General features: G+C 45.6%; 11 protein-coding genes, 1 non-coding gene and 2 pseudogenes across 13 annotated transcripts; 8 read left to right on the top strand and 6 right to left on the bottom strand.

The window, feature by feature from the left end:
• Positions 1 to 8,036: 8,036 nt before the first annotated feature.
• On the bottom strand, positions 8,037 to 12,191 carry LOC123439238 (putative F-box protein At2g33200). The gene is made up of 2 exons (XM_045115976.1): positions 11,606 to 12,191; positions 8,037 to 8,407 (listed from the first exon to the last, which is right to left on the bottom strand). The coding sequence occupies exons 1-2, from the start codon at positions 12,040 to 12,042 to the stop codon at positions 8,335 to 8,337; spliced, it is 510 nt and encodes a 169-aa protein (XP_044971911.1). The 5' UTR covers positions 12,043 to 12,191; the 3' UTR covers positions 8,037 to 8,334.
• Positions 12,192 to 15,863: 3,672 nt separating this feature from the next.
• LOC123441339 lies at positions 15,864 to 16,886 on the bottom strand (annotated as a pseudogene).
• A 5,417-nt stretch (positions 16,887 to 22,303) lies between these two features.
• LOC123442515 (chalcone synthase-like) lies at positions 22,304 to 27,488 on the bottom strand. Its single transcript, XM_045118581.1, has 2 exons — positions 27,235 to 27,488; positions 22,304 to 23,471 (listed from the first exon to the last, which is right to left on the bottom strand). The coding sequence occupies exons 1-2, from the start codon at positions 27,419 to 27,421 to the stop codon at positions 22,462 to 22,464; spliced, it is 1,197 nt and encodes a 398-aa protein (XP_044974516.1). The 5' UTR covers positions 27,422 to 27,488; the 3' UTR covers positions 22,304 to 22,461.
• An 8,882-nt stretch (positions 27,489 to 36,370) lies between these two features.
• Positions 36,371 to 38,185, top strand: LOC123439239 (probable inactive methyltransferase Os04g0175900). The gene is made up of 4 exons (XM_045115977.1): positions 36,371 to 36,863; positions 36,933 to 37,246; positions 37,356 to 37,420; positions 37,647 to 38,185. The coding sequence occupies exons 1-4, from the start codon at positions 36,436 to 36,438 to the stop codon at positions 37,944 to 37,946; spliced, it is 1,107 nt and encodes a 368-aa protein (XP_044971912.1). The 5' UTR covers positions 36,371 to 36,435; the 3' UTR covers positions 37,947 to 38,185.
• A 3,551-nt stretch (positions 38,186 to 41,736) lies between these two features.
• LOC123441340 lies at positions 41,737 to 56,079 on the bottom strand (annotated as a pseudogene).
• A 1,178-nt stretch (positions 56,080 to 57,257) lies between these two features.
• Positions 57,258 to 58,998, top strand: LOC123442517 (GDSL esterase/lipase ACHE-like). Its single transcript, XM_045118583.1, has 3 exons — positions 57,258 to 57,601; positions 57,676 to 57,888; positions 58,145 to 58,998. The coding sequence occupies exons 1-3, from the start codon at positions 57,370 to 57,372 to the stop codon at positions 58,840 to 58,842; spliced, it is 1,143 nt and encodes a 380-aa protein (XP_044974518.1). The 5' UTR covers positions 57,258 to 57,369; the 3' UTR covers positions 58,843 to 58,998.
• Positions 58,999 to 60,377: 1,379 nt separating this feature from the next.
• Positions 60,378 to 62,022, top strand: LOC123442516 (GDSL esterase/lipase ACHE-like). Its single transcript, XM_045118582.1, has 3 exons — positions 60,378 to 60,746; positions 60,867 to 61,079; positions 61,184 to 62,022. The coding sequence occupies exons 1-3, from the start codon at positions 60,488 to 60,490 to the stop codon at positions 61,873 to 61,875; spliced, it is 1,164 nt and encodes a 387-aa protein (XP_044974517.1). The 5' UTR covers positions 60,378 to 60,487; the 3' UTR covers positions 61,876 to 62,022.
• Positions 62,023 to 69,791: 7,769 nt separating this feature from the next.
• On the top strand, positions 69,792 to 71,428 carry LOC123442518 (GDSL esterase/lipase ACHE-like). Its single transcript, XM_045118584.1, has 2 exons — positions 69,792 to 70,145; positions 70,266 to 71,428. Exons 1-2 carry the CDS (start codon positions 69,905 to 69,907, stop codon positions 71,192 to 71,194), a joined length of 1,170 nt encoding a protein of 389 aa, XP_044974519.1. The 5' UTR covers positions 69,792 to 69,904; the 3' UTR covers positions 71,195 to 71,428.
• A 14,739-nt stretch (positions 71,429 to 86,167) lies between these two features.
• Positions 86,168 to 87,058, top strand: LOC123442519 (general transcription factor IIE subunit 2-like). The gene has a single exon (XM_045118585.1). The coding sequence runs from the start codon at positions 86,168 to 86,170 to the stop codon at positions 87,056 to 87,058; it is 891 nt and encodes a 296-aa protein (XP_044974520.1).
• A 585-nt stretch (positions 87,059 to 87,643) lies between these two features.
• LOC123441341 (cis-prenyltransferase 4, chloroplastic-like) lies at positions 87,644 to 89,940 on the bottom strand. Its single transcript, XM_045117820.1, has 3 exons — positions 89,599 to 89,940; positions 89,068 to 89,135; positions 87,644 to 88,148 (listed from the first exon to the last, which is right to left on the bottom strand). Exons 1-3 carry the CDS (start codon positions 89,938 to 89,940, stop codon positions 87,698 to 87,700), a joined length of 861 nt encoding a protein of 286 aa, XP_044973755.1. The 3' UTR covers positions 87,644 to 87,697.
• A 1,107-nt stretch (positions 89,941 to 91,047) lies between these two features.
• LOC123442521 (eudesmanediol synthase-like) lies at positions 91,048 to 97,572 on the top strand. Its single transcript, XM_045118586.1, has 7 exons — positions 91,048 to 91,150; positions 91,371 to 91,650; positions 94,062 to 94,434; positions 95,891 to 96,109; positions 96,268 to 96,403; positions 96,859 to 97,113; positions 97,279 to 97,572. Exons 1-7 carry the CDS (start codon positions 91,076 to 91,078, stop codon positions 97,570 to 97,572), a joined length of 1,632 nt encoding a protein of 543 aa, XP_044974521.1. The 5' UTR covers positions 91,048 to 91,075.
• Positions 97,573 to 110,040: 12,468 nt separating this feature from the next.
• LOC123442522 (pre-mRNA-splicing factor 38B) lies at positions 110,041 to 113,014 on the top strand. Of its 2 annotated transcripts, none has more exons than XM_045118587.1 (3): positions 110,041 to 110,182; positions 110,612 to 110,693; positions 111,977 to 113,014. In XM_045118587.1, the coding sequence occupies exon 3, from the start codon at positions 112,039 to 112,041 to the stop codon at positions 112,816 to 112,818; it is 780 nt and encodes a 259-aa protein (XP_044974522.1). In that variant the 5' UTR covers positions 110,041 to 110,182; positions 110,612 to 110,693; positions 111,977 to 112,038; the 3' UTR covers positions 112,819 to 113,014. The 2 variants fall into 2 exon arrangements, with proteins under 2 accessions (XP_044974522.1, XP_044974523.1); XM_045118588.1 differs by having other exon boundaries at positions 112,011 to 113,014.
• A 1,357-nt stretch (positions 113,015 to 114,371) lies between these two features.
• On the bottom strand, positions 114,372 to 118,086 carry LOC123442523 (eudesmanediol synthase-like). Its single transcript, XM_045118589.1, has 7 exons — positions 117,927 to 118,086; positions 117,500 to 117,764; positions 116,246 to 116,627; positions 115,880 to 116,098; positions 115,403 to 115,538; positions 114,849 to 115,097; positions 114,372 to 114,732 (listed from the first exon to the last, which is right to left on the bottom strand). Exons 1-7 carry the CDS (start codon positions 118,047 to 118,049, stop codon positions 114,439 to 114,441), a joined length of 1,668 nt encoding a protein of 555 aa, XP_044974524.1. The 5' UTR covers positions 118,050 to 118,086; the 3' UTR covers positions 114,372 to 114,438.
• Positions 118,087 to 124,638: 6,552 nt separating this feature from the next.
• Positions 124,639 to 124,723, top strand: LOC123445782. Its single transcript, XR_006631158.1, has one exon. It is a non-coding gene; the product is annotated as a small nucleolar RNA SNORD34 (small nucleolar RNA).
• The last annotated feature ends 17,534 nt before the right edge of the window (positions 124,724 to 142,257 follow it).

The following is a 142,257-nucleotide window of genomic DNA, read 5'->3' on the forward strand; positions in this document are numbered from 1 at the left end:
TTAAATAGTGTATTTGTGTTAATTATTTGTAGGTCACAGTATTAGTGTTAATTAATAGGTTATTGTTAGTTTAGGGTTAAGTACGCAGGTTTCTTTTATGTTAAGTAAGTTAGTTTAGGACCTTTTAGTTTAGGTCACGGTTAGTGTTTAAGCATATACAAATCTACAATCTACAATCTACAATCTATTTGTAGATTGTAGATTGTACATGTTTAAGTGAATTTTCTTTTAGGTGTAGGTTAAGCTAGATTAAAGAACATTGTTAGTGTTAATAATGGATTTATCAAGACTGCCACATTATGTATGTGCACAAGTTGATTCAATTTTTTTAGGGCCACATTCAGTAAGTTAGTTTAGGGCCTTTTAGTTTAGGTCATAGTTAGTGTTTAAGCATATACAAATCTACAATCTACAAATATCACTTAAATCACTACAAAAATCACTTAAGCATATAAATTAGTGTTAATTAGGTTAGTGTTAGATAGTTTAGGGCTATATAAATTTAAGTAAGTTAGTTTAGGGTCGGTCCATGGCTTCATCATTGCCTGATAGTAACAGACGCATGGCGCTATCAAGCTCTCGAAAGTTGTTTTGGAACGGAGTTCCTGATAGAATAATTCTTTTTTGGTACAAAGTTCAACAAAGTCCTTCCAAATAGCGATATTTGGATGGCTCTTTTTGAACTGCGTACCAAAAAGCTAATTATCCCATTCGGGATTTCGTTACAAAACAACTTTATAAAGCTTCATAGCACCATGCTCCTATTTTTTTAAAACAATACAGTTGCAGATGCTTACATACACGAATTTTTACACACACTAAAAACTTTTGTCAATATATAGTTGAACTAGTTGATTTAATAAAACTACTTTATGTTACTATATATACAATTAGTTTATTTTTAGCAAGAAAATTAATAGAATTAGTTTATTTTTTTAGTTCATTTTACGATGCCTATCCCGTATCCTCGTCGTCGACTCGGCGGAGGACACCTGCTTGATCAGAGGGGCCATGTTCGGGACTGGGCTCCGCCCGGCTGGTATTGGGAGGTGCTACCTTCCGGGGGGCGTAGGTTGGTGAGGAGCCAGCCCGTTGTTGACCCGATCCTTGTTTGGTGGCGGTCGCATGGGCCAGTGACGGTGCCGAGGCTTCCGGACACCGCGGAGGTGGTACGTCACCGTGTCAGCGAGGAGGATGACCACGTCCGTCGCTACATGGTTGCGTTGGAGGGCAGGTTCGACCATACCTGGCAGGTTCTTCAGGGATCTCACTGGAGCTATGATCCTGTGATGGTTCCTTCTCTTTGAGTGTCCACCGCCCGCGACGATACCCGTCGGGCGCTACGGTTCTAGCTGTATTAGTGATGCTATATGTATGATAGTATTCGAGGAGTATTAGTGATAATATTCGACGATGTACGGACACAAGAGATGATGTAGTTTTGCTTATAATTGAATGCATGCTAATTTGAATATTACTTTATTTTACGATTTGGTTTTGCTTATTGAATGCTCAAATTGGAAAAGTACTTCTACTTTGAATACTATGCAGAAATCTAGGAGTCCCGGGTGGAGCCACGACCCGGGACTAAAGTTGTTTTGGAACGGAGTTCCTGATAGAATAATTCTTTTTTGGTACAAAGTTCAACAAAGTCCTTTGACACTAGACAATGTGACATATAGAAGGGTAGATGAGATCAGGAAAAATAGGATCATTTTCTACACATCTAGAATGTCGCCATTTTGTTAAATCCTTAAAGGTTAAGAGAATCCGTTAGACATATTTTAGAGTTTAGGTTCTAGCCAAGACCCGAGACTAAAGGTCCTCCTATATAAAACGACACTTCGAAGTTTCCAACCCCTCTTATATAGTTTGTTAGTTTATTAGTTAATCAAATGTCCGTTTTTTGCAGAACTATGGATCCACATATCAGGAACCTCGAAGAGGAAGAACTTCTCGAAGATATAATCAAAGACGGCCCCGACGTTGAACCAGCTGAATCTCCGTCGTCATATCTAAACCCCTCCGGATATGGAATGGAGTTCGACCGACACGAAGATGAAGCCGATGGGGCAGAAGATAGGTCCAATGACGGAGAAGGTGATAGCTCCACTGATGGAGAAGCCGGTGGAGAAATAATAAAGTCCGGCGAGGTATACATATGAAGTTCGACAATCACTTGTAATATGTGAAAAATATTGGAGATAGCTCTATATTGTATACATATACATTCATTTGACGAATGTTTCTCCCTCTTAGGCCTCCACATCGAGCAAAGCTATGAAACGAGGCCCGACTAAAAAGTTGGATGCACGGACCCATTACACCTTTGAGGTGATATTGCCTACGGGCGAACCCAAGCTTCCTAAGAATGCTACTGACACATTCAAGAAGCAATGCGGAGTTCTCGTTAGGGATCACGCCCCGATCAGCGTTCGGGAGTGGAACAAGCGCAAAGGGGCAGCCGATAGTGACTATGTCGCCGAAAGGTACAAAGATAATGTTTGGAATGATCTCATGTCACATTTCAACCTGCCAGAATGTGAGAATGAAGACGCCGCAAAAAAAACTGAGGGCCAAAGTTAAGCAGTGGACTCTAAAGAAGATGGCCGAACTGTTCCGTAGCTGGAAGAAGAAGCTATGGAAAAACTATCTGAAGACAAAGAAAGTGCCAGTATTCGAGGGGTATCTAGCCAAGCAGGCGAATCACTGGAAGGCATTTCAAGAGTACAAGGAGTCAGAAGATGCCAAGGCATTATCAGAAAAGAATAAGAAAAATGCCGACAAGAAGAAATATCACCACACTCTGGGGCCAGGGGGCTATGAGACTGCCATCCCAAAGTGGGATAAGAAAGAGCAAGATCTGCTAGCTAAAGGCATCATACTTGAACCCATCCGTGATGGGTGGGAATTGAGAGCAAGAAATTGGTTCCTTGCGCATGGTGGTTCGTACGACGAAGAAAAAGGGGACCTCGTCTGCAGTGACGGTCTTAGGATACCCAGGGAGAATTGGAAAAAGATAGTGAAAGAGATTAAGGAGGGAAAAAGACAGTTCACTGCAGATAGAGAGAAAGATTTGCTCACACTGGTCCTCGGCAATGACGAACATGGAGGACGAACGCGAGGCTTCGGTCCTTCTTACCCGTGGTGGCTTGGGTTTGCCAGAGACCAAGACACTTACAGAAGCCGAGCGAGAGCAAAGAAGCGACAGCAGGATGACGAGAATGACAAGTTCAACCAGTTGCTTGCCAGGCTTAACGAGCAACAGAAGCAGATTGATGAGCTTAGAGGAGTAGCGCGCCACGAAGATCCTGCACTCGATATTACCGGCACCCCATCTAAGCGGAAAAGCAGCGTGGCTGAATCTGAGGCCCCGTCCGACGATGCACGAAGAATGATAGAGGGCGGTCCCGGCTACCTCGTGGATGGAATCAAGGAGTGAACATCATGTGAACTCCATCAGAAATTCAAGAACATATCCATGAAGGTGGCCGTCGGACAAGCTTTACCTTCTGGCCCTGATGCACGCTGGCATGGCCGTGAGATTCCAGCTGGCTTTGCTAAAGTCGGGGTGGATGAAATCATGGCGGGGTTTCATGATATGGAGCTCGACATAGCTGGACCCGAAGATGAGAGGACACTCGGAGAAGTACTCGGTGGAGTCATCCTATGGGACAAGAACTACATCAAGCTTCCAGGCTCGGCCCCAAGGACAACACCGCCTTCGAGTCGTCGCAGGTCACCTACACCTCCATCACCTCCAAGCCCTCCACATGACGACGGCCAGCACAACACGAGTCCATCTCGATCACCGCCGCCGGACTTGGGTCGTCCGTCTCCGCCGCCGCCCGCTAAGGATACTAAGCGGAAGCGTGCCAGCAAGAACGCTCCGTCGATGAGTTCTAAGCAACGGAGCTCCCCAAAGCGCAAACTGTCGCCCCTCCCAAAGGTACCTCATGCTAATCTTCCTATCAGACCTTATGATCGTACCGACGAGGAAAACGCCAGGATAGCAAAGGGACATTATGATGCGCAGATGAAAAAGAAGGAACCCGAGCCCCGCCCGGAATACACCGAGAAGCAAATAGCATATGCAAAATACTTCACGACCCTTCCATCACAATATGACTTACACCATAAGCCCGATGACTATACACGCACATTGCAGAAGGAAGGGAAAAAGAGCAGATCACGTGCAAGTGCAAGTGGGAGCAAATCAAGTTCAACTACAAGGAAAAAAAGATCAGACGTTCCTCAGCTTGGACAACAGGCCAAACAGTCGATCCCACCCCTCAGGGTGTTACCCGAGAATGTTCCCTCTCTGGTGCAGGGGCAAGATTTGGAATTAGCAAAGAAGTGGGCGGATGAATGGGGTATCCCGGTTGAAGACGTCCTGGCTTCCCAAGACGACAGGTTACCCAAGGCTGTGGTAGCCCCTAAGCCACAGTTTGTCATGGAAGCGCCTTTGGTCAGCAAAGATGATCTCCCAACAAATATGCGTTACTTGCATACATGGTACTTAAGTGAATCAAAGAATGGGAGAACGATGATCGTGGCGAGTGTCCCACGGGAGTACTACGGCCGCCCCGAAGAAATCCATATCGACTTTGATGAACTCTTCCAGATGTACAATGCCGACGCCCTCGACAAATCGCTTATGAGTTGCTATTGTTTGTAAGTTTTTCAATTCGTTATCTACATATAACTTGTTTAGTTATTTCAATTCATTGTCTACATATAACTTGTACTCTATTATGCAGAATGAAGATTCTGGAATGTAAAAGTAGGAACATCCTAAATATTGGGTTTATTGACCCAGATAAAATACATATAGCGACGCTAACTGATAAACCCAAGGAGACGGAGGAAAACCTTCTAAGGTTTCTAATAGATCAAAATTTCTGTGACCACATACTGTTTCCATACAACTTCAAGTGAGGGTCTTTACTCTGTTGTGTCCATTCACTTATAAGTATAATTGATAAGTTACTCACACACACACACACACACACACACACACACACACACACATATATATATATATATATATATATATATAGTGCAACTACCATTGGATTCTGTTGGACATTCAAATTGATAAGGGAAGAGTTGATGCCTTCGATCCATTATCGAGACCCTTGGAACAGTTCCAAAGCCTGCAGGACATGCTTCAAGGGTAATTTCAATCATTCTTCCGTTCTATCGGTCTCTTTCGATGATTTTCTGATATATCAATTAATGAAAAACTTAGCAAATCATTTTCCTTGTCGGGCAGGGTTTGGAAGCGGTTCAAGTGCGTGACTCCCGATATCGAGCATGAGAAGCTGACCTTTAGAGCGGCTCAGGTAAGTAGTAGTATGATATACTTCTATTTTCAATACATTTATGATGCTAGATTATTATTTTGATTATATATATTCTATTCTCGTAAAGTGCGACCAGCAGCCACGGGGGACACATCTATGCGGATACTATGTTTGCGAGACCATTCACATGTTTACCTCTGAGCACAAGGATTACAGATACGACGTAAGCAATGAACATTCACACCTCTATTTTTACCCGTCATTCTTTGTTATCATGATTGATATTCATATTCATCTCCTCTTCTTATATAGTACACGGCCATGAGGTAGAAGTACCTACCAGAGCAACGCGCGATTGCTGTTGCAGAGGAGCTTGCGACCTTTCTGAGGACGGAAGCTATAGATGACAAAGGACGATTTAGTGTAGCTAGGGGCCATTACTGATGTTGGTCCATGTAATCGAATAGACGGGCTCTAGTCTCGATAATTCAGATCTCCATATAATTGTATATATATGCTCGCTTGTAAGATGAGTTAATCTTATATATATATATATGCATAAACATGTATATTTAGAATTATATGAAAACTAATTCCCGAACACCAAACGAGGCATCACGTTAATCTCCCGAACACCTAAACCCTAAAACCCTAAAATAAACAAAATCTGCAGAAACTCTTTAGTCCCGGTCCATGTTAAGACCCGGGACTAAAGGGCCTGCCCCTGAGGGCGCTCCGAGGCGTCCACATGGAGCACCTTTGGTCCCGGCTTGGAACAGGGCCGGGACTAAAGGTTAGGCCTTTAGTCCCGCCTCTTTGGTCCCGGTTGGTGAACCGGGACTAAAGCCCCTTACGGGCCGAGACTATAGGCCCTGTCCCCACTAGTGATACACAGGGAAACCTATTTTTTTTTCAAAGGAAGGCCACAAAGCGCCAAATTTTCATTCAGCTCAATAGCATTGATTTATTTGTGTAATAATACTAATATGGTGCAGGTTCACTAACTAGAGTCAGAAATTGTTTTTCAAAACATTTTTACACATGAATTTCATATATTGATCTCTATGTTTCAGCCAAGTGAAAGTTGCTGTATATTCAAGTGGCTTTCATCACTTATTCAACATGTTTATAATTTATTTAACTTACTCATATTATTAATGTTTGTGACGGGGGATAATTGATGTGGAATTTCACTCGAGAAAGTGAACTCTAATGGAATACAATAGAGAAATTAATAGGGGTCAACTCTATTGAACACCCACATATTTTTTCTGAGACACCAGAAGATGAAAGAATTTGGTTCGTTTTGTAGCATCGGCTCTGCACACTGTTGACCCACATGATTAAGGTCGTAAGTTGATCTCGGACATACAATCTAATCATGACACATGACTCACACATGTGTGCTAGGGACTAGTATATTTAGACTAAAAAACGACATGTTTTATCGTGGTTGGTAACATTGCTTAGGAGTCATATAAATGTTTCCGAAAACCGGTGAAATAATAAAACACTTCGCACCATAGAAAAGAAGACGAATTAGACGGTAGACCGGATAACCTATAATCCTCGTGGGGAGAGCGCGGACGCGGCGAGGTCTTGCGCTCGTTGGAGGCACCCCGTCACATCGATGGCATGGATCTACGAGATGGAGATCCTGGTGGGTGCCGGTGGTCTGGTGGATGCGCGGGGTGGCCAAGGAGGAGCACGTGCACGAGGCCTATGACAAGGATGGCGTAGAATTAGATCGGCTCGTCGACGAGGCGCACACCGACGAAGACAAGCATCTCATCAAGGGTGTGCCTGCAAGGTGCTCGAGAGAATGTCTAAAAGAGATGGGTGACTCACCTGGGCGTTTGGGTACCCGAACCCGCTACCCGAACCCGAACAGAACCGAATTACCCGGGTATCGGGTAAGGGTTCGGTTCTCATTTCTTGACTATTCGGTTTTCGGGTTAGGGTTCGGGTTCTAGTGTGGAAAACCCGAAATACCCATACTATTCAAATTATTCATACTGTCCAAAATTTTCATGATATTATTACACTAACTTGTTACCCATACTAACTGAAATACCCATATTACCAAAAATACCCATACTATCCGAGTTATTCATATCAAAAGTTGATGTATGCTCCGAATATTTTGGGTACCCGAATTACCCGAACCGAAATTTTGGGTAATTTGGGTTCGGGTATTATTTTGACAGAAACAATTTTGGTTCTCATTTTCAAATACCCGAATTACCCATAAACCGAACTATCCGAACCGAAATAATCAAAATACCCGAATGCCCAGGCTGATGGGTGAGTGGATGGAGGAGAGAGAGTGCTGACAGGTGGGCCCACCTATCATAACAGTTAACCCTGACATGTGGGCCAAGTATGTCATAATCACGTTTAATTTTGCCCGAACCGTTTTTAAGGAAAATTTTAGAACAGAAGTGGGCTTTAGGCACAAAATTCCAAACGGTTTTGAAGGAATTTTTTAGAACCGAAGTGGGTTTAGACACAAAATTAAATGTGGTAGTTTTCTAAGACCAAGTGGTAGTTTTTGGTTAAATTGTTCACTGATAGTTTCATGTGTTTGAACAATTTGATCTGGACCTTGTTGGCATATGAACCAGTAAGAGGTTGCTGCTACTGCGTAATCAACATGGACTTCTCAAAGTGAATGAAAAGAAAAGAAAAACGCTTCCAACTTGCAGGTTAATGAATAATGATACACTGCAATTCAGCACATGACTGCCATGCAATACCATTCCCAATTAGAAACGGATCAAACATGCATTTTCTCTATGCAGCACCAAGACAACCTCTTGCAGTTAATTTTCAAATAACAATTGACAGCTAAGTGGCCCAATTGTCCTCATGTTCACTGTGCATACAATTTTTTTGAACCTAAATTACACAATTATTACTATGTCTTCTTCACAGACCAGACCAGTATAGGCAGAAACACCAGAGTAGTTCTGGAGTAAATTATTTATGACAAGCAACATCATTTCTTCCCACTAGCATACTGTCTTCTTCACAGACCAACTACACCAGAATAGTTCTGGAGTAAATTATTTATGATAAGCAAGACCATTCTCTTCCGAGACCTGTCAGTTTAGAAAAATCACCGGTAAGTATAAGATGTAAAATACTCCCTCCGTCCCAAAATAAGTGTCTCAACTTTGTACTAACTCTAATACAAAATTATACTAAGCTTAAGACAGTTATTTTGGGACGGAGGGAGTATCATTTTGTGCAAAATAAAATGAGAGTATTTGTGAATGGGTACGCGAATTATGCACTAAATTAGATAGTGAGGGTAAAAATTGGGAGATAAATAGCGTCCGACGACAAGTGGGTATGAAAAAATAGCAACAGAGAAAAATTCTGTAAACTCTTCTTAATTAGAAGTAATAGTATTATGTTGTACTCCCTCCATCCAGAAATGTATGACATATTTTGACACTATGGTAGCATCAAAAAACGTCTTAAATTTCGGGACCGAGGGAGAAGACACCTCCCAACTGATACTACAAAATTTGCTGGCTATCAACAGTGTCAACAGATGAAAAATGACCACCCCTTCTGAAATTAGAATTATAGTATGGATGAAAGATCCTGTGAATGTGTCATATCTTCTTTAACATACCTTGGAAGAGTTGCAAAACGATAAACAGACACTCAAAAACAAAGAATTAAGAAATAAAGCCATATCAGCTAACGCATCACTAAGAAACCAAAACAAAGGTAAACATGTAAAACTACTATGTGCAACAATTACATACCTATTTATGGATCTTATTAAAACTTGGAGTGACCCATACGGGAATTGGCCAATTTGACCATGGTTGATGAGACACCACATTAGTGACACTTAAATCCTCCAAATTTAGTATTCCAACATCCCGACGATTGTCTTTCGCATCTATGAGCGAATACTCGTCATCATCCGTAAAGTAGACATGGTTCCGCAGAAGCTTTGGGTATTTCTGTGTGGAAAGACAACAAGTATAGTTGTGCCCGATGAACAACGCGTCATCTCCCAACGTCCGCACACGAACTGTTTGCTGCTTGTCAAGGTCAGCAATGTACATCTCAACATCATCTGTATGCATCTCTTCTTGCTCCCCACGAGCTCTTCTCGTGTCCCTCCATATTTGCAACACACTGCCACACGATGTCTTGGATAGGTAGCCATTGTATGCCACGAATGGCGAAGTTTCCTTGAAGATCATATCGAGGGTGGCACAAGAAGCTTGGATGGCATAGCGATGGATCGCGCCGAGGAGATTCATCGCGTAGAGCGCGCCATCGTCGCCAAATATGCAGTCGGAGTACCGCGGCTGTTCACGAGGTGCCGAAGGTATCCAGTGCCACCTGCTGTCATCGCCGACCCCCGCAAACGAGAGATTCCTATAGGGATCGTGAATCAGCACGACCGTGCAATCCCCCAGTGCGGGATCTTAGGACAGCACGGCCTTGAGATACAGGACTTCGCGGAGCTCGTCCACCCCATTGTTGGGGCTAACCCTAGCCAGCTCTCTTCTGGAACGGAGGTAGACGAAACTAAAGCTCTGGTTTGTTTCCGGCGACGTACGTCACGGACGACGAACGCCCAAGATTTTCTGTTATTCTGGACTCACCAGCCTACTAACCAACTCAACGTACAACCTCTTTTGTAGCTAACAAGACGTAGTGCTCACGGAGCCTCCGGACGATCTGGTCTCCCGATCGTGAGCCCGATCTTCTCGTCCACACGACCTGGACGTCAGGTTCCTTCGCTGCCCTTGCTGCATACTACTCCGTCTCCATACGACTACAAACCTGATCTGACCCGAACTCACACGAGCGCGGCTATGCACCACGGTCCGGACTAGACCTAGACATACGCGTACTCTACGCATACACACACGCGCGGTTTATTTTCCTAACATTCTCCCCTAAACCGTGACCTACAACAGGGCCGGCTCGTCTTCAACGTCGGCGACGAACGCCTTCTCCTCCGCCGTCTTCCTGGGCTTCCGGCAGTCGCGGGAAAAGTGGCCACGAACGCCACAGTTGTAGCACTTCCCCCGCCGCCTCCTCGCGCCGGAGGCCATGCTGCTGCCGCCGTCATCGTCGTGGTCGTGCACGCCACCGTGCTGACGTTTCCGCGCCTCCCACTGCGCTGCCGTGAGCATGAGCTGGTCGCCGTCCCGTCCGCTATCCTGAGTGTGCCGCCTCGTCCGCTCCTCGAACGCCTTCAGCCGCCCGAGCGCTTCCTCGAACGGCATCTTGTCGACGTCGCAGAACTGCTCAATTCCGGCCACCGCTGCGTACAGCCGGTCCGGCACGGTGTCGAGCAGTATCTTCACCATTGCGGCATCGTCGAGCGTCGCTCCGAGAGCCACGTACCTTGCCGCCATGCCGCTGATCCTCCCGGCGTATGCGTCCAGCTCGACGCCGTCCTCCATGCGCAGGCGATCGAACTCGCCGCGGAGAGTGGAGAGCCGCGCCGCCCTCACCCGATCCGCGCCGACGAACCGTGTCTTGAGGCTCGCCCACAGCTCCGCTGCCGTCTTCTTTGACGACACCTGCAGCAGGATGTCTTCGGAGAGCGCTCCGAGGAGGTATGCCCTCGCTGGCTTGTCCTTCTTCGCGATGACCGCCGTCGCCGAGTCCTCCGCCGGAACCACTGCTTCCCACAGCCTTTGCGCGTCGAGGTTTGCCTCCACCTTGATCGCCCACACAGTGTAGTTGTCATCGGTGAGCATCGGCACGGGAAGCGACACCGTGCTTCCTCCGGCGCCGTACGGGACAAGGGCCATGGCCGCCGATAGGATCGCAACGAAGCTCTGATACCAATTGCTGGGGCTAACCCTAGCCAGCTCTCTTCTGGAACGGAGGTAGACGAAACTGGAGCTCTAGTTTGTTTCCGGCGATGTACGCCACGGACGACGAACGCCCAAGATTTTCTGTTATTCTGGACTCACCGGCCTACTAACCAACTCAACGTACAACCTCTTTTGTAGCTAACAAGACGTAGTGCCCACGGAGCCTCCGGACGATCCGGTCTCCTGATCGTGAGCCCGATCTTCTCGTCCACACGACCTGGACGTCAGGTTCCTTCGCTGCCCCTGCTGCATACTACTCCGTCTCCATACGACTACAAACCTGATCTGACCCGAACTCACACGAACGCAGCTATGCACCACGGTCCGGACTAGACCTAGACATACGCGTACTCTACATATACACACACACGCGGTTTATTTTCCTAACACCCATAGGGCTGCGGATCATCCGCATGGCGATAAAGATCGTACCTTTCAAGGTTGCCGTCGCGGTCGAGGACGGGGCTTACCTGCTCGATGGTGGCGACGGAGGGGAGCGCGACCTGCTCGCCTGTGGCGGGGTTGAGGAGGTGGATCTCGGAGCGGGCGTCGGCGGTGACGAGCCACCCGTACGAGGAGCCGATGATGTTGCGCTCCCTGATGGGAGGGTCCGGGAGGCGCGCCCTGTAGGCCTTCTTGTCGGCGAGGCTGAAGAGCTCGGCGCCGGCGGCGGTGGTGTAGAAGAGGCAGGGGGTTTGGGGGCGGCTGTAGATCCCGAGGCGGCGGAGGGCGCGGGCGGTGGCGCGCCAGGCGGTGCAGACGTCGGCGGCGCGGAAGAGATCCGGGAACTCGAGGTCGCCGAGGACGGTGGTGAGGACGTCCGGCGGCAGGTTGGACCAGTCGGGGCCGGCCGCCGTCGGTTCCTCCATTGGACAGGAATCTGGCGAGACAGGGAGAGAAAGGTAAGAGCTGAGATTATATCCGCCGGCGATGCAGGGGAGGACGGTGCCCTGCTTCCGCCATCCGAGTAGAATTAGGTGAAGTTCAAGTTTGGGAAAAGGTAAGCATCGGCCGCCCGATCACGCGCCTGAGCGGTCGCCTTGCCCGAAGCCACCACACATGGGTCCACTGCATCCCACAACCAACCACGTGCCTTAGAGTAGCTCGAAGTTTCTCTTCCTACAACAACAACGACAAAGCTGTTAATCCCAAACAAATTAAAGTAGGCTAGAGGTAAAACTCATAAGATCCCGCGACCAATTCATAGTTTTCGCACATGGATATATAATAAGCTTTCACGCATCCCTGTCCATAGTTAGTTCTTTGGTGATGTTTCAATCCTTGAGATCTCTCTTTACACATTCTTTCCATGTTAAGTTCAATCTACCCAACTTTTTAAATATTATCAGCATGCTTTAGCCGTTCGCTATGTACTAGGGCTTCTGTAGACCTGTGCTGAATATGCCAAAACCATCTCATATGATGTTGGACACGCTTCTCTTTAATCGGCGCTACCTCAACTCTATCTCATATATCATCATTATAGATTCGGCCCTTCCTTGTGTGGCCACATATCCACAACATGCGCATATCCATCACACCTAACTGATGCACATGTCGTCTTTTAGTCGACCAACACTCAGCGTCCATACAACATTGCGGGTCAAACCGCCGTCCTATAGAACTTTCCTTTTAACTTTTGTGGCACTCTCTTGTGAGAGAGAATGCCAAAAGCTTGGCACCACTTCATCCACCCAACTTTAATTCGATGGTTCACATCTTCATCGATATCCTCATCCTTCTACAACATTGACCCCAAATATCAAAAGGTGTCCTTTCGAGGCACTACCTGCCAATCATGGCTAACATCCTTCTCTTCCCGGCTCCTAGTAGTACCGAAGGCGCACCTCATGTACTTGGTTTTAGTTCTACTAAGTATAAAACCTTTTGATTATTTTAAGGTTTGTCTCCATAACTCCAACCTTCTATTGACCCCCATTCTACTATCAGCGACTAGCACCACATTGTTCGTAAAGAGCATACACCATGGGATATCACCTTGTACATCCCTTGTGATCTCACCCATCGTCCGCAAAGAGCAACTTGGAGTTCCTAAAAGAACTTCTCATAAAAGTGCTTTTAGAGGATGTTTGTAAATTTTAAGGAATGTTTCCCAAAAGCTTCTTCGGTTAGATCCCGTAAAACATATTCTCCTAAATCCATTTTTCTTTTATTTTTCATTAAACAAAACTAAATAGCATGTTAAATATATGATACATTGACAAGGTGTTTCATTGATACGATACACACAACAGAATGCACCCCTAATTTAAGAAAGACGGTGAATTTCTTATTATGCATCACTACCGTTGATAGCCAGCAAGTTTTTTAGCATTTGTTTGATGGTATATAAGTGATCGTATTTGAGATAATCAGCGACTAATTTCTTTACATGCAGTATTTTACGTTATGTTCAATTGACTGCTCAGTTTTACTACCCTCGCTATCTAACGGAGTGCATAATTTGCGCACACATATACGGTACATTCTCCTTTTGCATTGTGTTGAATTTACTGCTCTGTTTCTACCCTAACTATCTAACAAAGTGCATAATTTGCATACGCGTATAGAATACACTCACTATTTGCTTTGCACAAAATGCTATTCTATATCGAAAAATGACAGGTTTCAAATATAAGGATGTTACCAGGAAGGGAGTTTATGTTGGCTGAAACCGACGTTGATCCACGAAGAAGACATGATGTTAGTGGGAAGGGAATGCTCTTGCTTGTCATCGAAAATTTGCTCCAGAATTTCTATCTGCCAGCTTAAACTGAGGCATGGTGTATGAAGAACTACTACTAATTGTATCATTTAGCTTCAAATTTTTGTACGCACAATGAACATGACCGCAATTTTGCCACTTAGCTGCCAACTGTTTCTTGAAACATAACCGTGTGCGAGATTGTCTTGCTGCTGCTTGGAGAAAATACTTGTTAGATCCATTTTTTGTTGTGAATGTCATGTGCTGAGTTCAGTGTATGATTAACATGTTGGTATTCTTTTCGCTGTGGCATTTGATCAAATTGATGAAACACATGAAACTTTCAGTGGCATTATAATCTCTTTTAATTTCCTAAAAATGCCCGACCAGCCGCGTCTTTTCCCGTGGCATTGAGAAGATCCATGAGGAGTTTCCTTCTTTTACAATGTTTCGGTGGACTTGTTGCCGTTACATGTGTGTTATATGTCACCAATGTGCATCATTGGATTCACCGTCGAACGAAGTTTCTAAACATGTACTTATGGTGGCATATTATACATTTCATTAGGCAACTTGAACACCTAAAACCCGTGCCTGCCTTACAATCCCGGATAGAGGTATTATTATGTTGTGGATTGAGTTCAGTGTCCACACCTTCTTCCGTATCGAACTGCCGCAGGGATCCTCCCTCACTGGTCTTGTTTTGTAGTAACACAACTTCCATTGTTTCTGTCTCATGGTTTCACCACTTGCAGAAGCTCATTGGGTCAAAAAGTTCACTGGGGATCACTTCTCCTTTCTTGAGTTGGTACACCAGAAATAGTACCACAATGTAAACAACAGTATTTAGAACACACTGCAATCTTTCCATTATCGAGAAAAAAAGATTAAACACATGGACAAATCGTCCAACAAAACAACCTAATTGGCGAACCCAAATGATAGCGCCCACATGTGTGGCATTTCTACACTTTGTTTACACATCTTAATCTTCGTACGTTCTGGTTTGCACGAATCTTGACGATTTCTGACGAAATTGGAGTGTTCCATAGGCGTAGTGTGTTGTGTGGGGGGTTCGCACGCTTGCCCACACAGCCTTGCACGACGTGCAACAAGCGGTTGTCAGCTTCGTCGTGTGGATGAACCGATCTTTATCCACACGGACACAGTCAAGTCCACGTTGTGTGGGTGAACCGGTCCTCGTTCACACGGACACCATCCAGTCCACGCCGTGTGGGTGAACTGCTCACCCGCATGACACTCGTACAATGACAGATGACAACTACAGTTTGTGCATGTCAGACAACTAGTTAATCACGCACGACAACTATGGTGGACCATATGTGGCAACTAGTTAATCACACATGACAACTATGATTGATTATATATGACAATTATGATTTGACCACATGTGACAACTAGTTAATCACACATAACAACTACGATTGACCATGCATGACAACTATGATTTGATCATACGTGGCAACTATCGTTAATTAAACATGGCAACGGTAGTTAACGAAAATAGAGAAGTTGACATCCCCAGGATAAATAAAGTTGCCATAAAAATATCAGCGTAAAATTGCTTCGTGCCACACGTGCGAGTTCGTGATGAGTAGTTGTTGTCGTACGCGTGACACGAAGTAGCTACGTCCGGACATGTGGGCAATTCTAATGTTCGTCCACACAGAATCCTATGTGCTGCCTCTTCTGAATATGTCACATAGGATCGTGTGATCGGGTGTCCAATATACCGCACATGTGATGAATATCGCGATCCTTGACGTAGTTATAAGAACTACCTCAACCTTCATACCATAATAACACCCTTACGGCACTACTCCCTACCAAACACAACTTTATAAGAAGAAAAACAGCAACCAGGTTCAACTGAAATTATTTCTACAGTCTCAACCTTGTTTTTTTATTCGCAAAAAAAAGGTTCAATCTTGTTTAGCTGCTGCACAAGTAGAGTAGAATGGATGATCAAGCAGCGGTTGCTTCTTCCGTTGACAGCTTTGCGTATCCAGCAGTAGGCTCCACCTCCATCTGGCCGACGTCGCTGCTGTTGTCCCTGCGCTCGTAGTAGAAGGCGGTCATGGCGCAGACGGCGAACAGCTGCACGAGGGCCATGAGAACCGCGTACAGAAATCCTAGGAGCAACCCGAGCGCCACGCTGTTACCGGGGCACGTCCTCGCGAGCGCGAGCACCGGCGATAAGACGCCTGCGAGGGCGCCGGTGACGGCGACGTACAGCACGACCTGCCTCCTCTTCCCCTTGGCCAGCCTCCACACCCTCCCCAACGCGGCCGCGCCGTGGCAGCCGGGCTCGGCCACCGCCACGACGACGCTGAGCGAGCAGACGAAGGAGAAGTAGACGAAGCAGACGGCCGCGGCAAAGAACAGCAGCGACGCCAGGAGGAGCGCCACGAGGTGCTGCTTCACGATGAGGACGCCGAGAAGCGCTCCCATGGATGCCAGAAGCGCGACGTAGACGACCTCCATGACGTAGACGAAGGCGAGCGTCAGCAACGGGCCTTTGAGCCCCGCCCTGTCTTTCTCGAGGAGCGCGCCGAAGGAGGCGGTGCGCTGCTGCTCGCCTGAGGAGGAGTAGGTCGAGACGGCGGCGAAGAGGAGGACGATCCGGACGGCGGAGCCGACGACGACGGCGAGAAGGAGGTACCCAGCGCCCACGAGCAGGAGCTCCCTGGCGTCATCCTGGATCTCCTGCACGAGCCTGGCGTAGTCGATGCTGCCGGGGTCGGCGCCGTTCAGCGCCTTGGCGTCGAGCTGGATCTAGTCCGTGAGGGGCCGGACGGCGAGCTCGTTGGCGAGGAGGAGGAGTGCGGTGGAGGCGACGACGATGGCGCAGAGCTCTACGAAGAGCCGCCGGTCGCGGGTCGGGAGGAGCAGGCCTTCTTTAAGCCTCGTTTGGTTAAGGGGGATTGGGGAGGATTTGAGAGGAAAATCTCCGGGGTCCAGAAACCCCACAGATCTTCGCGCGCCCATTTGGTAGGAGGGGTTAGCTTAGCCCAATTCATCCAATCCACTGAAATCCCTCCCTCTCAAAACCTCCCCAATCCCCCTTAATCAAACGAGGCTTTAGGAAGTGGAAGCACGACGAAGGCCCCGTGCTCCTTTGATTGGTTGCCGCAATGGTTATGGCTTGAGTACGTACGTAGCTACGTAGTACGGAGTACCTGGGAACGAGACGACCGCGATGAGGTACAGCGGGGTTGGGTAGCTGAGAAGAGAGGTGCACAGAGATACTAACGAGAGTGAAGTCTGAAATAAACCTTGAGATTGTAAAGACCGAACCCTCATCTTTAAATCCCGGAAGTCGGTACCCTCACCTTTCTGATCCCGATCATTTATAACCTTGGAGGCGTATCCAAACACCGGGATTTCTACGTGGCTCAAGAAAGTCCCGGATTAGGGTGAGTCGGCACCTGCAGATGGGTCCCACTAAATCAAACCTGGCCGTGCTACTGTTCATGGCCGCCGTGAAACAGAATAGCTCCGGCACGCTGCATCAGGATTGTGCAAGTCGACGCTCGCCAACGTCCGAGGCCTCACGGCGGAAGTTGCTCATGGACGTGATCTTCGAACTAGTGGGTGCGCGGCGCGGATAGTACGGTTCCCGTCGTGAGCGCATCCACCGTACATGTCGCTGCTCCTGCTGCGGATCCACTACCTCCACCCGATCAGCGTTGCGGGACATCGCCGTGCGGATCGTAGCAGCATGGCTGGCGAGCTACGAGCTGCCAGTGGAGCCGGGTGTGGTGCACTGCATGATAGATGCGGACGCGCGAACGTGAAGCATGGGTAGCGCTAAGCCCAGCTGGTCGTGCTCGCCTGGGTGTTCTGGCTAGAGCGACGGTGGCACAATCCTTCCATCACCGTCGTCGTTCATGTGCTATACATCGTTTTCGTCTGGTTCCTTCACATGGGTAGTGCAAACGGCGTCACAGTATCCGACGAAGCTGGAAAAGAGATCCTATGGGGTCAACTCTATGGTGATGGTGTCATTTTCTAAAAATTGTGGCAATTAGATTAAAAATTGGTCAGAGTAATCCCAGTCTTTCGATGCCACGTCACCGAATCCACTCCCAAAAACGCCGAAGGTTTATTTAGACCGGGATCAGAGAGGTCCCTCCGTTCCTAAATATAAGTCTTTTAAGATATTTCACTAGGAGTCTACATACGGAACAAAATAAATGAATTTACACTCTAAAGTATGTCTATATACATCTGTATGTAGTCGACTAATCAAACCTCTTTAAAGACTTATATTTAGAAACGGAGGGAGTACCAACTTCCAGGATTTAAAGATGAATGTTCATTCACGTCCACCTTTACAACCTTAGGGTGTAAATCAGACTTTACTCTACTAACGAGGTCGCCGGCCGGCAACTGGGTTTTGATAACGATCGGAGGCTTGTGAAGAATATTGGTGTGGCAGGCAGAGTCAATGGCCACGAAAGTCGGTATCTTGACTGTTGAGCGCCATGTGTGGATACTTTTCAAAAGGGTGTGTTTGAATGAAACTTTAAATAATACAGCAACAATTAACAGCTGGAGGTCGTTATCGGGTGCATTCCCTGCTACTGCCTCCTTACGACCTCACCGCTCGTAAAAAAGGGTTCATTTGTTTCGGTTCTAAAGGCCCATTAACCCCGGTTAATTTAAATGTTTCATATTGTGTTAGCTAGCTAATACAGAGAAGTGTTCTCTCCTTCTTCGTGATCCCCGCTTGCGGCGGCGTCGGAGACGCAGCGGCGACGGCGCTCGGCGTCATCCCCTCTATTTTTGTGATCGTCCATGGTCGGGATGGCCCGCTGGTGATTTTTTTTGTCTCAGGCGGAGTGGGAGTTGATTCGCGGCGGGGGATAAGGATTGACCCGTAAACATGCTGTGAAACCGCATATATGCCGGCTCGAGGGGTCTTTTTACGGGTCGAGGTAAAAAATTTACGGACCAGATGCCCGATACAGACTTTGTTCTGGGCTGGATACTAAAACAAACTGAACCCATATACTTGCCGGAATTTTACGGGTTCGATCTTTTTTACAGGGTCTATTAGAGATGGTCTAATATGAAGGAAATACATGCATTTCCGAAGGGATGCACTTATAAAACACGATTGGTGCAAGTTGAGCTTAGCTCCCGTATTTAGGCATTAGATCTACACACACACAAAGTTTGTTGAAACATATGTCTCTCTCGTTTACAGGGTCAAGTGAAGCAATTGCCATTACTATTATGCTTATTATAAAAAACTAGCAAAAAGACCCGTGCGTTGCAACGGGAGAAAAACAATTATAATCTCCAATGGCGCTTAGGACATTTCTGGAAATGCATAAACATTTTGTGTTTTGGATTAGCAAACATTTTTTTCAATTGCACTCAAAAAATAACACACAAACTTTTTTTCAAAATCCTGGACTTTTATTGTTTTCACCAACATTGTTCTCAAAATTATGAACATTTTTTTGAATATGCGAATATTTTTACAAAAATCCTGAGCATTTTTTGAATTCACAAACATTTTATTTTTTCTTCGAACTTTTATTTCCAAATTCCCAGTTCTATAAATTGCAAAAGTTTTTCGAAGTTCTAAATTATTTAAACTAAAAAATGGAACAGAAAAATGAAAATAAAAAACGAAACTAAAAACAGAGGCACGAACTGTTTTTAAGATTTTTACACGGACTTTTGTTTAAAATCGTTGACTTTTTTATTTTATGGACATTTTCTCAAAGTTTAAACATTTTTTTATATGCAAACATTTTTCAAAACTCCTGAGTAGTTTTTGAATTCTCAAAAAAAATATGTTTTTTTGAATATTTTATTTCGAAATTCTCAGTTTCTTAAAATTGAGAAAAGTTGTTGAAGTTCTAAATTATTTAAAGTAGAAAAACAAAATGGATCTGAAAAGAAAAATAAAAAACTAAACTAAAAAAACAGGCGCCCACGCATGTGTCGGCCCAAACAGGTGTGTTGCATCTTTTTTCAACGCCCAGACCGTAATATAGGAGGTGCCTACATGGGCCGGCCCAGTCCGGATATTTTCCTGTTTGAAACGTTTTTTATAACTTATAGGTGGCATTGGTGCGTAATTTTAGTCAACTTTAAGGGCAATTTGGATGACGTACGGAAGAAGCACTATTTGCTTTATTAGTAGACTAGCACAAATGCCCGTGCGTTGCACCGGGTCAGATTGTCGATATTTGGATCATGAATTTTTTATTTGTAAAGTCCCGCCCTCACCCTCCGTCGACATCTACTTCAGCCCCGCACCGCCATCGAAGTGCTAGTAGAGATGCAAACATACGAACTTTCATTCAAATGAAGTAAAACTCCACACAGATTGATCATATACTTACCAAAAGACCATCATCAGAACTTTACTTATTTAATCTCTGCAAAGAACATGAAGCAATTGTGTATGTCGACCAAAAAACACCATGATGATAATGATGATTGTTCAATCGGTCTTGAAGAATATTTTTCAGTTCGTCCTATCCTCTGAAGAAACATATACATGGACTGAGTTATCCAGCAGATATTTAACATGAAGCATGTGAACACCTATGTGTAGCAGGGTGCGTCCTAAAACAGAGAACAAACCATTGTAGCTACTAATACCTATAGAAACTTCCCAAACGGAAGAAAATGAAAGATAGTAATAGAAACGCTTTTTTCCTTACAGAAACTTCCCAAGCGGTGTTGCTGCCTGGTATGCAACTCTTTGGTCTGATCTGGAACTTCATAAGGAAGTATGTTCTGAGAATGAAAGAAGATACAAAGTTTGTCCCCTCGTTCCCCTATCACACAGAAGTACCGAAAGTTTTATTGTTTAGACTGTTGGGATTCACATGCTCTGTACTGGCACCCTTGATCCTACCTTTTCTGCTAGTCTACTTCTTCCTGGGTTATGTTGTATACCGCAATCAGGTGAGCGAGAAACTATAGATGGTGTTATACTAAGATAAGAAGTCCATAGCAGTTGTTATTTTGCATGTTGTTTTCTTAGAACAACTATGTTGCCATTACAGTGCTATCTGCAGATATCAAATACAACTATGTTGTCATTACAGTGCTATCTGCAGATATCAAGTAGGAAAATTTAAGATGTTCTTATTGACGATTAACTACTTGATGATACAAAAGTATTATTTATTTTGTTTGGCATTTGTATATGTTTTCAGCTGCTCAATGTGTACCAGTACCGCCGCACCTACCAGTATACGCCTGCAGCCACGGCCTCGCCTGCCGCCCAGCGCCTCGCCGACCCCGCCGCCTCCAGGAGCTCCGGCAGCCGCCGGCGACCTCCAGCAGGTCGGTGCCCCGCTGCCCTTTCCCTCTCCTTCCCTTGCTCTCTCTCCCTCTCCTCCTCCTCACCGCCCCATCTCTCTTTCTCTTTTCTTCAGGAGCTGCCCCATGGAGCCATGGCCGCGCCCCGCGAGCTCCAGCTCGACGGACCTCAAGCTGCCGCCGGATTCGGCCGGGAAACGGAGGGAACCGTCCATCCTCGACCTACGGTTGTCTCTGCCTCGCCGGAACGCCGCCGCCTCACGCCTTGCAAGAGCCAGCAACACTACCTCGACGACGCCGACGAGGAAGGCGACCAAGGGTTCGTGATGCCGAGGCGGACGACGAGGAGCGGGAGGGCGTTCTTGCCGCATAGGAAGATGTTGGAGTCGGCGGCGTAGGGGAGGAGGGAGCGGCCATTGCGGGGGGTTGCATGGGATGGCGACACCGCGCGCGCGGGAGGCGGCGTCAAAGGCGAAGACGGACTTGAGGCCTTGCTTCTTCAAGATGTCCCCCACCTCCACCTGGTCCTGCGTGTACCCGCCCAGGGGCGACCGGAACATGGCCACCGGCCCCCGGCCGCGGCGGAAGAGCTGCACCTCCACCTCAGGCGCGGCGGCCGGCTCGGATCCGGGGCGGAAGCGAAGCTTGAGCGGGAGCAAAGCAGACGATGAGGCAGCGGCGGCTTGCGTCCCAATCGAAGTCAAAGCAGGAGGAGGCGCTCTTCTCTCTGGATCGAGGCACTGTCCCGTCTGGATGAAAAGCGGCAGGAGGATTCGTCTGGATGAAAAGCGGCAGGAGGAGGCGCTCGATCCCGTCTCAAGGCGCTCGATCCCGTCTGGATGAGGCGCTCGATCCCGTCGGGCGTCCCCGGCCGCGGCTGAAGAGCTGCACCTCCACCTCAGGCGCAGCGGCCGGCTCGGATCCGGGCCTCCCATTCTGGGCGGAGGCTCCTCCTGTCGCCGGATCAGGTGTAGGGACCGCGGGTTAGTTCGGACTAAACACAGGGGGTTTTACATAAAACGTAAAAAACGGTTTGACCCGACTTACAGAAAGACTGCGGGTTAATTATTTGAAACGGCGGGGACTTTTCTAAAAAACGCCACGACGGACAGAAGCGGTCCATGCTTTATTATTAAGGAAGAATAGAGATAGATAAAGAAAGATAGTATTCGTGCAACTCGCAATAAGAAAACACACAAACGACTACAGCACGAGTACATGCACGCCGGCGCAATTACGGTGGAACGGTTTCGAGGAAGAATGCTAGCTAGGTGTGCGCGGCACGGCTACGTAGCAAGACGGTGTCCATGGTGAGCCCCGGGCCGAAGCCAAACAGGACGCCCCACTCGCACCCCTCTCCGGTGGTACCGCATCCCTCCGCCGCCGACCACCGCCGTATCTCGTCGAGGACGAACCACGCGCACGCGCTGCCCATATTCCCGTACTCGGCCAGCACCTTCCGGGACGCCCGCATCTTCTCCGGCTCAAGTCCCAGCGCCGCCTCCACCTTGTCGAGGATCGCGCGCCCCCCGGGGTGCACCGCCCAGAACATGGAGTTCCTGTCGGCGCCGTCAGCGACGCCTGCGCCGTCGAGCGTGTCCTGGAGGCCGGCCTCGATATTTTTCGCGATGAGCGACGGGACCTCGCTGATGAGGCCGAAGGTCAGGCCCACCTCCCGGATGAGCCCCTGAATGGCGCTGCCGGTCTCCGGTATGAGGTGCTGCGTCGCGTGCACGACGTCGAACAGCGGCTTCTCCGCGGCCGGGTCGGCGTCGGCCCCGACGACGATGGCGGACGCCCCGTCCCCGAAGAGGGCCTGGCAGACCAGGTTGTCCATGTGGGCGTCGTCGACGCCGCGGAAGTACATGAGGTTGGTCTCCACGCACACGGCCAGCACGCGTGCCCCGCCGTTGTTCTCGGCGAGGTCCTTGGCCAGGCGCAGCGCCGCCGCGCCCACGAAGCAGCCCTGGTGGTAGAGTGCGACGCGCCGGACGGAGGGGGAGAGGCCGAGGAGCCGCATGATGTGGTAGTCGGCGCCGGGCATGTCGCTGCCGCCGCTCGTCGAGCCCACGATGAGGTGGGTGATGTCCTCGATACGACCACCCCACTCCTTGAGCGCAGCGGTGGCCGCAGCGGCGCCGAGCTCTGGGACCTTCTCGGAGATGATGGCCTGCCGCATGTCCAGGCTAGGCGCCATGTACGTGGCCATCTCAGGATTAGCAGCCAGCAGTGCCTCGTTGATGTAGAGGTGCCGCTTCTTGATGGTCGATTTCTCACCTGCAGTTTTTACCGTTGAGTGTAGGTGAATACATACAGATATAAGATCTTATTGGCGGCACAGATTTAAGACTAGCAGTTCCTTTTTTGTACTAGTACTAGCAGTAGCGGAGGCAGAACTTTTATTTAGGTACGGCAGATGCAAGCGGCCAGTCACACATCATCATGAGATTGAAGCTTTCCTTTATATGATCGTGCATATAGCTTGAAGCTGGGATTTTTTAAGGTGTGGCGGAGGCCAAACCTTGCCAGATTGCTACCTCCGCCACTGAGTACTAGTTATCAAGACTGATCATAGTCAAGAGTATACATATGACACTAGTCTAAGTTACTCCATTCATAGTGCAAAAGAACATTGTACTAATGTCATAGATGGATTTATTTATTAGCTTGTAGACTTATCTTTTATCGAAGTCGCTATGTTACAATAACATACTCGTAGTATGTTACTTTAAACACCTCTCTTCTCATTACATGACACATAAGTTTTTTTTTAAAATCTGTTACGTTACTAGCTAAGTTGCTTCCAACATGACTTAGCCTAAACGCTCTAATATTTCGGTACTTTATGGAAAAGTTGACTACGGTAGCAAGTTTTGCTTACATAAACTACATGAAAATTTAATAAAGCAGAGTAGTATGAGACATACTCGGCTAATGCGAGATCAACCTTGGCTTATTGTAAGACGGGTGTCGAGAATTTTCATGATTTTAAATTCTCATACTCGTAATTGGAAAGCTATGAAAGGAGACTCATCATTTTGCAATAAAAAACAACCTATAAAATTCTTGACAATTTTGAAATCAGGCCAAGCGTTTTAACACATGAAATTTTTTTTGGCCCACCAGGAGCTGGTAGTGAGAATCAAACCCGCAACCCAAAGTTATGAGCCTTATGCGAGGTACCAAACTAATCCATCCTCTTAAACTAAAGAGGGATAACTAGCAGATAAAGAGGGTTGGATACATCCCTCTACCGTATCTATACAAATAGAATAGTCTATTTATACAGAATAGTGAAGAGGGGTTCTCTATAATTACCATTTCCAAAATTCCATACAAATATGAAAGGGTATTTTATCCTTAACAATTGGACCTTGTTGCACCTGGTAACAAACATTCACAAACCATTTCTCAAGGTACATGTCCAGATAGCTCAAAATGTGGATAATTAGCTCTAGGTATGTACTGGCTTATGTGTCTTGGACTATATTAGACGGCTTACACAGTGTAAGCCAAGATCCTATTCACGTGCACTTGGCTTACTTATAAGCTGAGATCAAAACAATGTCTCTTGGCGAAATAAAGCAGCACGATGGTCGTGTGAGCTAACGGTGGTGTCAAATGGCACCTTTGTAAGCCGAGTGTACCACTTGGCTTAAGTTTCTCTCTAAGCCGAGTATCGTAGGCCCCACATGACGTATACATATCCCGAGAGTCGTAAATAATTCAATCTTAAAAAATAGACGTACTTAATTGCGTTATCTATTTTGAAATGTTTCAGTACCCACGAGAGAGAAGTTAATTTGCTAGATTTATTTATGAAAATTTACAATGTTGAACTAAAATGATCATTTTTTGAGTAAGAGACATAATATCATGGATTTAGAGTCATGAAATTTCCAGCATCAAAATCATACATATTCACTTCCACTTAAAATTTGAAATTTGGGAAATCATGCTTTCCTATAAATAATTCTAAGTTTTTATCACAGAATTGTAAAATTTCCTATGAGAGACATAATTTTCCAAAGCTAGTAACATACAATTTAAGTCAAATTCTTAAAAGTAATGACTTAGTATCACTGAATGTTTTTCTAACATTAAGTAACTTAAATTAGTACGAGTAATATATTTTCAAAAATGATTCACAGAATTAGTATAATAAATTTATCTGCTTCTTATAAGAAATATAATTCCTTGGATTTAGTATATTGCCATTTCACCAGCTTTGTATCATGGAATCCCACAATAATTCAAATTACAAAATATTCTAAACTTTCATGAATTTCAATGAGAAATTTTCTTACTGTTCTCTTAGAAATAGTACCATGAAATTCTCAGCTTCCATTGAAGAGACACCCGTTTCCTAGCTAGATATAATATCACGAAACACGAAAAACTACTCTGTGTTTATTTTAAAATGGTGGAGCTGGACCGAAGCCAACATCCTGGAAAGGATGCTAAACTCTGACGTTGCGACGATTGCTAGATAAGATCGAAGGGTTGGCGTTTCCACTCCATGTGACCAAGATCTCCATGACCGACGTAATGATATTGACTACCACCTACACAACTTACTGTCTATTCCTAGCAAATTAGGAACTTAGACATGTGTAACATAAGTCAACTACTCAACTACAAGTATTCATCACCGTCTGTTGTTCATCGTAATTCACATGCATGCAATCTGGACGAGCCAACTGAATCATATTCAGCCAACAATTCCATGTAATTATTGTGTGAAAAGCAAGGTGTGACAATTTAAGTGCACAATGAAGTACCTATACAGCAGGATAAAAGCTATCCCAAATTTAGGAGTATCATATGTGCAAACATAACATTTTGATCGGTAGATGGCATTTTAATATGGAAAATAAACAAGTGCAGCCTATGATCCCCATTTAACGCGATTAATGCCCAATGATTTTGTAATTAGGCATAGCGGGGAGTTAGTTAGACTAGTGTCATACATATGACACTAGTCTAGGTTACTACCTTCATAATGCAAAGTATCATATATGGTTTCATTTATTAGGTTATAGACCTTGCTTTGTGTTGCGTTATGTGACGATAACATATTATCTTAGCACACACACTTATATCCTCATTATGCACAACTCAGCCCAATCCATGGTGCAACATCCTCTTTTAGTCCACATTTAAAGAGGTTAATTTCTTTAATTATTACACAATCCATGGTGCAATATCCTCCTTTTTTAAGGATGCATGGCAGCAGCACAATCCCTCCCTCCTTTTCTTTAATCATGCATGCATGCCCAATTCATGGTGCAATGTTCTTCTATTTTAACCACATGCATGAGAGCCCCATAATTAATTCCTCTTTTGACCATGCATGCCCAATCAATGGCAACGTTCTGCTTTAACTATGCAGGACAGCCCCATAATTCCTCTTTTAATCGAATGATGAAATTTCCTGCACTAATCATGCATACTATTTTTGATTTCTTGTTGGTCTCCGTTCTCAATTGAGATTTCTGTCGGAAGGACTATTAATCGTTGCCGCGGACGATGAACAAAAGTAGGCTGGTTGAACCCTTTACTTCTTATAATTATCGGGTGGGCGAAAGAAAAATTCAGAGAAATGCACTGTCCTTTATTATTAGGTATAGATATGCAATTGTACAAATAAGTCGAAAGGGTGCTAGCTTTAATAATAATATATTTGAGGTTTTGCCAAAAAATGTTACAAGTTTGCACAGTTTAATATGTATTTTCATTCATAAATAGATAAACTTTGGATGGTATAATTTTTTCCCTTTTTTTCGCCAGATATTATAATTATTCTATTTCAAAACAGATGACATCTTTAGTTTTCATTTTCCCCAGTATGAAATTTTGGCAGTTATATATAGGCACACAATTACAAAAATACTGTGAATATATTTTCGTGGCAAATCAAAAGATATAATTTCAGCTTCCATTACAGTAGGTTTAATATATTTTTATCACGAGGGCTTGGTTATTTTTTGGTGAAAAACAAATGAAAAGGTCCTTTCTCCAAAGACAATAAAATACGTACATATGCGCCTGAACTTGTCCTTGAGGTGTTGCTTGTGATCACTGTTGGTGACACGGAAGTAGAAATCTGGAAACGTGCTCTGCTCCAACACGTTGCTAGGGTTGGCCGTTCCTATGGCCAAGATGGAGGCCGTGCCCATGGCCTTCTTCTGCCCATGCACCCTAGGCACCTCACCCTGGCTACCCATGCCTACGTCTACACTGGCTTCCTGAGCGTAATGCTAGCTTCAAGATGGAGGTTGTGCTTGGCTTCTCAACTCATGGAGCTTAGCATGCCTATTTATAAGGGGCTGCATGTATTGATGGTAGGTGTGTAGCCTGATCAACGCATGCATTATACTCCTATTCTTATCTATGGTGGACATGGAGTATAATACATGTATTGATGCGTAGGTGTGTGGCCTGATCAACCCATGCATTATCTCCGATTCTTATTTATGGTGGACATGGAGTATAATCGATCCATGTATTGATGCGTAGGTGTGTGCAAAGGTCAAGGAGTCCTAACTAAGATTCTTATTTTCATTTCCTTGCTAATTGTATGAATCTTCTTCCTACTCCCGACTTTTCCTTACCTGATACGTACACCAAGTGTTAAAATAGAATGTGGTTGGTATATATCCCTAGTCCACCATGTTTTCTTTTTGGTTGTAGAGTTCGTTTGTTGCGGTGTCATTATCTGAAGTTAGTTGTGTGGCCTGATCAATGCATTTTACTCCGATTCTTATTTACGGTGGAGTAGTATAATGCATGTGTAGATGCGTAGGTGTGTGGCCATGTATATGTCAAGAAGAATCCTAGCTCCGGTTCTGATGTTCATCTCCTAATCGTTGAATCTTCCTCCTACTCACTAATTATCATTAGCTGATACATGCACTAACTTTTAAAATAAAAGGTGGTTGGTATATATCCCCACCATATTATTATTATTTTGCGAAGGAGTTGGTTTGTTGAAGTGTCATTATCTGATGTTGTGAGCTATGACCTAAGCTCTTGAGGGATTTCCGGCTACATTTGACTAGTGCCATAGGGAAGTTAGTTATCACCCCGTAGGTGGATGGCCCGATCAATTGCATTGCATGTATTATCCTTCTATTCATATCAAGACAGTGTGTATGCACATGGTGCAAGTGGCCACGGAGTTTTTTACCCTTCATGGATGACGACATAATCTTCGGATTGGTCCACCCCTTCTTTAACATAGACATAGTGTTGATCTTATATGACTTTATTGTAGCAATTATATTGTTTTATTTACTTTTCGTTGGACTCGTTGGTAGTTCTGTGCGGAGGGGTGCCATGCGTGCACGTCGTTGAAAGTTCTGTGCAGCAAGGTGTCGTGTGGCGACTAGCGTGTGGTGTTGGTACTCACAGTGGTCACATGCATGGGCGTTGATGTTCCTCGCTTGCTCGAGTGGATGCGGCGGCCTTGGTCCATGGTCTAGATGATGATGCTCCTCATGACGCGGAGAAGAGTGTGAGGGTGCATTGGGACATGATGTGATCAATGACTGTGGGGATATGGGTCCTTGTGCTAAGATCCGCGGTTGTGATGATGGACGCCACACTCGCAGTTGTTGGTAGATGACATGCATGCTGGAGGGAGTGGCCCGTCGGATGTGCTCCAACGTGCTGCTCGAAGGTTGGGCCGTGGCTCCAGATGGCAGTTGTGGAGCTATGGCAGGCCATGAGGTGGCATGTTATCGATGGGATCTTGGTGAGGTGGGGAATGGGGCAGGTTGATGGACTAACCAATCTCGTGGATCGGGTGGATGGAGGGCAAGGCAACACGAGGTAAAAACTTTGACCATGGCTCTGGGCTGAGGCTGGCGATGGCGACACCTTTGAGCAATGCATTCTCCCCGGGGTCAATCGATGATGGCGCTCTGCATCATGCTTACCCCACGTGGGGGCTTATCATTTTTGGAGTGGTCACCGGCTCGAGGGACCAATGGATGCGAGAGGATGTGAGTTCGTTACGACGATTGCGGCAGAGGTCGATGAATGACGTGTTGGATGATGTTGAGTCTTCTATGGTAACGATGGCAGGGTGAGTGGTGATGGAAGCGTGATATTGGTTTCAGTAGTAGACCCTTCTCCACTATTTCCGTGGGACTGCCTCCGCTTGTTTGTTATGGGGAAGTCATCACTATAGTGCGGGGTGGTCTATTTGGTGGTCTTTCCCGGAGCTAGAGTCGCATATTTTTCCTTCGTAGATCTCCCTTTGAGTCGAAGCTACAATATCCTCGTCGCGGCTGGCTGAGTTCTGACACATGTCTCCACGTGTCTCGGCAAAGGATCTACGGTGGTAGTTGGGTCGATGATCACTCGCTGCAAAGTCAGACTTGCTTGCTTAGTGATTACGGATGGCGATCATGTCTACTTGGGGAGAAATGATGACGATCTTGTGTGCTATCTCTTTGTAGATGGGTCCATGGAGTACCCTATTTGTGCCGCTCAATTGATTATTTCAGTTTTAGCTTAGTTTTTCATTAATTAGCTGAGCAATTCACTTTTGCTTAATTAATAGACGAGACAATCTTTTTCCTCTGTTCCAAAAAATGTAGTTGGTATATGTCCTCATCTTTTTTTTCTACGGGTTCATTTGTTCCATTGCTTTTATTTGAAGTAGCTCCGAGTTTTGACATAGGGATTTCACTTCTATAGGACAGTTAGTTGTCGTCCTATAGGTGTGGAAGAGGATTTGTGTCACACAGGTTCTGTGTGGGCCTGTGGGGGCATCAAGCCCCTTGCGTGTAATTTTTCATTTTATCTTCTGAATTTCAAACATCCATATCTTTTCAACTAAAAGTTTGAATTAAGTTTCATTTTCATATTGAGGTTGCTTGTCATGGGGGCTGTCAAATAAAATCCATTTTGAATATGTAAATCATTAAGTTTCAACAATTGAAACTTAAGCTTTTACAATTGAAACTAAGTGCGAGCGAACAAAAAAATCGCAAGTTTGAACTGTAAATGTCGAACTCTGAAACTTTGTGCGAGCAAACAACGAACTCGCAAGTTTTTAGAGACTCTGAACATAAAAAACGTAAGTTTCAGAAACTAAAACTTAAAACTGGATGTATCGTCGTGCGAGATCCAATGACATTGTAGATCACGAGGAAATCGGAAGGCCAAGTAGGGCTGCGCAGGTGCGTGCTCCCGCAGATTGCGTCCATAGGTGTGTGGCCCGATCAACACATGCATTATACTCCAATTCTTATTTATCGTGGACATAAACTATACTGCATGTATTCGTGCATAAGTGTGTGTGCCCATGCATATGTCAAGGAAATCCTAGCTCCGACTCTTATTTTCATGTCCTCAATGTTGGAACCTCTTTCCTACTCCCAACCTTTTCTCAGCTGATACATACACCAATTGTTAGCATAAAATGTGGTTGGTATGTTCCAAGTCCACCATGTTTTTTTAATTCAAAGTTTGTCTGTTCCGTTGTCATTATCTGAAGCTAGCTCTGAGCTGTGACATAGGGATTTCTGAGTACAATTTACTACTTCCATTGGGCAGTTAGTTGTCGTCCCATAGGCGTGTGCCTGATCAACGCATACATTATACTCCGATTCTTATTTATGGTGGACATTGAAGTATAATGCATCTATTGATGAGTAGGTGTGTGGACCATTCGTATGTCAAGAAAATCCTAGCTCCGATTCTTATTTTCATGACCTCATTGTTGGAACCTACACCAACTGTTAAAATAAAAATGTGGTTGGTATATTCAAAGTCCACGATGCGTTTTTCTTTTTCTTTTTTTGCTTCCAAGTTCGGTTGTTGCAGTGTCATTATCTGAAGTTATTTGTGAACTGTGACCTAAACTCTTGAGGGATTTGACGCTGCAATTTACTACTGCCATAAGGGAGTAGTAACGGATCCGATGAACCTTCTTGTACACATGTACTCCTTCTGTATGTAAATGCTTATAGTTGGGGAGAAATGAGTATTTTGGTACAACGGAAGTATTTAGAAATAATTGACAGCTTCTTAAATAATATAGAGCGGTCTAAGCATACACAAATGAGACAAATTTGACCAATTTTATAGAAAGATTTATAAACAACTAAAATAGCGAATCAAAAACCGAATGTGCGCTATATTATGCGGTGGGGGGAGTTTGTGTTTCTACCACATGGCAGACATGGTTACGCAACCAAAATTGATAAAAAAAGAACAGTATGCATTTTTATTTTTCCAAGTAAAGGAAAGGGTTTAAGTTAAGAAAGGTGTCCTCTCATCCGCAAAGAAGAAAATGAAAAAGAAGAAAGGTGTCCTCTATTCTAATTTTTTTGAATTTCAGCGAGACCTACTTGCTTGGCAAGAAACAAAGGAAAGTGCACGGGAACGATTACATTCTCACAGAATACCGAGATTCTGTATTGGTAGTGCTTACGCATACCCGTTACGACAACAGTAGCGTGAGATACACGAGGAGGTGCATGCACCACAGCAAGCAACCGGTCGTCATTATATCTACTTGTTTAACCATCACTTGTTACAACCAGTATATCAGGGACTTGACGTGGGACTTGAGTAGGTGCATTCATATTTCAACATTCAATGTTTGACTTTAATTACTACTCCCTCTGTCTCATATTATAACAGCGTTTTTAACACTGGTCTCATATTATAAAAGCGTTTATAACATTAGTGTTATAAGAGCGTTTTTAGCACCAGTGTTAAAAACGTTCTTATATTATGAGACCAAGGGAGTTAGAAAACATGCAGCTAAGTAAAGATCAAAGGCAAAACACGATATTCACTTCCGACATGCATGACATAGGAAGTTACCTATGAATTGGTATTCTCGGTCGGATGCTGACCAAAGCCGCCTTCTTTTATATACACCATCCGTTTTCAAATAATTGAATTTCAAAGGTGTTTTAGGTCAAATACTTTTAATTTTACCTGAGTATAAAAACGCCCACAAAGACCTAGGGAAAATTTACCGTGCATCGTACTTCTTTTCAAGGGCTGTAGTATCAATTTTAATTTAATCCAATGGTTAGTAATAGGGAACTTTAATTAATCGCCATCAGGTTTGATAAGGTTATTTTTGTCCTTTGATGAAGGCTCAGTTCAACACTTCCGCCTCGCATTCCTTTGCCCGCCCCGCTTTGCCGGACCCGTTGACGCTCCCTCGCCGCATCGCCCTCGCTTTTGATTGTTGGCCGCTCCGGCACCTTCGCTCTATAGCCCGCATTGATCCCTTCCCTTCATCCGCCAGATAAGCACATAGCCGAAGATGTCCACCATCTCCGTGCCAAGCTCCAGGTACATGGGAATGGGAAGCAGCTGCAACTTCGGTTCCTGCGGCCCCTCCGTGTCGGCCTCCGCCTCCTCCTCTGCCTTCAGTTCAATGAAAAATGTGCCAATCATTGCCCGTTCTTTCCAAATGAACCCCCGGCTAGACTCTACATAGGCGTTCGGAGTGGGCTCCAGGACGGCGATTTTCTCCGCCATTTTCGTCGGTTGGATGACCTCGTACTCTGCCATGGCGTCCGCCATGCCAAAGCCTAGCATGGCTCTCCTCGGGCAGTTGGGTGCACCGCTCCCCCGTGGACATAGTATAGGTTTCCTTTTTCTGCCCCTCCATGAAGGAGACGGACGTTGAGAGGGAGAGCGGAAGCGAATGTGAACGATAGGAAGTGGACGGACGGGATCGGACCTGGTGGCTCGGAGAGGAAGGGGACGGATCGATGTGGACAGGGTTCGGGACGTCGTCCGGCTTAAATAGCCGGGCCTTGGCCCTCGGGCAACGAGCTGGAGAAGCACCACATGGTGGTCATAGCTGGGAGTTATCACCCATGTGCGCTTGGAAGGGCTTCTTGTTTCCACCATCTTGACACTGGTTCACTGTCCTCGGTGTTGTTGTTGTCCCTTTTGCGGCGCTTGTTCCTCCGGTTGCACCATCGGATGTGACTGGGTCGTTGCTTCGCCCTTTCTTGGTGACCCAATTGTCCTCACCGGCACATAATTTAGTCATCATCTGTGTGAGGGCACCCATGGTCCTCAGTTTATGGTGTCTGAGTCTCTCGACAGCCACTCGTCGTTAATATTGTTCTGGACTGCTGCAAGTTCACTACCCCCTTCGTCCCAAAATTCTTGTCTTAAATTTTTCTACGTATGAATGTATCTAGTCACGTTTTTGTATTTACATACATCCATTTCTAGACAAACTTAAAACAAGAATTATAGGACGGAGGGAGTACTTCACTGCAGTCGACTATCTAATTTTTCTTTGTAAGAAATCGATACCAGAACTTGCGCACGCACTTGCCTGGTTTCTACACTACTAGGGCCAGGTCAATGGCATCCGGAGGCTTGACATGCGTGTCCTGAAATTTTGCCATAAATTGGGCCTCTAAATCGTCCCCGTACCACTCGAATTCAGCGGCATGGAGTGCGGCAGTGTCAAGTTGAGCCTTTAAATATTAACGGTAGGTATTTTATGGCATGCAAGTCGTCGCCATCTGCTATGTTGATAGCGAGGGTATAGTCTTCTATCCATATAAAGGGATCTGTTGATCTGCCATATAACTTGATGTTAACGAGCTTGAAGCCAGGTGGAACTTGTCCGCCATTACTTTGTCTAATTCCAAAATTTTAATCTGGTCACTTCTCCGAACAATTCAAACAACTCTTATCAATACTAACTAAAAGCAACAATCATAAAAGTTTCTTGGAGAAAAAAGATGATTCTCTAGGAAATTTTAAACATTGTAGATTTAGGGAAAAAAAAGCTAGGATGCTTTTTTTAGAACAGGAGTCTCACCTTCGGTTTTTGAACCAGAGAGATTCATACGGCCTCTTTATTAAAACAATGAACAAATAGTCTGCAATCCAATACAAGCTTACGAAGAAGCTCCGACATAAATTAAAAAATAAATAGCCACAACCGGCGTAAAATAGGATGAAAATCCTATCCACCTATTCTATTATTGTATCATCATCCAAACCGGTTGTAGATATCCTCAGGTACCATTTTTCATCGGGTAGATCCAGTAACCAAAGACTCCCTGTTCTTCGCAGGAGTGAGTAACGACCATATACGGATCAAAGAAGTTGCCCTGTACAAAATCTGCCAAAAATTGGCATGATTTTGCCTGTTAAAGACCATGTCATTTCTGCTATTCCATATAGCCCAAAGTAACACACATACTCCTATGCAAATATGTCTTGTCGTATAAATGTCTACTCCATCTAGCCTCGTCCCAAACAACGTGTGAATGTTATTTGGAGGTGTGATATTAAAGGCTATACGAATGGATCTTCAAAGATTTTTTGCTAAATGGCACTCGAGAGAGAGGTGTTTGACAGTCTCAAGTTGATCACATAAGCTACATCTTGTGTTTCCCGCCCAATTATGCTTTGCCAAACTATCCTTAGTGAGAATCACTTCCTTATGAACGAACCACATGAAAAATTTCATTCTTCAAGGGACTTTGATCTTTCAAATATGAATCTATTTGGGAATTGATCTAGAGTCAATGAGGTCCAAGTACATCGATTTCACCGAAAAGATGTCATTCTTAGATAGTTTCCAATGAAGTGTATCAGACTCATCCGATATATTAACCTCCATCAGCCTCTTGACTAGATTAAGCCAAACCAACCATCGATCTCCCGACAGACTCCTTCTATTAACTGTATGTTTGGAGGAACATATTGTAAGACAGTAGCAACGTAGGCCTCCTTACGCTGCACAATATTATATAGAGCCGGATATTGTGTGGCTAGCAGCGTCTCCCCCAACCACGCGTCTTCCTAAAACCTCGTATTCTCACCATTACCAACGATAAACTTAGACCTATGGAAGAAAGATGCTTTCATTCTCATTAGTCCCTTTCCAAAAGGGTGAATCATTGGGTTTCAAAGTGACCCGAGCAAGGTTTTAGCATGCAAGTACTTATTTCTCAAAATTTGTATCCACATGCCTTCCGACTCTAGAGACAGTCTATACAACCATTTGCTTAGTAGACATTTGTTCTTGACCTCTAAATTCTCAATCCGAAGACCTCCTTGCTCTTTGGGTCTTAGATAACATCCCAACGAGAAAGTCTATATTTTCTTTTGACATCATCACTCTGCCAAAACAAGCGGGATCTATAGAAGTCCAACCTTTTTCGTACCCCAAGAGGTATCTCAAAAAAGGAAACAAGGAACATTTGGCATGCTTGTGAGTACTGAATTAATCAAGACCAGCCTACCTCCATAAGACAACAGCTTGTCCTTCCAGCAACTCAGTTTTTTCTCGAACCGGTCCTCAATACATTTCCATTCCTTGTTAGATAACTTCCGATGATGCATTGGTATGCCTAGATAACTGAACGGCAAGCTACCTAAAGCGCACCCGAACAGTTGTTTATACGTATCCCGCTCTTCTTTGGCTTTCCCAAAGCAGAACAGTTCACTTTTATGAAAATTTATCTTCAGACCGGGCAACTGTTCAAACAAACAAAGAATCAATTTCATATTTCTCGCCTTTGCAACATCATGTTCCATAAACAGAATCTAGGATGTGACAGCTGCTTCAATGGTTCCACCTTGCTTAGCTACTTCTTGCATCTCTGACGGAAAGGAGACGAGGGGGTGAGGCCGTGGAGGATATGGGAGCGCGCGGCACAGGGGACGTCGGGGCTGACAAATCCTAGTTCGGGCTCCAAGGATCTGGTTGTCGGCTAGACGAATCGGGAGGGTACGGTGGTCACCTCTGGTCTACAAGAGATGGCGAGGAAGTCGGGAAGAGAAAGCGGCACGTTCAAACTCAGTATAATTTTACATCGAGTACAGTGGCTCACTTTGTGCTTCCATTCGAACTGATTATGTGATATTTTTCTCTCTCTTCTCTATTTCCACTTGAGAACAGAAATCATATTCTTCCACAAGATAACAACAATACAAATATATATATAAGAGTGTTTAGATCCCTATTTACTGATCTAAATGCTTTTATATTTCTTTACCGAGGGAGTACTAGTTTGCTTCTCAGTGCAGAAGTACAAGTTTTCGACAACCAATTTAGGCATCATCATTGTTGCAAACAATGATGATGAACCACCGGCCGGTAGGGAGTTTGGTGATCCGGCAGGGCACACTCCTTATATATATACCGCCTTCCTACAGCTTCTATCCATTCAAACTACATAACCACAGAAAGCAAAGTCAAACACAGGGTGGTTTAGTTATGGAAAACAGAGAAAACATCGTGGCTTGTAGGAACCCAACTGCTGGTGACGACGAGGAAGCGACGTGGTCTCATGCATGGGGCCTCATCTCGGGCTTCGCCGTCTCCCTGACCCTGAAAACGGCAGTGGAGCTCGGCCTCATTGACGCACTCACCAACGCCGCCGGCCGCGCGATGACGGTGGACGACCTTGCCGCGCAACTCCCGGCACCGAACAAGGCCCAGGCAGCAGCCTCGGTGGACCGGCTTCTCCGGCTCCTCGCCGCCTTCGACGTCGTGCGTTGCTCGACGGAGACGGGTCCTGACGGTGAGGCGGTCCGGAAGTACACTCCCGCGCCGGTGTGCCGGTGGCTCACCAGCAACCACAGCGATGGGTCGCTGGCCCCCTTGGCCTTATTCGCCGTCGACCAGGACTACTTGCCGACCTGGTAAGTGTGCGCTCCATCACTTCGCCGATGGCTGACTGCCATGCTAATTAAGCATTAGCATCCATGTAGGAATCAACTGGGTGCGGCAGTGGTGGGCGGCGTTCCACCGCCGTTCGAGAGGGCGCACGGGGTGCCGCTGTTTCAGTACATGGGGAAGAACCCACGGCTAAGCGGGGTGTTCAACCAGGCCATGTTCCACATGTCAGTCAAGGTCATCAGCAAGATGGTCGAGCGCTTCGACGGCTTCGACGGAGTCGGCGTCCTCGTCGACGTCGGCGGGGGGACGGGCGCCGCCCTGGAGATGATCACCTCCCGCCACAAGCATATAAGGGGCATCAACTTTGACTTGCCGTACGTCATCTCGCAGGCGCCGTCTCTCCCAGGTAAAACATTTATGTTATCTTAGTAACTATTTATCCTATTTCTTATTGTTCTTCACTTCTTGTGTTCCAAACAGATTTAGCTTAGCACTTCTTTGAATTTTGGCCGCAGGTGTGGAAAATATAGGTGGTAATATGTTTGAGAGTATACCCACTGGAGATGCAATTTTTTTGAAGGTATATATGCTGACTTATACTCATTTAAAAAAGTATTAGTTTTTTTAGATGTTACAATTTTATTCACTCAATCTCCGTATTGTTAAAAAAACAATTGGCATACACTGTATTGTAAAGTGTGTTTAAGTCCGACAGACAAGTAGGCAGAACTATGTAAAATAATTTGAACGAATAATTAATACTAGTAATAAAGCTCATTCTATGGACTGAACACTTTTATGTGCAGTGGATACTCCATCTACAGAATGATGATGCTTGCATCAAGATCCTCAAGAACTGCCACCGTGCTCTTCCAGCCAGCGGTAAGGTGATCGTCGTGGAAATCGTCCTGCCGGCCACCACGGAGGCGACTCGTGAGGCGCAGGATATGTTCCTTCTAGACGTCATCATGTTCAACAACCTTGAGGGTGGAAAGGAGAGGACTGAGCAGGATTTTGTAAACATGGCTAGGCTCTCTGGGTTCGATGGTGCCTTCCGTTCCACCTACATCTTCGGTAACTTCTGGGCCCTCGAGTTCAACAAGTAGCTGCCATGGTCATGCAGACTGCAGCAACTCCGATATGGATATATCTACGCCATGCCTGAATCGTTGTTTCTATTAATCTCTTCTCCTGTATGTATTACTTCGACTGTATCCTTGTTTACATTAATGTTGTATAAGCTGGGCAACAGTACCTATTTGTATTCGCGCAATATGATGTGAACTTATTTGTATTCTCCTCGGCGTGAGGAAGGACGTTATAATATTTATGCTTCCTCCTACAATAATCAGCTCATGGAAACGATCCATTTGTTCTGACCATTGCTGCATTACTTGTACTACTTGGCGGAGCCAGGTAGAAGCTGTTGGGGGACCAAAGGGTAAAACACAAGCGTTTAAGGGTGTAAAATGCTAAAAAATCTCACCTAAGCTCTTCTTAAAAAAACTTTGTAGTTTGGTATAACGTTGAGGGGGGTCATAGAGGATTGAGTAGTTAAACAATTAAGTAGTTATGTGAGGACTCTCTCTGAATAAAGATTTTTAGAACTGATATTTATTTAAAAACAACAAAGAAAACAAAAGACACTCCATGAATACCACATATTTTGTGAACAAATAAAAATTTATGCTCAACATAGTCTAACCGATATTTGTTTGCTGAAGAGAGGTGAGATGCGTAGCATTCCCAACTTTAGATGCTTGAGACTTCTTGAATTATTTATTTTGGGTGCCTTGGACATCCCCAATCTTGAGATTTTGTATCTCCTTCAAGTCTTTCATATCCCGGCTTCACCTATGTCTCAAAAACTTCATCCACAAAAAAACTCAAAAAGAACTCGTAAGTTAGGTTAGTACATATAAGAATAAATCAACACTTCATGTACTGTAAAGACATGTTACATAATAATTTTAAACATTAGTTATTGTATACTTTTATTTCCATAATTTATATCTACTAATATAAGTCATGAAAACTCTAGGATAAGTGGATAATAAAATTATGACAACAATATGTCCAAACAAAACCGTATATAACAATTAATTCTAAAAATGTATTTATGCATCTTCAAAAATTATAAAAATTTAGGACATGATAACGAATTTATATCAGGGTACTGCATAAACATTTCATAAAGTTTGAGCGTGCGAGTAAAATCTGATAATTCAAATACTACAACAAACGGTTATATTTTTGTACAACACATATTACGCATGCAATTCATGCATTCTAAAGGCCATTCTTGGTACTTTTTATTAAAAACTAAGATAATAAATAGAAGCAAACAAATATTAACAAAATCAAATGACGCTCAAAACAAAACACATATCATGTGACGAATAAAAAAATAGTTCAAATAAGATATACCAATAATATTGGAGAAGAAAGAGGTGATGTCCTTTTCAGGAATCCTCAAGCTTAGACACTTGAGTCTTCCTTTAATATTACCTTGGGGGTGCCTTGGACATCCCTAAGCTTAGGTTATTGTTGTTCTTTAGGGGGCTCGTGACCGTTTTGGATTGGCCAATGTAGCCGTTCGGCTTACAACTCAGATGTTCATTGTTCGGGAACTGGGCCTGGCCCAAAGGCCACGCACGAGGCGGTAAAGCCAGTTAGCGTGGGAGGCACGCGGGTAGCCTCTTTCGTTTCCTAAACTTACATTAAATGGGTACTTATCCCTTCATCCAACATCCCAATATAAACAGAGTAGAGGTTATTATTGAAACAAACTTCCTGGTGTTCTTTGACTCTGTGTGTTCGACTACTTCGTCTACGACGCCCGCTCTCGCTCCGCAACCTTGGACCGGACTCGCCGACAGGAGTTGCGGAACACGTTATGAGCACGCTTTGCTCCACCAACTCTCCATCGAGCCTACATCAAGCCTGCATCAAGCATGCTCTCGTCGATCGCAAAGAGGTATAAATCCAATCCCCCTCTTTGCAAAAATGGATTCCCCTCGTTATCACGGTTTCGATTTTGCGATTAGTTTACTTTTTCGGATTTAATCTACCTATGGTGTGGATTTCTCTCACATGAACTCGCTGACGAACACGTCGCCGATCAATGTCGATGTTCATGGATTACGAGAGATTTGTTGAATACACCTAGGGAGACGGTGATGAGAAGTACTCCAGATGAGCACGACACCGCCGCGACGTACCGGATGTACACTCGCCGTGACGTCCGTCAGCATGTTTAGTTTTTTTGGAATGCTACAGTAGCCGTCGTCGCCGTACACCCGCAGTTGCACCGACCACGCCCGCTAGCCGTCGTCGCCGGACACCGCCCTCGGCCGCACCGACCGACACACCAGCCACTGGCCCTGCTGGCCAGCTCGTGATGCGCTATGCTCAGGTGGCTGGCCGACTCGAGCTCGTGCTGCATGCTGCACCATGGCTGGCTCGCTGGCTCGCCGCGCCGTGCCATGGTGGCTGGCTCCGGCTCGGGCTGCGTCGTGTGCTGTCGGCTGGCCAGCCCTCGCCGCGCCCTGCTGGCTGGCTCAGGCTCGGGCTGCGCCGTGCGATGCTGCCTGGCCGCGACCGTAATCTGGCCCCTTGGCCGTGCCGCGCCCTGCTGGCCTCGGCCGCCGTCTGGCCCCTTGGCCGCGCCGCGCCATGCTAGCCTCGGCTTCCGCCGCTCCTGCCTCGCATGCACATTGTGCCCTGGTGGCCGTACCGCGCCCCGGTGGCCTCGTGGTGCGCTGCCGGCTCGCTGGCTTGCCACAGCCGCCGCCCTAGCCAACCTCGTTCACACAAACATCGCGAAGGGAAACCCTAGCGTCGCCCTACATGATGGGTCGGCTCGCCCCCGGGCCTTGGTGGGCTCGGCCGCCGCCCCCATGGGCTGCTGTTTGGCTGGCCAGACCGGCGTGAGGGGCTAATAAAAATAAAGGGGTGGGTGTCGGGCTAGTTAAAAAAAGGGGGTCGGGCCGGCTGGCAGTAGACTGATTGGGCTGGTTGCCCATTTTTTTTTTCGTAAAAACGTATATCCTGGCTTTAAAAAAAAGCCCGGAAATTTGTTTTTCGAACTATTTTTTTCGTATTAGCTACGCGTAACATACTATCTCATTTAACATGACTTCATTATATGATTTTACTGCTGTAGATCAATTGTTTAGCACTTTAATCATTAAGTAAATCATATAATAAAAATGTATTAAATAATGAAACGTCATTTTTTATTGAATAAGTTTTTCTACATCGCATTTATGCAAAAGATTATGTGCTGTAATCTCATTATTTTTTTGCATCAATTGCAGATGACCGGAATCGTCAACAGGGAGTTTCCTGAGTTGGCCAAGACAGGACTAAACTACCTGAGTTGGTCTTCCGACTGCGAGATCTGGTTCAAGGACAAGAACCTTCTGAGAGGGATTGGTAAGGGGACCCTGCTGCCCCTCCCCCCCCCCCCCCCCAACTCACCCAGGTTCACGCCAGAAAATGCCCAGGCTCTCCATTTCCTCCGTCATCACCTTTGCCCTACTCTGGAAGACAAGTATATGATTGAGCGGAGTGCTTCTGGCCTTTGGACCGCTCTTAAGCAGCGGTTTGAGAGGCTGAAGTACACCGTCAAGCCACATGCAGAGGCGGAGTGGATCCGTCTGAGGTTCGCAGACTTTAAGACGGTTGGGGAGTACAATGCACCGGATTCGTACATCTCTTCAGATGTGCGGTACTGAGGTTACCGACAGTTAGAAGATTGAGAAAACCCTATCCACATTCCACTCCGACACGGTCAAGTCCTCACCAAACTATCGCCAGAGAAACTACACGAGGTATTCAGAGCTAATCGACATCCTCCAGATGGCAGAGGCGCAGGACTAAATTCTCCAGGTGTCAGATCGACATCTTCCAGGTGCCAGCGGTACTGAATTCTTCTACAAGATGGGATAGGTTTGCCAACTCAATGGCATGCAGCTTGTCTACACTCATTGCCAACTCAACGGAATACCGGGGACACCACACTGCGTCGGAGACGAACAGCGACGCGGTGGCCTGGTAAGGCCTCATCAGCCGCCCAATGCTCTGCGTCTCGCCGGACAGAGAGAGGACGCCTGCTCGCATACGCACCTGGATCTTGTACTTGAAATGGATCTTGTACTTGAAATCCTTCTCCTCCATCTTCTTGACCGGCTCACTGACGAGCTGGACCACCGACACGGCGCACCCCGATGGCATTGTCCGCTCGACCACCAGCAGGAACACCGTCGTGGAGTCAAGAAGCACCAGGCACACCGGCTCATTGTCGGACACCATCACCGGGGAAAGGCTGCCGGCTGTGACCTCGCCGTATGGGATCAAGTAGTGTTCCGTCTCGATGTGTTCGTGCAGGGACCAGCCATGGTTGGCGTAGAGGCGGCAGTAGGGGATGGGACAGTAGGGTATGTGAGCGTGGAGGCAGGATTCTTCATGGGTCAGCTTCTCCGTAAACGGGTTCGTAGCGGAGCAGTCAAACTCCCGGAACGAGCACGGCGTGGTCATGCTGCCAAGTACGCGCTCCATGATGCCGCAGCGGGCGTTTGGCAGGCTCCACACACAAGCTGCAAGTGTACTCCGCATTGGTGCGACACTCTGAGCATGTGATGTGGCCATTTGTACACTGCAGACAAAAAGAGAGAAACAGAAACATACGGTATTTACAGAAACTGTCAAAAACATGACAAGTGCACAAACATACTAGTAATGCATCACATATTCTTGGTCATGGCAATCAGAAAGCCACGGAAGAATTTTTTTTTTTTTTAAAAGGGACGTTTTATCTCTCCCAAATAATAATAATAAAGCAAATACGGTTTCTGGTCGTCCGTTTTGGAAATTACCCCTAAAGTTTGCATAAATTACCCACCATGCCACCGGTAAGTAATAGAAAACGTTTCACAAAGCAAAAAAATCTTGGACTGGGCCGGCCCATGTAAAAATCTCCTATATTACGCTCTGCACGCTGGGAGAATATCCAGAACACCGTATGGGCCGGCCCATGGACAGGCGCCTGCTTTTAGTTCCATTTATTTATTTATTTTCAGTTCCATTTTACTTTTTTTATTTTCAATAATTTAGAACTTCAAATAATCTTTAAAATTTTAATAAACTGAAAATTATAAATCAACATATTTAAAAAATTAAAATGTGTGTGACTTCAAAAACTGTTTGCAATTTTAGAAAAATGTTTGTACAATAAGAAAAGTCCATGATCTCAAATACAATTCCATGTATTAAAAATTATTAAAGGCATTTAAAAAAAATGTTTTCTAATTTAAAATATGTTAATGCATTTAAAAAATGTCACAAAATTTTAAAAATAGCTAATGCCTGTTTTGATAGTTTCTTTTTTTAATTTAAAATTTTTCGTTCCATTTTTGTTTATTTAGAATTTAAATAATTTAGAACTACAAAAACTTTTGCATATTAAAAAATAGGAATTTTGAATTAAAATGCTGACGAAATTTTATTTTGAATTAAAAATAGGATTCAAAAAAGCGCTGGATTTCCATATATTTTTTTCAAATTCCTAAACAATGTCCATAAATTTAATAAATATATTACTGATTTATAAAAATGTTTCTTTATTCAGAAAAGTTCATGCGTTTCAAAAAATGTTTGTGAATTTGAAATAAAATCCTCCAACATCAAAAATTATGTTCGTCTTTTCTTGAATTGGTCGCCAATTAAAAGAAAATATTTAAACTCGTTCGAAATATAAAAAATATTCACAATTTTTAGTAAATGTTTGTAAATTGTAAAAAATCTTCTCGATTTTAAAATTCTTTCCATATTTGTAAAATTGTTCACGAAATATCTAATGTATGTAATTAAACATTAATGCTTCTAAGTCTTTGTGACAATATACCTGTGTGGATTTTAAAAAATTAACTGTTGGATGGATCGGATTATTATTATATGTTTTCTAAACAAAATTCTTGAAATTCAGAATAAATCTTTGAGTTACCAAGATTTTTGACAACCATGATATATATTTTTTGAAAATGTAAAGATTGCATCAACTTGTGAATAAATTTAAAAGAAGAAACATTTTCTTACATTTGTGCACAAAATTTCTAAATCAAGCGATGATATGTGAATATAATGTAGTCACCATCATTGGAGATTATGTTTTTTTTCTTCCGTGACAACGCATGGGCCATTTTGCTAGTTACTTAAAAGATTTAAGCGGGAGAAAATATATGTTTGCATAAATAAATGAGTTGTGAACAATGCTTCTCCAGTATTGAGACATAACTAAATGTTCCTCGCCCCTCTTTGTATTCTTCGCCCTCCTGCCTCTCTTCGTATTCTTCGCACGGCCTCGCGAGTCGGCGTCAACGAAGGCTGAAGCGGGCTGAGGCTTCATGGTGAGCAACGGCCAGGCGGGGCGGAGGATCGGCACGGGCCTCGTGGTGAGCAACGGCTCGGCGGGGCGGAGGATCGGCACTGGCCTCATGGTGAGTAGCGGCTCGGCGGGGCGGAGGATCGGCACAGGCTGAGTCTCGCAGTGAGCAGCGGCTCGACGCAGTGTAGGCAACACGAAGGTGCTCGACAAATTGCCCAAAAGGTGCCCTCCTTGTCTTCCCTTGATCTGCAAATTGTTTGGTTACTAACACTAAGGATCGTTCTTGCTGCTCATGGTGTCATCCTTTTTGAAAAATTCTTGCTCATGGTGTCATCCTTTTTGAAAAATTCTTGCTCATGGTGTCATCCTTTTTGAAAAATTCTTGCTGCTCCTGGTCCTGGAAGTGTGTGTGGTTCAACACCAATATGTATACCAATTGAACAGATTCATTGATTTAACAAATCTATCAATCTCACCTCACCAATCGATGAATTCTCAAACCAAAGGAACTTCTTAAACTGAAGGAACTACCCAAACTACATGTACTTTGTTGGTTTGTGAATAATTGAGCAATCGTACCAAATTCTGCGTGGAACAGATCCTCGTTGGCAGGTGCTCATTGGGTTTGGGTTTAACATATAGACAGTAGGCCCCTCGGATGTGGAGGAACGGTGGGAAGGTGATAGCACTGTTCAGATAAGCATGGCGTCGTCCAACTTTCCGTTAGGCATGCTGGACCTATCCACAATATGTAGCATTCTTAATCAATCACTATGGCTTAAACCTCAAGCCTTACATTCACTCGGATAACTTCTTTACAGACATAATTTAGCGCGGTTTTAGAGACTAGAGTAGACCATCAGGCACTCCAACTTTCATGTTGCACAGTCTTCGTTAGGTACTCAAATTTTTATCTTGCACAATCTTTGTTATTTCATGCCTTGTTTTACATTGTTGGCTTCTTGAGCTTTTGTATTTCCATGATTCCTTCACGCGGAACTCTATGTAAATTTGCTTAATGTTCTTACTAGCCAACACTACTCTTTTTTTTAGTTTTCTAAGAGACACAATGCTTAAGTCTGAATTTCAACCCGATGAAATTTTCCTACTTTATTTCACTCTCGCATTCATAGAACAAGTACTATGACATATTTACCTTGTGATGGAACCATTAAGCCGAGTTTTTGTAATGGTGATCCTTTTGCATCGGTTGAAGTCTTTGAAAGCGGTCGTTGTTGTTGTTATGTAGCATATGTATGATGTTCTGCTTTAAATTTTGGTGACATGAAGATTGTGCTGGTCTCTTGGTTCTACTTAACATGGTTAACTTAAATTGTTTAGGTAACTAGTAGTTCCATTGTACAATATGACCATCTATTATACACGAGACCAAACAGTTGTGCACATGCCTTGTTGTTTCAGACCTATGTATGTTGGCTTCTAGTGGCCTCTAAGCGCAAAATCACATTTCATGCTACGCAGTAGTGATAAGTATATCATACCAGAATGATGCTACATAAACTAGTGAGTTATTACTTTGGTTGGTTACATCTAATTTCTTCATATATAATATCGTGTATTATGGCTCACTTAATAGTGAAATTTACACTTGCGTAAGACCAAGTGCAGTTTATTATGACTCAATGCCTACTTTCTGTGATACTAGACTACTTCATTCATCTTAATTAGGTTTCTTTTGTTGTTTTCATTTTTCATGAATCATTAGGCTCTGCTTCAGTAGTCAAACAAGTTAGGCATGCTGGACTTATTTATGGTATGTATCATCCTTAATGTATCTCTATGTGGTGAAGTAGCCTAGTAAATGTAAGGCTCGATGTTTAACCCATAAATTCTCCAAATGGCTAGTGAGGAAGAAAGGCTGCATATGGCTAGTGAGGAAGAACCAGGTAGGGCTAGTGAGGCTGCGGATGAAGCGCCAAAAAGGGTTACGGAGGCCCTAGGGCCGGAAACCCAGTGCAACCCGAGCGTTTCAACACAATTAATTTCGAAGTTTACAACTAGAATGTTGAAAATGTTTCAGCAGTTAAAGCTCAATAAGATGGCGGACATGAAGCTAAGATCCTTTCACTATACACAAACCTGTGGAGAGCTTTTGGACAGATGTGTTGTTCATCAAGACTCGAATCAAATTGAACTTAAAATCAAGGATGATAAATCAACGTGGTTCAATTCAAAAGTTGTTCATCATGTTCTTGACCTGCCGCAAGGCACTGATAAGGAGTTCAAAGCTGCACATGATGTAACATAAGAACACGACAAGATGGTCTATGCACTTACACTCGTAGTTGCAAAGTACCCAGAAAAAGATAGAGAAAAAGGCGACTGCCAGAGGAGAAGAATAATGCCAGAGCGATCATGACGCCGGAGAACATTGGTTTGTTGTTTGCACACTGTGATGAGGAAGATATCATATCACATGCTAAAACAGAGATGTTCTATGGCAGTCCTTTTGATACAGAGATTCTCTAGCGAAGGACAAAGCTTATACGAGGTGTTCTATGGCAGTCCTTTTGATAAGTACTACTAGCTGCTGCAAATAATAACTGTTCTCATTTTGTGTCTAAATTTAAAGTTATTGATTTGCAAATACTTTTTGCGGATTACATTGTGGAGAATCATGTGAGAAGGAAATTATCAGGGAGAATCAAACTCCATACTGATGACATCCTGAGTAAGATTCTCGAATATCAGGATAGGAAAAGGAAGTCTGGGGGTAAGAAACTATAGCAACTTATTATATTTCTCGAATATCTTGATGCAACTTTTTATATTTCTCGATGTCATTTTGAGGAGAAAACTTGAAGCCGCTAGAGATAATTAATGTAAGTTCAAACAAGTTTACAAATTATCTGTTACCATTTTTTAATTATTTCTTTCTGTTCTTTTCAGTTTATTAGGTGGGAGGATAGCACCTACAGCGAAACTGTAAAGGTATCTGAGGATGACATGGTAGATAGTGCTTACGAGGAGCGTGTTTTGAAAAGAAGGAGCGACGGAATTGTATTGGAGTATGGACCCAAGAAGATAATTGAGTCTGAGTTTGTGGACTGCTTCAAACCAGAAGGTCGTATGACCTCACAAATACTGCATCTACTATGCGACTTGTGGTGAGAAAAATGGCGTGATACAATTATCCTTAAGTATTCTTTTATTGTAAGTACTTATCCAAAAACGTAGATCAGGCTCGGCGTCCACAATTGTATCAGAAGAATACTGAAGGACAATTGTATCACGCCATTGTTCTGACCACAAGTCGCATATTAAATGCAGTATCTCTACGACCTTCTAGTTTGAAGCAGTCTATAAACTCGGACTCAACTATCTTCTCGGGTACATACTCTACTACAATTCCATCGTGCCTTCTTTTTAAAACACGCTTTTCGTAAGCACTATGTACCATGTCATTCTCAAACACCTCTACAGTTCGCTCTACGTGCTATCCTCCCACCTAATAAACTGAAAATAACATAAATAAATAATTAAAAATGGTAACAGATAATTTGTAAACTTGTTTGTACTTACATTAATTACCTCTAGCGACTTCAAGTTCTTCTCCTCAAAATGACATTGAGAAATATAAGTTGCATCAAGATATTCGATAATTATAAGAAGTTGCTACAATTTCTTACCCCCAGACTTACTTTTCCTATCCTGATATTCGAGAAGTTTCCTGAGGATGTCATCAGTATAGTGTTTGATTCTCCCTGATAATTCCCTTCTCACAGGATTCTCCACAATGCAGTCCGCAAAAAACTATTTGTGAACCAATAACTCTAAATTTAGACACAAAATGAGAACAATTATTACTTGCAGTAGCTAGTACTACTTACCAAAAGGACATCCACACATCACCTCATATAAGCTTTGTCCTTCGTCAGATAAGCTTTTTTCAAGGCATTGAAGACCATATGTACCCAGTCAAGCTCACAAAGTTTTTCTAGATGATATATATTTTCAACTGCGCTTTTGGTTACATAAGATGCTGTATCTGGCAGTAACATTCTATCATGCACTGCCACAAAGTAAAGCCTGACGAGCATATCTATTTCAGCATGTGATCTGATATCTTCCTCATCAGAGTGTGCAAACAACAAACCAATGTTCTCCGACATCATGATCGCTCTGCCATTATTCTTCTCCTCTGGCAGTGGCCTGATGTCTCCTCTTTTACATTTGTGTTTGCCTTTTTCTTTGTCTTTTTTGGGTACTTTGCAACTACGAGCCTAACTACATAGCTTTTAACTCCTTATCAGTGTCTTGCGTCAGCTCAAGAATATGTTGAACAACTTTTGGATTGAACCACGCTGATTTATCATCCTTATTTTAAGTTCAGTTTGATTTGAGTCTTGATGAACAACACATCTGTCCAAAATATCTCCACAGGTTTTTCTGTATTGAAGGAATGTTACCTTCATGTCCGCCATCTTACTAAGCTTTAACTGCTCAAGCATTTTCAACATTTTGGTTGGAAACTTCGAAATTAATTGTGTTGCAACACCGGGATTCCACCGGGTTTCCGGTCCTTTGGCCTCCGTAACCCTTTTTGGCGCTTCATCCGCAGCCTCATTAGCCCTATCTGGTTCCTCCTCACTAGCCGTATCCTCACTAGCCATATGCAACCTTTCTTCCTCACTAGCCATTTGGCCCTTTAAGAAATTGCACGTGGCCAAATAGAAAATATAATCAAAACAAGTTTTTCATAGTCGAAACAAATTGGAATTTTGTATCCGGTGAATGTAGTGCTTTGCAGAGTTGTAGAACTAAAGCAAAAGCAGTATAGATAACACAATACAGCACACTGTTTAGAGAAGTTATGGGTTAAACCTAGACCCTTACATTCACTAGGCTACTTCAACACATAGTGATTCATTAAGGATGCTAGATACCATAAATAAGTCCAATATGCCTAACTTGTTTGCCTGCTGAAGCAGAGCCTAATGATTCATGAAAAAGCAAAACAACAAAAAAACTTAATTAAGATGAATGAAGTAGCCTAGTAACACAGAAAGTAGACACTGAGTCATAATACACTGCACTTGGTCTTACCCAACTGTAAATTTCACTACTAAGTGGGCCATAATAGATGATATTATATATGAAGAATTAGATGTAATCAACCAAAGTAATAACTCAATAATCTATGTAGCATCATACTGGTATGGTATAATTATCACTACTGCGTAGCCTGAAATGTGATTTTGCGCTTAGAGGCCACTAGAAACCAACAAACAAAGGTCTGAAACAACAAGGCATGTGCTCAACTGTTTGGTCTCGTGTATAATAGATGGTCATATTATACAGTAGAACTACTAGTTAGCTAAACAATTTAAGTAGAACCAAGAGACCAGCACAATCTTCCAGGTGACAGTAGAATCTGTGGAGGATGTCGATCTGGTAGAAGAATTCAGTACAGGTGTGTTCCAAAGCGAGCGTCCGTTGCCCTCGGAAGAACTGGTCACATTGGTTGAGCCAGTTCAGGGGGTCCTCGGTGTCGTCGTAGGTGGCAAAGTCCAATTTGGCGAACCGCGGTGGCGTATGGGTATGGGCGCCGTGATGGTAGGGCTCGTCGGCGCGGAGAAGTGCGGGGTCGTCCCCGGGTACCCGTCGGGGCCAGTTTGAGGATCAGCGAAGCTGGAGGGTCCACCTTACTAGGGGGTGGCGCCGATGGCGACTGGATGTACGGCGGCGCCGAGGCCGTCGTGTAGACCGACTGCGTCCCGGTTACCCAGGACGATAGCGGCGACGGCAAGGGCGGGAAGTGGAGTTGATGAAGAGGGACCCCCGGCGTCGAGGTGGGGCCCGGCCCGGAGGAGGTGGCTGGTGGCCGCGAAAGCTGAAGCGCCGGCTCCAACGGCCCAGCGAGTGCGGCGGCTGCCACGAAAGCAGCAGCAGCCCGTTGGCGGTGGGTGGTGGCGCGGTGGCCCGTAGGGACCGGCTAGGTAGAGTCGGATCCCCTGCACGACAGTGGATCGCTCCTGTAAGCTCCTCCGGGGTGAGGACAGCGGGAAGCGGTGCGGCGGCGGAGGTGGTGGCGAGCGGGGCGGTGGTGGAGGTCGGCAGCAGAAGGGATGTGGAGCGCGACGGCGAAGACATGATCGAACCGAAGCTTCCTGATACCAAACTGGTAGGAGCTAGGATCCTACCGGGTTTTGGCCGGAGGCTGTAGGGGTAGGAGGGAAGCTGGCAAGGGCGAGGGCGCCGTCTCGCGTGGTGGAGAGGCAACGGCGATGGAAGACGCGGCGACTAGGGTTAGGGATTCCGGCTCCTCCGAAAGCCGAGCAATAGAATACTCCCTCCGTCCAGAATTACTTGTCGCACAAATGTATAAAAATGGATGTATTTGGAACTAAAATACATCTAGATACATCCATTCCTATGACAAGTATTTCCGAACGGAGGGAGTATGTCTTATTGCTTAATTCCAAAAGGGTGTCTTACAACTGTTTATATAACTTTCTCTCCTAATAATAAAGCGCGCAGCGCTTCTGTCGTCCGTCGTCGGTCGTTTTGCAGAAAAGCCCTTGCAGTTTTAGGTAATCAACCCGCAGTCCAGTTTTAAGTAACAACGAATCGTTTTCTGCCATTTTGCAAAAAAGTCCTCATAGTTTTTGATAATCAACCCGCAATCCTCCCGAGCTCCTTCATGGCGACGAGCCGCTCCATGCTCGAGACCTCGCAGCACGCCGCCGGTCCCTCGCATGCATCTCGCCGGGGAACCACCATCCGTAGTCGAGCCACCCCGCGTCGGCCACCGGCCTGCAGCCAACTCCACTCGCCGGCCCCAAGCGCCGCCTGTACCGCGCCGCCCTCTGCCTCGATCTCCGTCGCCGCCGCCCCGATCCGGTCCGGGGGAGACCATCTCCGCCATCAACCTGCCACCGGAGCCTCGCCGCCCTCGCCCCTTGCGCGGATAGAGGATCTGAATGCATTCAGTTCGTCAGAGTGCGTATGTTGGTTGTCCTGCCGGTCTGTGTAGTGCCGATAGCAAACACAATTAGCTTGTACTGTATCAGTTTGGATAAGATCAGCCACTGATGCATGTCTACCGCAGCACAACTTAGTACACATAATCAGATGTCACCAGCTTCCTATGGTCAGAGGAGAGCTCAACAAGAGTTCAGTTGCAGGCGCCTCCAATGTTACCTGGGAGATTAGGGATAATGAGCTCTAGCAAGGAAAGATGAAGCAGTATGCTAAGATGGTATTTGCAGAAATGGGAGTGTCAAAAACTCATACCTCCTTAAAAACTACACTATATGTGGATGCTTTCTATTTTTGTGTGTGGATATATACCATGGATGTGTTATCAGTAATTACACACAAGGATTATTCTGCAGGTTCGATGTTGCTGGTGCTGGGGCCTCCTTGAAACGATATTCAGACCCCTTTTTCTCTAAGATGGGGCAGACTTCCAACATGATTGAGCCGGATTACTTAAGAGAGAAGAAGCCCCGTAGGATAAAGGTAAGTAATACAAGCTCAATTACTGCCCCCCTAAATACCACTGACATTATTTTAGCTCCATCAACCATCTTATAGAACTATGAGGTTCCGCAACCTTTTACAGTGTTATAACTGAAAGCATGCTGAAAGTATTGACTTATCTCGGGAAGTTGCAACATTTACCAACAACTGATCATTGTGCTACTACCTTTTGCAGCTGGTGGAGTAATGAGTTACATGAAGAACTGAAGCCAGAAATCACTGGCTGCAGGAGGCATATCAGCCCTGGTGTTGTTCTTCGTTCACACTCAACAAGGAAACATTGTGTAAAATACAGTGGTCGGTGTGATACATACCTCTCGTGTAGCCGCAGCAGGCGACATTGGAGTGCTCAACGGATGATCTTCTACCTCCGACGAAGTCGGAGCTTCTTTTTCCGCGAACTCGGTGGCGACCTTGGATGTTTTGTGGACAATTGACCCGATGGAGATAGTTTCATGGCAATTGACCTGATGCAGATTTCAGCCAAGGTGGTGTTCTTCTTATAGCATCCAGCAACAAATGAGGAGAAGGGGCAAGAACGGTGGGTTCATCTGCTCACCAATTTTCTGAAGAGCTTCAACGATGCAGTATTTGAGTCACTAATTTTTGCTCTCAAAGTGTGAATTCTGTATTCTCTACTGCAAACCATATCATCATTAAGGTCACTTCTTGGTTGAATATGAATGCAATGGGATTCTTGGTTCTCTCCATCTGAACCTGGTCACCACCAGCTTCTTATGGCATTTTAATATTTCTCAGCAAAGAAAGTTAATTCCTGTAATTTTCGTTTGGATCTTCATACCGTGCAGTGTGCAGAGATTGAAATAGGTAGGGGATTCCAGCCCCATTCGTTCTGTTTCTATTTCGTGTTACCGCCTGTCCACAAATTTAGCATAGCTCCTCTGCACCAATATATCAATCTTGGACAGCTACCTCTGGCCTTCTTTACCACCAAGGGGGGAAGCGTCCAACTGTCTCCATCTAAAGAGGTGCTGCTGTTCAGATCCTATAAGATTTACTATCTCTGATGTTTGCCTTTGATGCATCATGAATCCATGATTCTGTTTTGTAATATTTTCAGTACTGCTTCTCAAGAGATGCTGTTGGTGCCTATGGTCATGGGCTTCGTGATGAAAATGGAGCCGGGAGTGATCCTCCTGTTATTCTTATTTTTGGTGTTTATGCAAAAAAACGTTCTGTGAAATTAAGAGTGTGTTTTCATCTGTGTTCTAAAACTATGTGGATGGCTCAGTTTTAGTTTTAATTCAAATGGTTGTAGAACTGCCCACTGGTCAACATAAAAGCTGGCTAATTTTTAATAAATAAATTATTCGCCAATTCACAAGAAAATACTTGAAAACAGTTCGTAATTTAAAATATTGTTTGGAATTTTAAAGAAATGTTTATACATAGTAAAAAAATCTCGATTTTAAAAATGTTCACGAATGATTGAATGTATGCAGTTAAATGGTAATGCTTCTGAGTCTTTTTGATTATATACCTGAGTAAATTTTGAAGAATTAGTTGTCGGGGTGAATCGAAATATTATAGTATATTTAAAAAAATTGAAATTCAGAATAATTCTTTGAGTTACCAAGTTTTTTGACAACCATGATTTTAAAAAAAAATATATGAACATTTTTCAACTTTTGAATTGTGAATAAAATTAAAAGAAGAAATATTTTCTTGCATTTGTGAACAAATTTTTGAAATTATGCGATGAGATATGAACATAATGTGGTCATCGTTATTGAAGATGGTGATTTTTTTTCTCCCGTTGCAACGCACGGACGCTTTTGCTAGTACTACTAATAAAAATAAGATAACTTGGGCTAAGCCCCTAACTAAACGGGCCAATTAGGCCTCCTCCGGCTATAAGTAGTGTCGGTCATAACAATATTGCTCTTGTCAGAGACATAACTAAATGAGTTGTGAACAATCTGTCCACATTTTAAGTTTATTGTCTTCACTAGTAAGATTCGAACCAGTTGTACTGAATTCAGAAGAAAAGGAATCAGAAGTCTAGAAGCAGCATACTAATTGACGGTCGCAAGATTTGCTGAAAGTGAAGTAGGAGAAACTATACATCAACATGCAGATGGTATCAGAAACTATACAAATGGTCAATAATCCAGCATACCTAAACTGCAGGGTATAACTGAATCTAGTAAAATGCAGAAAGCATTCAGCAAAGGAATACAAGGTCCTGTACTCCTGTTGGGTACCTGGAAAATGGGTGGAGCCAATGGGCTGCAGCAGCCGGAGCACTCCAGCAACTTGGGTTCTAAGTTGACCGTGATCTTCGATGCCGCGGCCTTGGCCTCGGACTCGGTCGCAGCTCTCCGCCGCCACGGTCCTTTCCCCACCAGCCTTCTGCAGATTGCTTCCAGCGAAATGCAAAGTTACCGAGCAATAATAGAGATGGCCATATATGACAGCGAATGAAGCAGAAAAGCATGTACGGTCGATCTTTCAGTTTCAGATCGAAAATTTGATACAGGGCACCAAAATGTTCCGTTAGAAAAAACAAGATAATCTTTGATCAGATCATGGCAACCAGGCATTCTCGCAATACCATCTGCAAAATCGCTTCGAATGCAAACCCTAAACATCTGGCCGCCACCGCCGCCGCTCGCCCCAACGGCCAGCGGCGAGCTCCGCGGCTGCCACTTGCACCTCCATCAGCGCCGCAATTCGCGAGATATTTGTTTGCTTGACTCCATCACAGCAAAATCAAAGAATTGTTTCCTAAGGGTTTGAAAGAATGCTAATAAAAATTATGACACGTCGAACGAAAAAAAATAGCGCGCAATTTTGGTTAAAGCGTATTAGAAAAGAAGATGCTACATTTTAACAAATTCATCCGCTACGATGCTAATCACATAATTAGGACGCTATGCCTTGCTATAATGTTGTAACGTGTAGCGTTGTAACATGCACATGATGCAAAAATAAGAAAATCACAGCTCAACAGGCCTGGAAGTCCAAAACCACCCCTCGACCACACCCTTCTCACTTTCTTTCTCAGAATCCCACGATCCAACCCTAGTTCTCATCCTTAGTTTATGGTTTGACTAAGTAACTATGCGTATTTCCGCGTAGCCAAGTTGTGAGGCTATAAGTTTATTCTTAATTTGTAATTGCGCACAGATGAAAAACATGCTGGAAGTATAATATATTTTGATTCTTCCTTCTCCTTATAAAGTGTAGTATGTGTTATACTTGGTACCACACTAAAGTTTGTGCTTATACTTTGTACCCCCCTTCCTATTTATTTAGACAGCATCCTCGAGCAAGTTCCCAACGGCTGTGACTACTACATCGAGGACGGCTTCTCCTTTGATCTTGTTCAAGTCGACCTCGACCATAGCTACCACTGCAATGTTGGACCGATATTTGTTTGCTTGCTAAATAAAGGGGTTGTATGCATCGTGCTGATGCACAGGCCGGAGGTAATCCTCCTTTTCTAAAAAAAAATAGTTACTACTACAACAACTGCCATGGCGATTTCGACACGATAAGGAATGTTCAAGCAACTCGGGATCTTGGAAAGCTCTATGTGGCAACGGCTGGGGAATAAGTCGGGTTAAAAAGGGGGAGGTGGTAGAGCATCTCTAGCAAAACGCGTATAAAGCCGAACCCGCAAAAGTCGTTCACACTTCGCGAAAAACGGCTTTTACGGACCTGCACAGACGCAGACAGAGGCAGATTCCCCAAAACGGTCATAAAAAAGGATATTCGCAGAAGATGCTATTATACGGATCGTCAATGCGGGATCTGCTCGGACGCCGCCGCGTCGACCCGCAAACCGGAAAACCTTCCAATAAACCATAGTTCAAATTTGACAGCGGTTCCGGCAAATGAGTTCAAATTTTAACAATAAAACATAGTTCGCGCGTGAAATGAAAGCATAGTTTAAAAGACAAACGCAAAAGGACCTCATGCATCCGGGTCGCTCTTCACTCCGCACCATCGAGGTCATCGCCGCCTCTGAATCCATCGACTCCCTTGAATCCATCGCTTGCATTTGTCCCTACTCCAGCACCGAAATCATCGGCGATATTGGTTTCGACTTCAAACGAGAAACCATCGCCGTCATAATACGCAAGCATCCTCCTCTACATTGAGTGACAGCACATCATGACCTACCACAATGGCGAAAAATCAAAGCAAAAATAAGCGAGCGAAGATGCATACCTTCCGGTCCTTTCATCGAACACCTCGCCTGCGGTGGAAGCAGCGCCGTAGAAAGGCACCGTCGGGGAACGTCTCACCAGGACGGAGTGAGTGTACGACGGTTTTTTCGTATGAACATTCTTTCGCTTCACGCCCGAAACCTTGCCCATCTTCCGCGCAGGCGGCCAAGCAGTTCACGCAGCAGCGGTGGCGCCCAGCGCGCCTTCCCTTCCGGCGGGGCCAACCGGAATGCCGCCCTGCATGACAACGTTGCCTTGCCACTTGTGGGCAGGCGCATTGGTGGCTTAGGCAACGTCGGGGGCGACATGGCCGGCAACGAGATCCGCCGGACATGATTGCACGTGCGCGACCTCCACGTTTACGAGATCCGTCGGGTGGGAGGCTTCCACGCCGGCTAAGAATGGCGGGGAAGAAGGTCCAGAACGCGCGGTGGGCGGGGAAATGGTTGTCGAGGAGGGGGAGCGGGGAACGGCCGTGCGGAAATTTCTCTCGTGCCAAATCTCGTTGCGGATAAGGAACGAGCTTGGATCGGCCTCCCACCCCGTGAATCTGAAGGTTGAGGACGAATTTTTGTCGCCCCGACAAAAAAATTTACAGATCGGACGCGTTTGCGGGGTCTGGTCTGATAGCAATTTCTTCCCCGATCCATATTTCGATAGTTATTTTACAGATCGGAGCATTATACGGAGTTTCTTAGGGATGCTCTTAGCCACCGTCCACTGTGCGGGCCAACCATAAAACAAGGGCCACCAGCCACTAGTGACACAACAACATTTTAACCTGTATCCATGAGTAAATCAAACGAGAGATCGGGGCGAGTAGTGAGTCTCTAACAGTAAACACACGGATCTTGAACTTGAAATCCTCCTACTTGATCGGGTCGCTCACGAGCTAGACCACCGACGACATGCTCCACTCGAAACACCGCGTTGCTGCTGACGGACACTAGGCGGGCCACGTCACCGTTCAGATACGTGTCTCTGACCCTCCCACACACGTTTTTCCTTGTTCTGCGCAAGTTCTCTGACAGAAGTAATAACGGTTTTGGCCACATCATCATCATGATAACGTCAAATACTGTACATGATATTTCATCCGTTCAGAATTATTTGTCGTAAAAATGGATGCATATTGGCCACATCACCATGGAACCGAACGTCAAGATACTGTAGCACTAGAGAGTGATCAAGGGTCAAGCACGCCTCGTAGTTGCTTGTCCTAAGGTGCCACGCAAACGGTGATCACCCGTCATTCTCTAGAGGGTGGTGCATCAACATCACACGGGGAGGATACTTATCAACAAAACGTAGCTATTCCAACCGCCAGTCCAACACGGGTGCTGGACTCTGACGACCTGCTGGTGCCGGCGTGTATTATAAATCCTCTCCCAGCCGCTTCACCGTCAGGGACACCGGCCGAGAGCTCGCCGCCGCACCACCATGGCGACCAGCAAACTCATCACGTTCGTCGTGTTGCTGGTGGTACTAGAGAGGGTGCGCTCCGATGAATCTCCGTGCGACTTCCCGGCGATCTTCAACTTCGGCGACTCCTACTCGGACACCGGAGCCTTCCCGGCCCTCTTCCCGGCGGTGCAGCCGCCCTACGGCCAGACCTTCTTCGGCATGCCAGCCGGGAGGCAGAGCGACGGCCGCCTCACCATCGACTTCATGGGTACACACATCTACCTACAACATCTCAAAACTGGAGATTTTCTATATTGTTTCCCTGACACGTATGTGCCGCAGCTCAAAGCCTGGGGCTGCGTTACCTGAATGCGTATCTGGATTCGCTAGGGAGCAACTTCACGCAGGGAGCCAATTTCGCGAGCGCCGCTGGAACTATCAGACGAGTGAACGGGAGCTTGTGGACCTCCGGATACAGCCCCATTTCCTTGGACGTGCAGATCTGGCAATTCCAGCAGTTCATCAACAGGAGCCGCTTCGTCTACAACAACATAGGTGAAAATCAAACTTAAATCCAGCTCCTCGATATATATTTTGTAGCAAGGGTGTGTCTAGGACACATCTAGATGTGACATAATTATCGCACATCTAAAATGCTAAATCAAGCATAAAAAAAAGTAAAAAGTAAAAAAGATACTCACACGAATCTCGACGTAAGGTCAATCACATAGGACTTAGATGTGCAATAGTTATCTCACATCTAGATGTCTTTTAGCAATTTCTTACCGGAGGTTCCTCGATATCGACGCAGGTGGAATCTACCGAGCGATCTTGCCCAAACCAGATCACCTGGTCTCCAAGGCGCTTTACACCTTCGACATCGGCGCCAACGACCTCGCCATGGGCTACCTAGAAAACATGACCACGGCCCAAGTGGAGGCCTACGTCCCCGATCTAATGGAGAGGCTCGCGTCGGCGATCCAGACGGTGTACAACCATGGCGGGAGGTACTTCTGGGTGCACAACACGGGGACGCTCGGGTGCCTCCCCTACGCCCTGGTCTACCGCCCTGACCTCGCCGCGGAGAAGGACGACGCCGGCTGCTCTGTCGCGCTCAACGCCGGCCCCCAGTTCTTCAATGCGCGGCTCAAGGAGACCGTGGCGAGGCTCAGGGTGGCTCTCCCCGAGGCCGCCTTCACCTACGTCGACGTGTACGCCGCCACGTACAAGTTGATGAGCGAAGCCAAAAAGTTCGGTTTTGGGGATCCTCTGCGTGTGTGTTGCGGGTACGGCGGCGGCCAGTACAACTTCGACAAGAACATCCGGTGCGGTGATCCGGTCCTAGAGGGGAAGTCTTGCGAGGACCCATCGAAGAGCGTGAGCTGGGATGGGGTGCACTTGACAGAGGCGGCTTACAAATTCATCTTCGACCAGATCGTGGACGGCGCTCTCTCCGACCCTCCGGTGCCTTTGCGTGGGGCCTGCCAGGGCAAAGGGCAATGCGCATGATGTTCATTAATTAGATTCTGAATGTAGGATTATTTTTCCAGACATCCGTACTCCAAATAAAATCTGCACTAGTATCCGTAATCCAAATAAAATCTGCAATGAGATAATATCGTGTAGAAAATCTATGAATAAGAAATATATCTATGGTGAACTACATGACAAACATGTTATATTGAGTAAATTGCACTCAGGTAACATGCTTGAGCTGCAATACGTACGTTACGTGTGTTAGGAAATAAAATCATCGGTTATCACCTCTGCAGCAGCACGATGCATACGATCCCTATGAGATGTTGTAGATAGATGTGTACCCAGGAAGTCGATGGTGAGGCAGCCGTCGCTTTGCCGCCCGGCCGGCATGCCCATTGCCCAAGAAGGTCTGGCCGTAGGGCGGCTGCACAGCCGGAAAGAGGGTCGGGAAAGCTCCGTTGTCCGAGTTGGAGTCACCGAGATTGAAGATTGCCGGGAAGCTGCACGGGGATTCGTCAGAGCGCGCCCCAGCAGAGAGCTTTATCACCATTAGCAACACGACGGACATGAGATTGGTCGCCATGGTAGTTCAACCATGAGCTCAAGCCATTTCCCGCCGCTCGTCCGGTGCCCGTGACGGTGAAGCTGCAGGGAAAATGATTTGTGGTTTATACAGGCCGGCCGGCAAGTCAAGTCCAGCATCCATCCAGAACATGAAGTACCACATGCATTACTACTGGACTGGTCCTTTTTTTCTTCTTTTGTCCTTTTGAGAATGGCACTGGCCGTCAGGATTCATACACGCCGGCACCGTCAAGTCGTCGGAGTCCATCATCCGTTTTGGGCTGGTGCTCCAACATGATCATAAGGGCATTTCTAGCAGACCCCGTATAATTTCGACCCGCAAAAATCGTTTACAGTTCGTGAAAAATGGATCTTGCGGGCGGCGCGGGTGCGGACAGAGGTGGACCCCCCAAAACGGAGCCGTATAAAGCATATTCGCAAAAAAATGCTATTATACGGGTTGTCAATGTGGTGTGTGCTCGGGTGCCACCGCGGCGACCCGCAAACCGAAAAACCACGCAATAGAACATAGTTGGAATTTGACAGCGATTTCGGCAAATGAGTTCGAATTTAAACAATAAAGCATAATCCGCATGCGAAACGAGAGCATAGTTTGAAAGACAAACGCAAAAGGACTTCATGCATCCTGATCGTTCTTCAGTCTGCAGCATCGAGTTGATCGCCGCCCCCGAATCCATCGCCTTCACTTGTTCCCACTCCGACACGTGTCGCTACTCAAATATTGTACAGAAGATATTTCATCAGTCCATAATTATTTCTCGCAGAAATGAATGCATCTTGGCCACGTCACCATGGAACTAAACGTCAAGATACTGTAGTGCTAGAGAGTAATCAAGGGTCAAGCACGCCTTGTTGCTTGTCCTAAGGTGCCACGCAAACGGTGATGACCCGTTGGTCTATGGAGGGTGGTGCATGGAAATCAGCCGCTTAATACTAGTTGTCAACAAAACGTAGCTATTCCATCTCTTTAGGATCACGTCGGAGACCGCCAGTCCAACACGGGTGCTCGACTGTGACGACCTCGGTGCCGGCGTGTATAAATCCACTTCAAGCAGCTTCACCGTCACGGCACACGGTCGAGAGGTCGGAAATGATTTCAGCTCGCCGTCGCACCACCATGGCCACCAACAAACTGATCACGTTCGTGGTGTTGCTGGTGGTACTAGAAATGGTGCGCTCCGAAGATTCCCCGTGCGGCTTCCCGGCCATCTTCAACTTCGGCGACTCCTCCTCGGACACCGGAGCCTTCCCGGCCCTCTTCCCGGCGGTGCAGCCGCCCTACGGCCAGACCTTCTTCGGCATGCCGGCCGGGCGGCAGAGCGACGGCCGCCTCGTCATCGACTTCATGGGTACTCATGACATTTATCTACAACTCAAAACTAGGATGGATTTAGAGTTTTTTCTTTCCTGCACAAACAACTCAAAACTAGAGATTTTTTATTTTTCCTAACACGTACGACGTATCGCAGCTCAAAACCTGGGGCTACGTTACCTGAATGCGTACCTGGATTCACTAGGGAGCAACTTCACGCAGGGAGCCAATTTCGCGAGCGCCGCCGGAACCATCAGACGGGTGAACGGGAGCCTGTGGACCTCCGGGTACAGCCCCATTTCCCTGGACGTGCAGCTCTGGCAATTCCAGCAGTTCATCAACAGGAGCCGCTTCGTCTACAACAACATAGGTGAAAATCAAACTTAAATGCAGCTCCTGGATGTATTTTTAGCAAGGGTGTGTTTAGGACACATTTAGATGTGACATAGTTATCGCACATCTACAACAACGTAGGCGGAGTCTACCGGGAGATCCTGCCGAACCCCGAGCACCTGGTCTCCAAGGCGCTTTACACCTTCAAAATCGGCGCCAACGACCTCGCCATGGGCTACCTAGACAACATGACCACGGAGCAAGTGGAAGCCTACGTCCCCGATCTGATGGAGAGGCTCGAGTCGGCGATCCAGACGGTGTACAACCTCGGCGGGAGGTACTTCTGGGTGCACAACACGGGGACGTTCGGGTGCCTCCCCTACGGCCTGGTCTACCGACCGGACCTTGCCGGAGAGAAGGATGACGCCGGCTGCTCCATCGCGCTCAACGCCGGCCCCCGGTTCTTCAACGCCCGGCTCAAGGAGGTCGTGGCGAGGCTTAGGGTCGCTCTCCCAGAGGCCGCCTTCACCTACGTCGACCTGTACGCCGCCATGTACAAGCTGATGAGCGAAGCCAAAAAGTTCGGTTTTGGGGATCCTCTGCGCGTGTGCTGCGGGTACGGCGGCGGCCAATACAACTTCGACAAGAACATCCGGTGTGGCGATCCGGTCCTGGGGGGGAAGTCGTGCGTGGACCCGTCCAAGAGCGTGAGCTGGGATGGGGTGCACTTGACCGAAGCGGCTTACAAGTTTATCTTCGACCAGATCGTGGACGGCGCTCTCTCCGACCCTCCGGTGCCTTTGCGTCGGGCCTGCCAGGGCAAAGGGCAATGAACATGATGTTCATTAATTAGACTGCGGATGTAGGATTTTTTTCTGACGTCCGTACTCCAAATAAAATATGCAATGAGTATCTATTTATAACTCTTGTAAAAAAATCAATGAATAAGAAATGTACCTCCCTATGTATGTATGGTAAAATCGTGTGTTGAACTTACACAGTAAGTAGAATGCCAAAATTTATAATTTACTTCAATATGATATTTGAACTACATGACAAACATGTAAGTACACTCGGCGCGAGCTGTACTAGCCCCTAGCCCCATGCTAGCATCTGCGTAATCAGCCCCTCACCGGCGGCGACCACTGACCCCCTGGTGCTGACCACGCCCCGGTCGCGTCAACCACCCCTTTCCCTCTCGCGGACACTCCGGCAGCTATAGGCACCATACCGACCCATTGTGTTTCGGGTTTTCAATCATGACACTTTCGGACCTCAACGCTCAGGCTTGGTTTGATTTTGAAGACAATTTGCGCACGAGCTTTGGTGTCCCGGTACATTTTGTGGAGGGTAGAAGAACCTTCAAGAATTTTTCTTGATGGCACAGATTTCTAGACAAGAAACTCGTCTCAATGTTTACTCAGTTAGGCTGATCCTGCAATCTTGCTTCGAAGAAATGTTATTCGTTTTGAAGTATCTTTCCTAGAAAGCTTGTGTTTCTGGTTCTCTAGTTTCTCAACCGTAGGTACATCCACACTAGATCTAGTGTGTTTGACAATATGTCCTTTAATAGTGGTATTACTACCAAAGATAACAATACCTACTCTCATTCTCAAGATTAAAAATGATTCCTTTTGCACCGCTGGCAAATTCCATCATTTCTCCTGCTTTGAATCTCGTTCAGTCCATAAACACATACTATCCCATCTCGAACAGAGACCATTCGACTGATCTCATCCACTTGAAAATTCATGTAAAAGTTGGTCATTCTACTTTCTAATAGAGTCATGAGTTCCGCGGCTCTGGGCGAGAGTTCCATACTTTAACAAATTAGATGGATGGTATTTTGAAGGGAGAAATACACTTTAAAGAAAAACCTTGATTAACAATGCTGGTTTCTACATCTATAATACTGGAAATATTGCAAATACGATGTTCAACGTTCCTTTCTATCTTTGATGACTCGTTCGGTACATGGATTAAGATTTTGCTTCTAGTGATTTGGATAAAAGCAGACACCATACAATTATGTGTTTATTATCTGTTGGAAATATGCCCTAGAGGCAATAATAATTAGTTATTATTATATTTCTTTGTTCATGATAATCGTTTATTATCCATGCTATAATTGTATTGATTGGAAACATAATATTTGTGTGGATACATAGACAAAACACTGTCCCTAGTAAGCCTCTAGTTGACTAGCTCGTTGATCAAAGATGGCCAAGGTTTCCTGGCCATAGGCAAGTGTTGTTACTTGATAACGGGATCACATCATTAGGAGAATCATGTGATGGACTAAACCCAAACTAATAGACGTAGCATGTTGATCGTGTCATTTTGTTGCTACTGTTTTCTGCGTATCAAGTATTTGTTCCTATAACCATGAGATCATATAACTCACTGACACCGGAGGAATGCTTTATGTGTATCAAACGTCGCAACGTAACTGGGTGACTATAAAGATGCTCTACAGGTATCTCCGAAGGTGTTAGTTGAGTTAGTATGGATCGAGACTGGGATTTGTCACTCCGTGTGACGGAGAGGTATCTCGGGACCCACTCGGTAATACAACATCACACACAAGCCTTGCAAGCAATGTGACTTAATGTAAGTTGCGGGATCTTGTATTACGGAATGAGTAAAGAGACTTGCCGGTAAACGAGATTGAAATAGGTATGCGGATACTGACGATTGAATCTCGGGCAAGTAACATACCGAAGGACAAAGGGAATGACATACGGGATTATATGAATCCTTCGCACTGAGGTTCAAACGATAAGATCTTCGTAGAATATGTAGGATCCAATATTGGCATCCAGGTCCCGCTATAGGATATTGACCGAGGAGTCTCTCGGGTCATGTCTACATAGTTCTCGAATCCGCAGGGTCTGCACACTTAAGGTTTGACGTTGTTTTATGCGTATTTGAGTTATATGGTGTTGGGGAACGTCGCATGGGAAACAAAAAATTTCCTACGCGCACGAAGACCTATCATGGTGATGTCCATCTACGAGAGGGGATGAGTGATCTACGTACCCTTGTAGATCATACAGCAGAAGCGTTAGAGAACGCGGTTGATGTAGTGGAACGTCCTCACGTCCCTCGATCCGCCCCGCGAACAATCCCGCGATCAGTCCCACGATCTAGTACCGAACGGACGGCACCTCCGCGTTCAGCACACGTACAGCTCGACGATGATCTCGGCCTTCTTGATCCAGCAAGAGAGACGGAGAGGTAGAAGAGTTCTCCGGCAGCGTGACGGCGCTCCGGAGGTTGGTGATGATCTCGTCTCAGCAGGGCTCCGCCCGAGCTCCGCAGAAACGCGATCTAGAGGAAAAACTATGGAGGTATGTGGTCGGGCAGCCGTGAGAAAGTCGTCTCAAATCTACCCTAAAAGCCCCATATATATAGGAGGAGGGAGGGGGACCTTGCCTTGGGGTCCAAGGGACTCCCAAGGGGTCGGCCGAGCCAAGGGGGGAGGACTCCCCCCCCCCCCCCAAACCGAGCTGGACTTGGTTTGGTGGGAGGAGTCCCCCTCCCTTCCCACTTCTTCCCTCTTTTTTTTTCTTTTCCTTTGATTTCCTTCTCTTGGCGCATAGGCCCCCTTGGGGCTGTCCCACCAGCCCACTAAGGGCTGGTGTGTCTCCCCAAAGCCTATGGGCTTCCCCGTGGTGGGTTGCCCCCCCCCCCCCCGGTGAACTCCCGGAACCCATTCGTCATTCCCGGTACATTCCCGGTAACTCCGAAAACCTTCCGGTAATCAAATGAGGTCATCCTATATATCAATCTTCGTTTTCGGACCATTCCGGAAACCCTCGTGACGTCCGTGATCTCATCCGGGACTCCGAATAACATTCGGTAACCAACCATATAACTCAAATACGCATAAAACAACGTCGAACCTTAAGTGTGCAGACCCTGCGGGTTCGAGAACTATGTAGACATGACCCGAGAGACTCCTCGGTCAATATCCAATAGCGGGACCTGGATGCCCATATTGGATCCCACATATTCTACGAAGATCTTATCGTTTGAACCTCAGTGCCAAGGATTTGTATAATCCCGTATGTCATTCCCTTTGTCCTTCGGTATGTTACTTGCCCGAGATTCGATCGTCAGTATCCGCATACCTATTTCAATCTCGTTTACCGGCAAGTCTCTTTACTCGTTCCGTAATACAAGATCCCGCAACTTACACTAAGTTACATTGCTTGCAAGGCTTGTGTGTGATGTTGTATTACCGAGTGGGCCCCGAGATACCTCTCCGTCACACGGAGTGACAAATCCCAGTCTTGATCCATACTAACTCAACTAACACCTTCGGAGATACCTGTAGAGCATCTTTATAGTCACCCAGTTACGTTGCGACGTTTGATACACACAAAGCATTCCTCCGGTGTCAGTGAGTTATATGATCTCATGGTCATAGGAATAAATACTTGACACGCATAAAACAGTAGCAACAAAATGACACGATCAACATGCTACGTCTATTAGTTTGGGTCTAGTCCATCACATGATTCTCCCAATGACGTGATCCAGTTATCAAGCAACAACACCTTGTTCATAATCAGAAGACACTGACTATCATCGATCAACTGGCTAGCCAACTAGAGGCATGCTAGGGACGGTGTTTTGTCTATGTATCCACACATGTAAATGAGTCTTCATTCAATACAATTATAGCATGGATAATAAACTATTATCTTGATACAGGAATTATAATAATAACTATACATTTATTATTGCCTCTAGGGCATAATTCCAACAGTCTCCCACTTGCACTAGAGTCAATAATCTAGCCCTCACATCACCATGTGAATTATATTGTAATAAATCTAACACCCATACAGTTCTGGTGTCGATCATGTTTTGGTCGTGGAAGAGGTTTAGTCAGCGGGTCTGCTACATTCAGATCCGTGTGCACCTTGCATATATTTACGTCCTCCTCCTCGACGTAGTAGCGGATGAGGTTGAAGCATCGTTTGATGTGTCTGGTCTTCTTGTGAAACCTTGGTTCCTTTGCTAAGGCAATGGCACCAGTGTTATCACAGAACAAGGTTATTGGATCCAGTGCACTTGGCACCACTCCAAGATCCGTCATGAACTGCTTCATCCAGACACCCTCCTTAGCCGCCTCCGAGGCAGCCATGTACTCCGCTTCACATGTAGAATCTGCTACGACGCTTTGCTTGGAACTGCACCAGCTTACTGCACCCCCATTAAGAATAAATACGTATCCTGTTTGCGACTTAGAGTCGTCCGGATCTGTGTCAAAGCTTGCATCGACGTAACCTTTTACGGCGAGCTCTTCGTCACCTGCATACACGAGAAACATCTCCTTAGTCCTTTTCAGGTACTTCAGGATATTCTTGACCGCTGTCCAGTGATCCACTCCTGGATTACTCTGGAACCTGCCTGCCATACTTATGGCCAGGCTAACATCTGGTCTAGTGCACAGCATCGCATACATGATAGAGCCTATGGCTGAAGCATAGGGGACGGAGCGCATATGCTCTCTATCTTCATCAGTTGCTGGGCACTGAGTCTTACTCAATCTCGTACCTTGTAACACTGGCAAGAACCCTTTCTTGGACTATTCCATTTTGAACCTCTTCAAAACTTTATCAAGGTATGTGCTTTGTGAAAGTCCTATCAGGCGTTTTGATCTATCCCTATAGATCTTAATGCCTAGAATGTAAGCAGCTTCTCCCAGGTCCTTCATAGAGAAACTTTTATTCAAGTAACCTTTTATGCTTTCCAAAAGCTCTACGTTGTTTCCAATCAGTAATATGCCATCCACATATAATATTAGAAACGCCACAGAGCTCCCACTCACTTTCTTGTAAATACAAGATTCTCCAACCACTTGTATAAACCCAAATGCTTTGATCACCTCATCAAAGCGTTTGTTCCAACTCCGAGATGCTTGCACCAGTCCATAAATGGATCGCTGGAGCTTGCACACCTTGTCAGCATTTTTAGGATCGACAAAACCTTCGGGTTGCATCATATACATCTCTTCCTTAAGGAAACCGTTAAGGAACGCCGTTTTGACATCCATCTGCCAGATTTCATAATCGAAAAATGCAGCCATTGCTAACATGATTCTGACGGACTTAAGCATCGCTACGGGTGAGAAAGTCTCATCGTAGTCAACTCCTGGAACTTGTGAAAAACCCTTTGCCACAAGTCGAGCTTTATAAACGGTCACATTACCGTCAGCGTCCGTCTTCTTCTTAAAGATCCATTTGTTCTGAATAGCCTTGCGGCCCTCAGGTAGTATCTCCAAAGTCCACACTTTGTTCTCATACATGGATCCTATCTCGGATTTCATGGCTTCTAGCCATTTGTTGGAATCTGGGCCCACCATTGCTTCTTCATAACTTGCAGGTTCATTGTTGTCTAACAACATGATTGATAAGACGGGATTACCGTACCGGGAATGTACCGGGAATGACGAATGGGTTCCGGGAGTTCATCGGGGGGGGGGGACCCACCCCGGGGAAGCCCATAGGCCTTGAGGGTGGCGCACCAGCCCTTAGTGGGCTGGTGGGACAGCCCAAAAGGGCCCTATGCGCATTGGAAGAAAAATCAAAGAGAAAAGGAGAAAAAAAGGAGGAGGTGGGAAAGGAAAGAAGGACTCCACCCACCAAACCAAGTAGGACTTGGTTTGGGGGGAGTCCTTCCCCCCTTTGGCTCGGCCGACCCCCAAGGCAAGGTCCCCCCTCTCCCACCTATATATACGGAGGTTTTAGGGCTGATTTGAGACGACTTTCCACGGCAGCCCGACCACATACCTCCACGGTTCTTCCTCTAGATTGCGTTTCTGCGGAGCTCGGGGCGGAGCCCTGCTGAGACAAGGTCATCACCAACCTCCGGAGCGCCGTCACGCTGCCGGAGAACTCTTCTACCTCTTCGTCTCTCTTGCTGGATCAAGAAGGCCGAGATCATCGTCGAGCTGTACGTGTGCTGAACGCGGAGGTGCCGTCCGTTCGGCACTAGATCGTGGTACTGATCGCGGGACGGTTCACGGGGCGGATCGAGGGACGTGAGGACGTTCCACTACATCAACCGCGTTCACTAACGCTTCTGCTGTACGGTCTACAAGGGTACGTAGATCACACATCCCCTCTCGTAGATGGACATCACCATGATAGGTCTTCGTGCGCGTAGAAATTTTTTGTTTCCCATGCGACGTTCCCCAACATTATCGGTGGTTGTGTTGTGAGTTGGAAGGCAATATTACAGCACTAGTTGCCCAATTCACTTGTGAAGTAGAATACATGACCATTGCAACGTTAAGGTGGAGGTGAACGGTGCGTCGGTTCTCAAGAACTCGTTCGAGGACAAATCTATCGGTGTAAGCTGGAATGATGGCGTGCAGTTGACCATAATGGCTTACAGCTATGGAGATAGCTAGCTGCTCTAAATAGACCATTGCGATGTTAAGGTGGAGGTGAACGGTGCATTAGATCTCGAGAACTCTTTCGAGAACAAATCTAACGATGTGAGCTGGAATGATGGCGTGCAATTGAGCATGACGGTTTACAGCTATGGAGATAGCTGCTTTACATACAGTTTAAGATACTTCCTCGATTTTATAAAGTATACAACCTAGTTTAACAACGGCAATCCAATATTCGGGGAACCCTTTTCCAAGCCCATGCGTATTTCCATGAGTTTTAGTGTAACCGATTTATCAAGAAATATATGTACCATATTTAAATTTATCTTCAATCAGATTGTTTACGAGCGGTCTCTGACCCGTCGGTCCGCCATGACAGGCCTGCCGGGGTAAATGGTGATGAGCTTAATGTTCATTCATTAAGATGCGGATGTTGGAATATTTTTTTTAGACATCCATACTTGAAATGTATGTATAAAAATCTACAGTATTCATACTCCAAATAAGTATTCGTCCAATTTCTATTCTTCTTAAATAGTATTTTCCTATTTTAGAAAAGGAGGGATGATTCCCTCCCGTCGTTTCATCAATGCGATGTATGTAGCTACTTTATTGATGAAATCAATCAAAAATTCAGGTTACACACCTTACATATAGATATTCGCTGCTGATATTTATTTATTTTGAACACGTGCTGATATTTATTTTTTTAATTGTCATATTTAAAAAAAATATATGTGTTTACTGGAGTGGCAGAGTCGTTGCGCCACGCGCAGAATGGTGATCGGGATGCCCTCGGGGGTAAGGAACCGTGGTCGTTGCCGGAGGTCCCGTACTCCCATTCCCGGGTCATGTGTTCTTGAAGCTTTAGGTTGACAAGTAATAACGGTCTTGGCTACATCACCACAGAAACGTCAAATACTCCCTTTGTTTTAAAATAACTGTCTCAAATTTAATATAAATTTGTACTAAATCTAGTATAAAATTGAGACATTTATTTTAAGAGAGTAATCAGGGTCAAGCACGCTTAGTTGCTTGTCCAAACCTGCCACGTAAAGGGTGACAGTCCCGTCACTCTCTTGATATAACTCGGGTGGTGCACAAACGAGAGGAGGGGATACTTGTCAACAAAACGCAGCTATCCCTCGCTGAATCTTCTGCACATCTTTGATTAGGATCACGTCGGAGCACCAGTCCAAGACGGGGTGCTGGACCTGCCGGTGCCGGCGTGTATGAATCCTGACTTCACAAAAGATAAACAAATAATAATAAACCTTGACCAGTCCATGAATAATGCATGTGGTAATTAGTATTCTGGTGGCTAGAAAATCGCTGCCGCGTCGGAGCAGCAGTCGGTCCAACACGGGTGCTGCACTCGCGGCAGGGCATAAAATCATTTTCGCACCGGACGAGCGGCAGGAGCTAAACGGCGTCGATCGGCTCATCCATCCATGGCGACCAAACTCGTGTGTGTCCTGTTGCTGGCGGTGGTGGTGCTAAAGCTCTCTGCGGGAGCGCGCTCTGATGATTCCCCGTGCGGCTTCCCGGCCATCTTCAACCTCGGTGACTCCAACTCGGACACCGGTGCATTCCCTGCCCTCTTCCCGGCGGTGCAGCCGCCCTACGGCCGGACCTTCTTCGGCATGCCGGCCGGCCGGCAAAGCGACGGCCGCCTCACCATCGACTTCATGGGTATGTACGTGAGTACGTTTGTCTACGGCATGTTAACCGAAGCAGTTTTTTTTTTACCCTTTTCCCGCGCAAACAGCTCAAAACGGGAGAATTTTTACGACGTGTACGTATTGCTTGCAGCTCAAAGCCTGGGCCTCCGTTACCTGAGTGCGTATCTGGATTCTCTGGGGAGCAACTTCACGCAGGGAGCCAATTTCGCGAGCGCCGCCGGAACCATCAGGCGAGTGAACGGGAGCTTGTGGACCTCAGGGTACAGCCCCATTTCCCTGGACGTGCAGGTCTGGCAGCTCCAGCAGTTCATCAACAGGAGCCGCTTCGTCTACGACAACGACATCGGCGGAGTCTACCGGGAGATCCTGCCCAACCCGGAGCAGTTGATCTCCAAGGCGCTTTACACCTTGGACATGGGCCAGAACGACCTCACCGTGGGCTACTTCGACAACATGACCACGGAGCAAGTCGAGGCCTACGTCCCCGATCTCATGGAGAGGATCTCGTCGGCGATCCAGACGGTCTACAACCTCGGGGGGAGGCACTTCTGGGTGCACAACACGGCGCCGCTCGGGTGCCTGCCGTACGCCCTGGTGTTCCGCCCGGACCTCGCCGCCGACAAGGACGCCGCCGGCTGCTCCGTCGCGCTCAACGCCGGCGCCCGGTTCTTCAACGCGCGGCTCAAGGAGACCGTGGCGAGGCTCAGGGACACGCTCCCAGGGGCAGCGTTAACCTACGTCGACGTGTACGCCGCCAAGTACAGGCTGATAAGCCAGGCCAAGGAGCTCGGTTTTGGGGACCCCCTGCGCGTGTGCTGCGGGTACGGCGGCGGCGAGTACAACTTCGACCGGAACATCCGGTGTGGTGATAAGGTGCAGGTGAACGGGACGTCGGTGCTGGCAGGAAAGTCGTGTGATGACCCGTCGAGGAGCGTGAGCTGGGACGGCGTGCACTTCACCGAGGCGGCCAACAGGTTCGTCTTCGACCAGATCGTCGACGGCGCGCTCTCCGACCCGCCCGTGCCTCTTCGGCGGGCTTGCCAGGGCAAACGGCAATGAGCATGATACTGTTCATTAATTAGGCTGCGGAAGTAGCCATTTTTCACACATCCGTACGTATAGTTCAAATAAAATCTGCAGCGAGTATCGTATTCCAAATAAAATGTGCAGGTGTTAGAAAAAATCGGCACCGAAAATCTATTTGTAAGTGGTGTAACAATATACAGTACTCCCTCCGTCTCGTAATCGATAATGCTAAAGATACGGACAGCTTCTAACAGGCTTTTACGGGAAGACGACGTGGCCTAATCTAACTGCTCTCCCCCTGATTTCACCGGTGGGACCGTCCTTTTTAAGTAAATTCCAACCAATCATTCTTAACGAGCCTGTAAATCTTCCGTAGAACGCCCGTATGTGTAGCATTACTCGTCCCGTAATTCATGACGCGAGCGTAGTACATTTTTTTTTTGCATTCTAGTCCTTCTACTTGCAAAGCTCCAGAAATAAAGCCCCCGTCTCCTTCCTTCCTTCCTTCCTCCTCCCGTCGCCCGCGTTGCCACGGCCAGCCTCTGCAACCAACCGTCTCCAAGAGAAGGTCATGTGCCGTGGACGAGTCCACCCGCGAACAGGGCCTCCGCCGCCCATCGACAAACGGATCCTCCGCCACCCACCGCCGCCCCGCTGGTCCGCTTCGCCCCTGACTCCGCTGCTCACGGCCGTCGGGCTGGTCACCGTGCTAGTCTACTTCAGCCGCCGGGTGGTTGTGGTGGGCGACGCCTCTGCTGCCGACGCTGCTGCTCGTGGGCGACGCCGACACCCTCCAATCGGCTCCCCCGATCTGCGAGGCCTCTGGTACTCTGCCTCTCACCTACAACTGATATAAAGGGAAATTAATCCGTAGCTCCCTTGCTGTGATCGTTTTGATCATCAGCGGAGCTCCAGTAGCAGCTCCCCTGTCGCGGTGGAGCACTGCCCATGCACGTGACAGTGTTGCTGCTCCTCAGGAAGAAGAAAAGAGTAAAATTCAGTTAAAAATTCAGGTTTGAGTTAATCTGTACTCCAAACTGTTAAAATTTACTGTTTTCAGCAATGCAGCATTGAGGCTGAACCTTTTTGGCAGTACCAGCAATGCAGTTTTGACAGTAAAAATGGGGTGGAATACAACATGACTAAACTTAATGACATCTTTTACGTAACTGAAATTCACTCAACTGTTACTGAACTAAATCGTCAACCTCAACATATGAATTTCATCGTGTGTAGAGCTCCACGAATACATCGTGTGTAGAGCTCCACGAATAGTTTTTTGGCATAAAAATTTGCAAACACCTACAAAGTTTCATCATCATTGATGCTGCAAAGTTTCAAAAATTTTTGATTTTGATTTTGATTTTTTTTTATTTTACTGTTCATAGAGGGTGCCTAGGCATCCGGGAGCTAAAAATCCACTCTCTTCAGTTTTATGTGTGCATGATTTAGTCAAGTTTAACACAACACAAGTTTGCCTTGACAATCTTCAATTTTAACACCACACAAGTTTGCTAAAAACTCAGTGTAAAATGTTACACATAAGACTGGCATATGGAAGAATCGAGCTTTGTTATGACATGCCAATACAGTACAATTCTGAACATTTAGTAATTCTAGAGAGGAGCAAAGGAAATAAAGACACAATTTAGAGAGCAAAAAACTGAGCATTTCATGAGAAAAAATGAAGATTTCTGAATAAACATTTGTAATGACAAGATTTACTAGTTCGGTCTTTAGCAAAGACTGAACAAGAGAAATTTGATTCAGGTTCTGTATGATAAAGAACACATCAACAAAAGAAATGTGATTCAGGGTCAGTATGAAAAAGAACACATCAACACAAGAAATGTGTTTCAGGTTCATTATGAAAAAGAACAAAACACCAGAAGAAAGGTGATTCAGCTTCAGTATGACAATGAGCACGACGCCAAGAGAAATGTGATTCGAGCTCAGGGCGCTTCCCATGCTCGTAAAGCTCTGCATTTACCGGAACCAGCTGGATGACACCATCCCGAAGGAGCCCGGGAGCCTGCATAGTGCCATGGAGATCGACCTCTCAGAGAACAAGCTGCGGGCTCAGCAAGATACAGACTCCCTGGCTGCTCCACCTCTTCAAGAACCGCCTGCAAGATAGCATTGTTGGCTTTGGTCCGTATGACGCACCTCGTACGAGTACTTTCCGTCAAGGATGTATACACACGTATCGTACTGGTTCTGCAGGTCACACGTACCAAGCAAGCTAGCTCTCTGGTGGATGGATTCCTTAGGCTAGCTAGCCGACGGACGTATGAGAGCAATTCCTGCTGGACGTGCACGTATACTATACGAGCTCTTGACTGGTCGAACTATCCGACGAGAACAAGGCGAGAACGAAGGCACCGAATCAATGGATTGCAAATAGGCTCGTGTCGAGCCTTGCTTTTGCTTTGTATTACTTTTCTGATTTCTGGTACAAAGACTACACAGGGGTATACGTATATATATTGCTAAGCTAGGCCTACTGCAAACCGACTCGGCAACATATATGTGTACTTCTCGGACACTCATAAGCGGACGTCAGGTTTACTTCTAACATTCACCCCCTAAACATGACATCCTCGATGCGACCTGGATCCCAAATGCGACTACTCGCATGCTTCCTCCTTGGCGTTGCCTTCATCGTTCCTTGTAGCGTACCATTCACCGACTTTGCTGTCGTCGACTCATTCGTAGCTTGACAGCAACAATTCTCGTTGGTCGTGTCTTCAACCTTCACATGTTCGTCGGTGCTTAGTAGACTAACTTTTGAACCATCAAGGGCACATCTTTTGAACCCGAGCATGGCCATACTTTGGTCTAACTTTAAATTCCAAGCAATTGGCGCTTGCTTCAGTCCGTAAAGTGCCTTCTTGAGCTTGTAAACTTTCACTTGTTCGTCTTTCTTCTCGTAGCCGAGGGGTTGTTCCACGTACACTTCCTTTGTGAGATCACCGTTGAGGAAAGCGGATTTAACATCCATATGATGAACCTTCCAATCCTCTTGTGCTGCCAAAGCTAGGAGCACTCTCACCGTCTCGAGTCGAGCAACCGGTGCAAACACCTCATTATAGTCAACTCCTTGACGTTGTACGTAGCCCTTTGCAACGAGTCTTGCCTTGTACTTCACAATGGCACCTTGTGTGTCCTTCTTTAACTTGTAAACCCACTTCAAACCTATCGCCTTTTGGTTTGGAGGACGGGTTACCAAGGTCCACATGTCATTGCTCTCAATTGCCTTCATCTCCTCATCCATGGCGTGCGTCCAGCTAGGACTTTTGCTCGCCTCTACGAAGTTCGCCGGCTCCTCAACTCCGAAAACACATAGTCCGGAGTATTCGAGCGTAACTGACTTTGTGTACTTGTAGACTTTCTTGAGGGTCTTGTAGCGACGAGGCCCTGAGGAATCCGTTGTGGCTTGCGAAGGAGGTGACACAAATTGTGTCGATGTTGATGCACTTGAGGAAGATGGCTGAGTCTCGGGCGTGTCATCGACATCCGCGTCATCGGCGTAGTCGTCGTGACCGTGACCATCATCTTGATTGTCGTCGTCACTATGCGCCTCGTTGTCGATGTTGTCGTCGAGATCTCCGCCTGTGTCATGCGCGGCGTTGTCGCTATCTCCTTGCGACCTATGCGCGTCGTCGTCGGTGTCGGCACCATGATGATCACTACCATTGTGGTCACCTTGGTTGGGCGTCTTGCCAACCACCTGGACATCCTCCCCTGCATCATCATCAGTTGGAAATTCAATCGTGAATATGTTACTGTTTGGAGCATCGTCGGCTGCGGCGCTCCGATTCCACGCTTGGTTTTCTTCAAACACGACGTCGCGTGAAATCCGTAGACGCTTGGTTTGTGGATCGTAGAAGCGATATGCCTTGGTGTCGGAACTCCTCTCGTATCCGATGAACACCATCTTGGTGCTACGATCGACAAGCTTTGAGAGATGCGTCTCCGCCGTCTTCACATGTGCCACTCACCCGAACGTCCGTAGATGAGACACATTCGGCTTACGTCCGTAAATTGCTTCATACGGAGTCTTGCCGAGAACTGCCTTCGTTGGAGCCCGGTTGAGAAGATAGACCGTCGTCGAGACAGCTTCTCCCCAAAAAGTCCCCGACAGGTTCTTGCTCTTGAGTAAACTCCTTGCCATGTCAACGACAGTTCGATTGCGCTTTTCAACGACCCCGTTCTTCTGCGGCGTGTAAGGTGCCGTGAGGAACCTTTTTATGCCAATCTTCTCGCAGTAATCGTTGAATTCGTTCGACGTAAACTCTCCGCCGCGATCTGTCCATAGAGCGTGAATCTTCAATTTGTGTTCCATCTCCGTTGCAGCCTTCAGCTTCTTGAACGCTTCAAACGCCTCATCTTTAGATCGTAGGAGAACGACCCACATATATCTCGAGTAGTCGTCTACCACGAGGAAGAAATACTTCTTTCCCGCGTGAGTTGCTGGGGTGATAGGGCCACATAGATCACCATGGAGCAGCTCGAGTGCATCACTTGCACGATAGGTAGACTGAGCAGGGAACGGCCTGCGGTGTTGTTTTCCAACCAAGCACCCGTCACATACTCGATCAACATGGTCGATAAATGGCATCCCGGATACCATCTCCATCTTTGACATCTTCTTCAAGGCGTAGAAGTTAACGTGTTCAAATCTAGCATGCCATAACCATGAATCATCATCACTCTTGGCGAGCCAACACTCCGGTTGAGATCGATCAAGGTTGAGGATATAGAGCCTATTCCGTGTGCGATTAACACGAGCTAGCACGTTTCGGAGGTTGTCGAAGATCGTCATCACTCCGTTCTCGATATTCACCTTGCATCCATTCTCGTCAAGCTTCCCAATAGAGATAATGTTGTTGCGAAGCCGTGGGATGTAGTACACTCCGGTGAGTATGCGATGTTCGCCTATGAGACCCTCGAAGAGGACAGATCCTTGCCCGCAAATCTCCATAGTTGAAGCATCACCGAACTTGACCGAGCCTTGAACATCATATTCCAGCTCGAGAAATTTCTCCTTGCATCCCGTCATGTGGTTACTGGCACCCGTGTCGAGATACCACGACACATTGTGATCCCCGGATAACTTAGGTGTCACATTCTTCTCATGAAGTAGCACCTTCCGGGTTGGTTTCACAACCACCGTTTCCGCGAGATCACAAACTTCGGCCATCAGAAGACCTGGACCTTCGTCTTCCTGCTTTGCCAAATTTGCCTTGATCTCCCTCTTGTTAGGATTCGGACAATCCTTTGCAAAGTGACCCATCTCGTTGCAGTTATAGCACTGAACCTTGGATAAATCCAAGTTCCGTTGCTTCCGCCCTTTAGATTGGTCCGCCTTACCACGACCTTGTGGCTTGCCTTTTCCTTTGTCTTTTCCGGTTTGTCCGTCGCGCTTCACGTTGCTTGAGCCTTCGCCACCATCACGCCTTCCTTTGCTACTTGGGGCCTCCCAATCTGCGCGCGAGTACATGAGTTGGTCGCTACCTCCTCCTTTGCCTTTCCGACAGCCACGAACATTCTCTTCCCATGTCCGCAAGCGTCCGATTGCCTCCGTTATGGTCATGTCGTCGATGTCGTAAAGCTGCTCGAGCGTGCCGATGATGTACGTGAATTTATCAGTCACCGAACTGAAAAATTTCTTCACAATCTCGGTCTCATCGAGCTTTGCACCAAGCGCGCGGATCTCTCCCACCAAAGTAGTAAGACGCATGGCATAGTCATTCACCGATTCAGTTTCCTCCATCTGCAACTTGTGAAATTGGCGCTTCAACACTTGTGCCCGAGCCTTGGTGACGTGATCTTCTCCGATCCTCATCTCCTTGAGTGCGTTCCACGCCTCTCTTGCCGTCTCGAACTCCGCCAATGTCATTAGCACGGAATCCGGCACGGACTGGGCTATGGCGGCCATGGCACCTTCGTCGGACTCGTCATCGACGTCGTCGTCCGTGATTGCCTGCCACACTCGAAGGGTTCGGAGAATAATTTTCATCTTCACCGCCCACATGCCGTAGTTGGCGTCGGTGAGCATCGGGTACTGGATGGGGATGTTGCGATGCGCCTAGACGTTGGCGCCGCTCGTTCCTCCACCACTGGTTACTGACTTGACGCCCTTCTTGTTCGCCTTGGTACCGCCCTTGCCGGACTTGACCGACTCAACGTCGCTGTCCGCCATCGTAGATCGTAGATCGTCGAGGCTCTAGATATCAATTATTGGTTTTAGAGTGATAGTTTGTATCCTCCGGGAAGCCAAAACACCAAGTGCAAGCTAGCTAGGCAGCAAGCTAGCAGGCAGCTTAATGGATTCTGGCCGTGTACATACACGTGAACTGGAGCTAGCTTAACGCGGCGATTGAACTCGAACGGCTCGGTAAAACTCTAGACGAAAGACGCCGAGTCGATGTATTGCTGAAGGCCCATGTCGAGCCTGGAATACTCTGTATTGTTTTTCGTTTTTCTGGTACAAAGACTACACAGGAGTATATGTATATATATTGCTAAGTTAGGCCTACTGCAAACCAACTCGGCAACATATACGTGTATTCTCGGACACTCATAAGCGGACGTCAGGTTTACTTCTAACAAGCATCCCACGCGAGTTGGGCAAGCTGGGTAAGTAGAATAGACTTGTCCATCAACAACCTGACTGACACAATTCCGATGGAGTTTCAGAACCTGCCCTGCTCGGAGTACATGTAGTCTGTAGTTGTTTGACAATCAAATCCATGGTGACACCCCTCCTTTGCCGCGGGCGAGAAATCTCACCAAGGACGCCTTGGCAGCGAGCGAAATCCCCGCATCCTCCTCTGCGGATGGGCGCACGACCGAGGCGGCGACCGGTACGTATGCCCGCAATTCGGGGGCCCACGCGCACCCGAGGTCGTGCAAGCGCAATGCGAGCCATTGTTGCCTGCCCCGCGTCTCCTCCGGCGGCAGGGTCAACGAGGAGGATGTGTCGTCTCCGTGCGCGAGCAGGAGACACAAACGGGGGGGAAGAAGAACCATTTTTTGGTTGCAAAAGGGGAGATTCAAGTGATAGGCAAGGGGGCATCGGAGCTGCGCGAGGCAGAAGGGAGCGGCGGAGAAGGCAGTTGCGACGGTGGAGAAGGATGCGCGGGAGAGCAGGGGAGGAGCGCGGCGAAGCTGAACAAGGGAGCTCCGGCGTCGATGTGCCTCTGTCGTAGCGGTCGCTTGTCGATTGGAGAAGACGAGGAGCGCGGGTTGTGTCGGGAGTTTGGGGAGGGGTTTTGTGAAAAAATGCCATTGCGACAATAATTTCGGGACGGAGCGAGTACTATATATGAAGAATCAAAATTGTTCGGATACTCAGTGCATATTTTATTTGGAGTATGAATACTGCAGATTTTTATACAAATATTTCAAGTATGTATTTAGAAAAATATCCTACATCCGCAGCTTAATTAATGAACATCGTGCTCATCGTCATTTACCCTCACTAGTGGGGACAGGGCCTATAGTCCCGGCCCGTAAGGGGCTTTAGTCCCGGTTCACCAACCGGAACTAAAGGCCTAACATTTAGTACCGGCCCTGTTCCACGCCGGGACTAAAGGTGCTCCACGTGGGCGCCTCGTAGCGCCCCATGGGCAGGCCCTTTAGTCCTGGTTCGTTACACGGATCGGTACTAAAGAGTTTCAAATTTTGTTTATTTTTGGGTTTTTTTGAATGAAATTATTTTTGGGCTTTAGGGATTTCGGGTTTAGGTGTTCGGGAGATTAACGTGATGCCTCGTTTGGTGTTCGGGAATTAGTTTTCATATAATTTAAATAAAATTAATTATGCAAATATATATAAGATTAACTTATCTTACAAGCGAGCATATATATACAATTATATGAAGATCTGAATTATCGAGACTAGAGCCCGTCTATTCAATTACATGGACGAACATCAGTAATGGCCCCTAGCTACACTAAATTGTCCTTTGTCATCTATAGCTTCCGTCCTCAGAAAGGTCGCAAGCTCCTCTGCAACAGCAATCGTACGTTGCTCTGGTAGGACCTTCGTCCTCATGGCCGTGTACTATATAAGAAGAGGAGATGAATATGAATAGCAATCATGATAACAAAAAATGACCGGTAAAAATAGAGGTGTGAATGTTCATTGCTTACGTCGAATCTGTGATCCTTATGCTCAGAGGTAAACGTGCGAATGGTCTCGCAAACATAGTATCCGCATAGATGCGTTCTCCATGGCTGCTGGTCGCACTTTACGAGAATAGAATATATATAATCAAAATAATAATCTAGCATCATAAATGTATTAAAAATAGAAATATATCATATTACTACTTACCTGAGCCGCTCTAAAGGTCAGCTTCTCATGCTCGATACCGGGATTCACGCACTTGAACCGCTTCCAAACCCTGCCCGACAAGGATAATGATTTGCTAAGTTTTTCATTAATTGATATATCAGAAAATCATCGAAAGAGACCGATAGAGCGCAAGAATGATTGAAATTACCCTTGGAGCATGTCCTGCAGGCTTTGGAACTGTTCCAAGGGTCTCGATAATGGGTCGAAGGCATCAACTCTTACCTTATCAATTTGAATGTCCAACAGAATCCAATGAAAGCTGCACATGTATATATATATATATGTGTGTCAGTAACTTATCAATTACACTTATAAGTGAATGGACACAACAGAGTAAAGACCCTCACCTGAAGTTGTATGGAAATAATATGTGGTCACAGAAATTTTGATTTGTTAGAAACCTTAGAAGGTTTTCCTCCGTCTCCTTGGGTTTATTAGTTAGCGTCGCTATATGTATTTTATCTGGGTCAATAAACCCAATATTTAGGACGTTCTTTCTTTTACAATCCAGAATCTTCATTCTGCATAATAGAGTACAAGTTATATATAGACAATGAATTGAAATAACTAAACAAGTTATATGTAGACAACGAATTGAAAAACTTACAGACAATAGCAACTCATAAGCGATTTGTCGAGGGCGTCGGCGTCGTACATCTGGAAGAGTTCATCAAAGTCGATATGGATTTCTTCGGGGCGGCCGTAGTACTCCCGTGGGACACTCACCACGATCATCGTTCTCCCATTCTTTGATTCACTTAAGTACCATGTATGCAAGTAACTCTGAAAATGTTGAAAGTTGACATGCCATCATCATTTCAACCACATAGCATGTGTTAAAAAGTTGAGAGGGCTACGACAAAAACTGGATGCACTTCGTGTACAAAACGGACAATCTCTCTCGAAGTATCAGCGTCGATGATGGTCGCTACTCCTACTTCCCCTAGTGCATAACCAATATCTAGCACAAGGAGAAGAAGGAGAAACGACCCCCCACAGCAACAGTCGACATTCTTCTTCTCTCATGTATGGTGGATACTCCCTCACCTGATTTTTAAACCGTCGATGATGGTCGCTACTCCTTCTTCCCCTAGTGCATAACAAATATCTAGCACAAAGAGAAGAAGGAGAAGCAACCCCACGCCACGTGGGACTAATGGTCTTTCATTTTTAAATGACTATTTTAATCAAAAATAGATCTGTTACAAAAGACATTTCATTTTTTGAACTTATTTGAACTGAAGACTTTTTGTATATATATGTGGTCGAAATGTGTGATACCATGAAGTTAGAAATGGCTAAACCATTCAAAAGTAGCAAATGAAGTTAGAAAGGGCTAAACCATTCAAATTTGGAAACTATAATGGCACAAACAGAAACTAGACATATATAAATTGGTCCAAGCAGTACATGATACTAGTCCAAACAGTACATAATAATAGCTACCGTAGATATATATATTGAAGGTGACGCTGGCCATAGTTGACGACTCGAATCAGAATGTCCACCTTATTCGAGGTGACGTTGGCCATAGTTGACGACTCGAATCTTGCGGTACAACTCGTATGAAACGTATGCATCTTTTGCTGCATACTCAATGTTGATACGATCAAGTGGGGCCTTCTCCCAAAGTTTGTGCTGAGACTTTGGGAAATTGGTCTTCATATTACCATATTCCTCGTCGATCAAGGCAACTGCCATATGAGCCATCGAAGTCCTGACATGTCGAAGCCTGAATACCGTTTGGAGCTCAATGAGGCAACCAGTTGGTATCTCAATACCGAAGCTGTACCTCATCTTCAGCTTGTCGTTCGTTATGTCAACGGTAGCAAAAGTGATGCCGCTGCGAAGGAAGTCCATGAGTTCTGGACAATGCTTGTCACTACTGCAACAGAAACAAATTAAAATGGAAGAAATATTACATACTGCTGCAATAAGGAAACATGTTTCACTACAACTAAAGAGAAAATTATCTTTAGGATTCAAATAGAACATATTGCTATCCTATGCAATTTTCATATCCTACGAATTGATCAAGAAACCGTAAATTAACTATGACATGTATATATATATATATATATTCTCCCACGGTTTTGGAAATATTCAACAAGCTAGACATATTGCATATTGCTATCCAATGGAACCTAGAGAGATCACTATAGCTATCCAATGGAACCTAGAGAGATCACTAGCTATATGCAATTTTCATGACTATGACATATCATATTGCTATCCAATGGAACCTAGAGAGATCACTAGCTATATGCAATTTTCATAACCTTGGATCAAAGAACACCGCATAAAATCGTATCACTACAACTATGATTTCAATGGAACATATTGAACCAATCAGATTTTTCACATTGTGGAACACTATTCCAATCAGATTGTGTTCCCTTCAACTAATCAAAATTGTTTCACTACAACTATTTGAAGCGAACCAACTATGATTCCAATGGAACATATTAAACACTAGTTGATTCTAATACAATTTTTCAGATTATGGAACACTATTCCAATCAGATTGTGTTCCCTTCAACTAATCAAAATTGTTTCACTACAACTATTTGAAGGGAACCAACTATGATTGAAACAAATAAACTTACAATGTCATTACCTTGGATCAAAGGAAGCCTCAAAACTTACCTCGCCCATTGGAAGATCAAGACATGGTGTTTGAAACATAGTTGGATGACGGCAACACCGCGTTGATCGACCGTGTACTCCAGATGAAGCCCCAAGAACTTCTCATGATCCACTGCGGCGTCAAGCCATCGTTCCTTCAACTGTCTAAGAAAATGCGGCACCTCCGTGCTCTCGTTCGTGTACACGACATCGAGCTTGGTCTTGCCATGTGCGAGCACCTCTCCAAAGCGAGTTGGCATGGTGGAAGAAGAGAAGGGAAGAAGAGAGGGGAAGAACAGAGAAGGGAAGAAACGAGAGAGGAAGGAGAACAGAGAAAGGGCGGCGCGACAGAGACTCTGCTTCGGTTGTGGTTTTGTGAAGCGGGATGCAAACCGTTTGGGACTTTAGTCCCGGGTTGAGCCACCAACCGGGACTAAAGAGGGATACCAACGGTTGCCACCACTACGGCAGGCCACGTGTTAGGCCTTTAGTCCCGGGTTGAGCCACCAACCGGGACTAAAGAGGGATACCAACGGTTGCCACCACTACGGCAGGACATGTGTCCCTTTAGTCCCGGTTTGGGACACGAACCGGGACTAAAGGCTCCTTACGGGCAGGGGCGGATCTGAAGCTAATGTTACCCTGATGCACTACTTAACCTTGACATAAATTTTCGAGCAACAATGCACTAATAAAGATTTGTTTCACAACTTGTAACATGAATTACCAAATATAATAGGAATTGATTCTTTAAAAACAAAAGGCAATAGTCAAACTGCTTAATATAGTGTGACACAGTTACTTGAAAAGGATATCATGGATACCTAATTGTGAATGTGATGGTGCCTTTCTTTTGACAAGAAACTTGTCCATATTATAGGCATGTAACAACTAAAATTACAAATGAGAAATCAAAATTGTGAAGCCAATGAAGTATACCTAATTACAACTTAAAACAATAGCTGATGCCCCATGTTTTGCCAAAACACATAGATTTAAATATATTTCAGTAAGATGTAACTTACTAGCCACAATTTTGTACATACAATTGCTGTGACTTGTAAAAATATATAGAAAAAACAACACAAAAGAAAAGGATATTGAGCAGAATTTGAATCAATTAATGACTGTAATCTGAATGAAAAATTCAAAAACATAATACTAATTAGCTAAGAGAGGGGAAGAGCAATACCGGCGTGCGACGTGGCTACAACTTGTGCGGGAGGCGTGGTCGCATCGGCGCTACGGACTGCTGCGTGAGTCGTCGATCCGTTGTCTGCGGCCTGCCGGTTGCTTCTAGATCGTATGCGTTTGCCGGCCCGCCATCCATCGCGAACGGATTGATTCGATCGATTACCGAGGTTGCGCACCGATTTGCTCGCCTCGCCTGCTCGGGGCATAATACATGAGATGAGGAGACGGATCGAGATCTCTTTTTTCAAGTGTAGAAAAATCATGGATTGGAAAGATGGATCGATAGTTTGTTACATTCTTACGTGCAGGTGTACGAATAATTCTACACACACGGGCTAACAACTAAAGTTTTACGTGAAGGGATCGAGCGTATACGGGTATATGAACGTGACATGGGTAGTGGGCTGTTGGAAGCGAAGCCACCACGCGATCGCACGGTTTGGTTTCAACATAGGACCTGTGGCACACTTGCTGGGCCACCCTGTTGCCTTGGGCCAAATGACTGTTAATTAGCACTAAAACATTTCTTGGACCGTGTAGCTTGTGCCACAGGGTTGACCCATTGGGCTCCGCCCCTGCTTACGGGCCAGGACTAAAGCCTCGAGGAAGGCATTGAGAATTGAGGCGACGTGGCCGGGCCTTTAGTCCCGGCCCAGAGGCAGGCCGGGACTAAAGGATCCCGGCCAAAGGCCCGTTTTTCAGTAGTGCCTGGCAGGCGTGTCGTGGCGGACCGGCTGGTCAGAGAGCGCTAGTCAACAATATGACTGTAGATGAATTTAAATATGGGTATATATATTTTTCGATAAATTGGTTACACTAATACTCACGGAAACATGTATGTGGTCGGAAAAGGGATTCCTCGAATATTGAATAGCCGTTGTTAAGCTAGGTCGCATACTTTATGAAGTATCTCAAACTGTAGCTAGAGCAGCTATCTCCACAGCTGTAAGCCGTCATGGTCAACTGTGCACACCATCATCCCAGCTCACAGTGTTAGATTTGTCCTTGAACGAGTTTCCCTTGAGGACCGACGTGCCATTCACCTCCACCTTAAGGCCGCAATGGTCATGTATTCTACTTCACTAGTGAATTGGGTAACTAGTGCTGCAACATTGCCTTTCAGCTCACACCATAATCACCAATAGTGAACATATAATTGTATGGGACCCCTTTTATCCAAATCAATAGAAGCAAAATCTGAATCCACGTACCCAAAGAGTCATCAAAAATAGAAATGAACGTTGAACATGGCATTTACAATATTTCCACCATTATAGATGGAGAAACCTGCATTGTTAATCGAGGTTTTTCTGTAAAGCGGATTTTCCCCTTCAAAATACCATCCATCTAATAATTTGTTAATGTATGGAATTCTCACCCACAGCTGCGGAGCTCATGATTCTATTAGAAAGTAGAATGACCAACTTTTACACGAATTTTCAAGTGGATGAGATCGGTCGAATGGTCTATGGGATTGCATGTGTTTATGGATTGAACGAGATTCATGCATGAGAAATGATGGAATTTGCCAGCTGTGTGAAAGGAATCGCCTTAAATCTTAAGAATGACAATGTAGGTATTTTGTCTTTGGTTGTGATACCGCTATTAAAAAACAAGATATTGTCAAGCACACTAGATCTAGTGTGGATGTTCCTACGGTTGAGAAGATAGAGAACCTGAAACACCAGCTTTCTAGGACCACCTCCACCGTTCAAGATGGTCTTCGTCCGGACACGACGACCAGAACACACCCAACCATTGGAACTGGAGGGCGGCAGCAGCGCAGCCACCCGGAGGACGTCCTCCACCGCCATCGGCGGGTGTCGATTGGACATAGCAGCCGAGACACACCATGCCAGAGAGGGCTACCGAGCGCAGGCCAAGTCCTGGGGCTCGTAAAGTCCCCGCCGTCATGCTGCTGCACGTAGGCCGCCACCATCGCTACCCTCATGCAGCCCAAACGCTCAGCCGGACATAGACAAGCCCGTGAAGCTCCCATCATCACATTGCAGCGGTGCGGCGTCAACGCCGTCATCCCTGCCGCAAGCCACGCCACAGACCAACCAGAGGCAACGAGGCAGGCCCGACCCAGATCGGGTCGGAGGGGCCCAGATCTAGGCCTGTAGGGCCAAAGCGCCACCAACGACAACACCACTGCCACCGTGATCATCCACGCCGCACCAGAGGAGCCCCGCCACCGCGCCGGGCCACTGTCGCTGAGACGCACCACCAGGCCTCGGGCTGCCCCCACGCCACCCGAGCGAGGAGGGTAAGGGCCGGAGGCCCGCCGCCACCGGGGCCGCCCGACCAATGGTCGGCGCGGCGCACCGGCGATGACGGAAGGAGGAAGGGAAGGAGGCGAGGGAGCGGGAGGCGGGGGAGCGACCCAGCAGCCACGGGGGCGGCGCGGGTTGCGGTAGGGGAGGGGGAGTGGGGACGAGGCTCTGGGCGGGCGCCGACGGTGGCCGGCGGCAGCATGGGAGGAACCCTAGCGGGTCGCGGGAGGGAAGGAGAGCAGCAAAGTGACGCTAAAAAAAAAGTACACACCCCTAATTAAAATCGGTTTGGATCGCAAAGCTAGCCGTATCCACAACCGTGTCGATCGGTGATTGCTCAAAGTCCGATCCGAACTAGACTCGCGATCCTCTTTGGGTCTATATATATACAAGGAGAGGGCCCGATCCAGCATTACCTACGTACGTGAAACCCTCGATCCGCCCGGCCGCCCACCATCGCCGGCCAAGTTGTTCAGGCTGCACGTAGCTGCTCCCGAGCGCGAATCGACCAGCATCCGGTCTAATCACCGTCTTGGCCTCCAGATCGATGGCGCTGAACGAGAGCCTCGCCAGGTTCTGGCTGCTGCAGGAGAGGAACCAGGCGACGCTATCCGCCATAGCTGCAACCAGAACCTCTTCATCGTCATCCGCCAAGCCATGCCATCAGCAACCCGCCCCAACTTCACGGCCGGCGGCTAAACCGTCCACATCCGCGCCTGCGCCTGCCGCCGTCGTCAGATTCTCCGACGACACGGCGCGGCTACAGAAGATCAACGATGTGAGGAGGTCCACCGTCGGGCGACAGATGAAAACCGTAATCGACCTGCTCGACAAGACGAGGGAAGCTCTTACGGCGCATCAGATCAACGAACAGACCTACGTCGACATCGACGGCAACAGGACCCTCGCCGAGAGCCTGAGGAACAACCCCAAGGTGCGCTTCGACGGGCAGCGCTTCTCGTACAAGCCCACGCACGACGTCGCGGGCAAAGCCGAGCTGCTTACGCTGATCAAGAGCTTCCCCGACGGCCTCCCGGCTTCGGAGGTGAAGAAGGCCTATCCGGCCGTGGAGGACGACCTGCGGGCTCTCGGATCCTCGGGTGATGTCTATCTGCTGCCGGGCGAGGGAGGCATCGTCGCGTACCCGAACGACCCGAGGTTGAGGACGATGGAGGTGGACGCTGAGTTGAAGAAGCTGTTCCATGAGGTCAAGCTGCCGCGGGAGATGCTCGACATCGAGAAGGAGCTCCGGAAGAGCGGCGAAGAGCCGGCGACCGACACGATGAAGCGGCGCGCGGCGGAGCAGGTCCATGGCGGGCAGCCGAATCCCAAGAAGGCCAAGAAGAAGTCGCGCGGGATCACCAGTAGGACCAAGCTCACCAACGTTCATCTCCCGTGGCTCTTGGACCTGCCTGTGGACTCGAAAGATTTCATCTGATCTCATCTCATGGGTGTGTAAATCATGTATGGCACGTGGAGTGGATGTTGTGACTTTCTGTTGGATTCCATATATACTCTGCCGTCCCAAGATGCACTTGCCCAAGTACTACAATTCTAGGACCGATATTCTCTTCTAAATTTATGATGTGTTAGGGGCTTATGGCATCACCAACGCCGGCCTTTAAATCACCCGTAACCGTTGAGACCGCACGGTCTTGACGTATTTTGACATCCAATAAGGTCTTGACGTATTTCCCACAAACCAGAGACAAAGTGAAAACCAGTTTCTCAACAGTATCGCTTGAACAGGCATATGTATAGTCTAATAAACAAGAAACAACATAAGCAATCCAACACGAGTCATGGGGGATGTATAGGAACGAATATGTACGTAAAGGTCTCTTGCCTTAGGGGTGCATACTTGCCTTTAATAGCATCAATGGAAGAGCCAATATGAATGTGATACACTTTCGAGCATATATACACATCAAACCTTTTTTCCATACACCGGTTATTGATTTGACTATATATATATGAAGTTTTTCCTGTCAGGGAGGGGACGAAATGTCCACGAGAATAGAATCTATCCGTGCGTCCTAACATGCGGATCATCCGCACCGTTATATATTCTGCTGCACTACAGTTTTCTTTTGCCAAAACGCCTGTCTCTGCTCTCGAAGGAGACGAGTGCTTCAAGATATTCAGCCTCCCCGAAATCAGGCCAGAGCGTGTCAGTGAAGAAGAGCTCTGTGTAGGCCGACTGCCAAAGCAGGAAGTCGCTAAGCCTCAGTTCGCCGCCGGTCCTGATGAGTAGGTCAGGGCAAGGGAACTCGTGTGTCCAGCTCGTGTGGAGTTCATTGGCGAATAGTGACTCGTCGATCTCCTCCGGTCTGACCAGCTTATTGTGCACCTTTTGGGCAAGCTTCTGGCATGCTTGCAAGACGTCCCTTTGCCCGCTGTAGCTGATAGCTAGCATCAGGTCGAGCTGTGAATTGCTTCTTGTTTCCTCCTCGGCATCTTGTGCAGTCTTCTGCAGATACTTCGGCAGCCTTGAGCAGTCACCAATTACGCGTAGACGAATTCCTTCCCTGCAAAACATGAGAATCTCCTCTCTTTATTGTCTGCATACATGTATGCAAAAATATACATGCGGCACATAGTTTCATGAAACAAAGTTTTTTTTATTTCGTCTGTACAAAGAAGACAAATTTTAGTGCTTCTAAATAGGACACATTGTTTTATCTTCTTTGGACAGGGGACAAAAAAAGTTTTTTTCACCAAACTTTCTGCATAGAAGTCCGTGCGCAACATTTTTCTGAATTTTTTGGCATTTCAGAATGTGTTTTCCAAAGTGAGTTCATATGTACCCAGGTTCATCCACACACTTTCCAGCCCCACTAACTCAATTGTCTTCACGTGCAATTATGCAAACTCATGCATGCCATCATGCATGCCACATTAAATTCAATATTTTGAACATGCAACTATCCTGACCTACTAGTACTATACATTGGAATAAACCACGTTAACATGCATGCATCATACATGTCACTCAAATTAAAAAAAAACAGCTATTTAATCATCGAATATACTAAATTATATGTGCTTGAGTTTCAATTCCCATATTGCAAATCACAAAAATAAAGTTCTATACTGCCAAATCTCATAGAAATTACTGCATCCAATTTCTGCTGCAACACACGGGTATCATCTCTATTTCTATGTGTGTCTGTGTGTGACACACAGAGAGAGAGAGAGAGAGACGTCAATTAATTGATCCATTAAATGACAAAACATAATATCTTACAACCAACTGGATTGGACTTCAACCGGGCTGGAAGGGATGCATATATCCAATAATAGCTGTGTCCTCTTTTTCTTTCACTTGTTACTTTCAATTGATGTGTACTGGATTTTTGATAGTATGAACTTAATAAACATGACTGCGTGCATCGTGTTATGTAGAGCCTATTGTGAAACCTCCTCAGAAAGAAAAAAATGTACTACCTTGCAAACTGGGCGACATTGTCTTGGATGAACCGATCAAACACGCCCATAAGAAAGTCAACCTCCTCCTACGAATTCCAAAAGATTTTGAACAGTGCTCATGCTTACTACTCAAAAAAGATCAATTAGGCTGGTCATAGTGAAAAGTAACTTAGACTAGTAACACGCATACATTACTATTCTATGTTACTACCTCTATTATGGATAATGTCATATGTGTGGTAACAGAGATATCTTCATTTATGATTTTATAAAGTCATTTTGCATTGAAAAGCGTCATGTGATGTTAACATATTATGTTACTCTATCTGACTCTCTCCCCGTTAATTACTTGGCACATTATCTTTTATGTTTATGTGGCATCTACTCCATCCGTTTCTAAACATAAGTTTTTAGATGTAACTTATTTTGCTTCGTACGTAGCCCATAGTAAAATTTCTTAAAAGACATATATTTAGAAATGGATGGAGTATATTACTATATGTTATTTCCACTATGACGAGCCTTAGGGGTTAGCAGTGTATGTATTGCCTTGGGACGGTTCCAGTTTCGTAAGGAGAAGGCGAAGACAGTGAGCACGCGGATTCCCCAGGCGCGTGAGAGCCGCACCGTCTCCTTGAGCGCGGGCTGCAAAGCAGCGTGCCCGGCCGATGTCGGCATGCCCCGCGCGCGTGCCCAACGTGAGTGCCCGTCCATGGTCACCGCCACGTGACGCGGCAGCGACTCGGCCCGCAGCCCTGCCGGGAGGATTCCTTCACCCGGCGGGCCGGTACAGGCGCGGAGGCGCGGCCTCGCTTCATGGGAGGTCCCTCGCCGATGGAAGGGAGAAGCAGCAGCTCGTAGAGCGCTGCGTGCTCGGAGGGAGAGCTGCATGGCGTGGGGGCAAGACAGTGCATCTCGGAGTTGGGAGCTATCTCAAAACGATGCCCAGTACCATCATTATATAGGCCGGTAGACGTACTGATCCCGCGCGCTCAACGAGATAAATGAGATGGTGGGCTGATCCCCGCGTTTTTTTCATCTTGCCAGTGGCTGCACCCACGTTTTTCCTTTTGCCAGTGGCTGCACCCACGTTTTTACTTTTGCCATCGTCGCGTCGGGTGATGATATCTGTGAAGATTGGGATGGAGAGAGAATCAATAATGAACAGTAATCTAAAAACTGGGTTTCTGTATTAACAATGATGATCTCTACTTTTAAAGGAGGAGTCTACGGTCGTGATGACGGGTTTGGTAGCTCACGTTCATCGGTTTATCTTCGTCTCTCCTCCCACCTTTGTTCGGATTTTTTTTCGTCTCTCCTTCCATCAACATCTATTTTGTCTGATGTTTTTCTGATCATCTCCCACCACCACCCCTTCATGTTGGCTTCTTGTCCACGAGTTTCTTTTCTCTCAACTCTTTCCTTACAAATCAACAACTTTTCTAACATACAGAAGATAATAGATCTAACTTTCTGAAATTAACCAAATCAACTGATCCCTATATTAGTGCAATTTTCTTTAGAAAATCCACTGGTTTCTCTATTCCTAATTAGAAAGTTGGTAGCCGGCGTTCATGATTTTTTTCGTCTCTTGATTTGGGACTGGTCTGTGGGATTTCGGACGCCCGCATCGGTGCGACCTGATTGGGTGACCTGTGTTGGATGACTAAAATTGTCCGAACAAACTGGTCTGAATATTTACCGACGTTTTGATGATCGGCCACCATAGATGACCCGATGGACGTTAAAGAGCCCCCTTCATTACTGTTGTTTGACGAAGTGGTTAACTAGTTTGCAAAGAGGAAGAAAGGGTTGGTTCACCGTACCTGTAGTGTCTAATGTCTACTGATACATACAACTTGGGGGTACCGTGGTCCTTTTCTACTGCAGCCAGTTTCAGGGTCTATAAATATATCTATAGCTAGAGTTCCGTATGCAGCACAAGTCTTATAGCTCTTCCAGAAATTTGCAACACATCACCATTGATCAGATGGACACGATTAGTGCTGCTGCTACTGCTGAAAAGATGGACGCCAGCGCTGCCTTCGCCCCATCAGTGTGGGGTGACTTCTTCGTCACCTACGTCCCTCCTCCCACACAGGTATGCCATACCGTGTGTACTCCTTTCTACCTGCACATCTGGTATAGCTTCCCAATTACTTTAGCACGTACTATATGCACAACACAATTCTAGCTAAGCTTCACCGGGAGATTACAGAAGTTTACTTAGCGATGGTGAGAGTATTATGCGTGGTAAGATAAACGAATATCTATGTTTTCAATTACTCTACGTGATCTGAAATCCTGAAATATACACGCAGTCGTCGGAGGAGTGGATCAGGGAGAGGGCAGAGGAGCTCAGGAGGCGAGTGCACAGGAAGTTCTTCATCGAGGACGGCGAGGCCATTGGCGTGGCCAAGTCAGTGGCACTGGTTGACACGCTGGAACGTCTCGGCCTTGGCAGCCACTTCCGCGGGGACATCGCCGCGGTCATTAGCCGTATCCACCTTGCAGGGGATGAGTATGTCGGCTACGACGATCTCCACGTCGCTGCCACTCGCTTCCGCCTGCTCAGGCAGCACGGCCTCTGGGTGTCTACAGGTAGTTACATATTGTTTTTTGCTAAATGTCAGGTACCTGATTTATTTTCTTCTTATGTGTCGATTTTGGATGATGGCAAAGTTGAAGCGACATGACCAGCGGCGGCAGCGACGAGTTGATCCCGGCAAGGCCGAGCCAGGTCCACACCAATAACTGAAAAACGCTGTAAGTGGGAGCGAGCTGCGGGCTGCGGGCTGCGGGCTGCGGCTTCCCACCGGAGGCGAGGAATCAGGTTGATAGCTGCGACTCAGGGGCTCAGGGCATGGGGGCCGTCGCTGATGCGGGAGGGGGGTGGCCGAGGTGGCGACAGGCACGGCGATGGGTGGAGGTTGAGATGAGGCCCATGATGATGGTGCAGCGGGCGGTAGCGACTACGATGGCCGTTGGATACAGATTGGATATTCCAAAAATTCGGTTGACGCCCAAAGTTTACAAACATTCGTTAATTCTATTTTATTTTGGAAAAGAAGGAACATAGTCTCAAGACTCTACATCAATTGATGCATGCAGCCGTATTATTAAACAAAGTATAAGAACAAAATCTTAGATTCACAATGTGCTCACAAGATAAGCATAAAAACAAGTGCGCAAGTAAATGAAAACTGCCATGAGCGGCGAAACCAAATGTGGATTACGATGCCTATATACATAGCCTATTATTAGCTTATCATTCAAATCGGCTGAAAATAGCCCGTGCGACCGTCTTTCATCAGTTGTACCCAATAACCTTAAGCTTCTTGTAATCCGTAGAAGAAACCCTCGTTAAATAGTTGCTCGCTTAGGGCATCTCCAATACAATTTCAAAGAAAACACCGCAAACGTCCGTAGACACGGATACGAGAGCCAGTCATCCAACATTATATCTTGTAAACGTCCGTCTTCCAAAAGAATAACCATGTGCTGCAACTTTCTGCCAAATGCATGCCTCATATGAAAACTAGTTAAGCACCTCATATAACCTTATAATAACTAGTTAAGCACCTAGTGCTAAATAGAAGACGAGCTCCATACAACTTCTTTTTTAATATCCAAAAATCACATATTGAACATTTGGAATTTTTTTTAAAAGTCACACATGTTCATATAGATGTATATTACACTGTAATCACACATGTTCATATGAATGTATACTACACTGGTGAGGGCTTCACTGAAAAGACAAAAACTTGATTTTGTAAATGATTAACAGTACATGCATTGTTCACAAGTTTTTTTTTGTGTAGCTCTCATCATAATTTATTTCATCGGCATACATTATACACATGTAGAATACATCTGTATGAACGTATAGAGTTATTTTCAGAATTTTATGAAACTTGAAATGTGAATTTTGAATTTTTTTTTAAAGAAGGAGCTTCATGGAGCTCGTCCTCCAAAAGGCCTTACTCTATATGAGACCAAAGTGCCAATGAAGTCCTAAATTTGGAAATTCAAGCTTTTCAATTAAAAAAATCGCAGAAAAATATGTATATACATATTATATAGACATAATGTATATATGTGTAAATTTTCAGATCAAAATACGTTTAAATGAGAGATATCGATGACCTTTTAGCACATGTATTGTCCATTCTCAAAGTCCATGATTTTGTTTACAGTTTGCAGATCTAGATATTTCATCCTAAAATATTAAGCACGTACACATTACATTCTTGTATACATTTGTATTTTTACTGAAGTTCCTGAAACTAAAAAGTTTGGATTTACTTTTTTTTTAAATGTCGTACTCTCTCATATAACTGTATAATAACTAGTTAAACAGCTATTTGGTTGGCTTCCGTCAAGATAAATAGTGGTTTCCACCAAAGCTACTACTCTCCCCGTTCTTAAATATAAGGTTTTTTAGAAGTTTCACTACAAGATCACATGTAAAAATATTTATACGTATTTTAAAGTAGATTCATTTATTTTACTTTGTATATTTTCCTCTTGTGAAATATCTGTAGAAAGACTAATATTTAGGAACGGAAAAAGTAGTCCATATTAATATTTTTGCGAAAGCTACTCGTCCATATTTACATCTTTCCCTCAAATACATGCATGCTAACGGTCACATGCTAAACACATTTCCCCCAAATACATGCGCTAATCCTTCTTCTTCCCGCCAAACAGTAGCCCTCCATAAAATTTATATGATGGCTTTTGACTTGTCATGTGGATATTCGGACTTCTGCGAAGCTCTAGCATATTTTCTTCCAGTTTGCGGAATTGCATGAATATAGATAAGAGATGCGTCCGCGGACAAAAACAGTCCGCGTTGGATGGCAAAGTGCGTTCAGACAGCTCAGTCCGGACGTTCCTTGCTATTTAAGGGTCTGCATTGGACATGCCCTCACATATCACAAACTATTTTTTGGACACCGTATATAGCATCAACTAGTAATGAGTTCTGATTCTAAATCAACATGCAGGTGTGTTCGACAAGTTCAGAGATGACACAGGCAGTTTCAGTGCAAGCCTAAGCAACGACCCGAGGGCTCTGCTGAGCTTGTACCACGCGGCTCACATGGCGGTACCAGGCGACGCTGCTCTAGACGACGCCATCACTTTCGCACGTCTTCACCTCGAGTCCATGAAAGGAGAGCTCGGGTCACCAATGGCGCAGCAGATCGCCCGCGCCCTCGACCGCCCTCTCACGCGGTTCTCTAGACTGCTGGAGACCATGCATTACGTTTCGGAGTATGTGCAGGAGGAGGCGCACGACGACACACTGTTAGAGCTTGCTAGGCTCAACTCTAACCTCATGAGATCCCTTCACCTCAGGGAGCTCAAGGCCCTGTCCTTGTAAGTCCATTACTACATTTCCAGTTTGGTCAGTTCTCTTCAAGAGAAAGGTGTGACAGCTCCCGGTTGTCTAGGCATCCTTTATAAACAGTAAAATAAAAAAAATAGTAAATAAAATCTAAAAATCTGAAACTTTGCATTATCAAAGATGATCAGACTTTGTAGGTTCCTACTAGTTTTCATGTCAAAATATCATGAGAAAGACATACAAACAATTTTCAGATTAAAGTGCTAAAAGGGTTCAAAACTTTAAGCACTTAAATATTTTCCATGTGTAGAGCTCCTTGAATAGTTTTTTGGCATGAAAACTTGCAAATACCTACAAAGTTTCATCATCTTTGATGCTGCAAAGTTTCAGATTTTTGTAATTTTATTTTTTATTTCTTTTGATTTTACTATTAATAGAGGGTGTCTAGGCACCCGGGAACTGAAAATCCACTCTCTTCTCTTCAATCTATAAATTGCTGGGGAACTTCGAGATTGATGTTTCTTCCATGCATGGAATATACCATGCATGCATTACTGTCAGTTACTGCTTTGAGATCCATGGCAGATTTTTTTGTTTTTTCTTTGTAAAATTTCCCTTGTTTCAAGATACTAGGTGATGTTTCATTACTAGTTTTTATTATTATTTCAAAGTACAAGCAAAGCACCTGTTAAACAAGTTCATTGTCATGGTACACAATGGAGTATGATATATTTTGAAACGAGAGAGAAAGCTGGATGGAACATTATTTAACACGGATCTGAAAGCAATGACAGATGGGAATATCTCGAGCATGGTTGCATTTCATTTCTCCATGGAATTCTTGTGCTTTCTAGATTTGTAAAAAAAGACCAGTTTTGCTAAAAAAATATTGATAAATTTATGTTGCCTCAGTCTTAGTTTTGAAACTGAAACCAAACCACTCTCAATTTCTCATTTTCAAGCCACACATGTTTTTTCTATTTTATGAAATTTACACATGCAAGTTTCTTACCAATACCATGGTGTGTGATTGATTTCATAGTTTTTTCTAAATTTAAGAAAATGCTAACCGGTGTACCAACTTTGAATCCAATCCATATTGTTTCATACCTAAAAACATAGCTGCCAATTCTAGTAACATAAATAATGAGTTGCATGTTTGTTGATCATGGGGTGAAGTTGAGAATTATAAATTTAAAAGAGTCCCACATAGACCTCTTGAGGCTTAGAAATGGGAGTTTTTTTCTAGATCAAATACATTTACACAAGTTATGCAGATAGAACCTGCTAATATTAATTAAAAGAAGAAATCTATTACTATCCTGCAAAGATATTTTTTTGAAAAGGAGGGCTAGCTGCCCCCGACCTCTGCATTGCAATGATGCATGCAGCGATAATCCTCCAAAGATAATTGGGAGAAGAAATCACCACTGGGAAGTAAAGACTTATTCGAGGTAAATTGGCGATGTTAAATTTTCTAACATGCAGGTGGTGGAGGGAGCTTTACGATACTGTAAATCTGACGTACACTCGGGACCGTATGGTGGAGATATACTCTTGGAGCTGTGGAATGCTTCCTGAAGAGGAGCACTCTCGTGCACGCTTGTTTTTCGCGAAGATTTTTGGAATTGCCTCATTTCTGGACGATACTTTTGATGTCCATGCCACCATAGATGAGTGTCATAGTCTCAACCAAGCAATGCAAAGGTACATATGTAGAAGTAACTCGCTTATTTTGACGTAATTGAAGGGACCTTATAATTGGCATTTAGTAGACCTCTATAGCACCTCCTCCAAAAAATGCAGGATATAATTTGACTACCTAAATTCAAGCTTTTATTTACACGTATTGTTTTTATCTGCAGGTTGGATGAAAGCGCAGTTTCTATTCTACCCGAATACCTACACACGCTATACCTCAAAACCCTAAGCAATTTCAAAGAATTTGGGGATCTTCTAGAACCACATGAGAAGTACCGCATGTCTTATGCTAAGAAAGCCGTATGCACATATGCTGATTTTTTTTGTACTTGATGAAAAGTTTATCCCTTCCACACACCTATACTATTAATTTTCTCCTTAATCATTTTCTTTCTCGCATAACCTTCTACCCACATTCAGGTTGTCCAATTTCTTCCAGGTTCCATACATCATGGTATTTTCCTTTATTATTTTTAACATATAAATGATTAATAAGATTGTACTACCTCCGTTCATAAAGAAGTGACATTCTGAGTATACAACATGTACAGTCAAACTTTATAATATTTGAAGTTACTTGTTTCAAGTATCTGGACTGGTACTTAAAAACTAAGTCTGTATAATTTATGCGTTATGTGCATATACTATAGTAGTAAAGTGTAGTACTCAAAATTCCTCCTTAAAAGTAGCTAAACATCATTTATTTTGGCAAGAGTTCCAAACTAAGGGCATGTCTTAAATTATTGTGAGTGCAGTTCCAACTGCAGTCGGAATACTATATGCAGGAGGCAGAATGGACAAATAACAAGCACCGTCCTACCTTTGAGGAACACATAGGGATATCTGGCATGTCCTCTGGCATACCTATGTTTGTCGTCATGGCCCTGATGGGTTATGATAGCAAAGTCGCAACCCAAGAGGTATTTGAGTGGGTGAGCGTGCCCGTCCCCGACGTGGTTCGAGCGGGTGCACTCATCGTCCGCTTCCTCAACGACATCTCTTCATATAAGGTACATGTATACATATGTTCATCCAAAAAATTCCATACAAATTCTTCATTTTTATTTTTTATAAATTTCAGAAAAAATAAAAAGAAAGAATTTTCAACCCACAAAAAAGGAAGAAAATTCATTCATGACATTTGACAACCCATGCGTTGACCCTACTATATGCAGTTGGGGAAGAACAAGAAAGATGTGGTTAGCACCGTGGAGTGCTACATGCTGGAGAAGGGCTGCACGGGGGAGGAGGCCGTGGCGGCGATCGCCGCCATGACCGAGCACATGTGGAGGGTGATGAACCGAACTTGTATGGAGATCGACCGTGCGCTGCTGCCGGCAGCGCAGCTGGTGGTGAACATAGCCGGAATGTCTGAGGTTATCTATCTACACGGCAGGGACGGCTTCACCTTTGGCAGCCACGCCAAGGACCTCGTCAAGGCGCTCTTCCTCGACCCTATCCCCCTTTAGATTGGATTGGATCGAGCTGCACATACGTATAAATGATTAAATAAACCTGCTATCGGAATGTTGGTACATAGTGCAGTGAGCTCTACGTATAAGTTGTTGTTTTCCTGTGAAGAATTCCGCTAGCTTGGCATGTTGGTACCAAAATACTACCTCGCTGTCTATTTGCTTGGCTGAATTTCATGGAAGGAAATAATAGACTGTTGTTGGCCGAGGGAGAAATTCTGCTCCAAGATGTCCTCTATATGCTTGGTAGTCGACAGAGCAATTACTGTATTCCTAAAACTTTATAACTTTTCTGCTTGCTTTAAATACGCCTTTTTTTTAGAAAAGGAGGTCGAGCCCTGGCCTCTGCATCGAGTGATGCATACGGCCATATATTATTAGCCAAAAAAAGTCTCCACCGAGTACAAAATGTCTGAAGCAAAAAGGGAAAAGAAGAAAAGAACGATACAAGGCATTACTCATGCCCAAGCCGGAGATGGCAAACAAATAAATAGATGACTAAACACCTATCCTATTAACATGACGCCATCCAAACCGGTTGAAAATACCCTGTGCTACCATCTCCCATCGGACACACCCAGTACCCATAGGTTCCCTGGCGACCACAGGAGTGAGTGATGACCAAGTGCGGATCAGTGCGGTAGCTCTGTGAATAACATGCAGGAAGTGAAAATCGTGTTGTCTGTTAAACACCAAGTCATTCTTGCAATTCCAAATTGCCCACGACAGTGCACAAGACCCCACGCGAATAAGTTTAGCAGAATGTACATCCACCTCATTTAGCCACATCCCAAATAACGTGGTTATACTGTTTGGAGGAATGATGTTAAAAGCAATATGTAGCGAACGCCAAACCAGCTTAGCCATAGGACAAGTAAGAAAGAGGTGTTGTATTGTTTCTTTAGCCGGACAGAAACTGCATCTAGAGTTACCATTCCAATTTCGCTTGGCAAGATTATCTTTCGTTAGAATTACCCCTTTATGAACAAACCACATAAAGACTTTGACTCTAAGAGGGACTTTGATCTTCCAAATATGTGCCGATTTTGGAATAGGTGTAGAATCGATGAGATTCAAATACATCGATTTAACCGTGAATATTCCATTGCTAGTCAACTTCCAATATACACGATCAGGAGTGTGAGACAGGTTGACATCCATCAACCTTCTCACAAGATGCAGCCAGCTGATCCATCTACTCCCAATAAGAGATCTGCGGAATTGAATATTCAGAGGAATCTCGCTAAGTACTGACGCAACGGATGCTTGCTGCCGTTGTGCAATATGGTACAGCTGCGGATATTGAAATGCTAGAGGCATCTCCCCTAACCAAGTATCTTCCCAGAAGCTAGTCGATTCACCATTACCAATGATGAATCTAGTTCTACAGAAGAAAGCATTTTTAGTCCGCATCAACCCTCTCCAGAAAGGAGAATCCGTTGGATGAGCTGTAACCTGAGATAATGATTTGTTCTGTAAGTACTTGTTCTTCAAAATTTGTACCCACATACCTTCGGTTTCCGAAGATAATCTAAACAGCCATCTGCTGAGTAGACACCTATTTTTAATCTCTAAATTTTCAATTCCTAAACCACCCTGATCTTTGGGTCTACAAATAATATCCCATCTAGTCAGCCTATACTTGACCTTAAGCTCATCACTTTGCCAGAAGAACCGGGATCGATAGAAATCCAGTCTTTTCCGTACCCCAATGGGAACTTCGGAGAAGGATAGGAGAAACATGGGCATACTCGTTAGTACTGAGTTTATCAGCACTAGCCGTCCTCCATAAGAAAGAAGCTTGCCCTTCCAGCAACTCAGCTTTTTCTCAAAGCGATCCTCGATACATTTCCATTCCTTGTTTGATAAACGTCGGTGATGAATAGGAATCCCTAAATACGTAAAGGGTAATTTCCCAGTTTCACAACCGAACAATTGATTATAAGTGTGTTGTTCACTTTTGGCTCTACCAAAACAGAACACTCACTTTTATTGAAGTTAATTTTCAGCCCAGATAGCTGCTCAAACAGGCAAAGTATGAGTTTCAAATTCCTAGCTTTAACCAGGTCATGTTCCATAAACAGAATGGTGTCATCGGCATATTGTAGTATCGAAACTCCCCCATCCACAAGGTGCGGGATGAGCCCCCCAATCATATCCTTATCCTTAGCCCTCTTAATCAAAAGGGCCAACATGTCAGCAACAATGTTGAATAGAATAGGGGACATTGGGTCCCCTTGCCGGAGACCCTTGAGTGTCTGAAAGAAGTGACCTACGTCATCATTAACCTTAATCCCGACACTGCCATTTTTGATGAAACAATCAACATGCTTTCTCCAGAGCTCATCGAACCCCTTCATACGAAGGGTTTGCTGCAAAAAGAGACCATTTGACTTTATCATAGGCCTTTTCAAAATCCACCTTGAAGATAACACCATCAAGTTTCTTCGAATGGATTTCGTGCAGTGTTTCATGTAGCACAACGACACCTTCCAAAATGTTCCGCCCAGGCATAAAGGCTGTTTGCGTAGATTGCACAACGGAATGTGCCATCTTTGTTAACCTATCTGTTCCCACCTTCGTGAAAATTTTGAAACTGACGTTAAGCAAACAGATTGGGCGAAACTGCTCAATACGAGTCGCCCCCTCTTTCTTTGGTAACAACGTAATAGTACCAAAATTCAAATGAAAGAGTTGAAGCTGACCTGCATACAAATCATGAAACATTGCCATAAGATCCTCCTTGATAATATGCCAACATTTCTTGTAAAACTCACCCGGAAACCCGTCTGGCCCAGGAGCTTTACCACTCTTCATCTCCCCGATAGCCTCCAACACCTCTTTCTCCGTAAAAGGGGCTGATAATAACTCATTGTCAGACTCTCCGACTTGAGGTATATCCGCCACTTGATGCTCATCCATAGTCACAAAACTATGGTCAGAAGCACCAAATAACTTTTTGTAATAATTAGAGATATAGAATTTTAGGTTCTCATGACCTACGATCGTTCCTTCATCTTGCTCGAGCTGAATGATTCTCTTTTTCCGATGCTTGCCATTAGCAATCAGGTGAAAAAATTTAGTATTATTATCCCCATGAACAATCGCCCGAACTTTAGCTCTGCTCGCCCATTTCGATTCCTCTTCTCTAAGGAGAGCTCTAAGACGTTGTTCAGCCTGATTCTTTAATGATCTCTCATTAAAATCCAGGATAATAGTCTCAGCCTTACGGTCGAGATCGTCTATAAGTTTAATGAGCCTGTCTTGCTCATCCTTATAGCTCCCAGAGATGTTCTTAGCCCAACCACGAAGGTATTGTCTAAGATGTATAATTTTGTTTTGCCATCTATCAATGTTGGATGTCCCACCCAACTCTTGATTCCATTCCCGGGCAACCAAATCTAAAAACCCCTCCCTAGTAAACCAGCTTAGCTCAAAGGAGAAACCTAATTTGTTGCCCATATGTATAGCACTACCAGAGTCCAGCAGCAAAGGTGTGTGGTCCGAAATTGCTCTCTGAAGCGCTCGCACCGTTACTAGGGGGAATTTCTATTCCCATTCAGTACTAGTAAGAACCCTGTCTAGTTTTTCGAAAGTCTGGTTTTGAAGGGAGTTGGCCCAAGTAAATTTTCTACCTGAGAGCTCAATCTCCCTAAGATCGAGGCTCTCAATAATAGAGTTAAACATAAAAGGCCATCTGCCATCAAAATTGTCATTGTTCTTTTCGTCAGCTCTCCTAATGATATTGAAATCACCACCAATCAACAACGGCAATTTCTCATCACATATCCGAACTAGATCAGCCAGAAATTCAGATTTAAGCTCCTGTTGAGCAGCCCCATACACTGCAACCAGAGCCCATTGGAATCCATCCACTTTGGATTTAATTCGGAATTTAACCCCAAAATCCCCCAGTACCACTTCCTGAACATGAAGTGTATCACATCTTACTCCAAGTAAGATCCCACCGGATCTTCCTCTTGGAGGGAGACAATGCCAGCTAAAATCCACACCCGCGGTTAAGGAACTCAAAAACTGGGAAGTAAAATTGTCTCTCCCAGTCTCCATGAGCGCAATAAAATCGAGGTGATGCTCTAACGTTGCCTCAGCAAGAAATCTTATTTTAGCCAAGTCCCGAAGACCTCTGCTATTCCAAAAGATGCCTCTCATCTTTCATCATAATTTTTTTTGGCAATCCTAGCGCGAGCACTCCTTCGAACCGCGGAAACCGGATATACCTTCCGTTTCCAAGGTCGTTTTGGTTTCTCCAGAACCTCCTGGTCCATATAACCAGAAGTTCTGAGGTCAACTGGCGAAGAAAGTGTCTCCTCGGAACTTAGTTGTATGTTAGAAGCCTCTGTCTCCTCCAAATCAGCAGTGATGTCTAAATTCTCACATAGAGTGTTCAGACCCCCCAGCTCATTAATCGCAGAATCATTCATAGGTTTAACGGCCGCAAGATTTCGAATAATGTCAAGAGCCCTATCTACTTCTAAGTCTAGAAGGTCATTAATTGATTTCGAAATTTGCCTACCAGTATCACCCAAGGAGACCCCAATATCGGCAGCATTATCAATAATATCATGCGGAGAGAAATGCAGAATAGAATTGTCTTTGTGAAAAGACATACCTGTGGAGTATTCCGCATTTCTAATTTTTGCAGCTCGCATTGCACGGCCCAACTGCAAGTCATCCGCGTCAGGTTGCATCTGAATACGCTGACTGGAACGCCTGTCCTGAGTCATGGGATTTGTGAGGCCCCCAAACGCAACAACATCCTCCTCAGTGAAAGATGCCACCTCCTGCACCACCGGCTCCACTATCAGACTCACCTCTCGCGCCGGGAAAGTAGCTGACACCTCCTCCGTGAAAGATGCCACCTCCTGCTCAACTGGCTCCAAAATCGGACTCACCTGTGAGGCCGAAATAGGCGCCGACCCCTCCTCTGTCGCCAGCTGAGGCAGCACAGAGTCTAGCTGAAACATCACTCCCGAATCCTGAGTCCTCTGCTGATCGGCAACCTCCACTGGCGCAAGAGCATCAGCTGCCACCAGCACATCTGTTGGAGCATCTGGTACTCCAGCAGACGTCGCTACCGTCCCAACAGACTAGGACGTTACTCCCTGGCCTCCACCCTGCAGAGCGTGCTCCTCCACAGTGGCATCTACCGCCATGCCTGGCTCAACCTGCTGCGGCAGCATGGAGTCACCCTTAGCCTTAGCAAAATACTGCTCCAAAGAAACTGACGGCAACCCAACCACCGGCGAAGAGGGCTGCAATGCCGTCGAAGATCTCTGCTTCCCAGGAATAGACAACCGGACCTTTCTACCCAGCCCGGCGTCCCTCGCCGAGGCAACGAACCTTGCAGGTGCAGAAGCCGGCTCCAAAGAACCAAAACGCACCTGTGTTACCGGTGCGGACATACCCGCTGCACCTGCAGTCGGTGTCTTAGGATCATTCGGCAAAACGGCATGGTTGGAGGCTACCCCGTCCTTGTCTGACTCCTTAGCACGGGACTCATCATCTCCATCAAACATATCTGCATCTGTTTGTTTCTCCTCATCAACAACCATGAGATGTCTCTCAATCTCTAAGCGAAGAGTATACCTCATACCCTCATAAACCCAAAGGACCGCATCTGGCACAAGTCCAATATCAATCACACTGACCAACATCCGCGCAACCCCTTTGGCGCGAGAAAACACCATGTCCACCTTCTCAGTCTTTCCTATCAATGACCCAAGGCTCCAAGCAACATGAAAATCACTCACCGCCTTCGACGGTACGCCCGCAAACCGGACCCAAATCTGATCCAGCGGAGTCCCCTGAGGCTCATCACCCTTCCAGGAATCAAACTCTAAGATACAGCACGTGCTTGGCACTCTGCACATACCAAATTTTAGCAGCCGCGCCAAGTCTTCCTTGGAAGGAAAAACAACCTTGAACACATTGTCAGCAACAGCAATAGGGTCCCATCGAAAAGAAGAAGACACCAGCTCTCTCAGTTGCTGTCCAACCTGGTCTGCAGTCATAGACCCACTGGCCACAGTCACCTTACCAGTAAGGGTTACATCGGGAGCATGCACCGCAGAAGTCCCAGCAGGTGACTCAAAAAACATTAGGTCCTCACAACAAGTCCCATAAATCGCTACTGTCGGCATAATTCCAACTGTGAGAGTCCACTTAAGTAGACCATGTACTGGTTTGAGACAGAACTCACATAATTCCGCCGTACATTCTGACACAAAGTGACCATTCTCACCACAGCGGTAGCACGTCATCTTTTCCTTCTTGCCCACTTAGATGGTCTATCTCCCCCATCTGATTTAACAATAGTGTTGTCCTTGCTGAGTCGGACCCTCAGCTTCTCCAGGCCCCGGTAGTAACGCAGCAGCAGGGCTCCCAGACCGCCCCTGAACCTGCACCTCCGCTATTGGTTCAAGAACCTCAGGAGTTGGCAGCGAATGCTTAGACTTTCTGCCTCCGCCTCGAGCAGCCCAATTCTGCCTATAGCCCCCTCTCTTAGGATGCGAAGGACCAGCAACACCTTGCACAAAATTCCCCGGAGGCCCCTGCCAAGCACCCCGACCGCCTCCAGCAGAAGAAGCACCGCGATGCTGGCCATGACCGAAGGCACCAACTCCATTGTCTCCCCACCGGCTGCGAGACTGCCCTTGATTCGTTTCAGGCCCCCCAGACCCTCCTGCACCCTGCTGTTGCAAGTTCCTGGGCACCTGGGCTGGCGGCCGACTCCCCTGGGTCATCCCCCTTGCAGCCAGCTGATTCCCCTGGTGCGCCGATTGCTGCAAAGGACGCTGCGAGGCGGACGCCCCAGACGGCAGCGGTGCGTGCGAAGCCCCGGCCGGAGGCGGCCCCTTCCCATACATCACCTTGGGCGGCGGCAACTTAGCTGGCAGAGCAGTACCCCTCCCTGCCATGATCGAGAGATCAGCAGCGGCAGGAACAAACGCCGCGCGGCCGACTCCCAACCTAGGAAAACCTGGGCGCCCGCGACGAACTTTGATTGATCCACAATCGTTCTCAGCGGTTAAGATAGGTTGATCTGAACCCCCAGCAGGATTCGGCCAAGGAGATACTACCTTGCACGCCAGACCATCGAGGCCCACATCGTGACAATTATTCTCAGTTGGAGTCGAACCCGTAACCAGGTCAAGCACCGTTGCGTCGGTCAGGGCCATACACCCTGGACTCGGCGAGATTGGCGCCTGATCAGCGGGACTCTCCGCCGCAAGAACTGACAACAAAAATTGCTGTCTATTGGCCCGAGTTGAAGGCACAATCAACGCCGGAGGAACTGTCTTTGCCGGTTTAAGATGGTTCTTCGAACTACGCCTCCCAGTAACCCAGCAATCGGGCTTGAAAAAATCTGACAACACAAGGGGAGGGAGGTTTACCTTAGGCAATGGACCGACCCATGGCTTCCTAGCAATCCCCTGCGTCTTCTTCCTCTGCAGAATAGGATCGTGTACGATCCTGGCGTCCAGCATGGCTGCCGGAGATGGCGACGGGCTGAGCGGAGAGACCGGCGACGCATTCTTCACGATCCCAGCTGTGCAATCAGGGGCATCCCTGCCTACATTCTGGAACTGAACTTGTTCGTCGCCCTCCTCCGCATCCGAGTGGCAGTCCCAGAACTTCCCCCTACTCGGGCTTGAACTCAAGACCGCTCCATCGTTGCCTTCGTCGTCAGAGGAGATATTGCATACCTGAGCAATTTCGGGCGCCCCCGGCTGATGAAAGATCTCAGATACACAACGAACAAAGTAAATATCAACCTTGAAACAAAAACTTGCCGCGAACTGAACACCCTCGAAGTACCGTCCGGCAAGAATATCATCATCTCCATCACGAAGTGATAGCCAAGAGGAGATAGGATTGAAAACAACCATACCCTCCAGCTGAGATGAACCAACCTCTGAAAAACAAACTGACCAAAAAATTCGCCGGTGCAGTTGTCTTGTCGGCGAAGTCCGGCCTGCCCGCGAAGCACCGACGCGAGCTCTCACGACCGGCGGCGTGGACAAGTCCTCCTTCCCCTGGATCACGGCTCCGGCGTCGTCCCGCAATTCCAGATCGCCAGGCGCTCCAGGGTCGCCCGGGAGCTTTAAATACGCCTAAATCCGGATAGATGTATCTATTTCCTCTTAGTAACTGATGCTACACCTTGTATGTATTCACTAGATCATTAAAGGCGCACGTTGCTGCGCCCGTCAATCTTACATGTATTTAAAATATTAAACTTAAGAATAATATTTTGTTTGATGTCAAAAATTGGCATGTCAGAATTTGGTAAATGACAAATACTAGCAAGTGATTGGTTGGTTACCAAGTTTTCTCGCAAAGCTCACAAAAAAGTTGTCAAATTTTGGTAAATTCAGATTTTTCAAAATATTGGGATCAAACTAATCAGCCTGTAAATGCAAAATGAGTTGATTGGTATTTAAGAATGACAACAAACTGAACTTTCTGCATGACAGAGTAAACCAGAGCTGGTGATTGTTCTTAGAGGATAGTACGGTGGAACACATATTGTAAAGGTCGTCGTCACCGCATAAGCAAGGTGTACCTGGTGTTTTGCCGGAAGAAACAACTTATTTGTCAATGTTGTGGGGAACAATTACAGTGGAGGCCAACAACCATCCCCGTCAGTTTGCTCAATGTCTGTTTCACTCCATTTTTGGGAGGGACGTGTCTTTTTCTCTCCTTAGCAGACCGGATGGGTCTAATTGAATAGTAAGAATTTGCATATATATGGTGGTACCCAAATATTCACAAATGTTAGACAGGCTACGAACTTTTGGCCCTTCATACAAGCTCCAGCAGATTAGTTGATTTATCTGAGGATTGTGAGCATTCACTGCCTGAAGTTGCTGCGTGCATCAAAATATGGAATAGTGACTGGAGTTTGACTAGAAATAAAAAATAAGCTTGGCAGAAAATGGAGGGGGTTGCATGGCTGGTCAAGACGAGTGAGGGGCTGAGGGCCACTTGCTCGTGCATTATTTTCTTCAACTTTGGTCAAGAATCATTACAGAACCAACCTGATGAGTAAGAGAATTCTGATGTCTGGTAAGTGATGACATCTATGGATGACGGCAACTTGCTCACAAATCATCAAAAAGCTAAACCACCGACCCAAGTCTCATTAGGGAGACTGCTAGCCAGTTTATGCGAATGAACCCCGAAGTTTGACAACCAGGGTGAACACTGCCTGTACAAAATACAGATTGAGGAAATATACATTGGCACCCGAACTCAGGCAAATGCAGATTATGGGGTTATATAGTGACGTGCCAGGAATCGGTGCTTGCAACTCAAGAAAAAGAAAATCGATGCGTATAGGTATAGCCGCCATGAATGGCTAGCAGGAACTCAAGCTCCACAATGCAGGAACCGCACCGGGCTCTCGATCTCATTGGCGGATCGGTTTCAGTCGCAGACGCGACCTCGCTCACCATCTCCCCGCCACATCACTTGGCAACACCCCGTCGCATCGTCATGCATGCCTTGCATGCTGCCCGCATCTGGAAGTACACCACGAAAGAGAAAGACCCGTCATTTGAAAAAGATCGTGCAGCGTGAAGCAGAGCTTGCGGAATCTCACCGGGCATACAAGGATGGGATAGCCAGATAAGCAACATGAGTGTCATGGAGGAGCCTGACGGCAGAGCCAGAGGGGACTGCTAGGGTTCGTCCGACTCGTGAGAGAACAGAGGTCGGGGAAGACAGCCGATACAATTATACTCCCTCTGTTTCTAAACACAAGTCTTTTTTAGAGATTTCACTGCACAACCACATATAGAGCAAAATGAGTGAATCTGCACTCTAAAGTATGTTTATATACATCCGCATGTATTTTTTGAATGAAACGTTTAAAAAACTTATATTTAGAGCATCTCCAACACCCGCGCTTCGCGTCGCGCGCAAAAAACCCTGTTTGCCGCGCGCGCTTCGGCTGGTTTAGCGCGGCCGTCAGCGCCGGCTCCAACGGCCGCGCTATAATGCAGCGCGCGCGCCGCTCCAGCAGCGTTCAAAAATACAGCGCGCAGCACGCACAAAACACATATATATTTCAAAAAATAGGGTGGAAGCGCGGCGGCGCGGGGATAGGCCGGAGAAGCGCCTGAACGGTCGCCGGGGGGCGCGGGCGGCGGCGGCGGCGCGCGGATAGGCCGGAGAAGCGCCTGAACGGTCGCCGGGGGGCGCGGGCGGCGTCGGCGGCGCGGCCAGATGGGGGTGGGAGTGGGAGAGCGAGCGCGCGAGAGTCCAGCGCACAGGAGCTGGCGCAACAAATAAGCGACGCGCGATTGCGTTTCGACCAGCGCGCTGAACTGTATATGTCGCGCGCGCCGTTTTTGCGCGCCCGCTGGAGCCACCCGCCGCGTTGCGCGCGCGTTAAAACGACCTAATTTGCGGCGCGGCGCGGCGCTAGTTTAACGCGGCTGTTGGAGATGCTCTTAGGAACGAAGAGAGTATTTGTTTTCTCAAGGGGTGGCATCACACGGGGCTTCACATGGGCTTATACAGAAATTGAGCCACACGATCCAGTATCAGCCCGATCAACCACGGTAACTCCAAAACGGAAAATCCTATATGACGCTCTTTGGGTCAAGATGTCGTGCAAACGCACAGGGCATGGCGAGGCGAGCGATTAAATAGGCCGGCTCAACCTGAACCGGTTTTTCCCTTTTTTCTGTTTTATTGTTTTTCCGTTTCTTCTTTTCTATTTCTTTTCTTTCTAAGATTATTTTTTAAAACTAAGTTCATGTTTGAGAATTATTCTTGAAATTTATAAAATGTTCTTGCTTTTACAAAAATGTTCTAAATTTAAAATTTGTTCATGTTTCAAAATTTCTTCACAATTCAAAAAATGATCGCGCTTTCCAAAATTGTTCATAATTTGAAAAATGTTCACAATTTTATAGTTTTGTTCCCTAATTTCAAATTCGTTCATGTTTTAAATTTTGTTCACAATTTTATAATTTCATTTACTAATTTGAAATTTTCAAATTTTGTTGACAATTTGAAAAATGTTCCCGGTTCCAAAATTTGTTCACAATTTGAAAAAAGTTCACAATTTTATAATTTTGTTCATGAATTTGAATTTTGTTCATGTTTAAAAATCTGATCACAAATCAAAAAATGTTTATGATTTCCAGAAATGTTCAAAATTTATAACTTTTTCACGAATTTGAAATTTGTTCATGTTTAAAAATTTGTTCCTCCAAATAGAAGATGAGAAAAATGTTCACAATTTAAAATCAATGAATATCGTCCAAATAGAAGATGAGAAAAATGTTCGCAAATTAAAATCAATGAATCGCCTCCAAATAGAAGATGAGAAAAAGCAAGTTTAGAAACTTAACAAAAAATAGCAAATAGTGCCTCCAAAAGGAAAAGACTACCAGTCTCCTGGTCAACCGTCTCCAACACACGACACATGACTTGCGCCCCAACCCCTCCACCTTATCCTCTCTAGAGGCCTCTCTCAATCAGATGTCGTCTTCGCTGAGTCGTCCCTTTCTAGGTCCCATCTTTCTTTCCTGCATCTCTCAAACCGACGCCACCTATGCAAGCTGGCCCCTCCCACATGACCCATGGTGTATTTTGCATTGCGCGACCAAAGGCCCACATGTTTGCAACATCATAGAAGACGGAGATGACCACCGCAACATGATCTGTATTGCGGGACAACTGCAACATAGCCCATGTGTTCAAATTCAAGGGGCGATGGGATGGTTTGTAACAAAAGAATCCAATGGTTCGGACGGGGTAGGTCTTTTCCAGCAGCAGCGACGTCCAAAAACGGTGGACCGCGTGCGCGAGCCGACTTAAAACGCGTCGGGACCCATCCGTCAGCGTGCCATCGGAAGCCAATATATTGATGGGTCCGTCCGTCCCATGGGCAAATCCACCTCACCCAGACCAGCCCAGCCCAAATGACCAAACCCAAAGCCGAGTCGCACTCCTCCTCCAACCAAGAATACCATCTTCTCATGTTTGTTTATTTGCGACACATATACAGACAAGAAGCAAACACAAGGGGCCTAAAGCCCGCCGCTTTGAACGGACAACAGGCAGACGAGGCCATCGATCGGCTCTTCGACGTCGTCATGAAGAACGACGCCGTGGTAAGAGAGATGCCGAAGCCAGCCACCTTATTCGACGCAACGCCTTTCCCACCAAATTGACGCTCCTAGACGAAGACGAACGCCTACTTGTACAAACAGGAGAGTAGTAGGGAGCCCACCCTCCTCCATCCGTTGCCGGAGCAGCCGACGGAGAGGGGTGGGATCTGACGGCTTGTAAGGCGCGAATCCAACGGCTCGGAAGGGGGCGGGCCTTTTCCAAAACGGCGGGCGGACCGACTTAAAACGCGTCGGGGCCCACCAGTCAGCGTGGCATCGGAAGCCAATATATCGCCGGGTCCGTCCGTCCACGGGCAAAGCCGCCTCTCCCAACCCAACCCAACCCAAACCCAAAGCCAAGTCGCACTCCTCCTCCTATCCCCACCCCTTTCCTCTCCATCGCCCAGGCGGCCACCGGCCGGCGCCGCCGCCGCCGCAGCCCGCGCGTCTCCGATTCGGTGAGTCGCGACGTCCCCCCTGCGTGTTGAGTAGGTCGCTGTTTCTTTCTTCAGTTTCCGCGGGGATTGCAGACCCTCCCGGCGCCGCGGTCGCCAGGGCCCCAGATCGCGCCGCGCGGGCGTCGCAGGGGGTCCAGATCCGGACGAGCAGGGCCGAGACGACGGCCTTTTTTTGCGTTCGATTCTTGTTGGAACCGCAATTCTGTGGTTTCGCCGCCGGCCGCGGCCTAGATCTGCCGCGCCGCGTGAACTCCCGCGGGGTCTCGGTGCGAAATTCCGTGTCCGCGCGTCGGGCCGCGGGGATGCGAGGCTTGGTGCGGCCGGAATTGCGGATGGATTAGATTTTCCCTCTAAAAGAGTCCCTTGGGGGAGACATGTATCCCTGACCTGAGAAATTTACCTTCTTTTTTGCGTTTGTGGTTATTGCAGGCGAATTTGGGGGCTGGGGAAAGAGGAGGAGCGGGCGACTTCTCTCTCTGGTGGTTGGATTGGATTGGAGCTTCAGGACAAGGTAAGAAAGTGTATAATATGTCTTCACCTACTGCAATCATTGGATCTGTTATTGCTTATGCGTGGCTGGGTCATGCATGCGCTGTACTTGTACTAGTACCAGCTGCGATTATTCCTGGCCGCTTGGTGGTAGTCAGCGCTTGCTTGGTGTAGTTTGTTTCAGCTGCTGGCGAAAGCTTGGATTGTAGTTCTGCTGTCTGTTCTTCGAGAATACTATATTATATAGGGAGGAAAAAAAATCGTAGCTTCCTTTAAGACTTCCGAACTTCAAAGGTTAACAACTGGAATCACATTCAAGTTTAAAAGGACGTGATGGGAAGAAACCCTTATTCTATGGACCAGTAACTACTGACAAGCTTCATCGCATATATATTACTCCCTCCGTCCTGAAATAAGTGACTCAACTTTGTACTAAAGTTAGTACAAACTTGAGTCACTTATTTTGGGACGGAGGGAGTACTTGTTATTATTGTGTTGCATTGTTACCAGAGACGTAGAACAAAATTTGGCCCACATGTTCCTTTATGCTCTGAATGTTTAGCAGTTTCGAACCATCAATTAAGCTACATTGTTGGCATTAAGTGGATTGCATGAAACAGTTTTGCACTATTTCGGTTTTACCTTCGGTTTAAACGAGTCTCACTTTCTCATGGTCACTTGTATTTGTTGATTTCAAGTATTTTCTTCAGGGAAAGAAAACATCAGTAGTCCCTTGCTTTCTTTCCTTTCCCAGTTTGCAAATTGGGATTACATTCAAATTTTAAACTGATTCGCTATGGGTAACAATGAACAGACCTTGTCACGTGGGTCAGGTTAATTAGTTTGTTTGTGTATAGTTACCAGAACCGTATATGTTTTTGGTAGCATCTGAATGTGTAGCAGTTCGGAACCTTTAAGCTACTGTTTTGGGGTTAAGCAGATGTCATGTACTCCCTCTGTCCCAAAATAGCCGTCTTAACTTTATACTTACTCTAGTACATAGTTATTCTAAAGTTGAGACACTTATTTTGGGACATAGGGAGTATCAGTTTAGTGCTACTGTGGTGTCAATCTTTGATTGGACATGGCATGCTCTGTCCAGTATTTTGTTGGTTGTAAGGATTTAGCTTTGCTCTGCTTAGAAATGCCTGATATTAGATGTCACGTGGTTGCCAAAATATCTTTGTTCGAGCTTTCTATGAAGATATTGCTCTACTTACTGATTTGATTTACACACTATTTCTCTAGCATCCTAGATAATCCTAGATGTTCAGTAAACTAACAGTGTTTTCTCTCTTCTATGAGATGCACTTCCTTGCATCATTTCACGGCCCTGCAGGTTTTGAGCTTTTGTCTGTTTCGCTGGGATGGATGCCAAGAAGTTCCTGCAGATGGTCGAAGACAAGAAGAAGAGACTCCTCGAGAAGAAGGAAGCCCCACTGAAATGGCAGCAGAAACTCGAAGCAGCAATTAAGGCCACTGAAGAAAAGGAGAAGAAGCTCAAGTCAAGAAAGCACAGGAGGCGAAGCTATTCTTCCTTGGAATCTGATAGTGAATCAGAGAGCGACAGTGATCGTAAACACAGGAAGAGGAAGGACAGCAAAAGGCACAGGAAACATGGCCACTCTGACTCTGATGGTGCCAGGAGGCGCAAGCATAGGTCAAAGAGGAGGCATTCAGACTCAAGTGATGAGAGTGACAGCGATGACTACAATAGTGAATCTGAAGAAGAACGCCCAAGGAAGAAGCACTCGCACAGGAGAAAGCATCGCCGACACTCTTCAAGGTCAGAGTCTGATGCTTCAGACTACAGCAGCGACGATGATGAGCGAAGATCAACCAGGAAGGACCACTCTAGGAGCCGGAGGCGCCGCCACCGATCCTCAGACGATGAATCCGAGGACAAGATCAGGTCGAGGCATAGGAAGCGCCACAGATCAAGTGACGAAGACAAGCCATCAGATTCTGACAACCATAAGCGCCATAGGAGCCGCTCTATGTCCTTGGATGATGGTGCTGCTGGTGAGCCAGACAAGATGAATGATGGTAAGGGGTCTCACAAAAGCCGCCATCACCACCACCGCCGCCACCATCATGACCATCATGGCAAGTCTGCTGAACCCAGTGACGGGAAGCAACTCGTGTGAGTTGTTAACGCATCGGAACCTGATTGGCATCATCACTGGACTATGTGGGAAGGTTTGCCCAGTTGGCTAGTTGCTGAATGAAAGCGATGTATCTCTCATAATGTTACCGTCTCAGCTCTGCCGCGGATGCTGAAGCCTGTACTTGTTGCTCTGAAACGTTTGGTAGCACTAATGTTATTTCCAGCATTTCCTCTGTTGGGATATGGTTTGCTTGCTGATTCGGTGGTTAAACATGCCTGTTTCATTCGCTGCAAGTTCACTAGCGCACTTTCGTTTGTTGAGACATACTACGTTCTACTCCTCCGTCACAAAATAACTGTCTTAAACTTTGTATTAGCTTTAATATAAAATTATACTAAGCTTAAGACACTTATTTTAGGACGGAGGGGGTATATAATATTGCTATACACTTTTTGCGGGACTCCCTCCGTTTCTAAATATGTGTCTTTTAAAAAAGTTTTGCTAGAAGATTATATACAGATGTATATAGACATACTTTAAAATATAGATTCACTTATTTTGCTTTGTATGTAGTAGTCTTAGAAAACCCTTTAAAAAGACTTATATTTAAGAATGTAGGGAACCCTTTAAAAGGACTTATATTTATGAACTGAAGGAGTGCTTGCTAGACGTACACATTTTTTCTGTGATACAAGCATTCTGTGGCGGTGAAGCAGGGAAGTACGAAACACTAGGTTTGGATTATAGTGCTAGAGCTTTTCTGTTTGAATGCTTGTCATATTTTGTTTGAAGGACGATTGCATGAGAACACATTGTTCTCCAAGTGATGGACAATGACTTCATCGGGGAGCAATTATACTATCGAGAACCAACGCCAGAACTACTGTGCCGATGATACTCCCCACCATGGCCAGCCTAAGTCATTATAGATGCATCAATCTTCGTAATTGATCCATCCTTAAAAAAAGTTTGGACCAATGCATGCAATCCTCCTCTTCTTAAACTTAATCTCAATTAATTACTCTAGCGTGGGATTGGTTGCATGTTATGAATTTAAATTCATGGATTAGCCAAATCGTGTCAGCTATTATTATTGATTTATTGCAATGTTTTATAAAGAGAGACTTGGGTAGTGATTGGTTTCCTTTATGGTTCGAATCATTTACTTAACCTAATTTTTTTGCGTCTAGATTGCAGTGCTCCTCCTTAGATGCCCAACATACCTGAACGGAGGCGTAGCCCAGATCACTGAAATCAAGGTATGCAACGATTAGCTCTGTTTTTTTTTCATGCGCTCGACTGAAAAACCCAGCAAAGTTAATCCATGACGCCTAATTACCCGAGAAGTTAGTGAGCAGTTAACTCCTCATCCTATAAACGAGTCGCCCTTGTTGCATGCATTGGTGAAGACCAATTCACACCCGGAGTAAATGAAACTCGCCTTAATCTTTCGTAATTCTAAAAATGCATGAAATCTGAAGGGCGTCTTCTAAACTGTGGTGGAGGGAGTAATAGTTGCTACACGCTCTTCATACAACTCAGTCTAGCATATCCATAATTAATAAATAATAAATGCATGGCTTAGTCTAGCATATCCATAATTAATAAATAATAAATGCATGGCTTACTTAGGATTATGCGTATGTTGCAACCCCGGGCTTAAAGGGGAATCGGGGCGAGGAAAAGCATGGTGACAAGGTCCTTGACGTGGCTACCGAAGGTGTAACCATCCCTACCACGGAGGTAGATGACCTCGTTCGACCTTGCTATATTTACCACCAGTTGCGCCGCTGGCAATAACGCGCGGTCCACATACATGCACGCCTGGTTCATCATCCTCCAACTATCCTCCGTCATGGCGGCGATCGCCGCCACGGCCTCCTCCCCTGTCGTGCCCTTCTCCACCATATAGGACTCGACGACGCTAGCCACATCCTTCTTGTTCTTCCCCAACTGCATGTACATCATTGATGCCGCTTGTTATGATAGTACTACATTCTATCCCGTTTCTACATTTTTTTCCACAGAAATGCAATATGAATTCACATATGTATAGGAGTAGGGAGTACCTTGTAAGAGGAGATGTCGTTGAGGAAGCGGCCGATCTGTGCACCGGCACGGACTACATCAGGGACGGCGCATGTCCACTCGAATACCTTGTTGGTTGCTATGGCGCCGTAGCCCATGAGGGCCACGAGGTTAAGCATTGGCAAGCCCGAAGACATGACCGACAGCTCCTCGTGTTCCCTGAAGGTCGGTTGATGCTTGTCATGGGACCATTGTGCCTCTTGCATATAATATTCCGCCTGCAGTTGGTACTGCATACACAATAATTTGAAACACAGTGTTGCCGTGTTGGATTATTTTGGTTATTTGCTTGACTAACTTTTTCTGAAATCAATTATTGGTCTCGCCTAAACCTTAAACTACACATATGCTTGTTTTATTCTCTAAGCTATGCTTAAGACGACTAGAAAGTATAGTTTAGGAGGTTAAATGGGAGATAAAATTCTTTACGGTAAAGTTAAGCCAAGTGCAGAGAGATGAAAATTGCTCAAGACATGCGCCACTTCTCCAATTTATACAAACCTTAGAACAACATAGTGACTAAATTACAACATACCGCTTTTTTTGCATAAGACATGCGGTACTTCTCGTGCGGTTTTAACATATTCTCAAAATCTTTGAAGTTGCTTAGCGTTTTGATGTATAGCACGCGAAGGTATTCAGGTAAAATAGAGACCGCGCTATCGTCCCATCTGTAAGAAAAAAATTGATGCATGTGCCTTCATAAGTGGTCAAATTAAGCTTCTACTCCATCCGTTTCTAAATATAAGTATTTTTAGAGATTTCATTAGATGACTACATACGAAACAAAATGAATGAATCTATATTCTAAAGTATGTCTATATACATCCGTATGTAGTCTTTTAATGGAACCTCTAAAAAGACTTATATTTATGAACGGAAGGAGTAGTAGAATTCTGAAAAAAAAAACAAGACGCTCCATGTGTCTCAAAATATAAGGCGTTTTTTGACACTATAGAGGGAGTACCTCACAGCTTCTTGAAAACAATTGAATTAGACCCCATGTAAGTACCTTTCGATAGCTTCAGTGAAACTTCGACACTCCTCTAAGGTGGCATGTACGTCATAGGTATCATCCAGAAAAGTCACCAAACCAAACGTCTTGGCGAACATCAATCGTGCGCGCGAGTACTCCTCCTCAGGGATCATTCCACAGCTCCAAAAGTAGACCTCCACCATACGGTCCCGAGTGTATGGTAGATTCACCATGTCGTAAAGATCCCTCCACCACCTGGAGAGGTTTATCAGTTAGATTACCAACCGAATTTACCCACACTGCATATTCGTTGTGTGCATCGTATGATGGAGATCAAAAGGATTTTTATGTAGTAGGAGGTACTAAGGTATGCAATTTAATAACAAAGGTAAAATGACTTACAATGACAATGCCTTTAGCTCCCTGAGGTGAAGATACCTCATGAGGTGAGAGTTGAGCCTAGCGAGCTCTAGCAGCGTGTTGTTGTGCGTCTCCTCCTGTGCATACTCACCGACATAATACATGGATTCCAGCAGCCTAGTGAACCGCGGGAGAGGATGATCGAGGGCACGGGCGATCTGCTCCGCCACCGGCGACCGAAGCTCGCCTTTCGCTGCAATAGCCTCGAGCTGGTGCCGTGTGAAGTCAATGGCTTCCTCGAGGGCCGGGCCGTCACCGGATACCACCATGTGAGCTGCGTTGTACAAGCTTAGTAGAGCCCTCGGGTCACTGCTGAGGCTTGCCCTGAAGTTGCCCATGTCATCTCTAAATTTTTCCAACACATCTGCGCCAAATTTCTGAATTAAACCGAGTTTGGGGATGGAGTTGTTAGAGATGACTAATTCGAAATGATTTTAAGACGGTTGATATATAGTTCTTTTGGGCCTTGTTTGGTACTGGTGTATTTTAGGGAATTTGTGGGGATTATTCCGGTCAAATCCCTCAATCCCCACACATCCCATAACACCATTTGGTTCTAGTGTATTTGACATGTTTCATCCTCACATTTTCCCTTAAATTCCCAAATTATAGTGCATTTTTCTCAATACTCAATACACTATCCCTACCTAGTGTATTGGGGATAAATGAGGATTTGAAGGGATTGGGTGAAGGTTGAGGTTTCACCCAATCCCTTGGGGGATTATCCCTACCAATTTTCTCAAAAACACTAGTACCAAACAAGGCCTTAAGGGGGTGTACCAAATAAAGCATGTCTCAAAGTAAAATTGTAAAAAGTGCAATTGTGTGGAAGTACCATTCGAATTTGTGAAGTCAGAAACGCTACATGCGATTAACAGACCAGGAAGGCTATCGGTCAATGAAATATATTTGTCTACAAGATAATCATTAGATGCCTGCGTATAAAATTCAGTTAGAGGGTTTTGAGATGAACTTTGTTCTAGAAAACCATCCATTGACTTCGATGTAGAAATGGATGTCGACACTCATCAACTGAAAATAAATAATAAAACTGTAGGAATTTGCCACGTCTAAATCATTTGTCGTTCTGTATAGATCGTTCAAGTGGCTGGCACATAAACTTTTACATATGCAATTATTCAGTTATGTTGGTTAAACCATGAACACTTAGGCAATGACTTACAAACTATAAGAATTAGTGTCGAATTAGAAATAGACACATAACTGCTAAACTACCTGTAGACACCCATATCCCATGCTGCCGAAGCAGGCGAAACCGAGTCGCGACAACGTGAAGGTCATCGGAGCCGGAGGACTCATCAGGGTGGACGATCCGGCTTATTGCCGAGGCAATCTCTTCGCGGAAGTGGCCATCAACGCCGAGACGCTCAAGTGTGTCTATCAATGTCACTGCCTTGGCGACACTGTCGTTGTCGGAGAACATCGTGCGCACTCGCCCCTTGAGCTCCTCCACCCTTTCCCTCATCCACTCCTCCGACCTCTGCATATATCAACAAGGTATCCGCATAAAAATTAATTGCAGGCTGAATGAGAACATTTTCTTTCTTTTGCAAGCTGCAATGGAGGTTGCGCAAAATGGAGAACAAGCAAAGGTAGATCTGCACATGGAATGAGTAGAAATGTATGCCATGCCATGCCATGCCTGCTGGTGAGGAGGGTCGTGGGTGATGAAGAAACCGCCCCACTCTGATGCGGCAAAGGCGTCACGGGTTGCGGCGCAGCCGGCGGCGTTGATCATCCTCGGGTGAGCGCTACTCGTGGCCATTGTTGAGTGGTTGCAAGCTTGACGTTGGAACGGAACAGTTGTGTTGTGTGTGGCAACTTGTGATGCATACGGACGAACCTTATGTCTATATACTTGCTATAGATTATAGACTGGCCGGGGCGCCAGATCGGCTCGTTGTACTGGGCGAAGACCGTCTCCTCGTCTTCGCCTTGTTCTTGAAAAGAAGTACAAAGCTGCTGTGGCAGCATGTGCTGCGTATTACAAAATTTAGTAGACGCGTCAGTCATGCTGACAGCCCTAGCTAGTTAACACGCGCTTTTTTTTGGAGCTTACCTGCTTAGATTTTTCCCTTTGTACCATCATACGTTAGGTCCATCTGCTAGAGAGCGAGACACTGAATAAAGGAAAAATGCTCAACGTACAAAGAGTTATACGCTAATTATTATTTTTCTTTCTAACTAACCACTTCCTTCTGATTTTTCATGACGATGGGCCCTTCCTCTTAAACTCCAATCAAAATCGACCAATGAGGACACGAGCATGCACAAAACCATGCAACGTTGGAAAAAGTCTGAAGATTTTTTTGAAGGACCTAGATGAGAGGAAAATTATTTTTTCAACCCCAGATCTGTATCATTTACGATTGGCCCCTTTAATAGCTTTTCTGTAGCTCCTCCACTGAAACCATGCACCCTGCTTATGCGGCGGGTGTAGATTACTAAGGCCTTGTTTGGAACCACTCAGATTATATAATTCAGGTTTTTACAATCTATTATGTCTTCAAACAGGACAGATTATGGTGTCGATTATAAAAACTAGATGGACAGATTATTAAAAACTCATAATCTACTCTACTCTAGCTAAAATCAGATTATGGATTGCTAATGACCCATTACCCTTGTAAAGTTGAAGGTAATTACATTCCTGCCACCGCCACCCTCCTCTTTCTTAAAAAAACAAAGGGTAGACATGTCATTACGCAATGTAAAACCTGGATTATAGTTTATATAATCTGGATTCCAAACATGCCCACCTAGATTATTTTTATGAACCAGATTATATAATCTGCCTTCATAATCTAGATTATTATAATCTATTGTGGTTTCAAACAGGGCCTAAAGTGAAAATAAAAGTATTGCTAGCCGTTTTAACAATCCCGATGTAGCCGGAGTACTAAAAATACAGGGTCCTTGTGGCGGGGGAGTTTTAAAGTGACACTATATAGAACAACAAAAATATTATTTTTTCGTGAATACGCAAAGAGCTTGCATATCATTTCATTGATAAAGAGAGTTAGAATAAATAGAGATGAGGTATAACACATTACACGGAAGCAAGGGCGTGAACATGGCGTCCAAAGCATAGAGGCATGAGATGCTCAACCCAAACAGAAAAAATACACACCTAAGTTGACCATCCTGGAAAGTAGCCCTCACCAACAACAGGACGACCAAAACTAGTCCTTGGCAGCATATTTTCGTAGAAGAAGCAACCTCATCATCCACGGAGCCTGAGACGTGAACGTGGATGGGCAGCATGCACACACGCACACTTGCACTAGTAGAAAACATACCTTTCATCCGGAGCATTAGTCCCGAACTCTCGGTCGGGTTTGAGACTGAAACTAATGTGACTATTTGTCCCGGTTCCAGCGGTTAGGAACGGCCGGGGGCATGGCGAAGATTAGTCCCGCTTCATGAGAGACCTATAGTCCCGAGGTGTGGTCAACCGGGACTAAAGGGTCGGACCTTTTAATTCCGGTTGACGAACCGAGACTAAAGGCCATTACCAACCGGGACTAAATGCCCTTTCTTCACTAGTGTTACTGATACGTCTCCATCGTATCTACTTTTCCAAACTCTTTTGCCCTTGTTTTGGACTCTAATTTGCATGATTTGAATGGAACTAACCTGGAATGACGCTGTTTTCAGCAGTATTGCCTTTGTGTTATTTTTGTGCAGAAATCAAAGTTCTCCAAACGTCCTGAAAATTTACGGGGAGCAGTTTTGAAAAATATCAAAAATATCTGCGCCAAGTTTCACCTCAGGGGGTGGGCCAGTGGGCCACAAGCCCGTGCTCCGCCACCACCCCCTGGTGGCGGTGGGCAGGCTTGTGGGGCCCACAGGCACCTGCAGCCCCAACTCCAGCTCTATAAGTTGCCTTTCGTCCCAGAAAAAATAAAAAAGAGAAGTTTTCGTCGCGTTTTCGATACGGAGGCGCCGCCAGCACCTGTTGTTCATATGGAGGGCAGATCAGGAATCCGTCTTGGGCTCCGGAGAGGGGAAATCGTCGCCATCGTCATCATCAACCTTCTTCCCTCTCCGTTTCCATGAAGCTCTTCGTCGTTCGTGAGTAATCTATTCGTAGGCTCGCTGGACGGTGATGAGTAGGATGAGATCCATCATGTAATCGTGTTAGTTTTGATGCAGATTGATCCCCTAGTATCCACTATGTTCTGAGATTGATGTTGCTACTACTTTGCCATGCTTAATGCTTGTCACTAGGGCCCGAGTGCCATGATTTCAGATCTGAAATTATTATGTTGTCACCAATATATGTGTGCTTTAGATCCGATCTTGCAAGTTGTAGTTACCTACTATGTGTTATGATCCGGCAACCCCGAAGTGACAATAACCGGAACCACTCCCGATGATGACCATAGTTTGAGGAGTTCATGTGTTCACCAAGTGCTAATGCGTTGGTCCGGTTCTTTATTAAAAAGGAGAACCTTAATATCCCGTAGTTTCCTTTTGGACCCCGCTGCCACGGGAGGGATGGACAATAGATGTCATGCAAGTTCTTTTCCCTAAGCACGTATGACGACACACGGAATGCATGCTTACATCACATTGATGAACGGGAGCTAGCCACATATCTCTCCGTGTTATAGCTTATGCATGATGAATATCATCCAAACAAATCACCGACCCATTGCCTACGAGTTTGTCCTACTGTTGCTAATGTTGTTACTTGTCTTGCTCTGCTGCTGCTACTACTTTTGCTACTGTTGTTACTTGTCTTGCTCTGCTGCTACTGTTGCTATTACTGTCGCTTGCTACTGTTGCTACTTGCTACTGCTGTCACTATTGTTGTTCCTTGCCGCTGCTATTGCTCGTTACACTGCTGCTACCTGCTACACTGTTGGTTCACCGGCCGTTGACGGGAACTGACAACTTCCGTCAACGCTGCAACTTGGCGCCATTGTTACAATCGTTAGGAATAGTCTGCCGTCAACAGATCGTTTCTGACACTGTTGTTATCATATAACTTTGATGTTACTACTGTGCTTGCAGATACTAATCTTTCAGGTGTGGTTGAATCCGACAAATTCAGCTGCTAATACTCGAGAGTATTCTCTCACCTCCTGACTAGCTTATCAACAAATTGGGTCGAATACTCTACCCTCGAAAACTGCTGCGAACCCACGCGCTGGTGGGCCATCAACAACATTATTCCAGTTTCATTGCCGGGGAGTGCTAGCGGCATTCTTCTGGTGCTGTTGCAGGAGAAGGTTCGTTGTCATAAGCATTTGTCTAGCTAACACTAGAGATTGCAGGATCATCACTTTTCTGGCGCCATTGCCAGGGAAGCATAGCTGACGTCAGTTACCAACAGAGTGATCCTCCGTTCTCATGTACCGTAAATAGAATGTGGTTGCGCGATCAGATACTCTTGAAGTTGTTTCAGTGTGAAGTTTAAGCCATTCGTAAACCCTAAGCCTTAATTGACATCTATGGTTGAAGTGTTGGAAATCTTGCTGTGGATATCCTATGGAACAATGATCTTGCTACCTAAAAGGCATATGAAAATTAAGTACCTCCCAGAAATTTGTTTTTGTCATGGCATTGAAACATGGTGGAAAATGTTGTGTTTTCGGACACGATGCTTAGCTTCTAAGGGTCGGTAGTAGGAAGTGGAAGACAAATTTATCACTTTTTTTTGAAAAGGAGGAAGGGCCCCGGCCTCGACATCTAGGGATGCATGAAGCCACTTTATTTATTATTCACAAAAGATTTTATAAAGTAATACAACAGTAAGTCTGAAGCCACCGTCTAGGCAACTTCTGTCGCTAGACAGATTGATCACTAGATTAATCGGGAATAAAACTGGACGGTAGCTTCATGTCATTTGACATTCCTACCACGTGGAGGAATAATCATTTTTGTATTGTTAAGATGACGATTATATGTGGAGGAATCTTGAAGTGGTTAGAACATTAGCGCTGAGCGATGTTATTACTTTCGTATACGGTAGAGGGTAGAATACTTACTACCATATAGTACTATCAGTAGAAGTGGGTAGATTTGGGAAAATGGAGGTAAGACAAAAATATGTCGACCTACTACTGCATAGTGCTAGTTTATAGGAGTGTCCCATTAGGTCATTTTCAGCAGCTCCCCTTTGATTTTCTCGTCAAACGTTTATGGACATTGTCCGATCACTGTTTTATCTGAGCTTGTCTATTTAAGACCTCATTTATACATGCATGCAACCATGTCCTCTAGTTTGTTTTCAAATTGTCTGATCACATGCATATGGGAGGGACGGAGGGAGAGGGAGAGGGAGAGGAGGAGAGGGTGGAGGGAGGGAGGGAGGGAGGGAGAGAGAGATGAAAGAATTGGTGCTTTGTTAGCAGGGACGCGTGCATGTTATATAGATCAACAATGTATAAGATATGGCAGGTTGTTGCAAGTCTTGACCCCTACTCCAAGCTATACAAGAGATAAGATTATATCTATGCCGACAATCGGCCGAGGTTATACACAACACACACATGCATACACCTAGCATGACAACCGTAACGTTACAACACAAGCCTATAGTTAAACATCCTCCCTCAATCTCAACATATCAAGGTTTAGGTTGTTTTTGAAGGCTTGAAGTTGTCTAACTTGAAGTGGCTTAGTAAAGCCGTCGGCCACTTGATCTCCAGTTGGAATAAACTCTTTCACGAACAAAATGGAAGTCAATCTCTATGTGTTTTATCCTTGCATGAAACTCAAGATTTGCGAAAAGATATGTTGCACCAAGATTATCACACCATAAATATGCGACATGTGGTCTATGAACACCCAACTCATCAAGCAATGTTTCAACCCACATTATCTCTGCAGTTGCATTTGCCATAGATTTGTATTCTACTTCAGTGCTAGAACGTGAGACAGTTGCTTGTTTCTTGGCATTCCATGATATGAGATTAGAGCCAAGAAGAACAGCAAACTCTCCTGGACATCCAATCCAGTCTGCATCAGAAAAAGCACTTACTGTGGTTAATGGTGACTTACATATTTTCAACCCCGTTCTAGCATTCCCTTGAATATATCTTAAAATCCTTGTTACTGCTGTCCAATGTAAGGAAGTAGGTGCATGCTGTAGCGTAGCCAGCTCAAAAATCCACGATGGTCCAATAGTAAAACTTTCATTTGTATTTAATTACCCATATTAAATTTTACTCATTTTTTATTGCTATACTATATAGGTTGTAGATAAATTTCAGGGTGGTCCATGGACCACCGGACCCTCCTAGCTATGCCAGTGGGTGCATGTAAAAACTGACAAACATTTTAAAAACATCTGAAAAACATACGCAAGTACTTATAGACATATTCAAGATCTATGTAATACTTCACCACGAAATACGTTTACATGTGGCCTGTATGTACTTATATAGTGAAGTACATGTGCTAGCAATGCATGATTTTATAACTGTCGTGTAGCTCGCATAAAAAAATTATTTCGTCATGAAACTTCGCAGAGAAATACTATACAGCCATATGCATATGTGTATTATTTTCAAGTTTTCACATAAAAACGCTCCATGGAGCTCGAGCAGGCTATTCGCATCCTTATTTTTTTATTGAGGGAATGCTGCCGTCAGCTGCCGTGTTTCTCTTTGCCACGTACGCCCACGCCTTAAACGTGCTTCCTGCTCCCTTCCTTCCCTCTTTCCTTTCCATTTGTTCCTTGCCACTCCCGTTTCCGATCTCTTCAATCGCTTTTCCGGTTGGCTGGTCAAAAATTGGATGCCTCGTCCACCGTGGCCACCAAGCAATTCAATATCAGAATATCAGGCTACACACACATATATATAGCGCCCAGCACCTGAGAAGGAAGCTCAGGTGCCATTGCAGTGTGCCTCCTCATTTTGACCTGTACTTCTGTTTTCATCATTTGGATGCTTGTTGATTTGCTCCTGATGAATAGTATGAAAAAAAGACAAATATTTGCAAAAGATTTCGATATTTCTTGTACATGTTTGTGTTAGTGTCGCAAGGATGCTTGATTTTTTTCATGGGTGCAGTAGTGTTTCATCGGTAACATTTGGTGTTTAATTTTTTTTCCACAGGCTAAAATGTTTTACTTTCTTGGCTAAAACTTTGCAGGTAGCATTTGGATGTGGCTATAAATACATAAAAATTATGTGCCCTACTCTTCTCAGTCTCTTTATTTTGGCATTTTATGCACTTTGAGAAATACATGCTTCATGATGCTTTGTTTCATCCATGATTCTTAAACTTTGGTTTGATTTGGATTTTGGAACACACAAGGTAGACATCGGCCTACCTTCTTACGTACAAAAACAAAATATTGCCACGGTGCTTGTTACTTTTTTGCTTCTGGAGTTGACTCGTGCCTATGATGAGTTGCACAAATATTGTCGACATCGTCTGACAAATATCTTCATGATAACAATCGCAAAATCTGAGGTTACACAACACTCCAGTAGTACCTTTGTTTCTTTCCTGTTGGACCAGGGGTGGCCGTCCCATGGCTGTTTCGATGGAATGTGCTTGTTGAGTTTTTTTTTTTTTTGTACTTTTAGGGACTCCATAGAAAGAGTGGTTGGGTATGCATTGCATTGTTTTGATAAGGGGCTTGAAGGTTTAGTTGACTAGTTTTACCATTTTGTTTATTTGTGTGCAGATTGTAAGGAGTGCTGCTTGTGTTAATGAGGACGTCCGAGGTTAGGCATAGGGAGGTGCTAAAGTCCAGCATTATTCTCGGGACAAGGCTTTAGAGCTTGGTTAATAGTATAGCCAACTGCTGGCTATAAGCCATCCTATAGTCCATCTTATAGCTAGCTTGTACAGTAGTTAGCTATAAAAAGTACTATTTTTATCATATATGACCCACCTTTCATTCTCACGAAGCACCTAGGAGCATGTGTTAGAGCTAGCTCTTCACGAAGAGCACGCTTTCCTTCTCTTTTCTCTTCTCTCTCATCCAACTCAGTAAAAATATAGTATTTTAATTCCTACAGCGTGTTGATTGTACCTTATTATACTTGTTCTTATGAAGCCGAGTTTGAGTAAGCTGGACCAGGATAGACAACATATGCTTGCTCAGGCACTAGTGTGGTCACAGGATCCACATAAGTTGACCGCGCTGGAGAAGTCGGTGTGGCGACCGCCGTGGGTCGCTTTCTGCGGAGATGTCTACCCTCCTTGCCTATATTTCTTCCTTTTGGTTTAAGTGTCATCGTTTTCTCACTTAGACAAGGAAACAAGCATAAGTACAATTATTTTTCTGGCCTAAGTATAAGCTTCGCTTGCGGTTCCTGTGTTACTGTTTTCCCAGTGTAAATAAGGTTCTCTCCTGGTTCTTCTGGCTTAAAAATGAAACAAGAGAGCACAAGTACAACATGATGTGCTGGAACCTTATTTGGGTTGTAAGAATCATGGTGGCTTCAGCATTGTGAACTTTAGGGTCATGAATTGGTGACTCATGAGTCATGAGTATGGAGCAGAGCAACGCCCGCCGGCAACAGCACCGCGTGGTTCCGGATATATACCCCGGGAACAGGGGAACGGCCCGTTCGCCATCCACATCGTGCGGACCGGCCACTTCTGCAAGAGGCGCACGAGGCTGGGCTTCCCCCACTGCCTCAACGCGGCCGACGCCGCCATCACGGCCGATGCAGAGTTCGCAATCGGGGAGCCCATACTGCACCGGGAGATCCATTGCATCAGCTACATGATCGACGACGCCAGGGTTTACGACACCGTCGTGCTGGCCCTGGCCTCGGCCACGCTCGTCAACCCCACCTCGGCGGTGCTTACCAAGAGGCTGCTGAATCTGGGGTACGAGGACGACGAGATGAGCACCTGGGACTCCACCATGGAGCTCAAGCTGGCGCACCATACCATACCACCACAGGGTACGGTTTCTCAGGATCGGCCTCGGCGGGGAGGTCACCATCGCGGCAGCCGAGTTCTTCGGGGCGTACGACACTACGACTGGGGCTAGGCCATGGCGAAGAACGAGAGGCGTGAGGTCGTGTACGAGGCCGTGGCGCCGCCCTGGACTAAGGTCACCATCAGACCATCGCGACGAGGAGCGGCATCGATGTCCCCTTCACCTATAGGCAGCGGAGGAGGGTTTCCAAGGGGGGTGGCCTCTACACCGGCATCAACATTTACAACTTCAACTTGAAGACCGTCGAGGAGAAGCTGCCGGCCCTTAATTCTCTTTTATCTTATATATCGTCAATTGCACTATCTTAATTATACTAGCATATCTGTGCAGTGAAGGAATAAGACGATCGACAGCTTTGTGTTCCTGCTCCACACCCATATACATGTCTGTGTTGTACTAGAATGCATGAACAAAATGATCGATCATGCATGCTCATGAAACATCCAAACCTAAGTACCATGCATTTTACCAGTCGACGCCATTGCAGCATTATATATACTAGTCGCCGACCCGTGCATTCGCACGAGCTAGTTTAGTTAATGTAAGATAAAATGCTTAATAGGTTCACTACTTGTAACGTGTTTTAGACAGCCGGAACTAATTTGAATTTCCAGTTCTTGTTGATCGTTTGAAGTCCACGCATTGAACGAATAACAGTTTCTTGGTTAATTGAATTTTAGCAATCAATTCATATATTTACCTATTCCGAGCGGAGGAACTGTCCGGTCTCGAAGTTTCATGAATTAGTACTTTGTTGTTCTATATAGTGATCTATCGATCATCCATAACTAACAATATATGTTGAGAGCTACATTCTCGAGTGTCTATTGTCGGTATTTTGACACATATCTTAGTTATTACTTCTTGTAAATTTCCTATATCACGAAATCAGTCGGACTACATAACGAGAGGCACATGACTTTTGATATTTGGTTTTAACCAATAAAATGTGGCTCCATCTCCCAAAAATTATATAACAAAATTCACAACAAAAGGGATTTTTATATCTATTAAAAGCCAAGTGAGTACCTAACAAATGCACCTGACTTTACTTGCGTGAACTAAAATAGATGACAAAATGCTAAAGAACAAATAATAGTTTTTGTGAACTAAAATTATTCAAAGTAGCATAGGTGAATTTTATAAAGAATAAGATTTTATGGTAAAGCATTCTCATGACACCGCCTACTCCTCTAGAGCCCACTAGTGGGGACAGGGCCTATAGCCCCGGCCCGTAAGGGGCTTTAGTCCCGTGGCTGTTGGTCGCACTTTACGAGAATAGAATATATATAATCAAAATAATAATCTAGCATCATAAATGTATTGAAAATTAATAGAAGTATATCATACTACTACTTACCTGAGCCGCTCTAAAGGTCAGCTTCTCAGGAAAGTTACCGGTAGTCACGCACTTGAACCGCTTCCAAACCCTGCCCGACAAGGATAATGATTTGCTAAGTTTTTCATTAATTGATATATCAGAAAATCATCGAAAGAGACCGATAGAGCGCAAGAATGATTAAAATTACCCTTGGAGCATGTCCTGCAGGCTTTGGAACTGTTCCAAGGGTCTCGATAATGGGTCGAAGGCATCAACTCTTCCCTTATCAATTTGAATGTCCAACAGAATCCAATGAAAGCTGCACATGTATATATATATATATATGTGTGTGTGTGTGTGTGTGTGTGTCAGTAACTTATCAATTACACTTATAAGTGAATGGACACAACAGAGTAAAGACCCTCACCTGAAGTTGTATGGAAACAGTATGTGGTCACATAAATTTTGATCTGTTAGAAACCTTAGAAGGTTTTCCTCCGTCTCCTTGGGTTTGTCAGTTAGCGTCGCTATATTTATTTTATCTGGGTCAATAAACCCAATATTTATGATGCTCTTACTTTTACACTCCAGAATCTTCATTCTGCATAATAGAGTACAAGTTATATATAGACAATGAATTGAAATAACTAAACAAGTTATATGTAGACAACGAATTAAAAAACTTACAGACAATAGCAACTCATAAGAGATTTGTCGAGGGCATCGCCATTGTACATCTGGAAGAGTTCATCAAAGTCGATATGGATTTCTTCAGAGCGGCCGTAGTACTCCCGTTGGACACTCAGCACGATCATCGTTCTCCCATCCTTTGATTCACTTAAGTACCATTTATGCAAGTAACGCATATTTGTTGGGAGATCATCTTTGCTGACCAAAGGCTCTCCCATGACAAATTGTGGCTTAGGGGCTACCACGGCCTTGGGTATCCTGTCGTCTTGGGAAGCCAGCAAATCTTCAACCGAGATACCATATTCATCCACCAACTCCTTTGCTTTTTCAAAAGCTTGCCCCCTGCACCAGAGGGGGAACATTCTCGGTTAACACCTTGAGGGGTGGGATCGACTGTTTGGCCTGTTGTCCAAGCTGAGGAACGTCTGATTTTTTCTTGCTTGTAGTTGAACTTGATTTGCTCCCACTTGCACTTGCACGTGAGCTGCTCTTTTTCACTTCCTTCTGCAATGTGCGTGTATAGTCATCAGGCTGTTGGAATTATGCCCTAGTGGCAATGATAAATATAGTTATCATTATAATTCCTGTATCAAGATAATCGTTTATTATCCATGCTATAATTGTATTGAATGAAGACTCATTTACATGTGTGGATACATAGACAAAACACTGTCCCTAGCAAGCCTCTAGTTGGCTAGCCAGTTGATCAAAGATAGTCAGTGTCTTCTGATTATGAACAAGGTGTTGTTGCTTGATAACTGGATCACGTCATTAGGAGAATCCCGTGATGGACTAGACCCAAACTAATAGACGTAGCATGTTGATCGTGTCATTTTGTTGCTACTGTTTTCTGCGTGTCAAGTATTTGTTCCTATGACCATGAGATCATATAACTCACTAACGCCGGAGGAATACTTTGTGTGTATCAAACATCGCAACGTAACTGGGTGACTATAAAGATGCTCTACAGGTATCTCCGAAGGTGTTCGTTGAGTTAGTATGGATCAAGACTGGGATTTGTCACTCCGTGTGACGGAGAGGTATCTCGGGGCCCACTCGGTAATACAACATCACACACAAGCCTTGCAAGCAATGTGACTTAGTGTAAGTTGCGGGATCTTGTATTACGGAACGAGTAAAGAGACTTGCCGGTAAACGAGATTGAAATAGGTATGCGGATACTGACGATCGAATCTCGGGCAAGTAACATACTGAAGGACAAAGGGAATGACATACGGGATTATATGAATCCTTGGCACTGAGGTTCAAACGATAAGATATTCGTAGAATATGTAGGATCCAATATGGGCATCCAGGTCCCGCTATTGGATATTGACCGAGGAGTCTCTCGGGTCATGTCTACATAGTTCTCGAACCCGCAGGGTCTGCACACTTAAGGTTCGACGTTGTTTTATGCGTATTTGAGTTATATGGTTGGTTACCGAATGTTGTTCGGAGTCCCGGATGAGATCACGGACGTCACGAGGGTTTCCGGAATGGTCCGGAAACGAAGATTGATATATAGGATGACCTCATTTGATTACCGGAAGGTTTTCGGAGTTACCGGAAATGTACCGGGAATGACGAATGGGTTCCGGGAGTTCACCGGGGGGGGCAACCCACCCCGGGGAAGCCCATAGGCCTTGAGGGTGGCGCACCAGCCCTTAGTGGGCTGGTGGGACAGCCCAAAAGGGCCCTATGCGCATTGGAAGAAAAATCAAAGAGAAAAGAAAAAAAAGGAGGAGGTGGGAAAGGAAAGAAGGACTCCACCCACCAAACCAAGTAGGACTCGGTTTGGGGGGGGAGTCCTTCCCCCCTTTGGCTCGGCCGACCCCCTTGGGGCTCCTTGATCCCCAAGGCAAGGCCCCCCCTCTCCCACCTATATATACGGAGGTTTTAGGGCTGATTTGAGACGACTTTTCCACGGCAGCCCGACCACATACCTCCACGGTTTTTCCTCTAAATCGCATTTCTGCGGAGCTCGGGCGGAGCCCTGCTGAGACAAGATCATCACCAACCTCCGGAGCGCCGTCACGCTGCCGGAGAACTCTTCTACCTCTCCGTCTCTCTTGCTGGATCAAGAAGGCCGATATCATCGTCGAGTTGTACGTGTGTTGAACGCGGAGGTGCCGTCCGTTCGGCACTAGATCGTGGGACTGATCGCGGGACTGTTCGCGGGGCGTATCGAGGGACGTGAGGACGTTCCACTACATCAACCGCGTTCACTAACGCTTCTCCTGTACGGTCTACAAGGGTACGTAGATCACTCATCCCCTCTCGTAGATGGACATCACCATGATAGGTCTTCGTGCGCGTAGGAAAATTTTTGTTTCCCGTGCGACGTTCCCCAACAGTGGCATCAGAGCTAGGTTCATGCGTAGATGTCTTCTCGAGTAGAACACAAAAGTTTTTGTGGGCGGTGATGTGCATTTTGCGGACCTCCTTAGTTTTTTCTTGATTCCGCGGTATTGTTGGATTGAAGCGGCTTGGACCGACATTACTCGTACGCTTACGAGAGACTGGTTTCATCGCTACGAGTAACCCTGTTGCTCAAACATGACTGGCAAGTGTCAGTTTCTCCAACTTTAGTTGAAACGGATTTGACGGAGGAGGTCCTTGGATCAGGTTAAATAGCAACTCATATATCTCCGTTGTGGTGTTTGCGTAAGTAAGATGCGATCCTACTAGATACCCATGGTCACCACGTAGAACATGCAACAACAAAATTAGAGGACGTCTAACTTGTTTTTGCAGGGTATGCTTGTGATGTGATATGGCCAACGATGTGATGTGATATATTGGATGTATGAGATGATCATGTTGTAATAGATAATATCAACTTGCACGTCGATGGTACGGCGACCGACAGGAGCCATAGGGTTGTCTTTATACTAACGTTTGTGCTTGCAGATGCGTTTACTATTTTGATAGGATGTAGCTTTAGTAGTAATAGCATGAGCGTTCTACCCCGATGGCGACACGTTGATGGAGATCATGGTGTGGCGCCGGTGACAAGAAGATCGTGCCGGTGCTTTGGTGATGGAGATCAAGGAGCACGTGATGATGGCCATATCATGTCACTTATGAATTTCATGTGATGTTAATCCTTTTATGCACCTTATTTTTCTTAGAACGACGGTAGCATTATGAGGTGATCTCTCACTAAAATTTCAAGACGAAACTGTGTTCTCCCCGACTGTGCACCGTTGCTACAGTTCGTCGTTTCGGGACACCACGTGATGATCGGGTGTGATAGACTCAACGTTCACATACAACGGGTGCAAAACAGTTGCGCACGCGGAACACTCGGGTTAAGCTTGACGAGCCTAGCATGTGCAGACATGGCCTCGGAACACATGAGACCGAAAGGTCGATCATGAATCATATAGATGATATGATTAGCATAGGGATGCTTACCACTGAAACTATACTCAACTCACATGATGATCGGACTTGAGCTAGTGTAAGTGGATCATGAACCACTCAAATGACTAGAGAGATGTACTTTTTGAGTGGGAGTTTAGCGAATAATTTGATTAAGTTAAACTCTAATTATCTTGAACATAGTATAAGTTCACTTTGAATATATTTGTGTTGTAGATCATGGCTCACGCAACAGTCACCCTGAATTTTAATACGTTCCTAGAGAAAGCTAAGTTGAAAGATGATGGAAGCAACTTTGTAGACTGGGCTCGTAATCTTAAGCTAATCTTACAAGCTGGGACGAAGGATTATGTCCTTAATGCTGCGCTAGGAGATGAACCACCCGCTACGGCTGATCAGGATGTTAAGAACGCTTGGTTAGCACGTAAGGAGGACTACTCAGTAGTTCAATGTGCAGTCTTGTATGGCTTAGAACCGGGACTTGAACGTCGCTATGAGCGTCATGGAGCATTTGAGATGTTCCAAGAGTTGAAGTTTATCTTTCATAAGAACGCCCGGATCGAGAGGTATGAGACCTCCGATAAATTCTATGCTTGCAAGATGGAGGAGAACTCGTCTGTCAGTGAACATGTGCTCAAAATGTCTGGGTACTCAACCCGTCTAGCTGAGCTGGGGATTGAACTCCCGCAAGAGGCTATCACTGACGGAATCCTTCAATCACTGCCGCTGAGCTATAAAGGCTTTGTGTTGAACTACAACATGCAAGGGATGAACAAGTCTCCCGGCGAGTTGTTTGCGATGCTGAAAGTCGCAGAGTCTGAACTCCGTAAAGAGCATCAAGTGTTGATGGTGAATAAGACCACTAGTTTCAAGAGAAATGACAAAGGCAAGAAGGGTAATTCAAAGAAGAGCGGCAAGCCTGTTGCCAATCCGACGAAGAAACCCAAAGCTGGACCTAAGCCTGAAACAGAGTGTTACTATTGCAAGGGTATGGGTCACTGGAAGCGCAATTGCCCCAAATATCTGGCAGATAAGAAGGTGGCCAAAGAAAAATCAGGTATATTTGATATACATGTTATTGATGTGTACTTAACCGGCTCTCGTAGTAGTGCCTGGGTATTCGATACCGGTTCTGTTGCTCATTTTTGCAACTCGAAACAGGAACTGCGGAATAGACGAAGGCTGGCAAAAGATGAAGTGACGATGCGCGTAGGAAATGGTTCCAAGGTTGATGCAATCGCCGTCGGCACAGTTTCACTTCAGTTACCATCGGGATTAGTTATGAACTTGAATCATTGTTATTTAGTGCCTGCGTTGAGCATGAACATTATATCTGGATCTTGTTTATTGTGAGACGGTAACTCTTTTAAGTCAGAGAATAATGGTTGTTCTATTTCTATGAGTAACATCTTTTATGGTCATGCACCCAATGTGAGAGGATTGTTCATATTGAATCTTGATAGCGATACACACATACATAACATTGAGACCAAAAGAGTTAGAGTTAACAATGATAGCGCCATATTTTTGTGGCACTGCCGCTTAGGTCATATTGGTGTAAAGCGCATGAAGAAACTCCATGCCGATGGACTTTTGGAGTCACTTGACTTTGATTCACTTGACACGTGCGAACCATGCCTCATGGGCAAGATGACTAAAACTCCGTTCTCCGGAACAATGGAGCGTGCAAGTGACTTGTTGGAAATCATACATACCGATGTGTGTGGTCCGATGAGCGTAGAGGCACGCGGCGGATATCGTTATTTTCTCACCTTCACTGACGATTTGAGTAGATATGGTTATGTCTACTTAATGAAGCACAAGTCTGAAACATTTGAAAAGTTCAAGCAATTTCAGAGTGAAGTTGAAAATCATCGTAACAAGAAGATCAAGTTCCTACGGTCTGATCGTGGGGGTGAATATCTGAGTTTCGAGTTTGGTGCTCACTTAAGACAATGTGGAATTGTTTCACAGTTGACACCGCCTGAAACACCACAGCGTAATGGTGTGTCCGAACGTCGTAATCGTACTTTATTAGAGATGGTGCGATCTATGATGTCTCTTACCTATTTGCCGTTATCGTTTTGGGGTTATGCATTAGAAACAACTGCATTCACTTTAAATAGGGCACCATCAAAATCCGTTGAGGCGACACCATACGAACTGTGGTATGGCAAAAGGCCAAAGTTGTCGTTTCTTAAAGTTTGGGGATGTGATGCTTATGTCAAAAAGCTTCAGCCTGAAAAGCTGGAACCCAAAGCGGAAAAGTGTGTCTTCATAGGTTACCCAAAAGAGACAGTTGGGTACACCTTCTATCTCAAATCCGAGGGCAAAGTGTTTGTTGCTAAAAACGGAGCTTTTCTCGAGAAGGAGTTTCTCTCGAGAGAATTGAGTGGGAGGAAGATAGAACTTGACGAGGTTGTCGAACCTCTCATCCCTCTGGATGGTGGCGCAGGGCAAGGGGAAACCTCTGTTGTTGCGACGCCGGTTGAGGAGGAAGTTAATGATGATGATCATGAAACTCCGGTTCAAGTTTCTGTCGAACCACGCAGGTCGACGAGACCACGTGCTGCTCCAGAGTGGTACGGTAATCCCGTCTTATCAATCATGTTGTTGGACAACAATGAACCTGCAAATTATGAAGAAGCAATGGTGGGCCCAGATTCCAACAAATGGCTAGAAGCCATGAAATCCGAGATAGGATCCATGTATGAGAACAAAGTGTGGACTTTGGAGGTACTGCCTGAGGGCCGCAAGGCTATTCAGAACAAATGGATCTTTAAGAGGAAGACGGACGCTAACGGTAATGTGACCGTTTATAAAGCTCGACTTGTGGCAAAGGGTTTTTCACAAGTTCAAGGAGTTGATTACGATGAGACATTCTCACCCATAGCGATGCTTAAGTCCGTCAGAATCATGTTAGCAATAGCTGCATTTTTCGATTATGAAATCTCGCAGATGGATGTCAAAACGGCGTTCCTTAACGGTTTCCTTAAGGAAGAATTGTATATGATGCAACCCGAAGGTTTTGTCGATCCTAAGAATGCTAACAAGGTGTGCAACTCCAGCGATCCATTTATGGACTCGTTCAAGCATCTCGGAGTTGGAACAAACGCTTTGATGAGGTGATCAAAGATTTTGGGTTTATACAAGTGGTTGGAGAATCTTGTATTTACAAGAAAGTGAGTGGGAGCTCTGTGGCGTTTCTAATATTATATGTGGATGACATATTGCTGATTGGAAACAACATAGAGATTTTGGAGAGCATAAAGGATTACTTGAATAAAAGTTTCTCTATGAAGGACCTAGGAGAAGCTGCTTACATTCTAGGCATTAAGATCTATAGGGATAGATCAAAACGCCTGATAGGAATTTCACAAAGCACATACCTTGATAAAGTTTTGAAGAGGTTCAAAATGGAACAGTCCAAGAAAGGGTTCTTGTCAGTTTTACAAGGTACGACATTGAGTAAGACTCAGTGCCGAGCAACTGATGAGGATAGAGAGCATATGCGCTCCGTCCCCTATGCTTCAGCCATAGGTTCTATCATGTATGCGTTGTTGTGCACTAGACCGGACGTTAGCCTGGCCATAAGTATGGCAGGTAGGTTCCAGAGTAATCCAGGAGTGGATCACTGGACGGCGGTCAAGAATATCCTGAAGTACCTGAAAAGGACTAAGGAGATGTTTCTCGTGTATGGAGGTGACGAAGAGCTCGCCGTAAAAGGTTACGTCGATGCAAGCTTTGACACAGATCCGGACGACTCTAAGTCGCAAACCGGATACGTATTTATTCTTAATGGGGGTGCGGTAAGCTGGTGCAGTTCCAAGCAAAGCGTCGTAGCAGATTCTACATGTGAAGCGGAGTACATGGCTGCCTCGGAGGCGGCTAAGGAGGGTGTATGGATGAAGCAATTGATGACGGATCTTGGAGTGGTGCCAAGTGCACTGAATCCAATAACCTTGTTCTGTGACAACACGGGTGCCATTGCCTTAGCAAAGGAACCACGGTTTCACAAGAAGTCCAGACACATCAAACGACGCTTCAACCTCATCCGCGACTACGTCGAAGGGGAGGACGTAAATATATGCAAAGTGCACACGGATCTGAATGTAGCAGACCCCTGACTAAACCTCTTCCACGGGCAAAGCATGATCAACACCAAAACTGTATGGGTGTTAGATTTATTACAATGTAATTCACATGATGATGTGAGGGCTAGATTATTGACTCTAGTGCAAGTGGGAGACTGTTGGAATTATGCCCTAGAGGCAATGATAAATATAGTTATTATTATAATTCCTGTATCAAGATAATTGTTTATTATCCATGCTATAATTGTATTGAATGAAGACTCATTTACATGTGTGGATACATAGACAAAACATTGTCCCTAGCAAGCCTCTAGTTGGCTAGCCAGTTGATCAAAGATAGTCAGTGTCTTCTGATTATGAACAAGGTGTTGTTGCTTGATAACTGGATCACGTCATTAGGAGAATCACGTGATGGACTAGACCCAAACTAATAGACGTAGCATGTTGATCGTGTCGTTTTGTTGCTACTGTTTTCTGCGTGTCAAGTATTTGTTCCTATGACCATGAGATCATATAACTCACTAACGCCGGAGGAATACTTTGTGTGTATCAAACGTCGCAACGTAACTGGGTGACTATAAAGATGCTCTACAGGTATCTCCGAAGGTGTTGTTGAGTTAGTATGGATCAAGACTGGGATTTGTCACTCCGTGTGACGGAGAGGTATCTCGGGGCCCACTCGGTAATACAACATCACACACAAGCCTTGCAAGCAATGTGACTTAGTGTAAGTTGCGGGATCTTGTATTACGGAACGAGTAAAGAGACTTCCCGGTAAACGAGATTGAAATAGGTATGCGGATACTGACGATCGAATCTCGGGCAAGTAACATACTGAAGGACAAAGGGAATGACATACGGGATTATATGAATCCTTGGCACTAAGGTTCAAACGATAAGATCTTCGTAGAATATGTAGGATCTAATATGGGCATCCAGGTCCCGCTATTGGATATTGACCGAGGAGTCTCTCGGGTCATGTCTACATAGTTCTCGAACCCGCAGGGTCTGCACACTTAAGGTTCGACGTTGTTTTATGCGTATTTGAGTTATATGGTTGGTTACCAAATGTTGTTCGGAGTCACGGATGAGATCATGGACGTCACGAGGGTTTCCGGAATGGTCCGGAAACGAAGATTGATATATAGGATGACCTCATTTGATTACCGGAAGGTTTTTGGAGTTACCGGGAATGTACCGGGAATGACGAATGGGTTCCGGGAGTTCACCGGGGGGGGCAGCCCACCCCGGGGAAGCCCATAGGCCTTGAGGGTGGCGCACCAGCCCTTACTGGGCTGGTGGGACAGCCCAAAAGGGCCCTATGCACATTGGAAGAAAAATCAAAGACAAAAGAAAAAAAAAGGAGGAGGTGGGAAAGGAAAGAAGGACTCCACCCACCAAACCAAGTAGGACTCGGTTTGGGGGGGAGTCCTTCCCCCCTTTGGCTCGGCCGACCCCCTTGGGGCTCCTTGAGCCCCAAGGCAAGGCGGAGCCCTGCTGAGACAAGATCATCACCAACCTCCGGAGCGCCGTCACGCTGCCGGAGAACTCTTCTACCTCTCTGTCTCTCTTGCTGGATCAAGAAGGCCGAGATCATCGTCGAGCTGTACGTATGCTGAACGCGAAGGTGCCGTCCGTTCGGCACTAGATCGTGGGACTGATCGCGGGACTGTTCGCGGGGCGTATCGAGGGACGTGAGGACGTTCCACTACATCAACCGCGTTCACTAACGCTTCTGCTGTACGGTCTACAAGGGTACGTAGTTCACTCATCCCCTCTCGTAGATGGACATCACCATGATAGGTCTTCGTGCGCGTAGGAAATTTTTTGTTTGCCATGCGACGTTCCCCAACAGTGGCATCATGAGCTAGGTTCATGCGTAGATGTCTTCTCGAGTAGAACACAAAAGTTTTTGTGGGCGGTGATGTGCGTTTTGCTGCCCTCCTTAGTTTTTTCTTGATTCCGCGGTATTGTTGGATTGAAGCGGCTTGGACCGACATTACTCGTACGCTTACGAGAGACTGGTTTCATCGCTACGAGTAACCCTGTTGCTCAAAGATGACTGGCAAGTGTCAGTTTCTCCAACTTTAGTTGAATCGGATTTGACGGAGGAGGTCCTTGGATGAGGTTAAATAGCAACTCATATATCTCCGTTGTGGTGTTTGCGTAAGTAAGATGCGATCCTACTAGATACCCATGGTCACCACGTAAAACATGCAACAACAAAATTAGAGGACGTCTAACTTGTTTTTGCAGGGTATGCTTGTGATGTGATATGGCCAACGATGTGATGTGATATATTGGATGTATGAGATGATCATGTTGTAATAGATAATATCAACTTGCACGTCGATGGTACGGCGACCGACAGGAGCCATAGGGTTGTCTTTATACTAACGTTTGTGCTTGCAGATGCGTTTACTATTTTGATAGGATGTAGCTTTAGTAGTAATAGCATGAGTAGAACGACAACCCCGATGGCGACACGTTGATGGAGATCATGGTGTGGCGCCGGTGACAAGAAGATCGTGCCGGTGCTTTGGTGATGGAGATCAAGGAGCACGTGATGATGGCCATATCATGTCACTTATGAATTGCATGTGATGTTAATCCTTTTATGCATCTTATTTTGCTTAGAACGACGATAGCATTATGAGGTGATCTCTCACTAAAATTTCAAGACGAAATTGTGTTCTCCCCGACTGTGCACCGTTGCTACAGTTCATCGTTTCGAGACACCACGTGATGATCGGGTGTGATAGACTCAACATTCACATACAACGGGTGCAAAACAGTTGCGCACGCGGAACAGTCGGGTTAAGCTTGACGAGCCTAGCATGTGCAGACATGGCCTCGGAACACATGAGACCGAAAGGTCGATCATGAATCATATAGATGATATGATTAGCATAAGGATGCTCACCACTGAAACTATACTCAACTCACGTGATGATCGGACTTGAGCTAGTGTAAGTGGATCATGAACCACTCAAATGACTAGAGAGATGTACTTTTTGAGTGGGAGTTTAGCGAATAATTTGATTAAGTTAAACTCTAATTATCTTGAACATAGTCTAAGTCCACTTTGAATATATTTGTGTTGTAGATCATGGCTCACGCAATAGTCACCCTGAATTTTAATATGTTCCTAGAGAAAGCTAAGTTGACAGATGGAAGCAACTTTGTAGACTGGGCTCGTAATCTTAAGCTAATCTTACAAGCTGGGACGAAGGATTATGTCCTTAATGCTGCGCTAGGAGATGAACCACCCGCTACGGCTGATCAGGATGTTAAGAACGCTTGGTTAGCATGTAAGGAGGACTACTCAGTAGTTCAATGTGCAGTCTTGTATGGCTTAGAACCGGGACTTCAAGGTCGCTTTGAGCGTCATGGAGCATTTGAGATGTTCCAGGAGTTGAAGTTTATCTTTCATAAGAACGCCCGGATCGAGAGTTATGAGACCTCCGATAAATTCTATGCTTGCAAGATGGAGGAGAACTCGTCTGTCAGTGAACATGTGCTCAAAATGTCTGGGTACTCAACCCGTCTAGCTGAGCTGGGGATTGAACTCCCGCAAGAGGCTATCACTGACAGAATCCTTCAATCACTGCCGCCGAGCTATAAAGGCTTTGTGTTGAACTACAACATGCAAGGGATGAACAAGTCTCCCGGTGAGTTGTTTGCGATGCTGAAAGTCGCAGAGTCTGAACTCCGTAAAGAGCATCAAGTGTTGATGGTGAATAAGACCACTAGTTTCAAGAGAAATGGCAAAGGCAAGAAGGGTAATTCTTCGTTCATCGTCATGCCAGCTTTAGCAAAGCCAGCTGGAATCTCACGGCCATGCCAGCGTGCATCAGGGCCAGAAGGTAAAGCTTGTCCGACGGCCACCTTCATGGATATGTTCTTGAATTTCTGATGGAGTTCACATCATGTTGACTCCTTGATTCCATCCACGGGGTAGCCGGGACCGCCCTCTATCATTCTTCATTCACCGTTGGGCGGGGCCTCAGATTTAGCCACGATGCTTTTCCGCTTAGATGGGGCGCCGGTAATATCAACTGCATGATCTTCCTGGCGCGGTACTCCTCTAAGCTCATCAATCTGCTTCTGTTGCTCGTTAATCCTGGCAAGCAACTGGTTGAACTTGTCATTCTCCTCATCCTGCTGCCGCTTCTTTGCTCTTTGTCGGCTTCTGTAAGTGTCTTGGTCTCTGGCAAACCCAAGCCACCACGGGTAGGAAGGACCGAAGCCTCGCGTTCGTCCTCCATGTTCGTCATTGCCGAGGACCAGTGTGAGCAAATCTTTATCTCTATCTGCAGTGAACTTTCTTTGTACCTCCTTAATTTCTTTCACTATCCTTTTCCAATTCTCCCTAGGTATCCTAAGCTCGTCATTGCAGATGAGGTCCCCTGTTGTTTCGTCGTACGACCCACCATGCGCAAGGAACCAATTTCTTGCTCTCAATTCCCACTCATCACGGAGTGGTTCAGGTACGATGCCTTTATCTATCAGATCTTGCTCTTTCTTATCCCACTTTGGGATGGCAGTCTCATAGCCCCCTGGCCCCAGCTTGTGGTGATATTTCTTCTTGTCGGCATTTATCTTATTCTTTTCTGATAATGCCTGGGCATCTTCTGACTCCTTGTACTCTTGAAATGCCTTCCAGTGATTCGCCTGCTTGGCTAGATACCCCTCGAATACTGGCACTTTATGTGTCTTCAGATAGTTTTTCCATAGCTTCTTCTTCCCGCTACGGAACAGTTCGGCCATATTCTTCAGAGTCCACTGCTTGACTTTGGCCCTCAGTTTGTCTGCGGCGTCTTCATTCTCACATTCTGGCAGGTTGAAATGTGACATGAGATCATTCCAAAGATTATCTTTGTACCTTTCGGCGACATAGTCACTATCGGCTGCCCCTTTGCGCTTGTTCCACTCCCGAACGCTGATCGGGACGTGATCCCTAACGAGAACTCCGCATTGCTTCTTGAATGTGTCAGCAGCATTCTTAGGAAGCTTGGGTTCGCCCGTAGGAAATATCACCTCAACTGTGTAATGCGTCCGTGCATCCAACTTTCTAGTCGGGCCTCGTTTCGTAGTTTTGCTCGATGTGGAGGCCTAAGAGGGAGAAACATTCGTCAAATGAATGTATATGTATACAATATAGAGCTATCTCTAATATTTTTCACATATTACAAGTGATTGTCGAACTTCATATGTATACCTCACCGGACTTCTCCTCTTCACCGGCTTCTCCATCAGTGGAGCTATCACCTTATCCGTCATTGGACCTATCTCCTGCCCCATCGGCTTCATCTTCGTGTCGCTCGACCTCTATTCCAACGTCCTGGTTTAGATATGACGACGGAGATTCAGCTGGTTCAACGTCGGGGCCGTCTTTGATTATATCTTTGAGAAGTTCTTCCTCTTCGAGGTTCATGATATGTGGATCCATAGTTCTGCAAAAAACGGATTCTCTTAACCATTGTACCAAAAAAGAATTATTCTATCAGGAACTCCGTTCCAAAACAACTTAAGTCCCGGGTCGTGGCTCCACCCGGGACTCCTAGATTTCTGCATAGTATTCAAAGTAGGAGTACTTTTCCAATTTGAGCATTCAATAAGCAAAACCAAATCGTAAAATAAAGTACTATTCAAATTAGCATGCATTCAATTATAAGCTAATACATCATCACTTTTGTCCGTACATCGTCGAATATTATCACTAATACTCCTCGAATACTATCATACATATAGCATCACTAATACATCTAGAACTGTAGCACCCGATGGGTATCGGCGCGGGCGGTGGACACCCAAAGAGAAGGAACCATCACAGGATCATAGCTCCAGTGAGATCCCCGAAGAACCTGCCAGGTATGCTCGAACCTGCCCTCCAACGCAACCATGTAGCGACGGATGTGCTCATCCTCCTCGCTGACACGGTGACGTACCACCTCCGCGGTGTCCGGAAGCCTCGGGACCCTCACTGGCCCACGCGACCGCCACCAAACAAGGATCGGGTCAACGATGGGCTGGCTCCTCACCAACCTACGCCCCCCGGAAGGTAGCACCTCCCAATACGAGCCGGGCGGAGCCCAGTCCCAGACATGGCCCCTCTGATCAAGCAGGTGTCCTCCGCCGAGTCGACGACGAGGATGCGGGATAGGCATCGTAAAATGAACTAAAAAATAAACTAGTTCTAATAATTTTCTTGCTAAAAATAAACTATTAACACTTAAGCATATACAATAGCAAAATTAAACTATTAACACTTAAGCATATACAATAGCAAAATTAAGCAATAATCTAAGAAACACTATTAACACTTAAGCATATACACTATACCATAGCAAAATTCCTCCTCTTCTTATTTTCATTTTTCTTCTCCTCCTCTTCTTTTCTTCTCTTCTCCTCCTCTTCTTTTCTTCTTTTCTTATACACTATACACTATATACACTATAGCAAAATTCCTCCTCTCCTTATACACTATACATTTTTCCTAATCTTATTTTCTTATTTTTGTTCATATTTCTTTTTCTTGTAACCCTAACCTAATTCTAAA

The sequence above is a fragment of the Hordeum vulgare genome, chromosome 3H (genome assembly GCF_904849725.1).
Source record: "Hordeum vulgare subsp. vulgare chromosome 3H, MorexV3_pseudomolecules_assembly, whole genome shotgun sequence".
In the NCBI taxonomy this organism is placed as follows: domain Eukaryota; kingdom Viridiplantae; phylum Streptophyta; class Magnoliopsida; order Poales; family Poaceae; genus Hordeum; species Hordeum vulgare.

Bases quoted from the DNA above. Each gene is read 5' to 3' on its own strand.
- LOC123439238 (XM_045115976.1), bottom strand. From the start codon at position 12,042: ATGGAGGAACCGACGGCGGCCGGCCCCGACTGGTCCAACCTGCCGCCG. The intron at 8,408-11,605 runs GTACGATCTTTA...CTAAACTGACAG, and splicing joins CGCGACGGCAACCTTGAAAG to GTCTCGGAAGAGAATGGTCT.
- LOC123442515 (XM_045118581.1), bottom strand. From the start codon at position 27,421: ATGGGTAGCCAGGGTGAGGTGCCTAGGGTGCATGGGCAGAAGAAGGCC. The intron at 23,472-27,234 runs GTACGTATTTTA...TAAAAACTGCAG, and splicing joins GGACAAGTTCAGGCGCATAT to GTGAGAAATCGACCATCAAG.
- LOC123439239 (XM_045115977.1), top strand. From the start codon at position 36,436: ATGGAAAACAGAGAAAACATCGTGGCTTGTAGGAACCCAACTGCTGGT. The intron at 36,864-36,932 runs GTAAGTGTGCGC...GCATCCATGTAG, and splicing joins CAGGACTACTTGCCGACCTG to GAATCAACTGGGTGCGGCAG. The intron at 37,247-37,355 runs GTAAAACATTTA...TTTTGGCCGCAG, and splicing joins GCAGGCGCCGTCTCTCCCAG to GTGTGGAAAATATAGGTGGT.
- LOC123442517 (XM_045118583.1), top strand. From the start codon at position 57,370: ATGGCGACCAGCAAACTCATCACGTTCGTCGTGTTGCTGGTGGTACTA. The intron at 57,602-57,675 runs GTACACACATCT...TATGTGCCGCAG, and splicing joins CCTCACCATCGACTTCATGG to CTCAAAGCCTGGGGCTGCGT. The intron at 57,889-58,144 runs GTGAAAATCAAA...ATATCGACGCAG, and splicing joins CTTCGTCTACAACAACATAG to GTGGAATCTACCGAGCGATC.
- LOC123442516 (XM_045118582.1), top strand. From the start codon at position 60,488: ATGATTTCAGCTCGCCGTCGCACCACCATGGCCACCAACAAACTGATC. The intron at 60,747-60,866 runs GTACTCATGACA...GACGTATCGCAG, and splicing joins CCTCGTCATCGACTTCATGG to CTCAAAACCTGGGGCTACGT. The intron at 61,080-61,183 runs GTGAAAATCAAA...ACAACAACGTAG, and splicing joins CTTCGTCTACAACAACATAG to GCGGAGTCTACCGGGAGATC.
- LOC123442518 (XM_045118584.1), top strand. From the start codon at position 69,905: ATGGCGACCAAACTCGTGTGTGTCCTGTTGCTGGCGGTGGTGGTGCTA. The intron at 70,146-70,265 runs GTATGTACGTGA...TATTGCTTGCAG, and splicing joins CCTCACCATCGACTTCATGG to CTCAAAGCCTGGGCCTCCGT.
- LOC123442519 (XM_045118585.1), top strand. From the start codon at position 86,168: ATGGCGCTGAACGAGAGCCTCGCCAGGTTCTGGCTGCTGCAGGAGAGG.
- LOC123441341 (XM_045117820.1), bottom strand. From the start codon at position 89,940: ATGCAGCTCTCCCTCCGAGCACGCAGCGCTCTACGAGCTGCTGCTTCT. The intron at 89,136-89,598 runs GCAATACATACA...TGGAATTCGTAG, and splicing joins GAAACTGGAACCGTCCCAAG to GAGGAGGTTGACTTTCTTAT. The intron at 88,149-89,067 runs GTAGTACATTTT...CATGTTTTGCAG, and splicing joins AATGTCGCCCAGTTTGCAAG to GGAAGGAATTCGTCTACGCG.
- LOC123442521 (XM_045118586.1), top strand. From the start codon at position 91,076: ATGGACGCCAGCGCTGCCTTCGCCCCATCAGTGTGGGGTGACTTCTTC. The intron at 91,651-94,061 runs GTAGTTACATAT...ATCAACATGCAG, and splicing joins CGGCCTCTGGGTGTCTACAG to GTGTGTTCGACAAGTTCAGA. The intron at 96,110-96,267 runs GTACATATGTAG...TTTTATCTGCAG, and splicing joins CTCAACCAAGCAATGCAAAG to GTTGGATGAAAGCGCAGTTT.
- LOC123442522 (XM_045118587.1), top strand. From the start codon at position 112,039: ATGGATGCCAAGAAGTTCCTGCAGATGGTCGAAGACAAGAAGAAGAGA.
- LOC123442523 (XM_045118589.1), bottom strand. From the start codon at position 118,049: ATGGCCACGAGTAGCGCTCACCCGAGGATGATCAACGCCGCCGGCTGC. The intron at 116,628-117,499 runs GTAGTTTAGCAG...AATTTGGCGCAG, and splicing joins TGGGATATGGGTGTCTACAG to ATGTGTTGGAAAAATTTAGA. The intron at 116,099-116,245 runs GTAAGTCATTTT...AAACCTCTCCAG, and splicing joins GAGCTAAAGGCATTGTCATT to GTGGTGGAGGGATCTTTACG.